The sequence below is a fragment of the Xenia sp. Carnegie-2017 genome, unplaced genomic scaffold (assembly GCF_021976095.1).
Source record: "Xenia sp. Carnegie-2017 unplaced genomic scaffold, XeniaSp_v1 HiC_scaffold_6, whole genome shotgun sequence".
NCBI classification, from domain to species: Eukaryota; Metazoa; Cnidaria; class Anthozoa; order Malacalcyonacea; family Xeniidae; genus Xenia; species Xenia sp. Carnegie-2017.
Genome location: NW_025813526.1, coordinates 20,406,358 through 20,550,536, shown reverse-complemented (window position 1 = coordinate 20,550,536; position 144,179 = coordinate 20,406,358). Strand labels below are relative to the sequence as shown.

At 33.7% G+C, this 144,179-nt stretch overlaps 6 protein-coding genes, 3 long non-coding RNA genes and 1 pseudogene across 14 annotated transcripts in view; 8 read left to right on the top strand and 2 right to left on the bottom strand.

Moving 5' to 3' along the window:
- The window catches only part of LOC124457294, a 1,883-nt gene extending 675 nt beyond the window's left edge, over positions 1–1,208 (top strand). Inside the window, exon 2 of the mRNA XM_047007569.1 lies at positions 41–1,208. Within this exon, the coding sequence (XP_046863525.1) occupies positions 41–1,208 (1,168 nt within the window). The remainder of the gene's footprint in view (positions 1–40) is intronic.
- Positions 1,209–24,488: 23,280 nt separating this feature from the next.
- Positions 24,489–24,872, top strand: LOC124456674. The gene is made up of 2 exons (XR_006952389.1): positions 24,489–24,521; positions 24,743–24,872. It is a non-coding gene; the product is annotated as an uncharacterized LOC124456674 (long non-coding RNA).
- A 451-nt stretch (positions 24,873–25,323) lies between these two features.
- Positions 25,324–32,970, top strand: LOC124456672 (putative DMBT1-like protein). Its single transcript, XM_047007045.1, has 4 exons — positions 25,324–25,365; positions 28,225–28,542; positions 29,565–29,880; positions 32,635–32,970. The coding sequence occupies exons 1-3, from the start codon at positions 25,335–25,337 to the stop codon at positions 29,738–29,740; spliced, it is 525 nt and encodes a 174-aa protein (XP_046863001.1). The 5' UTR covers positions 25,324–25,334; the 3' UTR covers positions 29,741–29,880; positions 32,635–32,970.
- A 19,189-nt stretch (positions 32,971–52,159) lies between these two features.
- On the bottom strand, positions 52,160–57,819 carry LOC124456673. Its single transcript, XR_006952388.1, has 3 exons — positions 57,809–57,819; positions 52,857–53,349; positions 52,160–52,748 (listed from the first exon to the last, which is right to left on the bottom strand). It is a non-coding gene; the product is annotated as an uncharacterized LOC124456673 (long non-coding RNA).
- A 235-nt stretch (positions 57,820–58,054) lies between these two features.
- Positions 58,055–67,712, bottom strand: LOC124456670 (52 kDa repressor of the inhibitor of the protein kinase-like). 3 transcript variants are annotated; one of them, XM_047007042.1, is made up of 3 exons: positions 67,647–67,712; positions 60,817–60,869; positions 58,055–60,724 (listed from the first exon to the last, which is right to left on the bottom strand). In XM_047007042.1, the coding sequence occupies exon 3, from the start codon at positions 59,658–59,660 to the stop codon at positions 58,809–58,811; it is 852 nt and encodes a 283-aa protein (XP_046862998.1). In that variant the 5' UTR covers positions 59,661–60,724; positions 60,817–60,869; positions 67,647–67,712; the 3' UTR covers positions 58,055–58,808. The 3 variants fall into 2 exon arrangements, with proteins under 3 accessions (XP_046862998.1, XP_046862999.1, XP_046862997.1); XM_047007041.1 differs by having other exon boundaries at positions 58,055–60,869.
- A 219-nt stretch (positions 67,713–67,931) lies between these two features.
- Positions 67,932–69,766, top strand: LOC124456671. 4 transcript variants are annotated; one of them, XR_006952387.1, is made up of 6 exons: positions 67,932–68,027; positions 68,110–68,542; positions 68,736–68,838; positions 68,932–69,206; positions 69,460–69,532; positions 69,681–69,766. XR_006952387.1 is itself a non-coding variant. In XM_047007044.1 (4 exons), the coding sequence occupies exons 1-4, from the start codon at positions 68,020–68,022 to the stop codon at positions 69,120–69,122; spliced, it is 735 nt and encodes a 244-aa protein (XP_046863000.1). In that variant the 5' UTR covers positions 67,932–68,019; the 3' UTR covers positions 69,123–69,240. The 4 variants fall into 4 exon arrangements, 1 of the variants encoding a protein (XP_046863000.1); XR_006952385.1 differs by having other exon boundaries at positions 69,451–69,532; XR_006952386.1 differs by having other exon boundaries at positions 68,932–69,216; positions 69,451–69,532.
- Positions 69,767–70,426: 660 nt separating this feature from the next.
- LOC124457293 (pre-mRNA-processing factor 17-like) lies at positions 70,427–72,984 on the top strand. The gene is made up of 6 exons (XM_047007568.1): positions 70,427–71,169; positions 71,477–71,855; positions 71,948–72,034; positions 72,115–72,244; positions 72,330–72,375; positions 72,870–72,984. Exons 2-6 carry the CDS (start codon positions 71,799–71,801, stop codon positions 72,982–72,984), a joined length of 435 nt encoding a protein of 144 aa, XP_046863524.1. The 5' UTR covers positions 70,427–71,169; positions 71,477–71,798.
- LOC124457292 lies at positions 72,984–80,316 on the top strand (annotated as a pseudogene).
- A 4,634-nt stretch (positions 80,317–84,950) lies between these two features.
- Positions 84,951–115,287, top strand: LOC124457291. The gene is made up of 14 exons (XM_047007567.1): positions 84,951–85,450; positions 85,540–85,747; positions 85,895–85,982; positions 86,035–86,095; positions 86,221–86,482; positions 86,572–86,940; positions 91,553–91,653; positions 107,453–107,714; positions 107,970–108,375; positions 111,240–111,649; positions 112,552–112,668; positions 113,552–113,869; positions 114,897–115,211; positions 115,253–115,287. Exons 1-14 carry the CDS (start codon positions 85,427–85,429, stop codon positions 115,285–115,287), a joined length of 2,976 nt encoding a protein of 991 aa, XP_046863523.1. The 5' UTR covers positions 84,951–85,426.
- Positions 115,288–117,872: 2,585 nt separating this feature from the next.
- Positions 117,873–121,384, top strand: LOC124456675. Its single transcript, XR_006952390.1, has 2 exons — positions 117,873–117,913; positions 121,085–121,384. It is a non-coding gene; the product is annotated as an uncharacterized LOC124456675 (long non-coding RNA).
- Positions 121,385–144,179: the final 22,795 nt, after the last annotated feature.

Genomic DNA, 144,179 nt, shown 5'->3' with positions numbered 1-144,179 from the left:
AGTCTCTAGGTTGAATAATTTTTAAATTATATGTTTTTAGATCAAACACTTTCAATGAGCATTGCTCAAAGGCCTCTACATTTGTTGAGATGTATAGCTTGCTCGAAGAGCTGTATGTTTTTTTCAGCAGAAGTTGTAAACGAGATTCTATGTTGCAAGAACATATGGAAGAAATTGAAAATGCTCTTAAATTGCGCAATCTCTCAAAGACGAGATGGGTGTATAGAAGTGAATCAATTGAAGCGGTATGGAGATCTTTTGAAGCCATACGAAATGCCTTAGCGGACATAGCAAAAATTGACAACAACTCATTAACCAGAACCAAAGCAACCTCGCTCTGTAAGAAAATGGTCAAATTTGAGTTTGTTTTTGCACTTATGTTTATGAGGTTTATCATGAGGAAGACCAAGATCCTGACAGTACAGATGCAGAAGCCAGAGCTCAATATCCTTGATGGTCTTCAACTGATTGATGAAACTGTTAAATCACTGGAAAGAATACGGCACAGTGAATCAGAATTGAATGACCAAATAGATGCGAGTGTTGAGTTTGCGAAGACTCTAGGCTCCAATCCCGAGGAAGAGTTTGCTAGAAAGAGTAATAAAAGATCAAGTAGACGTTTGGATGACAACCCTGAGACTTTGGCAATTATGTCACTAAAAACTAACTATCGAAAATGCATGATTGAGGTCCTCGATTCCCTCATCAGAGAATATAGAGATAACATAAAAAGTTGTTTGCAAAAGATAAAACCCTTAGCTGTTATCCTTCAGCCTCCACTGACTAAACCAAATTTTGAACAAGTTGAAAAGGTCACCGAACTTTTTCCTCCATCAATAAGCGTAGATTGTATGTCACTGTATGCAGAACTTGAGATTTTTGTTAACTTTGTAAATGAGACAGAGAAAGAATGTAAGACAGTCCACGACGCCGGAAACACTGCTTTCAAAAATAAAGAAATTTTCCCAAACGTTTATAAATGTTACAAACTTCTGTTTACTGCTCCAGTAAGTGTGGCTGATATTGAAAGATCATTCAGCAAAATGAAAATTGTCAAGAACTATTTGCGCTCAACAATGAAAAGTGAAAGGCTGGAAGAGATTGTCCTCTTAACCGTGAAGGATTTAATAGATACAATTCATTTGGATGTAGTACTAAAATCTTGGGCAGCCAGAAAAAACCGTAAACTCAGAATAAAATTTAAGTAAAAAGCAACATCTCAAGAGTACGTTGAGATGATTCTCACTTAAGACTCTTGATATGAGAACAAATATACATTGTTTTACTGTTATGTCCGAAACGGTTAAGGTTTATATTTCAAAAACAGGTTTTGTACTAATGTATGTGTTAGAAACCTAATCTTCAATCATGTTTACTAATAAACAACGTATGCAATCATAGAAATGATTATAATTTGCTAGCCATAATGATTTAAGGGGTTTTTGTGGGCAACGCCCTTTGCAGAACAAATTTTCTCCACCCCCATTACTTCAAGTCTAGTTACGCCCCTGGACAAGGATTATACTATTTTATTTTGGTCGAAAGTCTTGGAGCAAATCTACAGCCTTTAAAGACTACTTCCTTTTTGTCTCTTTACCTAAATTAATTGCGCGATGTTTGCAATGGAAATGTTGACATTTAAAAAGGCCTAATTTTCAAGAAGTAAACACGCTGGAAAATACTTGTGTTTGGCAGACCTCTCAAGTCTCACGATTTTGTCGTGAGACTCACTGTTTTCAGTTCAATCTCACGGTCTCACGACAAGACAGAAAAATCTCACGATAAATAGTGGCGCAAGCTGACAGAACAAATTTTTTGTTGTATTATTTCATTTTTGGCGTTTCTTGCGCCAATTCTGTGCTAATCCGTAGTTAAATTTAGCAAACCGTTACCCAGCTATTTAGTTCATGACGGACTTTCGACTATGGCCATATATAGAGTACTTGTTCCAAATTAGGTCATCATTACCAGTCTCTCACATTTTATCACGTTTTTAAAATGGCGGAAGTTGCGGATGAACCTAATGAATATATATCCGACGATCAAGAAGAGAGAGGTTCAGTTTCAAACACAAAAGGAGAAGACAGAGGTGCAGCGAAATATAAAACCAAGTTCAACACAGAATGGGAACGTGCGTATCCAGTTAAACGTGTTCAAAGTGATGCATATTCATTTTGGTGTGTTCCTTGCAATAAACGTGTTCGGTGCGATCATCAAGGACTAAGAGATGTTAAAGTCCATTGTGAAAGAGAATCGCAAAAAATGGTTGTTGCACAGTCGAAAACAAGCAAACAAATTTCACAGTTTTTCAAAGCAGCAAGCTCTACATCAACAGATGTCATAAAAGCAGAGGTAATGGTTACAAATTTCTTGATACAACATAATTTACCAATTGCTACAGCAGGGAATCTTGGACCACTCTTTAAAACTATTTTCCCAGACAGCAAAATTGCTCAGTCATATGCCTGCAGTGCAACAAAAACAACTGCAATTATGAGTAAGGCTATGGGACCCCACTGCCATCAATACATGTTTAAACCTGCAAAACTCACCCATTTTGTCTTGGAATTGACAAATCCAGTGACACTGATGTCAAGAAAATGAATCCAGTGACGATAAAACTGTTTGATATGGACAAGTCAAAATGTGTGACAAACCACTTCTATGACATGTGTGTCACAGCTGGTCGTGACACATCAAAAGCAGAAGAAATCTTTAATACTGTTAAGGAGAAGTTCAGGGCTGACAGTATCCCTTGGGTCAATGCAGTAAGCCTTAGTGTTGATAACACTAACTCCATGATTGGAAAGAACAATTCCTTCGCATCTCGGTGTAAGCAAAGAAATCCAGATATTTTTGTTAGTCGTTGCCCCTGCCATGTGGTGCACATAGCTGCCAATAATGGCCATGACTCTTTTGCAAAAGTAATTGGAGTGAACATTGAAGATTTGCACATTGACCTCTACTACTGGTTTGAAAAAAGCACCAAGAGAAAAGGGATATTACTTGAATATATGGAGTTTTGTGGACATGAGTATTCCAAAATATTGAAACATGTCTCAACAAGGTGGCTTTCGTTGGAAAAGGTGTGTACAGCGAACACTTGAAAAGTACAGTGGACTCAAGTCGTACTTTCTAAGTGAAGGGTTTGCTGACCTAAGATTTTCAAGGCTTCGAGATGCTTTCAATAATCCTCTAACAGAAATTGCTCTGCTATTTCACCATGCATCATTTCCACTTTTCAACACCTTCAACAATTTATTGCAATCTGAGAAGCCTATCACTCACATGCTTCATGATTCCACCATACTACTGGCACGGTCTCTGGCCAACAGGATCATTAATCCAGATGTTCTAAAGGACACACCAGTTACAGAACTGAATTTGAATGATCCCAAGATTTATAAGCCAGAGCATACAATTTTTATGGGCTTTACCACAAAATTCAAGCTTCAACAACTTCTCAATGATGGAGACATTAGTGAGACGCAGCATTCCCTAGTATTTAAAGCAGCCCAAGCCTATTTTAAGGACTCCCTAAGTTAAATTTTAACAAAATTTCCACTGTCCAATGAACTAATTATTAAAGCAGGATGGATTGATGCAGGAAGCAGAATAGATTCAAAGTGGGAGAGCGTGGAGTTTTTCATGAACAGATTTAAAGCTATTATTCAACAACTGCCTGTTGACAAGCTTTATGATGAGTTCTGTGACTACCAGACACTCGCTGATGAATGTTTTGGGGATAATGTGCTGAAGGAAGCTAAAGTGATTGACGGAGAAAAGGATGGAGAGGTGCTTACTCATTACAGAATGGATGTATTGCGGTGGCATATTGCTCAGTTTGTCATCCCTGGCACAGCTGTTAAACGATTTAAACATTTGCCAAAAATAGCAGGACTTCTTTTAGTCTTGCCCCATAGTAATGCCGGAGAGGAGAGATTGTTTAGAATCGTGAGGAAAAACAAGACCGAGAGCAGAGCGTCAATGAGGCTGGAGGGTACACTGTCAAGTTTGCTGGCCATGAAGCTGCAGTATCCAGAGCAGACTGTACCGTGCCACAAGTGGAGTCCTACAAAAGAACTGTTGGATAGTTCCAAAAAGGCAGCTACTGCATATAATGCTGAGCATTGAAGCTGTCAAAACAAAGTTTATTTCTGTGTTGTTAAGGTCCACGCATGTTTTAAGTAAAATATAAGCAGGAAAAAGACTTTCTCTGAATAAGAACCTGTGTTTACATGGTTTTGTTTGCCGGTAGATCAATCTCCAGATTTTTTTGCATCAGTCTCCAGATTTTATGTGTTTTGAGGTTGAGAGGTCTGATACTTATACATATGGCTATAATAGTTTAAATTACCATTATTATTCATCAACGAATTTAAAACCCTCAAAGACAAAGTCCTCTTCTTGACCTGGTGGTTGGAAATGTGCTCGAATGCAGCTAACAGCAAAAGATGGTAGTGGTACTCTAATTTCCTTGCCCAATACATTCCAACACCATCGAGCCAGTTGTCTGTAAGCCACATGTCTTTGTCTTTTGTGTTCAGGTCCTTCTTCAGCTCATGAACCATAGTGTTGTTTGTACTCACTACATGCCAGTCGTACTACCCAATAATTTAAACAAAGATTTCGAAAAACAGGATTATCTGTAATACAGTCCGGACTATCTATTCCCTCAAATTGTGCTGAGTCTTCATTCATTGTTACAACAGCTGAACTTCGTCGGAGTCGTCCATAGGCTCGTCGCTAGAGTCTCTGTTTCAATCGGATCATAAGCATATGGTTGAATCATGTTTTGATCGTTAATCATTTCTTCGTAGTTTGAAACACTGGTTCCAGAATAATTACTAGAGGAATCGTTTGAGTAATCCGTATCCATTGCGCAAAATAATTTAAAAACTTAGAAAATAAAATGCAACTATGAATATGCTTATGCGTAGTTTCTACTTTTGCTAGTATATTTTGTGCAATGTTGACAACGATCACCGCGCAGTGACGTCACGGCGAAAAACCGCTGCTGGACTGCGGCTTCGCTTGCATGTACACAATGGCGATCGAACAAGAGGCAAAAATACACACATTTAAGGCATTATTTCTCGAGTTAAATTTGAATTGGAAACCTAGGGCTTCGCGAGAGAGGTAAGAATAATATACACTTTCATATGAGTGAAAGTTGTGTTAAGGTCTGACTACCCCTTTAACGGTAGTTCTTGGAAATGCAACCCTTCATATTTCCAACTCAAAAATGATCGTGACTAAAACACCACAGGATGACATACAAGACATACGAGTACACAAGTACATACGACTGACATACAAGTACATATGATTGACATACTAGTACATACGAGTTGATATTACGAGGATATGATATTCAGAGATTGAACAATGACACTTTTCAATAATACATTGATATTTGCATTCACTTTTCCTTGTATTTGTCTTAATTCCGGGGCAACCATTTGATGGATCTAAATGCTGAAAAGGTATTGTATTCGCACATTCATTTGTATGTTCCAGTTGAATTTGGTGTCTGTTGTGCGCAATGTCTTAAGTCTTTAAGATACTGATTTTGCAGTTCAAAGACTGAATTGCATCAGCTAGAACTTTGAAAATTAAAATAATCAGAAATTGTACGCATAAGATGACACATAAACGTAACACAGTAACTGTCATTTAATCCAAGTATATATAATGTACATTTATTTCATATAGCACGTTTTCAAGGCATTATTTGTACGCTGTATATTAAATCGCTTTCATAAATATGTATTTTCTAGGTGAAAGCGTCAAAAGGGCTCAATTACTGGCAAATCGCATGGACAAAATACGTATAATATGTTTTTGTATGAGAGTTCTTTATGGCAACTCCAGCGCAAGACTACCGTTGTTGATACATTTCAAACGTTTAATAGATTAAGACATTGCGCACAAAGACACCAAATTCAACTGAAACATACAAATAAATGCAATGAATAAATACCTTTTCAGCATTTAAATCCATCAAATGGTTGCCCCATAGTCCAGACAAATACAAGCAAAAGTGAATGCAAATATCATTGTATTATTGAAGAAATTGTGCTACTTCTCATTTGTGACAAGTTATATAGTCGTATATCACTCGTATGTACTCGTATGTATTCGTATGTACTCGTGTGGTGTTTTAGTCACGATCCTCAAAAATTTGTTATAAGCTCTCTTGTTGTTGCCAAGCCAGGTGAGGTAATCACCCAATTTACGTGGAGATTTAAAGTCCCGCACCATGATAACAGCATTCCTTAGATTACCCCATTTTAAAATTTCGTCTATTTTGTCCGTACCCATCCATACAAGAACAGACCCGGACGATAACGCATTGAACATTTTCTCAGTTGTGTAATAATCGCAGTCGAAATTTTGAAAAACCAATGTAAATTTATATTTTCCAATAAGTGGTTGTATTTTATCAAATCCTTCTGGTAATCTTGGCTTATTTCTTAGACATTTCCCATACGAGTCCACACGAACATGATTCATTAACCTATGCATTTATAAAGTGCGAACATTTTCGCAATGACTGTAGATGGCTACAACAAAACCTGTTTTCTTCTCGAAAGGAAAAGCCTTCGACAACTAGGCTGGATAAATTGAGGACATGGAAAACCGAATCCAAGCGATAAGTAGCCGTATATGTAAACTTAGCCATAATTTTTCATTAGGAGTTGCCTTGTTAAACACAGGATTTTCGTTGGTATGAAATATACAAGGTATTGAGTCGTATTCTGTGAAGTTGGCATTTCTTCAGTATTTCCGCCATGTATAACTAAGGCAGACACATGACCGACGCAACTTTATTTGTCGTAAGTTCACATCTCACAGGACAATCTTTGACAGCCGAAAAATGGAAAATTGTGTCGTTTCTCCGGGAAGTAATTTGTACATGGTCACCGAAAACTTTAGACCAATACAACACTAGGATTGAAGAATTCGGTTTTCTCAGATTACCTGCAACGATGCTGTTTGGGATATAGCTTTTCTTGACGTTAACATTTTTCATTAAGTTTACGTGAGAAGTAATAATTGCAAATATCACTGACACAAAAACGATTGATCCTATGCAAAAAAAGTGCAAGTACCGTTTTATTTGAGCGTAATATTTCATCCTTTGCATATCCACATTGTTGTCAACGATACAAACAAATATGATGTGAAGGCAGCGATAACTTTGCAGGTTGTCTCGAACTTTGAAGGTTCAATGGTCACATAAGTCAACATTTAAAGCTCTTACATAGTAAAACCGGTAAAACATAGTTAACAATAGTCGAAAAGTATTTCGCTCAAGTAAATATAGATCTCTGTTTTTGCTCAAGTATATGCATGATTAATCAATCAATATGAAAACAGACGTCACAACACTTTTTTTAATAGTCACTCGTGATTGAAACCACTTAAAAAGTCTTTCATTATTTCATTTGTCACATGAAAAAGTTCTTTACATGCTAATGCTAGAAAAAATCAAAAGAAAATTGTTAATGTTCTGAAATTTACTAACAAAACTAAAACTAGCAGGCTGCGGAACGCAGTAGCTTATTAAGTTTACTAATACTGCATGTCACCAGCAAGTGACCTTTCAACAGTATGCTTCTTAGGCAAGTGATAATATTCACTTGCCTTACAGTTGCTCCAAAGAGCATACTTTTGTAGAGTCTCATGAATTATGATCTATGATTATGATCCTATGATTATGATCAGAACTGCTGCCAACATTTTACAGTTTGATGTCAGATGGTGATGTGTTTTCGTTATAAGCAAGGAAGTATATAAACAAGGCTCCATGGTAAAACCACAATTGCCATTAAAATTATTAATGGAAACATAAAAAGAGCCAGTAATGTCATGGTAAAGAAAACTTTAGATTTTGGATGCAAAATTCAAACAACATAAACATAGCCAAGGTAGCAATACAGCAAATTAAATCAACTGTGACTGAGAACTGGTGAGGATAACCAAATGCAACCAAAGATATTTTATTTAAGTTCATCCATTCTATCAACAAAGAAAATGTCAAATAAAAATGATGAAACATCATGAAAGTACCCACAAAAACTAAAAGCAAAATAAACCAAGATTTTGGCCAGTCTTTAATTTCCTTGGAAGTAGTATACCACTGAAAGGGTGTCAAGTAAATGACCACAGCAAGAAAAATGAAGGCTAATTTAACTTGAAATAGTGTTGCATCAGACAAAAACACAACTATGCTACAACAAGCAACTGTTGATATGAGTTGTGCTAAAGTTTGATGGAAACCAAAGTTGACTAGCGACTGCGATCTATATTTAGCATTGGTAATTTGAACAATAAATAGGGCCATTGCAGCTGCTGAAGAGCTGGTGACAGCGAGGGTAATGTAACCATGAACATGAAGAGATTGCAATTGTATGCTTGTATGATATAAAAATATGTACATTACAAGAGCAATGGTAAAACAAGAGTTGTGATGTTATCCAAAAATTTTCAGTTGTGTCGAATGTCAGCTTGTGTGCCTATTAAATATAAAAAACTTATACCATTAACATGTATATCACTTGCAGAAAAAAAGCCGAAAAGCATTTTATCATGCACAAAACAGAATTTATATATTTTCGCCATAAATCTATTCATTAATCATTTTGTTTTAATCCAAAAATTTAATATGAAACCAACATTTTAACACTGCCAACGAAAATCCTTTTCACATATTTATAAATACAACTCTTTAGGTCTTAGTTGCTTTCAGAACCAAAATTATCTTAAATGCTTATGTCATGTCTTTCTTCACGATTGCTCACTTTAAATTAACCATAAATCACTTCATTTGTTTATGTCATAGTCATACATGTCTCATGTCTGCATTTGTTTTATCTTGTCTTATGTTTAAGACACACATGTCTTCACTTCCCATACATATTTAATAATATGAGCAACACAGGTCTTCAAGACGTCAAGGCAAATGCACATGAATGACAGCAAAGTACGCCCTTGGACCAACCAGCAAGAAATCACCCAAAGTTCTTTGTCATAGAATAGGTTTGCTCCACCAACTTAAATTGACTTAAGAAATCGACAAACCATGATGACTTTACTTGCAGCAAAAAGGAAATTGCTGCTAACGTATAGAAAATAGTCACTTCAACTGTCTGCAGCGTAGATCTCAACGACTTCGACTTAAAATGTGCAAGCGACACAACGGCTAAACTTGAAGTAAACAGCAAACCTAAAGTAGGTAAAACAGTTCATCGAAAATTCCCGTGGCAGATATTGTCATGTTAATCGTGTATCTCGTGTCGGGCACATTTAATTATCTATTGAGATTATTAAATACAATAATGCCAATAATCAATCTGGAATTGTCAAAGGCAGCCGATATAAGTTTCATTTGTTTTATTTTCAAGTTTTATTGAAGCATCATTTAGCACCTAGATCTACATTTTGATAAGTCTTAAAATTAAGAAAAGATTTCTTCAAGTTTAATGCCTTTCTAAACCTCTATTGATTACTGATCATCAAGATTAAATAAGAAAAAAATCAAGTGAATGTAATGTATTAAAATGAGTTTCGTTTAATTTTTTGAGCTGATTTGTGAAGGTCCTATCGAATTATTTCGTAACATTTGTATTGTGTCAATGTTTTCATTTCATTGCGGTTTTGTTTTGACATTTCGAGTTCTAGCTCAGATTTAGTTGTGAAATGAGATAATTAACAACTGTGGATTATGTAGCTATAACTTGTTCGATTATATAGTGTCGAGATGCTTATTGAACTTCTTGATGAAATTGCAACAAAGGAAAACTAAAATTTATTAAAAGTGCTAATTGGGACATTTTGTAGGATATGAGTTCAAATTTTTAAGTAATAGTCTAATCAAGCAGGAGACATTGTTCGTTAAGACTTATTCGCCTTACCAAAATGGGACGGAGAGAGAGACTGGTTAAATTGATTCAATATGGCCAGATGGTTAGTGGAATCAAAATTACCAAATTTTGGTTCTTGTAAACTTATGCAGTAATGGCATCTGCATTAAAAGATGTAACAATAATAGGTTTGAAACAATAGGTTTGAATTAATTGCAGGTGAGGATCTAACGATATTCAAGTCTAATCTTAGCAAAATGCATGGTTCGGTTCATTGTGTTTTTGCTTATACGTACAGAATCCCAGAAAGCTCGAGCCAAGAGGTAAAAGAGGCATTCTTGTGGGATGTGATAAGAGCAGTCCATTTTACCTAGTATATCACTCAGAAACCACGAAAATAGAGCAAGTTAGGTAGAATTTTTGATGGAATCGATAAATTTGTGATTGACAAAAGTAAAACGGATAATGATATATGTCAATCACTTTATACTATAAACCTGCTGAAATTCAGAGAAAGAAACTTTCAAAGAGTAGGTCACAATCTTCTTTGCTAAAACGAAAATGCAATAGGTGTCCAGGTAAGCGAGTGGGAAGAGCAGCTGATTTAAAAAGTGAAAAGATTGAAGTATTTGAAGAGAAGCTTGAAAAAGAAGAGAAGCAGGAGAAACGCAAATTACAAGTAATTGAAGAGCAACTAGCAAATAAGATGAAACTGAACAACAATGAGAAAATTCAAAATCTGAGGAGTGTTGGGTAGATATTCAAGGAATAAAGTTTATATGCTCAGAAGACGTGCTTCTAAATCTAAATGTATGGCTTTCAGATGACCATATTGATGCAGCACAGAAATTATTAGGTGATCTTGGTGCCGGAGTGGGAGGTCTGAACACAGTTTTAGCAGTCACATACAGTAACAAACTCATAATGTTCCTGAAAATATCACCCAAGCAATTCAATGTCACAATATTGGTCACCACTGGGTGGTGCATGGATTTCATGGGCCGTTTATATTAATAAGTTAATGGCAGAAGATTTTCTAAATATCTTAAACAACAACAATATTTTCGTTGAAGTTTGAAATGGAGAGTGTTAATGGGAAGTTAACTTTTCTTGTTAGAATGAAAAAAATTCAAAGAAATATGCTTATTGAAACAAAATAAAGATCTTTATTAAATCAAATGACACAGGTGTACACCATAACTGCAGTGAGGATGAAACAAATATGATTCATAAATCTTCCTAGATAAAACTATCCGTAAAGAAACTTTATTATATGGTTGGTCTAACTCCGGTGAATAAGCATACTGAATGACTCAGAGACGTTCTTGCCAATCAATTTTCATGTGATGGAACGACGGTCTATTACAAGTAACATGATTTATAAACCTATAGTTATTTTTGTTCAACAAAACCAAAAGTTATGAAACGCAAATCAAGTGAAGCTAAAGCAAACAAGAAAACATATTCGGATAAGTCAGAAAGAAGATTTGAAGGTGATTTATTAGGAAAACTAAAGGAGGTAAAGGAGGAAGGCGTTAACCCTGTAAGAAAGCGACGAAGCGAAAAGAAACAAAGCTTCGTTTTTAGGTCATCTAACGCCATGTAATAAATGTTTCTTTACCTCGCTTTCAAAAACATTTCAGTCTGATAAATCTTCGTGAAAGACCCCCACGTACTTAGCATTAGCTTAGTCATCAATGCTTAACTATTTGCTCAATCTCGGTAAGACAGAGTTTAAATTTTAGTATTTCTGTACTGTACCGAGATTACATGTTCAAATGCCTCACTAAGTCCTTGAACTAATCAAAATATTTAATGGATTCTTTTCCCCATTAGCGTCACTAATGACACGTAATGATACACGATTTACTTATATTTTATACTGCAACACTGCAACATGCATTGACGTGAATTTCGTTGCGCTATCGAGTAGCTCGAGTGGACGCCTGATAAGTTTTGTTCATTATAATATGTAAAAGTTACATTGATAAATTTTATTGATCCTTAGAATCTTACATTCAAGACAAATCGGTATTGACGATTCATATTATTAAATAGACGATACTCCGATCATACAAACTTCCGTAAGCATTTATTCACAAAATTTTACATGAGTTAAAAATTGACGAGAAAGCGTGTTTTCTGTTTGCTTATTTTTAACATTAACACGCAAGTTAAATTGGCGCGGATAATTATGAGTTAAATTAACACGATGATATGTGCTGAGACGTTACGAGAAAATTAAATTTGATATTTCTCTCTTCAAAGCCACACGCAACATGCGCGCAATAACGACACATTTTTGAAATGTGTTAAAACAGCATTAAATACAATGCAAGTGATGTTCGTTGTTTATTTTGCATCAATACGTACGTCATTGAACGAGTAGTGAAAGTCATCACAGACGTATATTACTTGGTAATTACATCTGTGCGCATGCTCTAAACTTTATTTTCAAATAATTATATAAACTTATTTCCTGTTTTCAAAGATCGATTCTTAAAATCTTGAAGCTGTAATATTTTACAAAATATAGCCGATTGAGATAATGAAGGAATATTAATGGAATTAGAAATGCATTTTCTGCATATATTCTCAGAATTTTAGAATATTTAACTGTTATCACATTTCCAAAGAAAATTTAAAATTTCAAAAAATTTTATGAGATGGGCTGAGCAGATCTATTAACATCATAGAGACTTTAGCCACTGCTGCTAAAGTTTATATTAGAATTTCGTTTAGCTAAAAAAATCTTTTCGTTTATCGTTTACCATCAAGTGATCAAACAATTTTAAATAAATATAACTGAAAATATAATTGCTCTAGCAATATTAGGATGATTTACAAAGTGGCCCTTGTCAGTTGAGTTCACACCTGCAGTCAAAAATTTCATACAGTTGTTAAATGAACATAAAAGAAGTTGCAAAAATACTGCTGATGCATTCAAGTTCGTAGTTTTATGTATGATATGCATGCATGTTTGTGCAAATTTTTTCTTTTATAAAGCTCACTAACACTACACTATTGAGTGCAACACAGGCCTTGAAAAGATCTTAGATGACTTTTGTAGCTATGCTGGCGAATTGTGATTGGGAAAAAAGCTTGGTACAAACGTTGTTCTTGGATGTTATATCCAATTTCTACTGGATTTATGAACGTCTTTTATTGTAACAGAAGTCAACGAATGTCGGTTTTATCCCTGTGGCAAAGGAGGCAAATGCATTAGCGTTGGTTCTACAGATGTAAAGTCTTTAATTTTTTTTAAAATATCTGTAATAGCATTCTACTATGTATGGAAAGAGTGCAGCCACCCTATTCAACATCCATGTCGTAGACTGTGACAAAGCAGTCATTGGAGGACATTGGTCTTTGGTGTTTGCGTCTGACTGGTCCTCTTTATTGCCTAGGTGATGGGACACACTATCATAAAATATCAGACATGTGTAGGTTAGATTGTCAACAGTAGCAATAATAACGACCGTTCTTTTATCGCCATTATTTCACCGGTTCGCTAAGTTTAGTTGCTGAACCATGAATTTTGCTCGGCTTATCGCTGCTAAGCTTTATATACTGCATAGCCGCACTGCGTGCTTATTTTAACTATTTCATCGCGGGCGCAACATAATATTTGATCGGCGTTGCTGAGTGTAGTGCAAGTCAGACTGTGCACCTAATAAAATTACGTCAATGGAATGGTTGTTGAATAATTTAAACATTAAAAAGGAATTTTCAGAGGTGTTTAATTTTTGCAATTAGTAATAAATTTTCCTGTCACACACCATTGTTTTCCTTTTCAATAATCTGAGTCAAAAAGCAATGTAACAAAAAGAGACATTTGTTTGCAGATTCTTTGCAGAAAGCGTGTTTTTACACGCAGGTACTTGCTTTTATACATCGGCGAAACGAAGAAACAATTTCCTGTAATGAGGTTTTAACTATGAAATGTAAGTCGAAAATTTTGCTCTGAAAATGTTTAGGGGTGGGGTGGGTCTGCAATTACTAATGTCTTTTGTCCTTATTTTCTGAATTTTTTGAGAGGAAAGGGAATGAATACATTGAAATGAACTAAATTTGTTAAAAACTTGAGAAATTAAAATCATGTGCAATGGGATGTATAAAGATAATTACCTAAGAAACTAGCCTTGTTTGAGTTCAACGTACATTAGAAAGTTTCATGTTATGTTAAGAAAAAGGGGTAAAACCATTATAATGAACAATAAAAATTGAACAAAAGTTGCTTATAGACAATACTCCTTTTTTAGCTTTATAGTATCTTATCAATGAGCGAAAACTAACATCTGCAGTGCACATTTTTCTTTTAGTTTATAGAGACACTTGAAATAGTTGACCAATTTGAATAACGTCAACATAAACATCTTTTTTCCCGGGGTGTTGTTACAAGGAATAAAATAATTTGGTCTGTTTTTTTTCAATGCAAATAGTATTTCTTGGAATTGTTGAAACAATTTTTTTGTTGCATATTTTTTATGACAGTAAATGTCTGAAATTATGGCTCTTCATCCCAAAGATAACGAAAAGTCATCAAAATTTGTGTCCCCGTCCACAGAAAAACACTTGTCTTGTGTTGATATCAAAATTCAAAAGCCAATATTACTAACACTTTAGGACAAGACAATTTCTACTTCAGTTATATTTTTCTAAGCTGCTGTTTGAGAAGGATTGAAAATAACTCGCAAGAATTCAAAGGAGAAATTTCATTGATAGCCAAATTGCTCTTCAATGGTAAGCAAAGAAAACATAAAGAAAACCTAAAATTCAGAGCCTATCACATAATTTAAGAACAATAGCTCTTATGGATTAAACTTCCTTATCAAGACCATACATTTCATTTATCATAGTCATATTTAAACGTAATCCAACAGATAATCTAACACAATATTTAACTTATAAAATACTTAAAGCATTAAGAAGCATTTTGTATGTTTTTAAACATTTTCTGTAGTTTAGAGTAGCACAGCCATGCATCATATATACATAGCTACCATTTGGTAATTTGACTAGTCTAAAATTCTTTAAAAAAATTTTACCGTTTCGCAAATCTTTTTATCATCTATATTTATCCTTATGATGAAAACAAAACAGATTGATTGATCACAACCAATGATAAAGTTCTACTAATTGATATTTATGAATGTCTGGAAATGTATTATATCATATTTCCATTAATACGTCAGAGAAAATAGTAGCTACATCAAAAATATTTGAAGAAAACATCATTAAGTATTTTCATTCTAAATACAGATAACAAAAATGTTCTTCGACTATCATAGACATTTAAAATTATAAAATATTTGCAAAAGTTTTACGTTTTTAGATGAGAATGATAGTAAACTAAAACTTGAATGCATGTGTGATAAAGAATATTTGATTAGACATTAAAACTAAGATTTAGGATTGACAGAAATAATCAAGAAAGAGAGGTACATAATTCAACAAATTGAAATGGGGCAAATCATCATCAAACATCAATACAGAAGTCATTATAAAGAGCAAGAAATACATGCAGAACAAATGATACATTTCTCTGCTCTTGTTTCTTCTGTTATAATTATTCAATATTGCAAGAATATTTTGACAGATGGAAAATGCCTTTTAATTGTCTGAAACAAAACATTTGAAGAAGCAAGAATTTTTTAATAATGCAAAGTAGCATTCCTCTATTTAGCTTTTTAGACTTTCCTTACTTTAGCAGTTATGTGAAAATGCTCATAAATTTCATTGAATTCAGAACTTATATAATTATGAGAGTCGAACTTCTCTATACGACTGACAGATGTTGTAAACAGAATATCATGTATATCATGTAAAATAAGTCGAAATTTTGCTCTGAAAATGTTTAGGTGGGTCTGAAACCACTAATGTGTCTTTTTGTCCTTATTTTCTGAATTTTTTGAGAGGAAAGGAATGAAAACATTGAAATGAACTAAATTTATAAAACATGAGAAATTAAAATCATGTGAAATGGGATGTATAAAGATAATTACCTAAGAAACTAGCCTTGTTTGAGTTCGACAAACATTAGAAAGTTTCATGTTATGTTAAGAAAAATAGGGGGAAACCATAATATAATGAACAATAAAAATTGAACAAAAGTTGCTTATAGACAATACTCCTTTTTTGGCTTTATACTATCTTATCTATGAGCGGAAACTAACATCTGCAGTGCACATTTTTCTTTTAGTTGATAGAGACACTTGAAATAGTTGACCAATTTGAATAACGTCATCATAAACATATTTTTCCCGGTGTTGTTATAAGAAATTATAATAATATGGTCTGTTATTTTCAATGTAAATGGTATTTCTAAATTGTTGAAACAATATTTTTGTTGCATATTTTTTCTTACAATAAATTTCTGCAATTATGCTCTTTATCCCAAAATGATGAAAAATCATCAAAATTTGTGTCCCCGTCCACAGAAAGTACTTGTCTTGTGTTAATATGAAAATTCAAAATGCCAATACTACTAGCACTTTAGGACAAGACAATTTCTGCTTCAGTTATATTTTGTCTAAGCTGCTGTTTGAGAAGGATTGAAATAAACTCGCTAGAATTCAAAGGATAAATTTCATTGATAGCCAAATTGCCTCTTCAATGGTAAGCAAAGAAAACATAAAGAAAACCTAAAATTCAGAGCCTATCACATAATGCAAAAGAATAGCTCTTATGGATTAAACTTCCTTATCAAGACCATACATTTCATTTATCATAATTATACGTAATCAACAGATAATCTAACACAATATTTATCTTATAAAATACCTAAAGCATTATGAAACATTTTTGTATCATTTTTTAATCATTTTCTGTAGTTTAGAGCAGTGCAGCTATTCATCATATATACATAGCTGCCATTTGGTAATTTGACTAGTCTAAAATTTTTTAAAAATTTTCACCGTTTCGCAAATCTTTTCATCATTTTATATTTATCCTTACGATAAAAACAAAAACGAATTGATTTATCACAACTAAAGATAAAGCTCTACTTATTTATATTTATGAATGTCTGGAAATGTATTATATCATATTTCCAATGATACGCCAGAGAAAATAGTAGCTACATCAAAAATATTTGAAGCAAGTATTTTTTTTCGAAATAGAGATAACAAAAAAATGTTTTTTAACTATCATAGACATTTAAGAATTATAAATATTTGCAAAGTGTTTTACGTTTTTACATGAGAAAGATAGTAAACTAAAACTTGAATGCATGTGTGATAAAGAATATTTGATTGCACATTAAAACTAAGATTTAGGATTGAGGGAAATGATAAAGAAAGAGAGGTACATAATTCAACAAATTGAAATGGGGCAAATCATTATCAAACATCAATACAGAAGTCATTATAAAAAGCAAGGAATGCATGTAGAACAAATGATACATTTTTGTCTCTTGTTTCTTCTGCTACAATTATTCAATATTTCAAGAATATTTTTGACAAATGGCAAATGCCTTTTAATTGTCTGAAACAAAATATTTGAAGAAGTAAGAATTTTCTAATACTACAAAGTTGCATTCCTCTATTTAGCTTTTTAAACTTTCTTTACTTTGGCAGTTCTGTCAAGATGCTAACAAATTTCATTTAATTCAGAACTTATATAATTATGAGAGTCGAACTTTTCTATACGACTGACAGATGTTGTAAACAGAATATCATGTATTGTTTAACGGCCTCCATTTCTGTAACTAGACGACATGTAGTTACAGAGGCCAGCGAGTCTGTTAAACACTGCGCAACAGACTATTTTGCATTTAATTTTGCTGGCTTAGTTAAGCAATACGTCTTTTCCATTCATCTGGTAAACTGAGTTAACATGAGCAAATTTGAAATCAACCCATTTTAAATTTTTCTAAACCGCTCTTGGTGAATTTCATATATTGCGTCATTTCCTTATAGTGGACATTGAAATGTTTTATTTCTATGCTTTGTTTCCTAGAAACCTTACATCTATTTATTCAAACACGTTCTAGGCGGGTGAACTCTACTTATATGAATTCTTGTAAACATGAGTCCTTATAATGAACAATTTGTCTAATCTATTGCAACAATATTCAATCATCATCAATTTTCTGAAAGCAAACGTGAAAATACTTTTTAGAAAGGAAGTTAAAATGTTACATAATTATAGAAATCAATACTTGATTTATACATCCAAAAAAGTTTAAGAACAAATGATTGTATGATTATATTCGTGATAAGCCTTTTATAAATAAAGTAAATGTTTTACTACGAAAGCTTTAGAGAAATTAATAATCGTCCACTTTCTAACAAATAGAAAATAAAGAATATATTAAGCTCAACAAAAGCGTTTCTTGGGAATCTCATAAATCTGTCTATTAGTGGCCAAATAGTAAATGGTAATGACGACATATCAATCTGCAAGAACAGCTTAGAGACACTAAAAGATAAAGTGAAAGAATGGATGGAAACTTGCGTTGATAAAAATGGCAATGACGATTACACAAATGCATGAAACGATGTAAAACTATACAGCAAAGAAATGATGCAAATGCAAACAGAAATGTGTTTTTACAAAGGTATAATCCTTAGATTTGATAAATTTTCATAGTTTCTTGTTCATAGAACCAAAAACAATATGCAACAATAATAGGTAGAAGTTATGCAGCCAATCTAATTTCAGTTATTAGTAATATTTCTATAGTGAAAATTCTTTCTGAAAATACTTATTCTGGTCTTTCACCAAATATTATGATCGTAAAGTCTATAAAAATTTGCATTTTTTTAATCCACTCGCATCGTTGTTACTTATAGTTTTTTATTATTTATTTAGATGTTTATCCAAAGCCATATTTGATTATTATGAGCTTCGATAAAGTATACTCTGTCGATTCTATTACTGGAGATATTCATGTCAGCACTATTAATGGATCCAGCAAGAATAAATTTGACCATGTATCAAAATATACTGACATAGAAATTGATGTAGTTGAGAATGTGCTTTACTACATTGATGACAAAGACATCAAACTGGGAAATTTTGACTTAACTAGAAACGAAGTTTTTGCGAAAGATGTTTCTGTTCATGATATTACAGTTGACTGGATTGGTCGTCGTATCTTTTACATTGACTCCACAAACATTATCTACCAAATTCATTTGAAAAAGAAAATTACAAGTGTTATGAGGCTTCAACCAGGCTTACAATTTTCCAGCATTGCATTTGACTCAAAACATGGGTAAGGCGATATTGAAATTTTTTTTATTTACTTGTAAGCGTAATCAATGTCAATCTATTGGAGGGTTTTCTTTAGTAAGGTAAGATTTTTTATTATTAGAGACGGCATTTTAATTTAATAGAAAAGTTGAATTTTTGAAGTCCGTATCATGGCCTGTTATTTAGAGGTACAAGAATAAAAAAAATATTGATTTTCGAGGAAAACAAAACTCGCTTTTACCCAGGGAGCAAATATTAAGTATTTTTGTGTATAAAAAACAAACGTCATATATTTCGACGGCTTTTCAATAAAACCAACGAGATTTGGCCAGCAATATTTTATTGCGTGACTATAAGGCATTTCAAACCAACTGAAAGGATGAGCTCAGCTCGTGTGATTATTCAGCGCACATGCAGTAGAAAATAACATGCAGATCCTGAAATTGCAAAAATCGACAGCGATATTTATGTTGAGCAACCAAAAAGCTTTGAGAAATATGTAAGAACGGAGGGATAAATGTTTATAATTGATGAAGTCGTTAAATAAAATAAAACAGACCGATAGAAACAGCAATAAAATATTAAATAATTACTTTACCGATGAAACTTTAGTCAAATACTCACAGAATATTGATTTGACTACAAAAAAGTAGTCCAACTTCACTGTGCAACTTGGTGTTGTACATTTAATAAGATTACTGGCTTCGGCTGGCAACCTAAGAGCGCTTTTCTTTAGCAGAAAATGCAATTTGCTTGATACCTCCATGGTAATCATATGCTTAATAAGATATGCCCTACACAAAAGATTTCAACAGATTGGGAGCATTGTTTGTTGCTTTGCTGTGCCCTTTCATATACTGTGCAACAATCTCAATACGAAATAGCAATAAAGTTTTAAAAAATTCACGAATGTGGTGAACGTAAGAAACTTCAACCTTTCGTTTTTTATTGAAGATAAAAAAAACTGCGCACATTCCCACGTAGTTACATCAAAAATATAAAAAAGAATTTTAGTTTTCAAAAAATGTGGCAATTTAGAAAAAAATCAATACATCAAGTTTATAGTTTTTCAAGCCTTCTTTAACTTGCATTGAATGGCGGAGTATATTGAAAATTCAAGAGTTGCAAATTAAGTGTCTGCACACTACCCTGCAATAAATCCAATCACACATCCAATCAAAACACGGGATTGGAAAATCATTCCAATACCTTTAGTTTATGCAATGTTTCTTAGTGTAATTGATGCAAACGTTAGATCTGTAGTTGCTCAACTGATGATGAATCTGAAGATAATAATCACTTTAGAGATTAAAAAGAAATTGTCTGAAAAGCCTGTGAAGCGAGAACTTTCTGAATATGCTATAATTAATTTACAAATTTAAAAAAATTTCCTCTTCTAACGATTCCTATGAACTCTCCATTCATGAAAGCCTTCTTATTAATAAATACAAGTCTTCACTCATCGTTCAAGAAAGTTCCATTGCACTTAACCTCTCTTAGCGTCAGTATATTTAACTTCTCAACTTCTTTATCATGTATTCCATTTGACACCGCCTCTTAAGTCGTAATTTAACACCTTTTGTAAATACAATATCTTGTCTTAACATCTCATTATAAATTATAATTTGACTGAATATGTCTTGACTAAGGACGAAACGTCGGTATAAATTCCATTTTACAACTTTTGGTCTATTTCTATGGCTCTAATTAAAACTTTATGTTGGGCATTCACTTTTATCATATTACAAGAAAAATTAATTTTCACGAACACAAAAAACCAAAAGAACGTTAGTATATACGAGAAAGTTTTTAAAGAGTTCGGGGCAAGGTGAAATGAACGACAAGAAGACATTGACTTTACTGTTACTCCAATGAGTAATATATTTAAGAAATGTATAAGAGAATGCAAATATGCTGCGATGATAATTAAAACTGCCAGTTGCATCAAACATTTTCGACAAAGTAAGGGCCATAGTGATCAAGCAGTTTTTGCAACTTGTCTAATCAAGAGAAAAAACACAAACATCACATGGCAATAGAACCATCATCTTCAAATGATACCAATAGCGCTAGCTCCAGTGTCAATTTTTTCTAATTTTTCAGAAAAACAATGAAGAAATTTGACAATTGAATAGAGAAGGTTAAGATAGTTGTAAAAATCGTTTGTCCAAACAAACTGAAAAAGTATCAACAAAAGACAATGTTTGTGAAGCTATAGCTCTTTTAAAGACATTTGTAGACGATGATCCATCCAAGGAGCTGCTACTTTTCATGCAAGATGAAACTGAAAATTAAGAAAGCTTGAACCTGAAATGACAAAGCTTTCTTAAATTTATATCTACATTAAATGGTGCATATCATTTACCAACACCAAATTTTCAATTCCAACTAAATTTCCACGCATCAGGTAATTTTTAGCATTATCAATTACCAACACAATTCATTCAGCAGCCACTCCAAACTATAGCAGTACTCATTCCGACAATAATCTCAAACAATACCAATCATTATAGAAGTTATGTGAATAAAAATAACATATTACATTTATTATGCTCTGAATCACATGCAATGTTTAATTACTTCATATATTTTAGTTCGGTTTTCAAACGAGGGATTTCAAATATTAAAGATGATCTTTTCCTGTTAGCTACAATAGCTTTATGTTGCTATATTATCAAATTTCATGAATATGTTCCATTAAACCGTCTATATATGAAAGTAGTTCTGAATACTTTGACAACATCTTTGTCTAAATTAAAAGAATCTATCTTTCCTTTTATGTATATATTAGCCTGTTTATTATTTATATATTTCATTACGTATAGAGGAAACTAATGTACAAAACAAATATTTTTATTAAGGTATCTATTCTTGGCAGAAAGTACAGAACGTTTCTTATGGTTATGGAGCATGACTGCAAATAAACATCATATTTTTTCAGTTTCACTTCAATCAATAGCACTTGATCTAACGCTTGACATGGCTAAAGAGAAGATTTATTGGCGAGCTTCAAACGGAAATGTTTTTTCTTGTGATTACTACTCCCATGATGTAATTGATTTTGGAACTTCAGGAGGTCCCATGGCAGTATTTAAAGATTTCATTTATATCATAACTAGTGTCGGACGAAGTGTCGTTAGTGTCCATAACACAACAGATCAACGTACGAGGCGTAAATATTTTCTTCCTGTAAACAACGGTTATCTTGATTTGGCTGTAGCTATACACAGTATCACTCCTGACTCAAACGGTAGTTAAATATTTACTTATTTGACATAACAAGCTAAGACTTGCAAAACTCTCACGCTAATGTACTTAAAATTGAAAGACGTTAAAAGTTTAAAGTTACAATGCCTTATTAAACGGTTGTTCTTCCTTCCAAAATTATAGAAAATTTGATAAACATTAAGTTCAAAGTGCAAAGTGTCTAATCTGGATTTTTGCCGTTTGTCTATTCTTGCCAAATTTGTTGGGTGTTAAATTTATATCTTTATTGTTTCTTACATCATTTCAACAATCACTCTGGCTTGTAATCAGTTTTAAATAAGAAAAAATTCATGAAAATAGAATGAAAGACAAAACGTCCAATTTGAGCATGTTGTGCAGTGAGCTTAATATTTATCAAATCTTCTAAATATTTAGTACATTGCAAAACCGAATTCAAACATTTAAATCTTTGGATTAAACTAGATTTGAAACTTTTCATTTTCTTTCTTCATGCAGTTCAAACTGAGGCAATTACGAAGTACTCTTATGGTTTTCGAGATTAAATCTTAATTCCTTTTATTTTTAAATAAACAAGACAAGGCAATGCCAAAATACATGAGCTTTGGCATATTTTGTTAGAAATGTTGATGAATTGATAATTTCCTAAACAATTTTTAATTATCTAAATTCTTTAGATACATCCTTTATAATATCCCGAACAGCCAGCAAATCTGTTCATACTTTGTAAATTAACAACATTTATTTAATTGTTTTGTTTGTACGATATTCGTGAACACCAAAGATACCAACAATGCATTACAAATTTCCTAGCTGGGTACGTCATAGTGGATACTGAATGACAAATTGTGTTCTTTGAGAAAGAACATGTTTTCTTTTGAATTCCATAGTTGATATTAGTTTTAATTTTATTATTCTATATAGCGACAAACACTTTTCGACTTCCTTTATGTGGACCCAACACTTACTATCGTAAAATTAATGGATCATTAAACTGCACGTGTATGAAAGGATACTCAGGAGAATGTAACTCGTGCCAGGGTATGGATTTATAACTAAACAAACACAACTTGTTCCACAAGGACATAATTAAACATAACCTATTATATCTATGCCCATAAAAAGATTAAGTAATACCAGAGAAAAAAGGACCGCCTATTGACCAAATTTTCCGTGGAGGAATGTGATAATCCTTATATTATTTGCTTTGTTACGATTTTTACATTTATTATGGCTTTTTAAAGCTGAAGGCTTTAGCTTATGCAGCTCCATTAGAATTTTTTTGCATATTAAAAAGGAGCATCTCCAAATTAACACTGCAGTGTAATTTTATGTCTTTAATGTCGTGCTGTCTATCTTAAGAATTCATTTTAATTTGTTTTAACTGACCGTTAAGGTTCAGCTAAAGCCATGCCTAGAGAGCACCAAAACGTATTTCTGAATAATTAAAAGACAGTTATTTTAAAATACGATATAGTTTTCCACGTTGTAAGCGAAGAGTCTATGTGAACAATTTACTTTTTATTTTTGCTTGTTTCAACAAGTTATGGGGCAGTGTTGCCATATGGCAATAAAATCAAATGATTGAATGGAAAACTAATGGGAACATTCGCAAGTTAAAGTGTTAATAAGATATTTATATTACAAAAAGAAATGAGGACTGATCTAAATAAAAAATTATTTAGACTCATGAAAGTCAAATAGTGTCTACTTGTCTAAAACGTTTTGATATTGTACTCATGTAATATTTTTTATCAATTTTTTGTTACTAATTTAATTCATTAATTTCGCCTTAGAAGATTTTACAATGGCATCTAACATATTAGGATACTTTATATGTATACATGTAACTTAGAATATTTCGGAGTTGAGAATTCTATGTTTTGCAATATCTCTTTATTTTCTCTTTTTATCAGTTATTAACTCTGTTAGACTTCGGGGACCAAAAGTTCTATTGGCAAAGGTCGTGTAGAAGTATTTTACAATGAAGAATGGGGAACAATTTGTGATCATGGCTGGGATATAAACGATGCTAAAGTTGTTTGTCGACAACTTGGTTATGACAAAGCTGTCAGTGCGTTACGAGGAGGTGATGTTCCTTATGGCAGTGGAAGAATATGGTTAGACGATGTTCTTGTGTAGGAAATGAAAATAATATTTCGAGTTGTTCACATAGAGGATGGGGAACATAATTGTGACATTATGAAGATGCTGGTGTACAATGTTCAGGTTTGTATGTACATTATTTACATTTTATACAAAGATGATAAACTGAATTATTTGGGGATCCTCAATGATGAACTTAAACATTTAATATGATTTTATAATACTGAAATAGATAGTGACAAATGCCTTAAGTATAAACACAGCTTCGGACGTAAATTAACCATATAAACACAACTCGTTCCACGAGGACATAATTAAACATAACCAATTTTATGATTGCCCAGAGAAAGATTCGACAATACCAGAGAAAATGGGCAGTCCATTGGCAAACTTTTCCTTGGAGGAATATGATAATCCTTAAATTATCAGTTTTGTTACGATTGTTTACATTCATTATAGCTATTTAAAGCTGTATGCTGTAGCTTATGATGCTCCATTAAAATTTTTGCACATTAATAAGGAGCATCTCCAAATTTACACTGCAGTGTAATTTTATGTCTTGTAATGGCGTGCTGTCTATCTTAAGAATTCATTTTAAATTCGTTTTAACTGACCGTTAAGATTTAGCTAAAGCCATACCTAGAGAGCACCAGAAACATATTTCTCAATAATTAAAAGACAGTTATTTTAAAATGCGATAAAGATTCCCACGTTTTAAACGAAGAGTATGAGTGAACTATTTACTCTTTATTTTTGCCTGTATCAACAAGTTATGGGGTAGTTTTGCCATATTGCAATAAAATGAAATGATTGAATGGGAAACCAATGGGAAAGTTCGCAAGTTAACGGGTTAAGAACTTATTTATATTACATAAAGAAATGAGGACTGGTCTAAATAAAAATTTTTCGACTCATGAAAGTCAAATAGTGTGTCTGATGGTCCAAAACGTTTTGATATTGTACTTATGTAAGTTTTTTATCAAATTTTGTTACTAATTTAAATGATTAATTTCGCACAAGAATATTTTACAATGGCACCCAACATAACAGGATACTTTATATATAAACATGTAACTTAGAATATTTTGGAGTGAAGACTTCTATGTTTTGCAATATCTCTTTATTTTCTTTTTTTATCAGTTATCAACTCTGTTAGACTTCGGGGACCAGAAAGTTCTATTGGCAGAGGTCGTGGATGTATTTTACAATGGAGAATGGGGAACAATTTGTGATGATGGCTGGGATTTAAACGATGCTAAAGTTGTTTGTCGACAACTTGGTTATGACTATGCTGGCAGGGCTTTACTAGGAGGTAATGTTCCACATGGCAGTGGAAGAATATGGTTAGACGAAGTTCGTTGTGTAGGAAATGAAAATAATATTTCGAGTTGTTCACATAGTGGATGGGGATCACATAATTGTACACATAATGAAGATGCTGGTATACAATGTTCAGGTTTGTTTCTACATTATTTACATTTATTTACAAAGATAATAAACTGAATTATTTGAAGGATCCTCAATGATTAATCTAGACATTTCATATGATTTTCAAATACTGAAACAATATTGACAAATTCCTTAAAAATAAACACAGCTTCGGACGTAAATTAACCATATAAACACAACTCGTTCCACGAGGACATAATTAAACATAACCTATTTTATGATTGCCCATAGAAAGATTCGATAATACTCGAGAAAAAGGGCAGTACATTGACCAAATTTTCCGTGGAGGAATGTAATAATCCTTAAATTATCTGTTTTTTTCGATTATTTACATTCACTATAGCTTTTTAAAGCTGTAGGCATTAGCTCATAAAGGTCCATTAAAATTTTTTTGCATATTTAACAGAAGCATCTCCAAATTAACACTGAGTGTAATTTTATGTCTTTTAATGTCGTGCTGTCTATCTTAAGAATTCATTTTTAATTTGTTTTTAACTGACCGTTAAGGTTCAGCTAAAGCCATGCCTAGACAGCGGCAGAAACGTATTTCTGAATAATTAAAAAGACAGTTATTTTAAAAATACGATATTGTTTTCAAGGTTGTAAGCGAAGAGTCTATGTGAACAATTTACTTTTTATTTTTTTGCTTGTTTTAACAAGTTATGGGACAGTGTTGCCATATGGCAATAAAATCAAATGATTGAATGGAAAACTAATGGGAACATTCGCAAGTTAAAGTGTTAATAAGAAATTTATATTACAAAAAGTAATGAGGACTGATCTAAATAAAAAATTATTTAAACTCATGAAAGTCAAATAGTGTCTACTTGTATAAAACGTTTTGATATTGTACTCATGTAAGTTTTTTTATCAATTTTTTGTTACTAATGTAATTCATTAATTTCGCCTAAGAAGATTGTACAATGGCATCTAACACATTAGGATACTTTATATATAAACATGTAACTTAGAATATTTTGGAGTGAAGACTTCTATGTTTTGCAATATCTCTTTATTTTTTTTTAATCAGTTACCAACTCTGTTAGACTTCGGGGACCAGAAATTTCTTTTGGCAAAGGTCGTGTAGAAGTATTTTACAATGGAGAATGGGGAACAATTTGTGATGATGGCTGGGATATAAACGATGCTAAAGTTGTGTGTCGACAACTTGGTTATGACTATTATTTCAGGGCTTTACTAGGAGGTAATGTTCCACATGTCAGGGGAAGAATATGGTTGGACGAAGTTCGTTGTGTAGGAAATGAAAATAATATTTCGAGTTGTTCACATAGTGGATGGGGATTGCATGATTGTGAACATGATGAAAATGCTGGTGTACAATGTTCAGGTTTGTATGTACATTATTTACATTTTTATAGAAAGATGATAAACTGAACTATTTGGGGGATCCTCAATGACGAATTTAAACATTTAATATGACTTTATAATACTGAAACAGATATTGACAAATGCCTTAAGTATAAACAGAGCTTCGGACGTAAATTAACCAAATTAACACAACTCGTTCCACGAGTACAAAATTATACATAACCAATTTTATGATTGCCCAGAGAAAGATTCGACAAAACCAGAGAAAATGGGCAGTCCATTGGCCAACTTTTCCTTGGAGGAATATAATAATCCTTAAATTATCAGTTTTTTACGATTGTTTACGTTCATTATAGCTATTTATAGCTGTATGCTGTAGCTTATGATGCTCCATTAAAATTTTTTTGCACATTAGTAAGGAGCATCTCCAAATTTACACTGCAGTGTAATTTTATGTCTTGTAATGGCGTGCAGTCTATCTTAAGAATTCATTTTTAAATTCGTTTTTAACTGACCGTTAAGATTTAGCTAAAGCCATACCTAGAGAGCACCAGAAAGATATTTCTTAATAATTAAAAAGACACTTATTTTAAAAATGCGATAAAGATTTCCACGTTTTAAACGAAGAGTATGAGTGAACTATTTACTCTTTATTTTTTGCCTGTATCAACAAGTTATGGGGTAGTTTTGCCATATTGCAATAAAATGAAATGTTTGAATGGGAAACCAATGGGGAAAGTTCGCAAGTTAACCGGTTAAGAACTTATTTATATTACATAAAGAAATGAGGACTGGTCTAAATAAAAACTTTTTCGACTCATGAAAGTCAAATAGTGTGTCTGATGGTCCAAAACGTTTTGATATTGTACTTATGTAAGTTTTTTTATCAAATTTTTGTTACTAATTTAAATGATTAATTTCGCACAAGGATATTTTACAATGGCACCCAACATAACAGGATACTTTATATATAAACATGTAACTTATAATATTTCGGAGTGAAGACTTCTATGTTTTGCAATATCTCTTTATTTTCTTTTTTTATCAGTTATAAACTCTGTTAGACTTCGGGGACCAGAAAGTTCTATTGGCAGAGGTCGTGTGGATGTATTTTACAATGGAGAATGGGGAACAATTTGTGATGATGGCTGGGATTTAAACGATGCTAAAGTTGTTTGTCGACAACTTGGTTATGACTATGCTGGCAGGGCTTTACTAGGAGGTGATGTTCCACATGGCAGTGGAATGATATGGTTAGACGAAGTTCGTTGTGTAGGAAATGAAAATAATATTTCGAGTTGTTCACATAGTGGATGGGGATCACATAATTGTACACATGATGAAGATGCTGGTATACAATGTTCAGGTTTGTTTCTACATTATTTACATTTATTTACAAAGATAATAAACTGAATTATTTGAAGGATCCTCAATGATTAATCGAAACATTTAATATGATTTTCAAATCCTGAAACAATATTGACAAATTCCTTAAGTATAAACACAGCTTCGGACGTAAATTAACCATATAAACACAACTCGTCCCACGAGGATTTAATTAAACATAACCTATTTTATGATTGCCTATAGAAAGATTCGATAATACTCGAGAAAAAGGGCAGTCCGTTGACCAAATTTTCCGTGGAGGAATGTAATAATCCTTAAATTATCTGTTTTTTTTACGATTGTTTACATTCATTATAGCTTTTTAAAGCTGTAGGCTTGAGCTTATAAAGGTCCATTAAATTTTTTTTTGCATATTTAACAGAAGCATCTCCAAATTAACACTGAGTGTAAATTTATGTCTTTTAATGTCGTGCTGTCTATCTTAAGAATTCATTTTTAATTTGTTTTTAACTGACCGTTAAGGTTCAGCTAAAGCCATGCCTAGAGAGCACCAAAAACGTATTTCTGAATAATTAAAAAGACAGTTATTTTAAAAATACGATGTAGTTTTCCACGTTGTAACCGAAGAGTCTATGTGAACAATTTACTTTTTTTTTTTTGCTTGTTTCAACAAGTTATGGGGCAGTGTTGCCATATGGCAATAAAATCAAATGATTGAATGGAAAACTAATGGGAACATTCGCAAGTTAAAGTGTTAATAAGATATTTATATTACAAAAAGAAATGAGGACTGATCTAAATAAAAATTATTTAGACTCATGAAAGTCAAATAGTGTCTACTTGTCTAAAACGTTTTGATATTGTACTCATGTAAGTTTTTTATCAATTTTTGTTACTAATTTAATTCATTAATTTCGCCTAAGAAGATTTTACAATGGCATCTAACATATTAGGATACTTTATATGTATACATGTAACTTAGAATATTTCGGAGTTGAGACTTCTATGTTTTGCATTATCTCTTGATTTTCTTTTTATCAGTTATCAACTCTGTTAGACTTCGGGGACCAGAAAGTTCTATTGGCAAAGGTCGTGTAGAAGTATTTTACAATGGAGAATGGGGAACAATTTGTGATGATGGCTGGGATATAAACGATGCTAAAGTTGTTTGTCGACAACTTGGTTATGACTATGCTCAGGGCTTTACTAGGAGGTAATGTTCCACATGGCAGTGGAAGAATATGGTTAGACGACGTTCGTTGTGTAGGAAATGAAAATAATATTTCGAGTTGTTCACATAGAGAATGGGGATTGCATAATTGTAGACATTATGAAGATGCTGGTGTACAATGTTCAGGTTTGTATGTACATTATTTACATTTTATACAAAGATGATAAACTGAATTATTTGAGGATCCTCAATGATTAATTTAAACATTTAATATGATTTTATAATACTGACATAGATATTGACAAATGCCTTAAGTATAAACACAGCTTAGACGTAAATTAACCAATAAACACAACTCGTTTCACGAGTACATAATTAAACATAACCAATTTTATGATTGCCCAGAGAAAGATTCGACAATACCAGAGAAAATGGGCAGTCCATTGGCCAACTTTTCCTTGGAGGAATATGATAATCCTTAAATTATCAGTTTTGTTACGATTGTTTACATTCATTATAGCTATTTAAAGCTGTATGCTGTAGCTTATGATGCTCCATTAAAATTTTTTTGCACATTAATAAGGAGCATCTCCAAATTTACACTGCAGTGTAATTTTATGTCTTGTAATGGCGTGCTGTCTATCTTAAGAATTCATTTTAAATTCGTTTTAACTGACCGTTAAGATTTAGCTAAAGCCATACCTAGAGAGCACCAGAAACATATTTCTCAATAATTAAAAGACAGTTATTTTAAAATGCGATAAAGATTCCAGTTTTAAACGAAGAGTATGAGTGAACTATTTACTCTTTATTTTTGCCTGTATCAACAAGTTATGGGGTAGTTTTGCCATATTGCAATAAAATGAAATGATTGAATGGGAAACCAATGGGGAAAGTTCGCAAGTTAACCGGTTAAGAACTTATGCACAGGTGTTAAACCAGCACCTTTTAATGGGGTGATGAAATTGCTATGCAAGGACACAAGATGCCCTGCAGATCATATAGATTAGTACTTATTCAACAATAAAATATTGTGATGATTGAACACATTTTCGCTATATATTTTTGTAATACATATTGTATTCTTGTGACAGAACGCACTTTAGCGTATTATTAAATCTTTAATGTTATTTTTTGCATCCTTGCAGTTGCCCAATTTTTTAAAATAACATTTAAGTCAACATTGTCCGTAGGGTCTTTTTCACATGCAAGAACGATTAAGTCATTTAATCGTGTATCTATCTCTGTGCATCTCAAGCAGTTTTTGACAACCATATACTTCCTGAAACACCTTTCATCTTTTGCAACAGACACTGGAGCGGTCAGCATTAGTTGATACGCCTTGCACACCATTGGAAAGACGTTTTTGTGATTGAAAGCAAATAACGCAACGTCTTGAAGGGATTTGGGTTCTGATTTAAGTTGTGACGACACAATATTATTGAAAACTTCCAACTCAGACAGCAGTATTTCTGCATCAACATCTTATACCGCCGGTGGAAAAAGACTACACTTTTCATGAACTGATTCAGCCATCGGCCTTTCTACTGGCAGCTGTAAGCTCTCTCTAAAAGGTTTTATCTGGTCGATGCAAACTTTAATGATATTGGTATACTCGGTAATAAGTGAGTCTAGAACCAAGTACATTTCTTTTCGTACAAATCTTTAAAGGTTTTTCTGTTGTTATTTCGGAATGCTCACCAATTCGTTTGGGTGACTTTCTTGATCGATGATGACGTGTGTATTCTGCCATTACGTCTATTCCTACTTTGGTAACGAATGCAACCATTGCCTCTATCTCCGAGTCCAATCCGTTATCGTCACTTCGAATTTGTCTAAGGTATTTTAATGTAGCATCAATCAGGTTAATTGCATCTACTATATTTAGCTCCTCCTCCTGCAGTTGTTTGATTAGGGACTGGTTTTGTCATTATGATTTGCATGAAAATAAGAGCAAAAAGAAAGTCAAAACTAAGAAATTTATTTTTTATTCCATCGCCTTTATCGATTTATCTATATCTATTTAATTTTCTATTAAAGATTTAATGACACCTTTAGCCGCTCCAGCATCGGTTTTATCCAGGCTCTCTTTCATTTCAAGCCGACTCTCGCATGGGATGCTCATATGGTTGACATATTTTACAGCGACGATAAGCATGTCTTGATTCAAAGTATTAGGTGTAGTGTCTGCAGACACAGAAAATACACCGGCTGACTTAATTCAGCACAAATTTCATCCCTCACAGATTGAGCCAGCAAATGATGCATCTCATTTTGTGCCTCTGACCTTGTATATGTTGTACTATATGGCCTTAGGCGCTGATCGTCCAGCCACAGCTTGAGAACAGGAGAATGTATTGGAAAAAGATTTGCAATCTGAATGAATTTTCCGTCTTTGTCATTGCCGCCTCCTCTGGATGCCAACGACTGCTTGCCTGAGTGCGAGCCACATCAAGAAGAATCAACATAATTTCTTTGTTCTTTTCTTCATCTGCTTTCTCTTGCATCAATATTTCCTTCATTTTCGCATTCATCATTACATCAATATGGCCAGATGTTATTGAGAAACGAGCAAAATCAGCCAGAGTAGCTTGTTGGGACTTGCTACTGAAGTGTTTATGAAGTTTTCCTTCATAAACACTTCAGGAAGAAAGATTATATTTTGTTCTTTTACTTTTCATTGCAAAAAATGACGTGCTTCATCTTTCTATTGCTACCAAGGAAAAATACTATGATTATGCCAATGGATGAAACGTTTTGATTTAATCATGGTAAGACTTGGCAAACACAAGTAGTATTTAAGGACAAAATTTAAAACTGGCCAAAATTTGCAAAATTTTTTTCCGTTCAGATCATGGATAGGGTTTTCCTATATTCCTTGATATAGACTGAAAGCAGGAAAGCGCTTTTCTAAGAGTTAAATTTCATGAAATTTTATAGGCTATAAGGAAAGATCCTAGTGATGGGGAATCATGTCAAAGAAATACACTAAAAACCTAATTCTAATCGAAGATCGTAAAAAGTGTCGTGGAAAATTTGAAAGCTTATGTAGAAAATGCTGTATGTTTGACATTTTATCCATTGTTGAAATGTATCTGTAATACAAAACTACGTGTAAACAAATTGTAATCAACCATATTATCATATAAAGTAAATGTACATAATATCATAATCTATAAAAAAGTAAAATGATGAAGTTTAATTTCTGCTAAGAATAAAATATTATTGACAAATCAAATGATTTACTGAATTACATTATCTTTGACAATTGACAAATCAAGCCGTAAGATTTTCTTTTGAAGTTACATAAAGTTATTGCGTGGATTCCGCAAGACAATGCTGGCAATTGCTACCTACCATGCCACTTGTACTGCCCACCAACCAGAGATGACCGCGATTGCATGAAAATAAAATTAATAAAATCAGTTTATGATGTGTTTCCAAAGGAGAGGCAAACCTCGACTAGCTTTGTAATTAAAAGAAATCTTAAAATCAATCTATTGTAAATCTTGACATTTAGTTTTTCCGTTGGGACTTGTTAATCCTGTAGATTGATTTACCAATAAATTGATGCATTGTAGGAATCAGAAATGTTTGGAATATGATATCGAAATAAAATTAAGAATCATTTTGTCTCACTCAAAATGGATGACGATTTTAGAAAATGACGTCAGATATTGCATTCATGAATTATTATGTTTCCAATCATTTATGATTTATCAAACATCAAGCACAACATAGAGTACCATTTCTTCAATTGCAATGTTTATGATTGGACAATGAATGCAAATTATAAATTATTAGTAAAAACATTTCATTTTTTTGAACTTTTTCTTAGTACAGACTACAGCTAAAATAAAGTGTTTATCTTTCTCAGACATATAACAGTGAAGAATCATAACCAGATGAGTACGGTATCTCTCAGAAAGTTTTGGTAATTCAGAAAATATACTGTTAAGTAACGTTAAAGTATCGTTAACTTGACATCATTTCATATTATAAAATAAACACAACAAAGCACGTGCGCTGATGGGTTTAGACCTGTGTTTGCATGAGTTTGCGAAAACGATCTAAGCTCAACCAATCAAATCAATCAATCAAACAGAATTTGCAAATTAATCATGACTACACGTTAAAAGAATATTATAACGGTTTTTTGTTTCGCATTATTGTTATTTTTTTAAAAAAATAAAAGATGTTTTTCGTGTTTGCACTGGCTTTTGCAAGTGTGTCTGGGGTAAAAATTCTTGAGCTTGTGCAACCCTAGACATTCGGTCTCGGGCTTACACTGATCTGCTCTTGAGTTCTCCCAAAGGTATCCTCGGATTGCATAAGCCTGTGCAAACACATGCAGTAAACATATTTTATTTATTAATTTGTGTATGAATTAAATCATTTGTAAATAACATCCTTGCTTTATTAGAGTAAATATTTACGAAATCCTAAAACGTCAATGATTTTCACAGAATCTGTTTACAATAGACTACATTTACTATCCTAGATCAAAACATGAGACATTTTCATTTCATTATGCCTAAGTAAAGAGTTTAACGACTTTTTTTACCCATTTTTTTAAGAAAGAACACTTATAATTTAATCAAACCTTTGTAATCTTCGTCTTTAGGTCCTTACACCTCGACAACATAACGACATAGCGACATGATTGCAGACGGTGTTATAACATTTAACTAAAATACATGGAGTGCTACTTGTAATAATAAACCTTAATAATTTTTTGAAGCCGTAATTTTACCCCAGAAACGCGAGATTTTACACCAGACACGCTTGTGAAGTCAATTATTACTCCGTGCGAGAGTCTCAAAACACTAAGCACGCGTGTCTGGGGTAAAATCTCGCCTATCTGGTGTAAGATTTGGGCTTTTCGCTTCATTTATTAGCTTTAGGTAGCGCTCCATGTATTTTAGTTCTATGTGTTATAACGACTACCATTGGTAACCTGGCAAACATGTCGCTGAGTAGTAACAACCTAGCGTCAACGACGGTGTGTTACACATAGCTACATAACTTCCTGGAAGTGTTATCTTGCCTATATTGAGTTAGATGGTATATGCCTGAACACAGGCTAAAAATAGTCAAATAAAACAAAGTGCAAAATTTGTTTCGCCGTAATATTTTGATGAACGTACTAAAACTACATTAAGTTACATGATAAGTTGCGTCGATTTGTAATAACTCTTTCTATCTTTTTCGTCTCTCTTACATTGAGGAAGAGCACTTACAAGTATGTTTGTTTTTGTGAGGTTTTGTTGATGATAAAAATTTCGTACAAGTTTAAAATGGGATCTTAGAAATTTTCAAAAAAACAATAAATAAATGTTTTTGTAATCAAATATTCTCTACCTCATTTTTCAAAATACCATACCCTAATATTTAAGTTACCTGAGATAAAAGCATTAAAATGTCAAATATTTCAACGTGACACGTAGGATATGCAAAGAAGAGAATTTTTATTGTGTGTAATTTACTCTGAAATACATCACAGAAAATTTTTTTTTGTTTTTGTTTTATGTCTTATGAAATCAAATCATTTTGATCTTTTTGCAACAAGTACCGAGACATGTATTATTTGAAAACATTGAAGCACCATTACCACCTGGATCTACATTTTGATATGTCTTAACATTAAGAAAAGTTTCTTCAAGTTAATGCCTTTCTCAACCTCTATTGAATACTTATCATCAAAATTAACTGGAAAAGAACAGGAAAATAATCAAGTAAATGTAATGTATTAAAATCAGATTCGTCTAATTTTTTGAGCTGATTTGTGAAGGTCTTATCGGATTATTTCGTAATTTTTGTATTGTGTCAATGTTTTCATTTCATAGCAGTTTGTTTTGGCCTTTTGAGTTCTAGCCCAGATTTAGTTGTGAAATGAGACAATTAACAACCGTGGGTTATGTAGCTAAATATTTTTTTGTTCGAATATATGATGTCAGGAAATGCTTATTGAATTTCTTGCTGAAATTGCAACCAAAGGAAAAATATAATTTATCAAAAGTAATAATTTAGGAGAATTTGCAGGATATGAGTTCAAATTTCTTTTAAGTAATAGTCTAATCATGCAAGAGACATTGTTTATTGAGAGTTATTCGCCTTACCAAAATGGGAAGAGAGAGACTGGTCAAATTTATTCAATATGGCCAGATGGTTACCAGTAGAATTAAAATTACCAAAGTTGTTGTAAACTTGTGCAGTAATGGCATCTGCATATATGGCGAACAGGTGTAGCAATAATAGAATTGAAATAATTGCAAGTGAGTTTCTAACGAGATTTAAGTCTATTCTTAGTAAAATGCATGGTTCGGTTCAATGTGTTTTTGCTAACACATACAGAATTCCAGAAAGCTTGAGCCAAGAGGTAAAAGAGGCATGTTTGCGGAATGTGATGAGAGGAGTCCATCTTACCTAGTATATCACTAAGAAACCATGAAAATAGAGCGAGTAACGTAAAATTTTTGATGGAGTCGATAAATTTGTCATTGACAAAATTAAAACGGATAATGAAATATGTCCATCATTTTGTACTATAAACCTGTTGCAATTCAGAGCAAGAAACTAAAAAATTGAAGGGAAAAATTTACGATCAAGTTGAGAACACAGGAAGGTACCCATCTAAAGTCGAAAATAAGCCAGCCAGCATAGCATAACTGCTATTACCAGTAAGCGTGCAGTTGATTAACGTTATAGATTAAATAACGTAGCAAATTCTCATTTAGAGGCGGATCAACCGAGTTAGTCTTGGTGATTACCATAAGTTATCAATGTTTACAAAGAGTTATCATCTTTCGAATAAGATAAGGTTCCAAGCTTTTTTAGTGCAAATCAATATATTTGTAAAAACATCTATATTTTGTATTGCGATCTAGCGGAAGTATCTTTCTGGAAGGCGTGTCTTCTTAGAAATTGCTTCATAAAAGTGAGGGACACGATCATTAAAGGTTCCGACACGAGTGGACCTTCTGTCAAGATATCTATACTGCTATCGGCATATTTAGTTGACAGGGATGTTTATTTTGAGCAAGTTAAGGGTTATTTAAATTATAGGATTAAGAACGGAGAAAAGTTTGTTCACAAATTAAATACCTTGTAAGCCCCTGTGTGGTCTCAAACAAAGCGGCTGAAACTGGAATGAAACATTAAATAATTACTTGACCGTGGAAAGGTTTAGGCAATCACTCCCAGACCCTTACGTATACTTTATGTTTGTAGATGGAGCCTTGTTGAAATATTTAAATGGTTTTACTTTCTATTTGTGAAGCAGAGTGCAAATTTTTATAACAATTATGTTGCAATTTAGGCATAGTGGAAGGAAACAGAAGCTCAAAAATCAATGCAAATAACAAGGGACCGATAAAATTAGCAATTTAAAGGACGCAACTTTTCACAAAAAGGTCTAAACACACATGGAAATCAAATATCATTTTAATAGAAGCGAAATACAACGCGGCTTAATGAGCTTAAGTTACTCTGCAAGCAAAGGCAACTTACCAAATATTTCACAAGAAGATAACGAGTAAACATTTAGATTGGGTAGTGTTAGAAATGGTTTTCAAATATCAAAAGAAGGATCTCTGATATCCTCAAAGAATAGGAAAAAGCAAATGGTTTTACTTTCTGCGTGTAAAACAGAGTGTACAACTTTATCTTGGGTGCAGTGATTTAAGCATAGTGGAAAAGAACAGTGGCGCGAAAATCAAAGCACACAACCAGGGAGCATTAATATCAGGAAGAACCAAGCTTTTCAAAAAAAACAACGTTTAAACACATAGAAATTTAAAATCATTTTATTAGAAGCAAAGTGCAGGTAGCGCGGAACAATGAACTTAATTAATTGCCAACGAAGATAACTTAGTAAATACATTTACAATAACAAAAAGTAAAGTTAAAATAGATCATTTTCAACATTTTCTATGTAGCCAAAAGGACACTGCCGTATGTATAAGTGTAATGTAAGTGTTTGCCAAGCCACGTCTTTATAATGAAATAAGGAAAGTGTAGTAATTTGTGTAATAATGTCACCCTATCATTGTGAACTTAATCTCATGATAGATTATTATCAACCAACCATGTAGCGTCTATAATGTAAAATACCTGAATCAGCATGTACTTACTTGTAGTTTTTGTAGTTTCTTGCAATGTAGAAGTTTTCATTGAATGTTATAAATAATTTTTTCAGCAGCAACGCGAGTCACAACAACTGTCACAAAATAAATTAACTAGCACAGTGTGAAAGAATGGATATTTACCATAGGTTTTAATAAAGGTATGTAAAACTGAGCTACAAAAGCTTTTCAAGAGTTCAGCAATATATATATGAAGTATATAAGTGAGCAAAAGTTCCATATTCGTGATCGTCCAGACTTTGTAAGCTCTGATTGTTCAACTCAGGGTTCCATTTTTGAGATGTTGCCATTTAGTCTTACATTAAAATATTATCACTGTTTTAAAAACCCTTAGTATTCTACAAAACTTCACCAAGTAGCTACCAGGTAGCTACAAATCTTTCTTTTCTAATCATCCCTCCATTAAGAATCGACAAAATCATCACCACAACTCTGTCAAGTACTTCTCTACTGAACTTGATGACATGATCAACCACATATTTATGTAATCAGCACAAATTTACAACGGCTTCATTTTCGTGAGAAGTTCTTCGGTATTTTCTGCACTTTTTACCCTAATTAAAAAACTGACAGGCTTGGAATTATCGCCTTCTTTACGAAATACGGGTGGGTTTTGCACGCCTAGAAGCAACACACTGTCTTTCCCCGATCTCGACATGAGTGTAGATTCATTAATGATGACGTTAAGAATAGTTTTACCCAAGGACGTATCATTACGTATTATCACCTGAATCAATATTAATGTTGTACCAAGAATTTGGCCAATCTGAAAAAATGCAAACCTAATATTCAACCAAAATAAGAAATAACAGACAAAAGTGTTTCTTAGCTTGTTCTTAGATTCGTTTATTCAATAATGACGTGAAATGCGTCAAGTGGGGTTCTCTTTAATACCAAAAATAATTGAGAGTTATATGTTTACTATAGTTATACGTTTAGTATAGTTAGTATAGTTATACGTAACGTTATAGAGGATGCTCACTTAAACTTTTATAAATTCTTAATGAGCCTGCTCGCACGCAATAATAAAATTCCAAATTTTTTTGTCCATTCCGATTTAGAAGAATTCTTAGATGGTCACGTACTAATGCATAGCACAGTAGGTGAGACATACCCAGATTCTTAGATTCAAGTTATGTACATGAATTCAAAATACGATTGAATAATTATCATAGTGATGATACATAATTACTTATTTTACTTGTTAATGATAACTCAACTCAGTGTTTGGCTAACCAAATAAACAGAATTGTAAAGTAAGAATAAAGATTCTAAACATAACGACAAGTACGTTTCACTACTCATGAACTTTGAAAATTAAAACAAAGTTCAAACGCAATTTTGAAAAAATTGTCAAATCGGGAATAAGATTCACAGAAATATAAGTTTTAAAGTTGCAGCCGACGTCAGTGCAAATTGTTAAGGATTAGACATCTCAAAAACCTTAAATATAACATAACAGCCGAAACTATCAAAAATCGTTTAAAGACAAAGAGGGGACCTTATTAATCAGAATTTTTAGAAAAATGTTCAAGAGAGAAAAATCATAAAAAAACAGCGTTACCATTGCCAAGAGAAAAAACATGCAGTTAAAAAGAGACGGGAAATTCACCGGTATAGACAGGACCGAAACTATAACGCTTGTGAATATTCATGTATTTAGCTCTTTCCGCGTTATTTCATTTAAAATTAAAATCACTAACAAACAAAAAAATCAGTCTGGGAGAAATAAACAGATGAACCCCCCTCCTATGCATTCAACGTTCTAGTTTCCTGTGCGTAGCCAACCTGCTTGTTTATAGTCCTGTTTATTGGTTTGTCTTTGTTGACTTACTTAGAAAATAATAAATTTGATAATGAAAAATAATAAGGCTTGATTGAACATATTTGTCATAATCCACGGTAAGATGCAACATTTCCAAAAGTTACTTTTATTTGACTTTGAATCACCTTTTCAATTTTTTTGTAAATTTTTTCGTTTGGTCGTTTTATAACACCTCTTCATGCAATAGCCATGAAATAGCATCAGTTCTTTGTTGTGGTGCTCTTTGTTTTAAAGGCTTGTAATGATTGAGGCCTTACTTTCCTCAAAATTTGAATTCAGCCCATTTAGGCATCGCAGTTTTTGCAAACGTTCATGTCTGGCGAAGCTAGTATCTTTTCCATCTGTTTTTTCTGGATCAAATATGGTTCATGCAGCTTCTTGTAAAAAAATTTTCTTGAAGGATTGTTTAGTAAATAAATTTTCGAGAGTATTTAGTCTGGATGATACGCTATAATTTAAGATAATTGAGACAAGTAGCAAGTCTTCACGTGCCGTCCCTGATTTCGACTGATTGCTACAACACGCGCAACACTTCCAAACTTCGAACCCGAGTTTGGATCGCCCCTGGCGAGACAAGATATGATGATGATGATGATTTAAGATAATTATTTTAGTCTATGCATTTTTTTTGCAAAGTTAAGTCAGCATCTTGAATTAACAGACCCAAAAATTATTGATTCCATGCAAAGAAAGAATATAAAAATTGATATGCATCTGATATAACAGTTTTTCCCAGATAATCTTACTGTTTTTAACGGCTAAGTTGTTTTTCATATGTCTTTTATTGACGAGAGTAAATCAAAATAGCAATCATCGTTCGTACACGTGACACTTCTTAGTCCTATTAGCTATGTAGGTACTAGTTATGATTTATACCTTAGCTGCTACCTTAACAATCCTATTGCCATATTTAACTAATTTTATTTGCACTAGTACTAATACTGCTTGTGAAGCACTCATCCTTCATGTACCATAAATGATCGTTAATTAATTGATTCTGTTAACGTTGACCAGAAATTTCCACTGACTTTGAAACTATTATTTGTGTTTGTATGTAACATGTGAAATATTGGAATTATCATTAAATGTCTCATTTACATCGCACTCAACATGTTACATTCTTAATTTAACAAATAACTAGCTCGATATGGTAACCAGCAACTAGTTTCAGTGGTCAGCGTAGATTTGTCTCCACTTATAGAAGTCGTGATTTTCCCACTCACTCACGTATCATGTAAAAAACTTCAATTTTGGCTACTTTTTGTCGCCACTTGCTCACACTTCAAAAACAAGCGTAGTCTGTATGATTCAGGAAAGGGTTTTTAAACAAAAAGTCCATTTTATACAGAGTTTAATTGAAGTTCTAAAAGTTGATTAGTTCAAATCAAATATCAAAATTTAAGACAATCATGTATAATTTCTTTAGGTATACAAATAATAGAGAATTATGTAATTTAAGACAATCATGTAATATTCAAAATTTAAGACAATCATGTATGTTCTTTAATTTATCACAAAATCAATTAAGAAATATTCAAAAATAACAAATGAAATGAAAAAATTTAATGTTCACCTTAAAAACATTTTTATATTAGACATAAAGTTGTTTATTTAATGTACAAATTTTAAAACAATTTGTCGTAAAACATTAGATACCGACGAATGACACTCTTCTTTATGTGGCAAAGAACACTCGTGCGTAAATATCCCAGGATCATACGAAAGCCTATGCTCGAATGGATACATTTTTTCAAATCTAAAAATAAATGTTTCGGTAAGTTGGTCTTTCTAGATCTTATAACATATGTTGCAAGCTTACCCGGCTACATAAAAATCATCTAGAATATACAACTTCATAATGTCATTATGGTCATTACGACAATAACATCTACCAGTTGTCTTCATAGTCCTCTATGAAATAGTGATAATATTAGTACTGCACTACATTCCAGAAAAACTTTGCTACCAGGTCTTTTCTTTATATTGCTAATAAAATGAATCAAAACAAACTTTGCTCCATTTCATGGGTTGTGATTGGTGTGACCGACCCCTGACTGTTCCTTTATACTCTCTATCCACGGTGGATAAGGTCTTTTTAGCGTCAGGAAATTATTTTTAAAAATATTGGTAAACTTTGATAAATAATTTCATAAATTGAAAATTACATAGAAAAGTATGTTGCGTTTCATAAACAAAACAGGAAAGTATTGGTATGTTTGGTGTTAATGTCAATGTTTTGAATTACGACTTTCTTTGATGAAGAAATAAAGCATTTTGTTGTTGTAAAACGTTGTTATTGATAGACGCCACATCATTTTTGTTACAATGTGAGTTTACGTTATAAACTTATTTTATGACTCACAGAAAGTTGATCTTTATTTTATTCTATTTACGAAGACGATGTTTACTCGATCCTCCGTCAGCAATTTCAGCCATTTGAGCCTCCGTCGTCTTTCTCATTTGGGATAGCTAACAAAAACTAAAAATTTATACACATTTAAACTGACATTGTAACCCTATTAATTTTAACTTTATAATGCAGAATATCAAGAGAAACTTACGTACATCTGTGCCGTCTTTTCTTCAGTAAAGCAACTTAGTTTAACCTCAACTAAACTTTATGCTATAATTTTCACAAGATATGCTCTGTTCGACTTTCCTTCAGCCACACCTCGAATCCTCGTGTCGCAGCAATGTCGAACTTATATGTGCTAACATATAGTTATCAAAACGTATGAATATTTGCATATTACTTCAATGCGAAAGACGAAGAGAAAAACTTCCTGTTACAGGCTAATAGTTATCATGTTAACTATCTTACTGCCGTACAGGAAACAATCTTTCTGATTGTGCCAAACCTTTTGGCATTTGACAAAGATGCCATGTTGGCATAGCTTAAAACACGAAGCCTGCACAACGACGCATCAACCAGGTAATATAAGTGTGTGAATATTTATACATAGATAGGACGGATTAATTTCTGCAATTATTTAAAGTACGCGTAATCGAGTAACACTTATTGAAATTATGGTGGACTAAAACTTAATCTGCATATTCTGTTGTAATCAGTGCAGAAGCAAACAAACGCTTGTGGAAGAAAAGGCCAAAACTAATGTGCGATGTGCGGCAGCAAAATTTCCCTTTGACACCACAACACTACTGGTCTCTCTTATGCTCCAGAATAAAACATCAGTTATTAATAGAAAGGACTAAAAGATAAAAGATTTGCAAAACAAAGTATGAAGATTTTCAATGACAGCTTAAGCAGAAAAAAAATTTTTCGAAGCATCAGTTTGTTCTTCGTACAAAGAAATAATGCCAAAAATGCTCTAAACGTTCCCATTTGCTCTATCCCATATTTCATCTCCGTAGGTTGCCATGTTTTCATTTTCTGTAGACCACCCAAAAACACATTTATTACGTTTCAGAAATAGAGCCAATGAAAGTCAGTTACAGGAAATTAAAATAGTTGACGTACGTCGCTGAACGAGTAGTGTAAAGTCATCACAGACGTATATTACCTGGTAATGCGCATGGTCTTAAGCTTCTTTATTTTCAAAAAATTACATAAAATTATTTTTCTGTTTTCAAAGATCGATTCTCTTAAAATCTTAAAGCTCCAATATTTAAAAGAAAAATAAAGCGGATTGGAGATAACAAAGGTTTAAGTATGAATGGAATTGGAAATGTTTACTTTTCGGCATTTATTCTCAGCATTTGAGAACATTTAAATGTTTGTAAAAAATTTAAAAGTTGTAAAAAAATTTTGGCGGAGAGGGGCTAAGCAGATCTACAACATCACTGAGACTTTCGCCACTGCTGCTAAAAATTATATTAGAATTTATTTTGTTAAAAAATAATCATATCAAGTGATCATTCACTATCAAGTGATCAAACAATTTTAAATAAATATGACGGGAGCAATATAATTGTTCTTAGCAATATTAGGATGATTTAAAAAGTGTCCCTTGTCAGTTAAGTTCACATTTGCAGTCAAAAATTTCAAAAAGATGTTAAATGAACTTAAAAGAAGGTGTATGAGAAAATATGCTTAATATTGCTAATTCATAAAAGTTCGTATGTTTTATGTATGATATGCATGTTAAGTTTGTGTGAATGTTGTCCTTATTATAAAAGCTCACTAATACTCACACTCATTGAGTGCAACACAGGCCTTGAAAAGTTACTAGATGACTTTATAGCCATGCTTAGTGATTGTGATTGGGAATAAGCTTTTAGACAAACGTTGTTCTTGATGTTATATCCAAATTCTTAACTGATTTTTGAAGGTTTTTTATTGTAACAGAAGTCAACAAATATCTGTTTTTTACTTGAAGCAGAGGAGGCAGATGCATGAATACCGTTGGTTCTACAGATATAAGTATTTTTTTTTTTAAATATATGTTGTAATAGCACTTATATTTTGCAATGGAAAGAGAACAGCCACCCCTATTCAACATCCATGTTGTAGACTGCAACGAAGCATTGATTGGAGGGAATGGTCTTGGATGTTTGCGTCTGGCTGCCTGTCTTTATTGCCTAGGTAGTGGGACACACTATCATACAATACCAGACTTGTTTAGGTTAGGATTGTCAACAGTAGCAAAAATAACCACCGTTTATTTTATCGCCATTATTTTACCGGTTTCGCATTAAGCTTAGTTGCTGAAACATGATTTTCGCCCGGCTTATCACTGTTGATCTTTTAGAGGCTTGCTTTTAGAAGCTTGCACTGCATGCTTATTTTTACTATTTCATCGCGGGCGCAACGTGCAATATTTGATCGGCGTTTGCTGAGTGTAGCGTGAGTCAACTTGCACTCCTAATAAAATTACGTCAATGGAATTAAGCTCTTGAATTATTTAAACATGAAAAGAAAATTTTTTAAGAGGTGTTTATGTTTTTTTGCAATCAGTATTAAATATTCCCTGTCACACAATCCGACTCAAAAGCAACGTAACAAAAGAGACATTTCTCTGCAGATTTTTTTCAGAAAGGGTTTTTTTTTTTTGTAGAAACTGAATAAATTTGTGAGAATGTTCTTCCATTCAATGACAATGTAATATTTTTAAAAATGAATTGTAGAAAAATCATTATTATTTTCAGAAAAATTGTTCAAAAGTATAATCTAATGATGTACATTTATACATATTGCACAAGTAATGGGCCCAAACAACTTAAATTTGACATTATGTTAATAAGATACAAACATACGTAGTACACCAAAATTTATGATAGAAAAATAAAAAAGTATGTGCAGAAACTTTGCTTTTATATATTCGGTGTAAACGAAAAAAAACTTACCTGTATGAGGATTGCAACTTATGAATATGTAAATCGTAAATTTTGCTGTGAAATTTTGGGGGGGGTCGCAAACATTAATGTGTCTTTTTTGTCCTTATTTTCTGCATTTTGAGAGAGGAAAGGGAATTGATACGTTGAAATGAACTAAATTTGTTAAAAACATTAGAAATTAAAATCATGTGAAATGTGATGTATAGTGATAATTACCTAAGAAACCAGCCTTGTTTGAATTTGATGTACTTTGAAAAGTTTCATATTAAGTTAGGTAGAAGGGGGTAAATCATATTATAATGAGCTATAAAATTGAACAAAAATTGCTTAGAGAAATACTCCATTTTTGGCTTCATATTATTTTATTCATGAACGAAAACTAACATCTGCAGTGCACATTTTTCTTTTAGTTTATAGAGACACTTGAAATAGTTGACCAATTTGAATAACGTCAACATAAACATATTTTTCCCGGGGTGTTGTTATAAGGAATTAAAGTAATTTGGTCTGTTGTTTTCAATGTAAATGGTAATTCTTCGAATTGTTGAAGCAGTATTTTTGTTGCATATTTTTTCTAACACTAAATTTCTGATATTTTGGCTCTTTATCCAAAATATAATTAAAAATCATCAAAATTTGTGTCCCCGTCCCGTATATAGTTCATGTATAAAGACAATTTCCAAAGAAACTAGCATTGCTTGAATTTGATGTACTTTGAAAAGTTTCATGTTAAGTTAGGTAAAAGGGGGTAAATCATATTATAATGAGCTATAAAAATTGAACAAAAATTGCTTAGAGACAATACTCCTTTTCTAATTTATAGTATTTTATCTATGAACGGAAACTAACATGTGAAGTGCACAGTTTTCTTTTAGTTTAAAGAGACACTTGAAATAGTTGACCAATTTGAATAACGTCAATATAAATATTTTTTCTCGGGGTATTGTTATAAGGAATTAAAATAATTTGGTCTTTTATCGCTTCCGCTTAATCATAACAAATCGAAATTCAAGGAGGTTCTTGGGCTGATGAGCTCTGTTTTCTGTGCGCATGACATTAAAGAGTACTCTCTTTTGGGTAAAAATTGGCAATGTGTGAAAGCACATGCCGCTTTAATAAAATAGAAATAACAAGTATAACATAATATAAATTAATTATCATACACAATTTAAACAAACATCTTTACGAATAAAGTTTTTCTGTATAGCACAGAAAAGTTGGGGTGATAAAAACGCCATAAGCCTTCTGAGCTAAGGAGGCCGCCCCAATCCATCAGCGGCAGAAACGCCTGTACAATAAAATATATAAGAACACTAATAATTTTTTAAAGGAGCAAGACAAATGTTTAAGAAGAGGAAACCTATTAACTATGAACGTACCCCAACTGTTCATCTATGAGTGAGATAAAGAGATATCAATCCCACATGCTGTTAATTGTGAACGTAGCCCCTGCTTCCGAGCACAGAATGAACACAATGCAAAAAGAAATCATGCAGCCGCTAGCCTAGCCCTTGCATCAGCTAAACGACAGCAAGTAAGATCATTTTGCCTAACCTCAACTACAACAGAATATGTACTATGGGCATTTGTCTTGCCAAACAAGAATGCAGCCACCGTAAGTCCCCAGCCATTACAACGAAGAAACATTTAAACTTGGAGCTCTAATGTATTTGTGAAATGCGTCCGATCACCAACGACCCATCGCACGAATCTTTTCATCAGAAAAACCCCGCTCTGCTGCAAACGTAGCTGCTCCGATCCGAAAAATTAGCCCTTTGTATTTGGATGAATCCAGACGACACGCTCTAAACACTGAAGCTAAGAAAATTGTAAATAAAGTTCGTGGGACAGGGTTACCTGAACTTAGTTGAAACAACGGTCCATTAGAAGAATCTCTAACAGAAAAGTAATCCAGCAAGCTTCGAACCGGACAGATATCTGAACGACGCGATAACGTCAGAACGGCAGGTCGTTCGTTATACGAATGTTTGAAGTCATTTAATGCTATGTTAATTTTGATTGTTTTATTAGTTGCATCGACCACCTTAACTACCTGGTTAATATTGATAACTGATGGTGACCTATGACAAGTTGTAATCTCACCTATACGTAAAAAGGCAAAAAACGCTGTGGTGCACATTGCTTGAAAAAGCCTCTTGTCATACACAGTGGAAGTTAATGTTGCTATATTCCGCAGAATACTGCGAAGTAAGGGCATAGTAATTGGCAACCGAGAATCAATTCGAAATCCTATCTTTTTATAGCCTTTTAAAATCTGAACAATCCAAAAAGCTCTACTAGGGTCATGGTAATCCACCATTCGATGACAGTACCCATGCGCAGACACATATGTAAGCACCGTAGAAGGCGCATACTTACGTTGGAACAAGAACGCAATAAATAAACTGAGGTCTGTCGGTGAAATGGGAAGTGAAACTAAAGCTCTTTGAAGAGCCTCGTGCGAAAATTGTTGGAATAATTTCCAAGCACGACGATAAGTGGGGACTGACGATGGCTGCAAACTAGATTTTAGTAAAATAGAAGTTACATCTTCCATTTGTGCGGTAGTAGATTTTTCGGGAACAACCGACGGCAAAGTGTGAACGTTCGCAGGGGCTAGCTCTTTGAATTTTGAAACCTGAAAACGCGACAAGGCATCAGCTAGATGGTTGTACACACCTGGTATATGTTTGGCACGGAACAAAATTTTAAATTTTAAGCAAACTAGCCCCAGGCGACGAACAAATATCATCACTGTCGGGTCCCGAGAGGTAGATCTATTTAAAATTTCGACCAATGCTGCGTTGTCTGTGCGAAATAATACGCGTTGATAACGCAAAAGGTGACCCCATAACAATACGCTTAGAACGATTGGGTAAAATTCCAAAATAACGATGTTTAATTCTTTCCAGTGCTCAGGCCAGGCCCCGTAACACCAAAATTTACCGAAAATGGCTCCAAAGCCAAAGCTTGCAGAAGCGTCTGTGTACAAATTCAAAACATTAGATGGAAGCCAATAGTCGGAAAGAAAAAATGACCGACCGTTAAAATCATCGATAAAAGATTTCCAAAGACTCAAATCTGCTTTTACAGACCTTGTCAAACGAATGTAGTAATAGTTTACCCTAACTACCTTGGTGATGTCAATCAGCCGACGAAGAAATGCTCTGCCTGGTAAGACGACCATGCATGCAAAGTTCAACAAGCCAATCAACGACTGGATTTCCTTTAGCGTGGCCTTTTTCCTTTTGAGAAATTCTCCGAGAAGCGTGCCTGTTTTGAGGATTTTGTCCTCTTGTAGACAAGCTTCCATAGCATGCGTATTGAGCTCAATGCCAGCAAAAGTGAGGATATTTACAGGAGCAAACGTTTTTCCTGGAGCTATTGGTACACCGACATGAGCACAAAGAGATGTAAACTTTTGTAATGCAACGCAACACTGGTCGAATGAAGGGGCAGCAAGGAGATAATCATCAAGAATATAAATAATATGTTCAATGCTCAAATGGGTTTTAGCGATCCATTCTAGTGCAGTGCTAAACATTTCAAAAGTGCGGCAGGACGATGCGCAACCCATAGGCATTGTCCGATCAAAATAGTAGTTACCCTGCCAAAACATTTCCAAAAGGGGGTAATCCTGTGGACGTATGGGAATGATGCGAAATTATTGTTTTTTGAACATTTTTCAAAGTCAAGGAAAGCATGTGAAAAGAACATAGATAAGATTTTAATAATGATAAAATAACATGTTTTTCTCATTAAAACTTTCACTTTGCGAAGATATTTTACTATTAGTTTTCCTGTGGCACATTTTTCATTTATCTACCAAGAGCCCATTTCCAACACGAAATTAAAAGTAACCGTTTTCGTTCATTCGTCATTGAGAAAGTTTTTTGCGAGATTTTAGAGTTGATTTCACAGTATTTACACCTTGTAAATTGTCAAGTTTCTTAGAGCAAAGTCCACTATGACTGGATGGTAAATAATTTGCACAGCGAATATTTAACTTTCAACAACCTTAGCGGTAGTCATTTGACTTTGAATTTTCTGTTGAAGTAAAACGCACAAATTTAAACATGTTAAAGTTTCTTTAATTGACGTCATAACTAAAATTATTATTGTGATTGGGTCCTTAGGAGCATGTCACCTATCACAAAGACAACAAGTAATCCTTCAATGCGTTTTTAAGCCCTGTTTCAAACATTGCATTTTACATGCGCCCAATGCATTTAAAATATGAGATAATGAGATAAAATTCCTTATTATCTTTTGTCTTAAATACATTCGGCACATGTAAAGTGCGATGTTTGAAACAAGCCTTAAATACGCATTGAAGGATTACTTGTTGTCTTTGTGAAATGTGACATGCTCCGAAGGAGCCAATCACAATAATAATTTTAGTTATGACGTCAATTAAAGAAACGTTAACATATTTAAATTCGTGTGTTTTACTCTAACAGAAAATTACTCCCTTTAACGTTGTAGGAACAAAGGTAAATTCTGTCTTTTTACTGACGAATACTGAAGTATGAGTTACATGGAATAATGAACTGGTCTTAGTGTAGGCCTCGTCATCTGAAAGCTTTCACTGTAAAATGCTTTCATCATGATTATAAGTCTTTGATCGTGCGAAACTTGTTACATCGTTCAAACTCAACTCACTAAAGCTTTTCGTGCAATGAAGGTGAATGTTCTACCGTTTAAATAGTCAAACAGAAAAAATAAAACAATTTGCTCTTTCTCAATATATCTGATTAAGAATTTAAAACGCAAACTAACGTCATATGCAGTGTTATTCATCATGAAATCTCATACATGTGTTTCATATTTCCTTATATTGTAGATCCCAAAAGGATGGAGTTGTGAAAATTCCTTTACCACCTGTGTCATTCACTTCAATTACTCTTACTAGTTTTTCATTACTCATGTGTCATGGAGATTCATGGCCAAGAATGTTCATTTGTAGTTTGGATTCTTCGTTGATGTCAGTTGTTTGTTCATATAATGATGATGGGCCCCATTGTTATATGAACCCACCTAAAGGTGGTCAACTGATAAGAACAGAAGATCAACTCTGCACTAGGCATTCTTTGAGTAATGATAAAACTAGGGTATTGAAGTGCGGTCCCTTTTCCTTCGCTTAAAGTTACCATAACAGTGCATTGTGAATTGTAGTCTATCGAAATGGCGATCGATAATATTAGTGGCTTCTTTATTGGTTGATGGTGCTACTTACTTCGTGTATGGAATGGTATCGACATGTTGAATGGACATTGCATGACGGCATATGTACGTATGAACATTTACATTGAAGAGATTGCACTATAAAAATGGTCTACATTCTACGAAGATGGAAAACAAGCGAGGAGAAAAAGACGATCTCTATTTTGTGGTTTGTAAGTTGAGTAAATAAGTGTTAAAATTAACTTGTATGAGTAACTGCAAGAGATAGTTAAAAAGGATCCTGATGGTCTATCTTTACAATTTGAAGCTTAACCATTAAAATCACCCAACTTAAAAAAGTGTCATTAAAAGATGTCACTTGCTGTGAGAAAATAGCTGGCTTTCACTCGCTACATTTTAGTAATTTTATGTAACGTGTATTAAGAACATTGCAATGATGCAAGTATGGTTCATTGAATTACTAAGATAAAAAATTTATAATTAATTTCAACGATACAACGTAAAAACTACGCGGTGAAAAAAAGGAAGATACCGACCAAGTCGCCTGGATCAAACTGACCAGGACAACCCTTGGAAATCAGGTATTAAAGTTTTGTTCCTTTCAATATAATTAATTTCTGTTTCTTCATTATGCTGACATTTATAACGTGTTTTTTATAGAGTAGCTATGTCTGTAGGCCTTCTAACTGGACAATGAATGAAGGACGAAGTCGGGCATACACACCAAGAAACAAGCGTCGTTATCATAAGATGCACACTTGCCAATTTATTTATCCATAATGTCTATCAGTATAACGCATTTTCAAATTCGACAATTAAAAATTTCCGTATAACTAAATGTTCACAATTGTTAAATTTTCTGACAAAACACACGAGTGAAAGCCAGCTATTAATTAATGAGGCAACATAGAAAATTTCAATGGAATAAAGCCTAGCAGACATCAAAAATTGTTTTTATGCAAGTCATAACGTCTCTTTAGTCATTTCATTTTTAATTGTTATGGACAGGTGAATGGTCAGGTTCCTACGTACTGAATAATTTTTATACATGATTTATATATGGCTGCTATTAGTTTTTCGTCTATTGATTACAATTTTTGTTAACACTCTGCACTATTTCATTTTTTGTGCTCTACGTAAGTTTGCTGTGTCAATAGGGTAGTCAGCCCACATTTTTATTGCTCCGTAAATTTAAATTCTTTATACGACTGTATAAGACGCACGATCTGACTACGCTGCATGTTAAAGTAGATCATCGGGATCATCGAAAACAACAAAAACATAAAACATCATAAAACACTACAAAAATTTGAAGCAATTCTTCTAAATTTTCTATTTTTTCTTTCATTGGAGGGTTTTTTTACCGGATCCGCCGGTTTTCCCTCCTATTTCGTTTTGGTTTGGAAAAAAAACAGTGTCCACATTCGGGGCCAAGTTGAGCCATTTGTCTAAAAATTATTTATCGTAGGTATCATGAATATTCACGTTTCTTTTCATTTCTTGGCTTTTGGGTACATCTCCCAAAACACTGCGTTTATTAAATACATTGGCATACATTTAAAAAAATTGGCACGCAATTCATACATGTTGGTAGCCTGCAATTATTTAGCTACTGAATGAAGTAGATTTAATAACATAGTCGAAATAAAATTTTGTATTTAATAATATTTTACGTCAAACTTTTCAAGATTTGAAAATGCCATTTAGTTTTATAATCAAGTACTTTTTCAACCCTGGAATCCAATGTTCTACCCAATAAAAATAGATTGGTCAAAGAGACCAAAAAAATTGGTCATTTGAATGCACATGAGAAAAACAATTTTTATAGGTCAAAACAACCAATTCCTAAATTGGTCAAAAATACCAAAAACAAGAATGGTTAAATTTACCAATATTTGACCAATTTTATTTGGTTGTTTTTACCATTAAATAAGCATTTTTTTCAGGTGCATATCCATGACCATTTAAGCAATATAGAGGATCTTTTTAACTAAACTAAAGAAAATCAATCACACACTTATAAATAGCACATTTTTTGCAAACACAGAATACTTAAAATCTCTACTACATGCCATTAATTAACACTACAAAAGTTTTCTACTTCATAGAAGAAATAAAATGATTGACAAAAGTTGGCAATTGAGCCTTACAATTGCATTTTGAATTTAAAAGCAAATGTTCTAAAAGAATAAATACATTTTTGCAATGTCCATTAACGCGTTTGGAATACTCAGCATTAAAAGTATAAAAAGAACTAAGTAAAATAATAACTGCGTTGACAATATTTTCCTTTTTCAGCTTTGCCACAATCATCACCTCTTCCACCAACATTATTGAATGAATGTTTCGTAATGTTCCTGTTGATAGGAGTCTAGGAGACAAACTTTTGTTAATGATCTCTTGAACTTCTCCCAAGCTTTTACCCTTCAACAGAGATCAAATTATTTATCAATTGTTTCACACATTTATGCAGAAAATATTATTTGTGACAAATTCAGCTCTTATAACAACAATGTCCCAAAATAGCTTTTTGTTCATATCTCGATGGGTGCATTGGTCATCTAACACATAAGACAAACATGCCATTATACACCGGTTCTTGACCTCTAAAATAATCAACATAGCATAGAATGAATATATTACCATCATCACTCTCTAAAGCATCAACACTTCAGTATAAATAGGGATGTTAACTTATTGATTTTCACACCAACCTTTCTCATCTTCAACTGGACAATCCTCCAGCTCTTCAAGGATACTGATGACACTCTTTTGCTTTTGTAACGTTGAGCCGTAGAACGGTTAGATTTGGATCATCATGTCCCTCGGTATATGCACTTGCGCCATGAAATCATACACTTGCCACGTATCATTATTATTGCATTATATTTAATCATACGAGTTTACATGGAATTTTGCTATGCTCTATTCATCTCTGGTCTTGTCTTCTATTCTATATTTTGTCGTGCATTTATATAATAACTAAAAGGAGTGTTCTCCGTCATATCCTGCACGTAATAGTGGGATGACTTAGTTCCTTCTAAGCGCGTTATAGTGCTTTCATGCTTTGTGGTCGGGCTTGTGTGGTTAGCTTGTAGCGCGTTGTTGTGCTTACTCACATCGTATATCCGTTGACGCACAACAACTATGACTAAGCTTGATTCGTCGCTACACTACCCCCTTCTTAGAGAAAGCATGTCCCATGCGCTGATAAACCTAGTATGTGATATATGTCTCCTAAATCATGCAAAATTCAAACAATTAAAATCATGTTGTCCAGAATATTCAGTTTATGTCTACGTCAAAATCTGCCATCCATCCGGGAGCTCGAATTTGACGCCGTGGTCGGGACAATGAAGGTTTCCGTTTCTCATGTATGGGTAGTTCGCCCTCCCGTATTGGGTTTGTGTACTCGAAGACAGGTGAATCGCGGGTATACATAAGATCAGTTTCGTCCGGAACGTAACGCTGCTCGTTGACACGATGTTGGTCATCTTCATGAACACTCTGTCCACGCGTTGCTTGAGGGTGACTATTCTCCACAGACTTGATTGTGCAATGTTTCAACCAATTGTAGTGCGCAATTTGCTTTCTTCCTTCTCTATTCTCTGCCCCAATCTTGTAATTCAGGTCAGAAAGTTTGTCAAGGATGACAAACGGTCCTATCCATGGCGATCATAACTTGCGTGACTCGCCTTGTTTCGTTGCGGAATTGAGAAGCCTAACACGATCGCCGATACCAAAACCATCACCGGTACTGCGAGCGTCTTAATACCGCTTTTGCCGCTTCTGTGCTGTTTTCAGATGTTCACGAGCTAGATCGTGCGCTGCCACGAGGCTGTCTCTCAACTCCTCGACGTACGCGTGCACATTCTTTGATTTGTCAGGAGTGTTTCCGAACATCACATCTGCAGGTAAACGGATTTCTCGTCCAAACATTAGCTGGTATGGAGTAAAGCCAGTTGATTCCTGCACACTCGATCGGTAAGCCATCATTACTCTGGGAAGATGTACGTCCCAATCTTTTTGATGTTTTGCTACATATTTGGAAAGCATCGCTTCAAGAGTTCTATTAAAGCGTTCAATCATTCCATCTCCCTCCGGGTGATACGCCGATGTGCGAGTCTTAGGGATTCCCAAAAGCCTACACACTTCTTGGAATAGTGAAGACTCAAAATTCCTACCTTGATCTGTGTGGATGGTATCTGGTGCACCAAAACGGCAGATGAATTCGTTTACCAACTTTTCCGCAACTGTATATGCTTCTTGGTTTGGAATGGCATAACTCTCCGTCCATTTTGACAAGTAGTCGCCAACCACCATGATGTATTTGTTGCCGTTTTTAGACACTGGTAAAGGTCCCAGTATATCGATTGCAATTCGTTCTAAAGGATAACCAGGGGGACAACTTACCAGTAGTGCCCGATTCCCTTTTGTTGCACCCTTACCTACAGTGCACTTTTCACATTTCATCAACCATTCTTCGACATCTTGACGTTGACCAGGCCAGTAAAATCTTTGTCGTACTTTCGAGAGAGTTTTGTTATGCCCAGGTGACCGGAAGTTGGACTGTCGTGCAGACTTCTTAACACATCGCTCACTAAACAACGAGGTACTACAAACAGGGGCTCCGTCGTTGTGCCATCGTCATTTTCATAACGACGATACAAAACACCGTCACGAATTTCCAAAACGTCCCAATGTTAACACAAATTGTGCACAGCTCGGCTTAATCCTTTTAGTTCTTCTTTTCGTGGAGGATCTAGCTGGATCTCCTTCTTAGACAACACATAGCAAATCGTAGGGTTAGCTAACTGTAGTGATCGTAACTCAGCGGACGTCCACGTGGGACAACAAGCTTCCTCAGAATTCGTCCGTTTTTCAAGTTTTATATTTCCTACGTTACGAACTTCGATAGACGGGTTGGGCCATCGTGACAAACAGTCCGCATTTCCATGTCGCTTCCCAGGTCAAGATTGCACCTTAAAATCAAATTCTCCAAGTTTTTCTAGCCAACGTGCTACTTGCCCGTTTGGTTCTTTAAAGTTCGTTAACCAACGTAAGGCGTCATGATCCGTTCTCGCAATGAAACGCAGTCCGTACAGATAATGCCGAAATTGTTGGGTATAGAAAACTAAAGCCAACATTTCTCGTTTCATCACTGAATAGCTACGCTCACTCTTGCTCAATGTTCTACTAGCGTAAGCAATTACCTTTTCCTCGCCATCTTGTATTTGAGACAGAGCAGCACCGATGCCGAAGTCACTCGCGTTGGTGTCAAGAATAAATTCCCCGTCCGATCTTGGATAGCCCAATACCGGTGCGTTCACTAAACACGTTTTAAGCTCTGCGAATGCACGATCACAGGCAGTAGTCCACACAAAGTTTTTCTCGTTACCAACAGTTAATGCATGATGTAATGGAGCTGGAATTGCTGCAAAATTCTTGATAAATCGGCGATAGTACGAAGCTAAACGGAGAAAACTCCACAGCTCTGTTTTCGCGAGAGGTACCGGCCATTTTGTCACCGCCTCTACTTTGCGAGGATCTGTGGCGACCCCCTCCTTAGAGATGACATGACCCAGAAAAGGCACAACTCTCCGAAAGAGTAACATTTCTGCGGTTTAAATTTTAGTCCTGCGTCGCGAAGCCTCTCAAGAACCATCCGCAATCGTTCGAGGTGCTCTTCAAACATCGTACTAAAGATAATAATATCATCCAAGTACACCAGGCATGTTGACCATTGAAGACCTGCTAAGACAGATTCCATCAATCTTTGAAAGGTGCCTGGTGCACCTGTTAATCCAAATGGCATTACACAGAACTCGAACAGCCCTTGAGGTGTTGCAAACGCCGTTTTTTCTTGATCGGACAGTTCCACTTCTGACCAATATCCACTAGCAAGGTCTATAGTTGAAAAGTACTTTGCTCCGCTCAGAGCATCAAGAGTCGAATCAATCCTTGGCAACGGATATGCACCCTTTTGCGTTACTTCATTAAGGTGACGATAGTCAACACAAAACCTTGTGTTCCGGTCCTTCTTTTTTACCAGCACAACTGGAGAAGCCCAGGGGCTGGAAGAGGGTTGAACTATACCGTCTTTCAGCATCGACGCCAAATTCTTATCCAACTCGTCCTTCGGGTGAATGGGAACCCGCCTTGGGGACTGTTTTATAGGAGGTGCATTGCCCGTAAGAATGCGATGTTTTACACGATTTGTTCTGCCAATGTCCGATAAATCTTTTGACACAACGTCCTCGAAGTCATTTAAAAGTTCGTTTACCCGAGATTTCTGTAAACTGCTAATGTCCGTATCGTCCCAGCTGAATAAATGTGACACTGCTGCACGAGATGCTTTTATCGATGTTGCTTTCGATTGCTTATGACGCTTACAGACGGATGTAATTTGACTATCGTTGGTATTAGACTTTAGAGAGTGGCTCACCTCACATTGAGCAAATGTCCCAAGTGTGCATCCCTTATGTAACACTACTGGCTCCGGAGAAGGTTTGAATAACCTGACAGGTGGAGCTTAGAAGAATTTATAAAAGGCGGACCCGACCAATGGATTGATCTTAAAGTTAAATTTTATGGAGTTGATTGCATTCAATTAGGTTGCCCTATTCTTGATGCGGGACTTGGGGCAAATGAGCGTGACGAGCAAGTGTTAAAAAAAAGACGTAAAAGTGGTAATAAAAGTGGTGTTGAAGATTATTTAGATTTGCGGATGGAGTATCTTGCTGATGGCTTTAGTTGTTTGGCTCTGTCTCCTGATGCCAGCCGTCTTTTGGCATGAAGCACTGATGGCGAACTGCTCTATTTGATGCTGACAGTTTAAAACTACTACAACGCGTTCGTGTTAACGATTATTATTCAGCAGTTAGAAAATGCTGCTACAATCCTGCATTTGCCTATGGGGAATTTGCAATATGTGATTGTTACGGGCTGTTTTGTGTGTGGCGCGTTTTAAATCTTTCTGACAATTTCAAATTAGCCCATCGAAAAAGGTTGGCAGTTCACCCAAAACGTCACAATTACTTTGACTTTTTTATTGATATCAGTTATTCTCCTGACGGAAAACTTATTGCTGTTACCACAGCTTGTCGACTTGATTACATTGTTAAGACGTTCATTATTGGCTCGCGTTCTGGTGAAATTTGCTATACGTTGGATTGCGTGGATGAACCTGATCAACAGTGTCTGAAATCTGAGTGTCTGACCTCGTTCTTTGGTAATTTGTGTCAAGCAGGGGCGGATCCAGCAATTTTCGTGACTGATGCACCACAGCGAGCGCCAAAGGGGCTAGCTCTGTAGGGGGTCTTGGAGGATGCCCACAGGAAAATTTTGTATTTTAGACCGTCGGGAATGCGATTTCCTGCGTTTTGACAACAGAATTTAAAAAAACTTGCCTCTACTTAGTTTGTAAGCATTTCGCAAATTTCAATGATATAAAATCTAAAATTCCACTAACCTTTAAACATTTTTGTTACTACTATAAGATTTATCAAGTTTCATACCTTCGCCAAAACTTACAATCAGGAAGGTATCATTCCAATCCACGAGTGATTTTGAAAAGGTAGAAGCTTGGCATATTTTTTGTCGTGAAACGCAAAGAAACCTTTTATATCTCACTAATGAAGCACAACTTTTTGACCATTAATCACACTTGATACCACTCGTCCAACAGCAACAGAAAAAGATACGTAGACATAGCAAAGAAATGTTCACGATGTAATCATCGTACCAAAGGCAGGCAACAAGTAATGATAAATGTCATTCTTCTTCTTTTGTTGATAATATCACACCTCCAACAACAACAAAAAAAGATACGTAGATATAGCAAAGAAATGTTCACGATGTAATCATCGTACCAAAGGCAGGCAACAAGTAATAATAAATGTTATTCTTCTTCTTTTGTTGATAATACAACTCCAACAGCAGCAGGAATTTGTAGAGTGCAGACGTACTATAAAAATATTGAAAACGTTAATCAGGTGAATTAAGGTCACTTATCTTCAAAAATATCAACAAACTGCATCCTGGTATGGTTTTGCCTGGCAAATGTGCCGATAATCTCTTCCACATCAACGCTAACGTCATTGTTAAAATGCATAATAGCCAGACCGTTCAATCTTTCGCTTGACATAGTGCTTCTCAACCACGTTTTCATTCGACATAAGGCCGAGACTGCGCGCTCACATTCACATGTAGTAACAGGAATTTGACTCGAATAGTGAGTTTGACTCTGTAATAATCGCGTAGTGTTGTAACTTTAAAGTTTTCTCTGTTCGTTGCCTGTTGCATATACGAGGTATAGACTTGGGATTGACGAGGTTTACTTCACGAGCTAGCTCAAGAGCAGTGTCATAAAAGATGTCGTGGTAAGTGGCAGCAGAAGAACATAGCCTGACAAGTTCATCTTTCAAAAGGTTAATCAATTTGATGTCGATTTTCCGTTGTTGTAACTGAACAGTCAAAGGTAACGTATAATCTAAAATATTTTGAATTATGACCTAAGAAACACAAATTCAACTGAAAATGGGCTTGTGCTCACTGGTTGCATCTTTGAACTCATTGTTGCTACCACCAAACTGCATGTAATCCAATGCATTGTAAATCACAGCATATGCATCCAGAAAACCATCAAGAGATTTTATTCTCTCTTATCAACGAGTTGTGGATGTCGGCTTCAACTTTTTGAATTTCAAGCCGTATTCCATTATTTTTTCGCTAAGATACTGTGAACGTTTTGGAGAGCTGCTGAAGAAGGACGTTATCTTTTGAGCTTGACCCAACATGTTTTTTACTAGCGAAAGTGAGCAAGCTTTGGCAACAACCAAGTTTAGACGATGACTGGAACAATGAACATATAGTGCCTTCGACCACATACGACCACATACGCCCTTTCTTAAACTGGGCATTGCACTAGCTCCATCGTATCCCTGACCTCTACAATTTATAAGAGGGAGACCAACGTTGTTTAATGTCTGTTCGATATTTTGGGATAAAACAAGACCAGTCGTCCCATTTTTGCAGTCAACAAAGCAAATGAATCGTTCGTTAACTTGTTTGTTCTGATCGACATAGCGTAGAACAATGGGCATTTGCTTTATATTTCCACAATCTGCTGCTTCGTCAGCCAGAACTAAGTAAATGGGAAGATTACTGTCGTTAATGGCAGAAACAATCTTGTCAGAAATTTGCTTCGCACAAATGGCGACAAGTTTGTTTTGAATGGTCTTGGAACGATAGGTTGCAGTCTTCTTAGACAGTTTAAAATGTTCCGCCAGTACTTTGTCTCCACTAGAAATTCTGTAATCAAGGAGGGCTTGAAAATTTCCCGGATTACTTGATGAATAATGGCTAGAATCATCACGATGACCTCTTAAAGCTAGATTTTGCCTGCCACATAAAATAACTGTCTCAACCATAGCACGCAGAATACATCGATTGTACTTAATCCTTTTGCTGAGGAGACTATCAGCTTGCTCATTTATACCATCAGCCTTTCCAAGCATTACTTCCTCAAAACAAGATGCACGCAGAACAGAGTCTCGGTGAACGGAAGATGCTCTGTCGTGATCTTCAAGTCTTTTCCCCGCGTTCTGCCAGTTGGTCAACTGCTCTTTAAAAAAATTGGTCAGTTTGTTACCATTGTGACCAGTCTCTTTTCCAAACAGTAAACATGGCAGACAAAATGCACCATCATAGAGTTTAGAATAGCACAGCCATTTCCATTGATGGAGCCACTGTTGCGAAAACTTACGACGCTTTGATTTTACAGAGCCAAACTCACGAAAATGAAAAACAAAAGATGGGGAGGCTTCCAATGATGTTGTAAAAGATTAAACTTCGTGTCATCATCAATATTTGCCAGACCAACAAAATTGCCAATATCTAATGGATCAACTTCACTGACATCAAGCCTTTTCTTCTTATGCGATTCAGTTTGAGCTTCCATCAAAATACGATCGCGTTTAAGTGTGCCTAAACATGAAGTTCGAGGAAGGCTAACACGACAAGACTGTTCTGCATCATTGATATTTGCACTTGATGAAGAAGTCAATCTATTTTGGGAGCCACTTGTGAAAACATCAGTGATTATGACTTGCTTTTTTGGAGCCTTTGATTTTATTATTTCCTCCACGGATTCTTTTACATAAAAGGGTATCAAAGGCCCAAAATGATTTACTTTGAAAGACGTTTCCAGGGCTGGCAGAGAAGATGCACCATATGCTGACCAAAGAAACACCAGTTCTGGTGTTTGCTTAGCATCAGCATGTTCAAATAGAGAATGCTCAACTCGAGGAAGAATCTGACCATTCAAAAATTTCGCATATTTGCTTGTCTCTCCCAGGGTGTCAGGATAAACTGAGCGTACTTTCATACCAGTAACAGATGAAAGAGCAAACATGCATAGCAGGGAGGAGTAGCAACAGTTACTTGCATTTCTTATAGCTTCGCGAGTAACAACCTGTGATCGTGAGGTTTTATCATGTCGGTCATAACCATCACCCAGTGCAACATCAGATGCTGCTGCAGAGAAAACCATGTTATCACTCTCAAACACATCAGCTTTTTCCTTTAAATATGGATGGAATGAATAAAACTGTGAGCAGCTGAACAATTCAATGCTTGTGAGACCTTGCAACAAAGACTGCAAGTCTTCCTTACCAGACAGCTCCTTAGAGCACGCTCTATATAAGCAGTTACCATCACCTCTAGTTCTACACAAGCAATAAAATTAGAAAGTCTATTGAATAAAATCACTATTGACTCTATGTTGATAATAAAAAGCCTTTTAGGGGAACATTCATCAAGCCTTAAAGTGTAATTTTTTAAGTTGCCTTTAACAATCCATAAATATTTTTTTAGATAATTGAATCTAAGCATGGTAATGCCAGTGCTATACTTTCCCAACCAAATTCATGAGACCAGCTTTCAAGAGGAGTATAAGTACGTACCTAATAGCTAATACTATGTGCCCTCCTAGCTTTAATCAAATAGCAATGGTGAGGACTTCTATACATATGGATCAGGATGCACATATGCACATATGCAAAAATAAAATATGGTGATGTAATATACAATGAAATATGTAAAAGTGTTACAATATAGAACTGTTGCTCTAATATCTTTATGTACAGTGGGTAATTTTGAGATCATAATAATAATGTAAAGACCATACAGTAACATCATATCTATGTAAATGAAATGCTTTGCTGTGTACCCACCCTTTTATGATCATAATCTTTTAGGGTAAATTTAGAAATTTGGCACACTGTGAATAATTGTAAATGAGAGCACACACTCAAAAAAACATCTTGTAAACTCAAGATTTCAGTTATAACAGCAACAGAGAAGATTCAAAGCAATATTTCAACTACATATGAAAGTCATTATCAAGCTTATCGTGTTCTTTGCATTCATTTAAAGTTTCTTAAAACATGCCTAACACTTGAAATGTTTTGGAAAAAATCAAAAATGAGAAAAAAGCTCAAAAAATTTGTCTTACATTTTGTTGAGTCATGCTCATAAACCACAGAAACATTTTAAGGAAATAGTATGTGTGTAGTTTGGTTTATCAATGTATCCGCTCCCACACGGCTAACAGCCAAGGAACAGTTATTGACGTTAGTTAAATTTCCTTATGTACCATATATAGCTTAAATAGAGGAACTATTTCGACCAATAATAATATTTGTTATTTGTAATAAAGAATATAAATACTGCTCTGTAAAATATTAAAATCAGTTCGATCATTAAGTTCACTCGTGGTTGTTACTGAAGGTATAGAGTATATTACGAACAGAGATATGGCGAGTAACACGAACTCAACAGGTTATGAGCCAGGGGGGGGGTTTGCTCTTCGATGGAAGCGAAAGCAAATACGAGTTATGGGAAGTAAAATTGTTGGGCTATATGCGTCTTTAAAAACTGTACGACGTATTTATCGAATCAACAAAGTGAGAGAGAAGAACCAGCAGCTTCAAAACTGACACTTTTGCAAAGTTGGTTCAATCTCTGGACGACAGAAGTTTGTCTCTTGTGATTCGGGAGGCAAAAGACAATGGACAGAGAGCTTAAGAATTCCTCAGACATCACTATGAAGGCAGAGAAAAACCTTGAATTATCGCTCTTTACACGGAACTCACTTCGCTGAAGAAAAAAGACGACGACACTGTCACAGATTATATATTGCGAGCGGAACGATCGGCAACAGCCTTAAGAGAAGCCGAGGAGATAATAAGTGATGCACAACTCATTGCAATGGTTTTAAAGGGTCTGCCAAGCACGTACAAATGTACGACGTCTTTGCTACCGTAACAGTTCAAAGGGAAAGACAAAATGATATTTACGGAATTTAAAAACTTGTTACGAAGTCATGAAGAAAATATCAAACCATTGTCACCAAAAACTGAGGTAGGTGACAACGTTATGTATGCGAAACCAAAATTTGACGAAAATTGCTTCAAATGTGGAAGAAAGGGACACAAAAGCTCACAATGCCCAGTGAAGGGGAACAAATGGTGCTCTATATGCAAGACCAAGACCCACGACACGAAAGATTGCCCAAAGACGAAAGAAACGTCCAAGTCAGCTAAAGACGAGCAGCTCTGTGACAGTGAAGGGAAACACTTCTATTCATTCGTGTCAAAGGATGAAGAAGAGAACGCTGAAACAGACGTGGAGGATAAGGATCAAGCGAATTTAACTCAACTGGTGGACACAGGAGCTACAAGTCACATTATTAACGATAAGTCAAAATTTATAGATTTTGATAGTAAATTTGATAGTAAAGTGCATGTTATTGAATTAGCAGATGGCAGTAAAGCCAACGTAGAAGTCGGTGAAGGCACTGCTGAAGTCAAATCAGTTGACTTGCATGGAAATGCGCAGGATGTCTTATTAAGTAATGCCTTATATGTTCCATTTTACGATCAAATTATATTCTCAGTAAATGCTGCTGTAGAAAAGGAGGCAAAAGTCAAATTAGATAAACACGATAAGCATGTACAGTGACCTGATGGCACAACGTTTGGAATAAGACAAAAAGGCAAACTTTACTATGTAAATAGCTTATCATCTTCAAATAAAAATGCATGTTCTCTTTACGAGTGCGCACAAGGTTCTAGGTCACTGCAACTACAAGGATGTTAGGAAACTAGAGAAGGTGGTTAAGGGGATGAAAATCGCAGACTTGAGGGAAGTTGAGTGTGAGGTTTGTACGCAAGGTAAAATGTGTCAGGCGAAAAGTAAGCTGCAAGATAAAAAGGCGAGAGGTCCTCTTGAATTTATTCACACGGATCTTGCAGATCGTATTGATCCGGAAGAAAGAGAAGGGTTTAAATATTCATTGTCGTTTGTGGAAGATTATTCAGCATTGAATATGGTCTATTTCTTAAGCATAAAAGCGATACACCACAAGCATTAAAACAATTTTTAGCAGATATTACAACTTACGGAAATATGAAGCGCATAAGAAGTGATAACGGCACTGAATTTACAAAAGAGAAATTCAAATCGATTCTTAGGGAAAACAAAATTAGGCATGAAACTAGTGCATCAAATTCGCCACACCAGAACGGCAAAGTTGAGAGATTGTGGTTAACTTTATTTAGCATGGCCAAGTGTCTATTGCTGGAAGCGGAACTACCAAAATCCATGTGGACATATGCCGTCATGGCATCTGCTTATATTAGGAATCGTTGTTTTAATTCGAGGTTGAACAAAACTTTGTTCGATGCGTTTACAGGCTCAAAACCAGACTTGAGCAAAATGCACGTTTTTGGTTGTGTTTGTTATGGTTATTCACAAAACTCCAAAAGTTAGACCCTTGAAGTAAACAAGGTATTCTCGTAGGGTATGATAAAAATAGTCCAGCATATCTACTATACTATCCTGACATTAACAAGGTAGAGCGTGTAAGATGCGTTAAGTTCTTCATGGAGGGTAGCAGGGAACTGCCAGAACTAGATGATGAGGAACTTGCACCTCAGATAGCAAAATTGCATGAAAGAAACCCCAAAACAACTAACGAAGACATTAGTACTCCAGAGACATCTAGAGAATAAAGATACCACACTAGGATAAGAAGTAGGAGTAAATATCTTGAAAAGTATGTGACAGAAGAAGATTCAGGGGAGGGTACTGTCTCATATACTGTAGATTATTGCTATAGAGTATCCAACATCCTAACGACCTATTCCCAAGCAATAAGCTCCAATGAGAAAATAAAATGGCAAAAAGCCATGAATGATAAAATGAAAGCGTTAATTGACAATGATACGTTTGAACTTCTTCCACCCCCAACAAATACAGACATAGTGGAGGGAAAATGGGTATACACCGTAAAATTATAGAACATTTTGTAAAATAGTAGCGAGAGACTTGCCGAGCGAAAATTGAATTCGTGTAATAAAAATTAATGCCCAACACAAAGTTTTGATTAGAGCCATAGAAATAGACCAAAATTATTGTAAAACTGAATTTATTGTAACGTTTCGTCTTTACTCAAGACATCTTCAAGCAAATAATAAATAGGATGTTAAGACAAGATATTATATTTACAAAATGGTGTTAAATTACAACTAAAGGAGGCGGTGTCAAATGGATTATATGATAAGGAAGTTAGGAAGTAAAATAAAGAGAAATTAAAAGAGGTTAAGTGGAATGGAGTTTCCTTGCACGTTAAGTGAAGGCTTGCATTCATTGATGAGAAGGCTCTCATGAATGGAGAGTTCATGAGAATCGTTATAAGAGGAAATAATTTTAAAGTCATCTAAAATGGGGGTGTGTCCAGTTGCGTTAATGTGAGCAAAGATAACGCAGGGTGGGAAACTTGGTTGCCTGTAAGGGGAGATATTCCCAAGGGCTCCGAAAATCTGGTGTGTAGATGACGTGTGGTTTGACCCAAACAAGAGGCGTGGCAACTTCGACACTTGAATAAATAGACTACACCAGACTAATTTTCTCCTTAAAGGGGAAGAAAGAAGAGATACGTTGGGAAGGGCGGAAAAGAACTTTTGATTTTTGTACGAATTTGAAGGGGGTGTATGCCGGTGAAAGGAAGACAAAAATAGATGTGCATTTTGTGAGCAGTCAAGACAGGTGGTTTGGAGGTGTTGTTAAGGAAGCGACGTGTGATTTGGTCAATTATACGTGAAGGAAAACCGTTTTTGGTGAGTGACTTTCTGGTAAATTCGAGTTGTGTATGAAAATTTTCGTAAGTAGAACAAAGGTTGAAGATGCGGTGACCACAAATGCGGTGACCACACGTCATCTACACACCAGATTTTCGGAGCACTTGGGAATATCCCCCCTTACAGGCAACCAAGTTTCCCACACTGCGTTATCAAGAATCTTAGCTCACTTTAACGCAACTGGAAACACCCCCAACTTAGACGACTTTAAAATAATCTCCTCTTCTAACGATACATATGAACTCTCCATTCATGAGAGCCTTCTAATCAATAAATACAAGCCTTCACTTAACGTGCAAGGAAACTCCATCCAACTTAACTTCTTCTAATTTCTCTTTATTTTACTTCCTAACTTTCTTATCATATAATCCATTTGACACCGCCTCCTTTAGTAGTAATTTAATATCCTTTTCTAAATATATTATTCTGCCTTAACACCCTATTTATTATATCTTGAATAAAGACGAAACGTTACAATAAATTCAATTTTACAATAATTTTGGTCTATTTCTATGGCTCTAATTAAAACTTTATGTTGGGCATTAATTTTTATTACACGATTTCGTAAAAGCACTATTGCTAATGCGCATTTAATATAAACGACAAGTTTTTTTAAAATAGACATGTTTCGACATTTCATGATGTCATCTTCAGTATGAGTGAAATAATAAGTGATACAAGGTTTATGTAAAAGTAATATGATACATAAATTACAACAATAAAAGGAAATAAGATAAATTAATGGGGAGCGTCCGAACGTATTATAAATTCAATATAACAATATAATTAATATAATAATATAATTAATAATAATAATAATAATAATAATTTACAACTTATCGACAAACATTTCCAACCAAATACTATACTCTCCAAGATATTGACACACAATACGCGTAAGCTACAGCTGCGGCGAAAACATGAAAACTTTCATAACCAGACACAACAAGACTATTTTAAAAAGACTTAACCCAGACACAACCCAGAACAAGAACAACCCACCAAAGAAATGTAACTGCAGACAGAAACATCTATGCCCGACATATGGAAATTGCCTGAAACCCAACGTGATTTACAAAGCCGACGTGACAACGACTGACAACAACGAAACAAAAACTTACATAGGTGTTACTGCATGCGCTTTTAAGACACGATATCGAAACCACATTAAATCAATTACGAACATTAAATACCGGAACGAGACAGAACTTTCTAAATACACGTGGACACTGAAAGAAAACAAACGTAACTACAACATTAAATGAGACTTCATCAAACAACTTCCACCTCCAAACAAAAACCAAAGAAACTGCCGTCTTTGCCTTGAAGAAAGGCTACTTATCCTGAAAGGACGTAAAAAGAACATTTTAAATAAACGTTCCGATATGTTTAGTGCATGCCGTCATGTAACTTAACACCTTTTAGTCGATGTATATAGTCAGCAAATAATATATAATCTGTCAGTTGCCTGAAGATCGCCCTACGGCGTGAAACTCCGAGTAGCGACAGCAAACAATTGTCCATTTTATTTTAGTTCATTTTATCTTACGCTCTTCTAATATATAGAATATTGAGCGCTCTTTTAAATATATATAATATATTTATGTTATGTGCCACTTGGGACACAGAACCGTACGTCCTGTGTCCCAAGTGCAGGAGTCACCATTTTATTATGGTGATAGCCGGGAGGGCACATTGTTATACACTTTGTATATATATATTTATATACATATTATTAATATTATTATATTAATAATAATAATAATAATATTAATAATAATAATATAATAATAAATTCAATAAATTCAATATAATAATATAATTAAGTCAATACAATATTTAGTTTATAATACGCTCGGACGCTCCCCATTAATTTATCTTATTTCCTTTTTATTGTTGTAATTTATGTATCATATTACTTTTATATAAACCTTGTATCACTTATTATTTCATTCATACTGAAGATGGCATCATGAGATGTCGAAACATGTCTATTTTAAAAAACTTGTCGTGTATATTAAATGCGCATTAGCAATAGTGCTTTTACGAAATTATCCATGAATATCATATTTAAAGATATATGAAAGTTAAAAAGTTAATTTTCCAAACTTGATTCGAGCTAGTTCCAAAATCTCACCAAAATCAACAAATTTATCTTTATAAAACATTTACATACGTACATAACGCGGAAGTAGAATATTTTACAGAAAAACAAAATAATCGATAAATGGACATGAAACATTAAATCACAAAATCAAAATACAATATAAAAACGACAGGTAAAGTTTAAAATCAATATACCTTCACAAATTCAGAAAGATTACAAGACACAACCAACTACATGATATCTCAGCTGCTGCGTTCTAGTCGATTCTGTGGAATAATTTAAATGATTTACGTTTCTGGTCACGTGAGATATGTCACCCTACCCATAGGAAAAAGGCTCCTACAATATACCGGAAGAAAAACCCCTTTCGTTTCACCAACCTAACAAATCACCCATTTGTCTTATGAGACGTGGCTAAAAGCAGGTAAAGTACGGGTACAAAACGTCGGCTGGTAGTCGTGGGAGATACATACGTTGTACTTTAGTCGTTAAACTTATGTTATTGTTTCATTGGTAATATCGATAATATTTTCTGATTTGTGATTTTCTTTCTGGTAATTTTAAAAGATGCCAAGGTACACCAAATAACATCCTTATAGCTGTTAGACTTTTCAACATTTATTTTCATTTTATAGATTTTTATGATAATTTTTGTAGGAGCAATAAAAGGTTTAAAGCAACTGTAGCTGTCACATATCATGATGAGGATGGCCATGTTGAGAGAGAGGAGATGCATTTGTCAGAATTGGTTACTGAGGATCATAGAGGAAGCTGTTCTTTTAACATTCCTGATAATTGTGGTGCATTGGAAGGCCATGAACTGGGAATGGAACAAGATAACAGTGATCTTGAAAGTGATGTTCACCATGATTGTGAAGAATCATCTTTTTATTACCAGAAAGTTGAAAGAAAACAAAAAACATGGGAAAATTTGGGACATTCAATAATAAAGAATACATTTCAGTTTGCTGGCAATAATGAAGCAAAATTTAGGTGCAGCGATTGTGGTCCAATGGCAAAGTATTGTGAGAACTGTATGTTAAAGATGCACACAACCGTAAATATTTGTCATCATGTTGAAATATATAAGGTAACCTTTATGAGCTAGATATTATAAAAGTGTTTACAGTTAACTCTCTCAACACTTGCAACAAAAAATGCAAAAATAAAATGAGAGTTTACATTGTGAAACATGCTACGAATCACTAATCTAATATTTTTATGAATGCAGGAAAGGGGATTGATTACAACTAATTTCTACGAGGTTATTCATTGCTTTGTAGGATGGCATGTTTTGGCCATATAAACTCATGAACATGCTGGTGTATGATTGTTCATGCCAAACAGCTCGTCACAAAAGAAGTGTTTCTGTTGTTGATGTTAAAGGTATGTTAAATGTAAAATGTGCTGCAAAAGTTTTTTCATTTTAGCTGGGATGGTTCAACACAATTATAATTTTGGATGTTTTTCAATTTTTAGGCAGATTTTGTACTGTTGAGGTACACTTTTGCTCATGCTCTCCAGAGTTTGTTCAACTTCTGCAATTTGGCCTTTGGGGTGGAACACCTACAAAACCAAGAATTGCATTTGCAATTGAGTTTTTTTTAATTGATTCATTCTGTGCAGATGGAATGCCAGGCATCAATAAAAAGCATTTGTCAGTCATTTGAAGAGTTTAATCATAACCACATATTCTCTTCTTATGCAACACCAAAAATGTATCCTGTCATTATAGATGCTTTTGAAGAATATAGGTAACTGCATGTAGGTCACTGATTTATTGCACTGCTGTACTATATGAATTGCTGGGAAAGTTGCAGTCAATTTTATAGCCTAAGAATCTCATCTTAAGAGATGTATTTAATTGGAGGAAATCAAAATGCTAAAGTTTATGATGGGAAAGGATTTTTCCTCAAGTATTACTGTCTTGCACTGTATTTTGTTTATGTCATTTGTTTAAGAGTGCATAATTGCTTTCTTTGTGTCATTGTTTTTCAGAATTTACAGACATAAACTAAACATGTTGAGCTGTGTTATTCCTGAGCTTGATGAAGGAAATATCTGTCCTACTTGTCCCAAAGTGAGTATATTCAGTATTACTTGTTTAACAATGACAATTTAGTAAAAGAACATTAGCAATGCTATCTCAAACAGCTTTTTGACTGCATCATTTGCATCATTGAACTCAAATACATTGCATGATTTTATCCTTCACCATTTTATTGAAGACTGATGGTGTGATCTTTGAGTCTCTTGATGCTCTATTTATTGGAAATTTTACAAGTTGTTGCTGTGTTTTCATTTTCTGGTAAAATCCCTTTTTGTAATGTATTCCAAAACTGTGGTAATACATATGCCAGGTTAACAACATTATCTGAGATCCAACATCCAAGTACAATCCGTGAGTATGCGCTGTAATGTGTGGGATTGCTTAGGTATATTGATGAAATATTCTTTGTGGTTGGCTTAGAAAATGATAGCATGCTCTTGAAAAGGCATAGTTATAGCTTGATATAGCCATCATAATCATTACAACCACGCCACAAACATTGCTACATGTTTGAATGGATACGCTTTGGAACAATTGTCTGTGCACTTGTGTCCTCCTCTAACCCGCATCTGCTATCAGGATCATGTGTCATTGTTACTGAGTAGTTGGCTATGCTGTCGCAAATATTATGTGCCTTGATGAATTTATCTAAAATGTGTAGAAGAGTGTTAGAAATTGCCAGCCTAATGAATCCCCATATGTAATGTTTTTGTCATTAGTGTCTACATAGCAAAGTACCTAATGGTTTCGGTGCAAATCATCTCCAAGGAAAGTGTTGCCATTGCTTTTTACCAACATTTATGGCAAAACAGAATTTTGAAATGAATTCATATTTAGCATGGTGTTGGGCTGTTGTGGGTGGTTTTGTTCCATTGAGGTACACATAATATGTATCTGTTTTCTTTTGGTTTAGGTTTTTGTCAACCAGCATATGTGGTCACTTGACACCCATCTGTCAACACATAACCTGGACATCTCATTGGATGACAATTCTCGTTCTTTCATAATCTCACTGTATGGGGTTCTGTACAAAAGCTTCTGAAAGGCTGTAATTGAAGCAGCTGATGGATGTTCCACCACCGTGTCTGGTTTGTTCAATAGTCGTGAAAACCAGGCAATTTCCTCTTCGACTTCTACTTGTATGCTTTTTAAGGTGTGAAATTTCTGCAGATTGGTGATGCAATTGATATCTAACCTTCCTTGTGATGTGTTCATACATGCTCCTTTGCTTGTACTTGATGCCTCAACTATTTTTCTCCATTGTTGCAACTGGTCCATACTTGGCATAGATGTTACATGGCAAGGATCAACAACTGAATCATCATCTGTACTGCAATTTACACCTTTGGTAAACCATTTAGCAATCTTTGGCAACAAAGTCTCAAAAGCCTGACCTCTAGTTAGCTTGCTCAGTACGGGCTCTATCTTTTTTGAAGCTTTTTTGAGAGACAAAACCTCCAAATAAATTATGTACATATAATTAACAAAACTAATTTCCATTTCAATATTATGAATTTTTATTGCAAGACTTTAATCCTATGTCATGTAAGGGCCTATATTCATGTTGCCTAGCACCCCCATTCCCATTGCACTGCAAAGGTCTGAACTAAATAACCTAAATAACTGCATAAAATTTGCAAGTAGTGCAATGCAGTGGAAGTTCCGGGGTAAGTCAGAATATGTTTATGTTTAGGAGCTTATTATAAATTTAAAATACTATAATAACAACACTGCTGATATTGTTATCATTATTACCAATGATTTCCAAAGTATTGCCAATACGGCAGTTGTCAAGTAGTTTCATGTATTCTGACTTACTCTGCAGCGAAAGTGTTTGCAGTTCAATTAATGATGTGCATATGTTTAGTATGATGAAGCAATTAAACTTGCAATACCTTCGTATTGTTATTCCACATACTGCTTTTCACGAATAATAAAGAACTTAAAACCTTAAGATATTTAGCTTTATTATAGAGCAATACAATGGAAGGAGAACAAGAAAGTTGACAATGCGCATACGATGATGTTTTTTTACAAAAAAGTTAAAGTGGGTAAAATCGTATTTCGCGGCAAGACGATAAAACAATTCGCGCGAGTAACGATGGTGACATTTAATATTTATCTTTCAGTTCACGTTTCATGTGACAAATTTCAGTATGGCTTCTGTGCTCCGATCTCTCGATTTAGCTGCAAGTGCCAAATCGTTGGTATCTTATAAAGTGATTCTTCTGATGAAGAGGGAAGTAATAATGATAAATCTAAAGAAGATGAAAAGTCAATCGAGAGCACTGTCAATATGGATGCTCTAAAATCTAAGTTTCTTTTAAACAGCGCGCCAATTGTTGATGCTAAGGTAAAGTGTAATAGTTTTTATTCCCAAAGTCCTAAATAGGCAACTACCAACACCAAGGCTAAATCTATGGTACAATTTGCTATGCTTTAAAGGGAGGAATTGATTGGAGAAGACACATCGATCCTTCAATGAAAGAAGTTACATTTAATGCAAAGTATGACGAACTCTTTTCTGCTTCGGTACGTTAATAATTTAATCATTGGCACCATTTACATGCACATGGACAAAATCATGATTTTGAAGAAGTCTACTATTTTAGGTTGGACCTCAAAATCCATTTAAAACGAAGCAGCAAAGAGCACATAAAAATATGTCGTCTGGCTATGTTGAGCCATCTCAAATCAGTAAATTTCAATTTGATAATCAACTAAAAACATTCTCAAGTTACGGTAAGAGCAAAAGCAAGAACTGTTTGAGAAAAAATGTATTTGTTAATGAGTTATGTGTGATCTTTTTGTTTTTAATAAATCACAGGTTATGCATTAGATCCAAGTGATGACACAGCTCACATTGAAGAGAAGTTAGTTACAATATATGTATATAATGTTGTTACAATGTGCTTATAGCATAACTATGATATAGCATACATCTTCAACGATAGTCATGTTTGTGCAGGAACGCACTTCTCTCCAAAATTTTATGTGTTTTACATTGTGGGGAGGATTTATTGTAGTGTAGATTGATACTAAAACCCAATACAAACCAACTTTTTCATCCTTTATTAGTTTCGACTAACTTTTATACATAATTCACAATATGTAGAGGGTATTAAACACTCCTACATCAAACATGTTCCTCTGTGAATGCATCAAGTCTGAAATAGAATAATGCTGAAGTATTATATCACTCAATTACTTTGAAATGATTCAAGCTGATAAATGTTTATTTGAGTGGAATATGATGAATGTGCTTTGTCATGAAATTACCTTAAAACATAATGTAGTACATGGCTCTTAATTATTAGTAAATAGGCTTGGTAATGTTTTATGTTTATATCAATTGTTATCCATTAAGATTTGTTGGGGATGTTGAGAAAGCAAAGGATAGCAAGGGATTGACTGTGTTTGAAGCTACAAAACAGCGGTGGGAGATAAGAGGAAAAGAGATAGGGAGATCCTGGTGTGATTGATGGATACAAGGGTACGATTACTAAAATAATCATAACTTTTGAAAGGTTGTCCTACTATCTCTTATTCTCTGTTATCCTATAGGACCATGGAGTAAGTTTGTTGATGAAGAAACTATTGCTAAACCATCTGAAGTATTTCAATTACCCAAATAAAGAGTTTTATAAACATATTTTTCAAATGAAACAATTATTTTTCTGGCGTTTTACCTTGGTAAATACAGGAAGAGTCAACAATCCTTGAGGAGTATGAATTATCAAAGAAATACAAATCAAAGAAAGATGATATGAAACCTTCAGAAGAGAAATCCACATTACACAGTAAGTTAAAATTTTCATACTTTCTTGTAGTTTCCTAAACTTTACCAAATGTAATTATTTTTCAGTTAATGATGCATATATGACTGTCAAGGAAGATCATATCTTCACATTCCACAAGATCTTGGCATTAATCTCAAGTGAGATACTCCTCCAGAACATGCTTTCTACCAAAAGAACATATTCATACGTGGTATGTAAACAATTCTCCATTTAGTTCATTTATTCAAAATCAAAAAATGAAAGTTAAAATACCAGAAATGACGTTAAACACGATATTGAATTTTAGTTGTTCTTGTATTTGTTTGTTTTCTGTTACTTTACTGTTAAACAAAAACGGAAGAAATATGAAAGTTTACTTACTAAAATGTAATTAGAAACGCCATGGAACGTCTGACTTAAAGTCATCAACATGCTTTAAATTTTGTAGATTTTAAGGAAATCACGCAATAATTGAATTAAGTTTAAAGACAGTTTATGATATAATTCTTGATGGTATTGAGGAACTTCAATTATACATTACAGTATTCATTAGAGAAAGCGTCTCATCCAAATATAAACTTAAAATATGAGCGTTTTTTTACTACGATGCTTCTCTTTGAGTCAAGACGTTTAGGTGATCATTTGATATGTTTATAAAATCATATTTATCAGTGTATTATTTATTATAAAGTAATGATTTGTTCTAGTACTACGTACGTATGTTTGTAGATATTGTATTGGACTTCCTTAGCACTTGTTTTAAGAAACACGGCTAACCTGACATTTACTTATGATTTGACTCTGAAGATGACTACTGCTAAGGTTGTCGAAACGTCAGTCAACATCAACAGTAACAGTCCTTCACAGGACTCTACTAACCTCGACAAAAACGTAACAATACTTCCTGATGCAATTATTCACTTTATTCAGCACTTTTTAATAACATTTAAGTATTTGTTTTCCTGTAGTTCATCCTTCTACCGTCGTGATAAAAGAAAGCAATGGAGATATTCTTACTTATGTATTATTGTATTATTTTATCTTTCTCTTAGGTCTGGTCACACTAAAGGTGTTTCTGCAATAAGATTCTTTCCGAAATCTGCTCATCTTCTTCTGTCGTGTAGCATGGATTGTAAAATTAAGGTAAAAGTCATTTTCTCTGTCTTACATGTCGTTGTTCATTTTGAGTTTGGTTGTACATCGTTGAATGTTCCTCCAACATTACTGGAGGTGAGAATTTTAATAAATTACCATCACGACAAGCAATACATTTGAAACAATACATTTCCTTTCAGAAACTGCAAGATGATATTCATGTAAGCGCCAACGGCTCTGTTTTTGTAAAATCTAACATAAGACGAGGAATTTTACCCAGGTAATGTGGGATATTTCACATTCATTTGGTTACAGGTCACTTTTATTGATTCAAAAGATTGTTGAAAAATAACATTTGCATTTTGTAGTATATTTTGCAATGTACATTGCGTTCCTTCTTAAGTCTTTACTGTCCTAAATGGGTCATGATATCTTTGGCTATTATATGTTCAATAAGTTTGATTTATTTTAGAATGTTGGAGGAGATATTAGACACACGTATTATGGTAAAGAAAGCTATGAAAGATTGTAAAGATGATAAAGTAAGTTGGTTTTATTAAACCTTTGTTTTGAAGCGATCTTTGATGTTTTATAAGATCCAGTAGCTAAAACGTCATGTAGTTTTCATCATGTTCAAAAAAGATGCCTTTCCACTCTTCGTTTGTTTTCTTTAATCATTCAATATCATAAATAATTTACATTTTAGACTCTTCTTCAACTTCTTGATGCTCGACAACTTGCTTTAAAGTTGATTGCAAATGTCACTTATGGTTACACATCAGCAAACTTCTCAGGACGAATGCCGTGTGTTGAGGTAACTTTGATCTTGTCATGATAGAAATTTAAACAAACGATAGCTCTCCCCATTCCATCTAAACAGACCTTGTGCCGTAAACTTTGTATTCATGATAGAAATTTAAACAAACGATAACTCTCCCATTCCATCTAAACAGACCTTGCGCCTTAAACTTTGTATTCATGATAGAAATTTAAACAAACGATAACTCTCCCATTCCATCTAAACAGACCTTGCGCCGTAAACTTTGTATTCATGATAGAAATTTAAACAAACGATAGCTCTCCCATTCCATCTAAACAGACCTTGCGCCGTAAACTTTGTATTCATGATAGAAATTTAAACAAACGATAACTCTCCATTCCATCTAAACAGACCGTGCGCCGTAAACTTTGTATTCATGATAGAAATTTAAACAAACGATAGCTCTCCCATTCCATCTAAACAGACCTTGCGCCGTAAACTTTGTATTCATGATAGAAATTTAAACAAACGATAACCCTCCCCATTCCATCTAAACAGACCGTGCGCCGTAAACTTTGTATTCATGATAGAAATTTAAACAAACGATAACTCTCCCCATTCCATCTAAACAGACCTTGTGCCGTAAACTTTGTATTCATGATAGAAATTTAAACAAACGATAACTCTCCCCATTCCATCTAAACAGACCTTGTGCCGTAAACTTTGTATTCATGATAGAAATTTAAACAAACGATAACTCTCCCCATTCCATCTAAACAGACCTTGCGCCTTAAACTTTGTATTCATGATAGAAATTTAAACAAACGATAACTCTCCCATTCCATCTAAACAGACCTTGCGCCGTAAACTTTGTATTCATGATAGAAATTTAAACAAACGATAACTCTCTCCATTCCATCTAAACAGACCGTGCGCCGTAAACTTTGTATTCATGATAGAAATTTAAACAAACGATAGTTCTCCCCATTCCATCTAAACAGACCTTGCGCCGTAAACTTTGTATTCATGATAGAAATTTAAACAAACGATAACTCTCCCATTCCATCTAAACAGACCGTGCGCCGTAAACTTTGTATTCATGATTGAAATTTAAACAAACGATAACTCTCCCCATTCCATCTAAACTGACCTTGTGCCGTAAACTTTGTATTTATGATAGAAATTTAAACAAACGATAACTCTCCCCATTCCATCTAAACAGATCTTGTGCCGTAAACTTGTATTCATGATAGAAATTTAAACAAACGATAGCTCTCCCCATTCCATCTAAACTGACCGTGTGCCGTAAACTTTGTAGTCATGATAGAAATTTAAACAAACGATAACTCTCCCCATTCCATCTAAACAGACCGTGTGCCGTAAACTTTGTATTCATGATAGAAATTTAAACAAACGATAACTCTCCCCATTCCATCTAAACAGACCTTGCGCCGTAAACTTTGTATTCATGATAGAAATTTAAACAAACGATAACTCTCCCATTCCATCTAAACTGACCTTGTGCCGTAAACTTTGTATTCATGATAGAAATTTAAACAAACGATAACTCTCCCCATTCCATCTAAACAGACCGTGTGCCGTAAACTTTGTATTCATGATAGAAATTTAAACAAACGATAACTCTCCCATTCCATCTAAAAAGACCTTGCGCCGTAAACTTTGTATTCATGATAGAAATTTAAACAAACGATAACTTTCCCCATTCCATCTAAACAGACCGTGTGCCGTAAACTTTGTATTCATGATAGAAATTTAAACAAACGATAGCTCTCCCATTCCATCTAAACAGACCGTGCGCCGTAAACTTTGTATTAATGATAGAAATTTAAACAAACGATAACTCTCCCATTCCATCTAAACAGACCGTGTGCCGTAAACTTTGTATTTATGATAGAAATTTAAACAAACGATAACTCTCCCCATTCCACCTAAAAAGACCTTGCGCCTTAAACTTTGTATTTATGATAAAAATTTAAACAAACGATAACTCTCCCCATTCCATCTAAACAGACCGTGTGCCGTAAACTTTGTATTCATGATAGAAATTTAAACAAACGATAGCTCTCCCCATTCCATCTAAACAGATCGTGCGCCGTAAAGTTTGTATTAATGATAGAAATTTAAACAAACGATAGTTCTCCCCATTCCATCTAAACAGACTTTGCGCCTTAAACTTTGTATTCATGATAGAAATTTAAACAAACGATAGCTCTCCTCATTCCATCTAAACAGACCTTGCTCCGTAAACTTTGTATTCATGATAGAAATTTAAACAAACGATAACTCTCCCCATTCCATCTAAACAGACCTTGTGCTGTAAACTTTGTATTCATGATAGAAGTTTAAACAAACGATAGCTCTCCCCATTCCATCTAAACATACCTTGTGCCGTAAAATTTGTATTCATGATAGAAATTTAAACAAACGATAACTCTCCCCATTCCATCTAAACATACCGTGCGCCGTAAACTTTGTATTCATGATAGAAAGTTAAACAAACGATAGCTCTCCCCATTCCATCTAAACAGACCGTGTTCCGTAAACTTTGTATTCATGATAGAAATTTAAACAAACGATAACTCTCCCCATTCCATCTAAACAGACCGTGTGCCGTAAACTTTGTATTCATGATAGAAATTTAAACAAACGATAACTCTCCCCATTCCATCTAAACATACCGTGCGCCGTAAAGTTTGTATTAATTGATTGTATCGATATTATATATATTATATATTTACCAATACACATATATTTTTAGATACATTAAATATATAATATATTTACTACAGATAATTGATAAATATATAATATATATAATGTAGATACATGTTGATTATTATGATTATCGTGAGCCTGGACTTAGTCACATGCTCAAATTAAAAATCTATCAAGTGCTTATTGTCATACTGGGTTTTTTTTTACTCTTAAAACCATCTCAATATTTTTTTCTGTTTTTCATCAGATTGCTGACGCCATTGTTCGTAAAGCACGCGAGAGCCTGGAACGAGCTTTCAATCTCCTGAACATGATGTGTGGGTGCTCGTGTGGTATATGGGGACACCGATAGTCTTTTCGTATTAGTAAAAGGTGCCAGTAAAGAGGAAGCGTTTAAGTTTGAAAAGAAATTGTTGATGCTGTTACTGCAGAGAATCCTAAACCTGTGAAACTAAAGTTTGAAAGTCTTTAAGGATTTTATTTGAAGAAAGAGACGTGAATCTTGTGAAGAAGTTTGTCCAGCGGCAGTTCGTTAAAATGATGAAAGATAGAGTATCGATTCAGGATTTCATCTTTGCTAAGGAATATCGTGGTATGAAAAGATATAAACCAAAAGCATGTGTTCCAGCTTTGGAAATTGCAAGGTTCATTTTATTGTTGAAATGAAAAATCCTCTTTAAATTGTTGTCATGATTACAGTTTTACTATTTCTATTTTTGTATAGACGTTATTTGTCACGTGATCGTCGCGCGGAATCTGGCGTAGAAGAACTTGTACCTTACGTCATTGTTAACGGCAGTCCTGGACTACCATTGATTCAATTGGTTAAAGAGTAAGTTCAAATGTTGCTGTCTTTCATTATTTTACGTTATGTATCATGACAAAAGCTGTTGGAATGTTATTAATAAATACTTTAGTATAAATATGAATGTCTTCATTAAACAATCTTCTTGTTTTAATTTTCTTCAGTCCTATTAATGTGTTAAATGAAAAATCTACGCCTCAATGCCATCTACTATGTTCAGGAACAAATACTTCCTCCATTGGATCGAGTTTTTTCGTTGATTTGTGTTGATGCTTTTTCATGGTATACACAACTACCCCGCTATATCCCTCGACATCGTGTTATTTAAGGAAACTAAAAGTTAGTTGTCATAAGTACATTCATGAATTGATGCAAAAGCTAAATTAATTTATTTGAACAAATTTTCTGTTCGATTTCTCGGGTTTTTTACAACTCTACACTGTCCTGTATGTGAACAATTAACACTGCACGGTTTGTGTCAAAGTTGTCGTAGCAACCCTCAAAAGTCTGTCTTTATTCTGGCAAGTGGAGTGGGGAACTGGGAAAGAAAATGCAGTCATCTTAAAGAGGTATGCATAATAAATAACCTAATAATTATGGTTTGTCTTTTTCATGACATTTAATTTTTTTTCGTATTGTAGATATGTTTTCAGTGTTGTGGAGCTAGAGATGAACAACTGAGCTGTATATCACTGGATTGTCCTGTCATGTTTAAACTAGAGAAGTTAAAAACAAATATGGAATATGGAATGACATTAAGAGACTTTCAATAAACAATTGAAGAAAGTTATGGTCAGTCAGAGGTAAAGAATATAACCATCAAACGTTGATGGTATATTATCATCGTTGAAATCTTGATGAAATAGTGATTTCACATCTTTCACTAGAGCATTTTCTTGGCAAAGCACATTTGTTAGAGGTTTAACTTTGTGAGGTTAAAAAAAAAATCACTTAAATCATATAAAGATAATCTCATTCCATTGTAACAGACCGTGCAAACTTTGTATTGATTAATTGTATCTATATTATATATTCATTTATGTATTTGTTTTTATTATTTATTAATACATTTTTTTACGTAAATATATAATATAGATACTATCAATCAATACAAAGTTTGCAGGGCACGGTCTGTTACGAGGGAATGGGGCGAGTTATCGTTTGTTTATACAATTTCAGTGATTTTTTGGGCCGCCCATTGTTAAACTTTGTTATTTAAACATTCATATTTTTATAGCACAAATCTAAAGGGTTTTGGAGTTTCAGTAATTTATAATGGATCGTAATGGATCACCGTTTCGCTATTCTGTCAAGGATTGCCATCTAATACAGGTATAAATGTACATAAATGATCACAAGAAATATTTTTTTGTTCAATTGACTTAATTTCTTTAGATATACTAAACAATGTCATTTCTATTATTCATAAAATATTCTTTTGTTTTTGGATCACTAACATTGTTTCATTGTAACTCATTATTTTCGATATCAACAGACACATAAATGCAAGCAAAAGATTAATTAAGCATAGAGGGACAAACAACGAAGCATGCAACGTAGATATCAAAATAAGCCGAATAACAAATAGTGACTTTTAAACAACTTTCATGTTAATAAAATATTTTATTTCTTCAATTCATTTACCGTTTCACCAGTTTGTTGCTGACGCATTCGACAATTGTTTGTTTAATGTGCTTATAACATTTTAAATTTTCCTTTTAATAATTATACAGGATGTATCATTGAAACATTCTTTATACAATGATAATTTGTAAGAAATAGGCACTCGATGAGTACGTAAGGATTTGCTTTTTTATGATTGACAATTACAAAATACCAGTATGATTGATATAATCTGACAAAAATGGGTTGGAACTCAAAATGTTGGGTATCAAAACACAACACCATAACAAGGTTTTGCCAACACAACCACTACAACTTTGTTGTTTACATTTTCTATGTTATGTATCTGCATAATGTCAAAAACATCTCGCTATTGCCTGCTTTTCACTAGTCTATCGAACATTGGTGTCTACTATCAAATCTCTTAACAAACAAACGTTTAAAAAAAAAAAATTTGGGAATGGTATATAAAAAAGTGGAAATATAAATTACATTATATCTTAGTAATGAGATGCCCCGTTCCTCGTCGAAGACATTTCTCAATACTGCCTTTGAAAACGTTTTAACCTATGTATTAAAAAGCAAATATTGTTTGCTTACCATTATTTTATTTGCTTATATATTTTCAAAATTAGCCCTGTTCCTCATCAGAAAATTTTAAATAATGACAAACATTAAACCGTTTAATAGATTAAGACATTGCGCACAACTGACACCAAATTTAACTGAAACATACAAATGGATGCGCGAATAAAATACCTTTTCAGTATTTAAATCCATCAATGGTTGCAACAGTCCAGAAAAATACAAGCAAAATTAAATTTCACGTTCGTAAAATACGTTGCAAGAAACATTGTGACTCGTTATTATGTAAAAATTGCATGCAATACTTCCAAACACATTGAAATATATGTTTATAAAAATGTCACTTGCATCTTACTTAACTTTTTGATCCCCCTCCCAACAAACTAATTTCCTCTTCGGATTGCTCAATTATGCTCCATTTTCAAAAATACCCAGAATTGAACAATGAAACACAACACCGCCTTAACTTTTCAAGTGTTACATTGTTTTATCATGACAGGTGATATTCTTAAATCTTAATTCCTAGTTCTATCTTATCAACGCAATTAAAGTAAAAATATGTAATTATTTAGCTGTTTGTCAAAGTCAAATAACAATTTTCGTATCCGATAACTGTAATGTGTCTACAAAGAAAATATTCTATAAACGCCACATGAACTTTTACAAGGTCATGTTCATAATAGCCTAATATGTCGAATTTCACCTCCCAGCTGTTAATTCCTTATAAAATATGAAGAACTTCTATTATTTTTAGAAAAAACTAGGAAAGTTTTAAAATCTTAAATTTTGGGTGGTGTAAGTTGAAAATTTAACTCTTTGTAGTATTTCACGCGCGAAAAATCATGATTCTTTTGATTTTAAGTAAAATAACAATTTGGCTGGTCGCCTAATGCCCGCTAGTCACCCACATTATAGATATCATATCTGAGCTTAATTAGCAAAGTTTTATCGTGCCTTTTGGCGCTATTGCTCTACAAGTTCTTTGTGATGGAATCTATTCGAATTAACTGATATTTAGCAAAACTATTCTTGCCTATACACAACTTAAGATAAAAAAAGTTGAGATGTTTGAAACTGGGGCGTTTCTAAGAAGAAGTATTGCCAATTTTTTTTCGACTAAGCTGAAACATAACGCAATTCATCATGAAAAATACTTTACTAATTCTTAGATGTGCATGCAAGTAAGGATAAACCAGAAAATAGATCTTATTTTTGCCAACTTAAAAAATGATATAATTATTAAGTTTTATCTTTACTAAGTTTTATCTTACGCTGTTGACAGCTCCTGTATGTTTTTTGTCAAAGCGAAAGACGTTGATTGCTATTAAAGAAGAAATATTCTATAAAAGTCACGAAAACGTCTGAAACTTCAACTCCCCGTCTCACAAATGAAAGTATCAAGTATAAAGTAAATATTGACTTTTTTAATTACTCGTGTATCTATTATATAAAAGCATGTCGAATCTTTGTTGCCATTATTTGGAAACAAGATCTTGGAGGAGTTACCGAAAGTAGAAAGTAAGGTCTCTTTTTCTTTGTATTTCAATTAAAACATGTTTTATCAATTTCGCCGCGTTTTTGCTTAGTTTGAGCTATATAGCCTTTTATCAAACTTATCATTGAAACGATATAATTGTTCAGTTGGCCTTGACTTGTCGATTTATTTTCTGAATCTATGAAACTTTCAGTCGTTTAATTTCTACAGTAAGTTCTACAACCTTGAATCGTAGTTTTTGAGTTGTCGTCACTAAAACATTTGTTGATCTTTTGTTTTTTTCTGTGCGTTTAGTGTTATAATACTGTCGTTAAAGTGGTTCTATGACGAAAACTTAACATTAAAAAATCATCGATTTTAGCATTCGATAGCTTAAACACATATCAATTATTGCTTTCGTAAAATGTAAGCAAAAATAATAATATAACGAGGGAGTTATGAACATTTGAAATGTCTAATTTTCATGTCCGCCATTAAAATCGGCCATTTTGAGTATTTGCAATCAGCAAAGTTTGTGACGGCATAGTTTTAACACGGCAAGAAGCGCACATTGGAAAGTATACAAAGTAATACATAAATAGAGCAAAAAAATGTCAAATTCATCGAGATCTAGCCTGCTCTCTGAGTCTTCGATCGCGACAAACGCATCGATTTCTTCATCGGAATTTGTGAAGGCAAATTTGAACGAATCTAATTCGGAAATTTGCCATTTGTCGATAATATTGAACGGCTTGCTTCGCCCGATGAAATTGCTGAGTACGAAGCTACAGTCGCAGAAGAACGGCGGGTTGAAGACATGCTGCAAGATCGTTTTGATGCCCGTGTTGATGTTACTTCATGGTAAGATGTCATTCTTAGTGTGTTACTTTGATCTGAATCGTCTGCCGTTAGCTATTATAACTTTATGGAAATATACAATTTGGCCAATATTAAAGGTGCGATTGTGGCCATTGTTCGTTGGATCTTGTTGTCAACCCTCAAGAGTGCCGATGCTGCATGGAAATAGAGCAATGCCGTGGTAAAATGTATCAGTTCGAAATCGATGAAATGAAATGCATTTTGGATCACCACGGCTTTAACGAAGTTTGCCTGAACGAATTTGTTCTTCAAGCAGCTTCGTCAGGTTTTAAGCCTAGGCCACACTATCGTCCATATCGACGAAAATTAGAACGAAAACTTCCGCAACGAAAATTTTGAACGAAAACTCGACGAAAATTTCGTTTTCGTTCACATTAGAAGAGTTGAACTTTTGACCTTTTTCGTCAACGAAAACGCATACTATTGGCTAAAAATATCTTGATAATATCAGACTTTGTTCTCAAACATGGCGGAGTGGCAAGAGGTTTTGATGAATCTGATGCGAGAAAAACCAATTTTGTATGATAAAAGTCACCCGGATTATAAGGACTCGAGGAACAAGAAAAGAAATCACTAGCAAGATGTTTTAGATAAATTTAAGAAAATTACGGACTTGGCGTGGGATAGTGAGTATTATTGATAGTCCGCCGACAAACTTTTTATATCAAATCATTCATTTCCATTACTTTTTAAACATTTTAGCAGTAACTTTTCTTAAGAAGAAGTAATCTTTTCTTTAGAGATCGCCATTGTTTCTAATCCGTCAAAAATGCCGCTTGCTTATTGGCCAATAATGTTTTGGCTTTGCAAACATGCTTGAAATTTTTCGTCGTGTCTGGCATGCTTTTCGTGCACGAATTTTCGTTTCGTTTTCGTTTTCGTCAATATAGACGATAGTGTGGCCCAGGCTTAAAGACCAAAGGTCATCGCATGATACAGACACTTCATTTTGTATTTCCTTTAAAACCTTAGCATAAATGTATATTATATATTAAAAGTTTGCTTGGGTGTATTATTGGTTCTCTCAAATTGTGAAAATTTATCATCTGCAATATGTGTAATAATAATTGCAACTTGTGCTAACCTGACGCCGCTCTCTTGACGTTGTTGGTGTTTGTGATTTCTTCCAAATAGTAGGTACGACACCAGGTTTGAGCCGTCTAGTCATACCACCCAAATGGAATAAACGCTCAAAGCAATCATCCGAGATGTGATTCGAACAAATCATAAATCGAATTTTGCGCGAACTCGGATTAAAGTTTGCGCGCTTCGTCTGAACAAATTTAACCCAAATTCTCAAAGACTCGTCGTTCGGGCTTTTATGTAATGAAATGCCTGTACTTCTATTAGACTTATTACTGCAATCTTGCACGACACAGCGTGTTGAAGGCATGTTAAAAAAATTGAGTTATACAAGCTTTTAAATCTCTATTCGTATATAGTGTTATATTGTAAACAGCCGCGAGTTAAGACTATGACGTCACAAGCACCTTCCTTCTTGAAAATTCAAATATGGCGCATTTTAATGGCGGCTCTTAAAGTTCAAGTTTTATTGCTACGTAACTCGAGCAGCATGAAATACACTGCGCTAAAATTTTGCCGGAAGAGATTTTTTTACATACACTATTAATCTATGAAAAAAAACGAAAGGCAAAATTTTCGTCATAGTACCATTTTAAAGCCCAGTTTGCATAGTTACTTATAATCTAAATTAGCAACTACTTTTTTGTCTAAATTTCCTGCCCGCATAAATTTTTGAAAAGTACAAATCTTATGTATACTTTAGCACAACCTGTACGAAGTGCTGGTTCACTGCTCTCGAGACTTCACTCGAACGATGGGACTGTATTTTGACAATTGTATTTAACACTTGATAGGATATTTACAGTGGTTTGTGAACGATTTGTGATACGGAGTTCCAAACATTGGTTCTTTGCGACACAAATTTGTTATTGAAACGTTGAGATTACGGCCAACCGTCAATCTTTAAACTTGAAACTTATTCCAACGCTATCGCCTCCTGCGATACGACTTCTAACTTATCACTTTTGTACGTCTAACAACGTCTGTTTTGCCGAATGCCGAACCAACGCTTGCAAGCTCTTATTTATATTATAATTATTAGGACATAATAACTATAGTTTAACTTTAATTTATAGTTTTTAAAACAACATTAAAAACTGAAGTCATGAAGAAATTTGCAAACAAACAGGTATGTTTTAGAAAATGGATGAAAGGAAAGGATGAGCGCTAAGTAAACATTTTCACATTTTGGATAAATTTCAATCAAACGTTTTACAGGTTTCTTCTAAAACAATCGGTAATTCGTCAACATCAAAACCCAAGGTCAACGATGTAAATGACAAAAAAACTAAATCCATCATTAAAAGAAAGTCCATCAAATATAACTGCAAAGCTCTGAAAAAGACTTCTTTAAGACGATCATTAAGAAAGTCATCCATAAAGATTTATACAGACGAAGATGTACCTGATGATGATCTTAACATTTGTAAGTACTTTACTTTTGTTAGTGTACAGTCATGAATATTTAAACATCAGTTCATTACTGTGATTTGATATTTGCTTTAAAATTGTGAACAATGCAGTTGTCTTAACGATGGAGAACGTTTTTCGAACAAATTTCATTTCTTTGAAGTACATCAATGGAAGGGAACATCAAATGCTACGAAGACACTTCCAAAAGATTTGTACATAAATACCTCTACAATCCCCAACGCAGGCAGGTGTTTTTACAAAGAAAAAAGTTAAAATTAACACTCGTTTTGGACCATACAGAGGAGAGGTACTTTCGCTTAAAGACGCAGAGGATGGAAGAGATCCTGCGTATATGTGGGAGGTGAACATATTTAAATAAAGGAATAATTTCTTTTTATTAAAATATTTTCTGCCTGTTCTGCTTTCACCATGCAGATATTAAACATACATGCTTTGTCATAATTATTTATCTGTCCGTGTTTACAGATTGTACAAGGAGGAAAGGTTGTATATTGTATTGATGGTAAGGACCTTGCTCAAGGTAATTGGATGAGATTTGTGAATTGTGCAAGATTTGAAGAAGAACAAAATATAATTGCATATCAATATAATGGAGAAATTTACTACCGAGTTTATAAAGAGATTGAAGCCGATAAAGAATTCCTTGTTTGGTATGGAGATGAGTATGCTGAACAGTTGGGAATATCGTTGTTTGATGAGGAAGATAATGACAATCATCAGTTTGAAGGTTAGTCAGTTTACGTATGCAAAGTGCCTTAGTTATGTATAATCATTCAGTTCTTTATCTTGTGATCTAATTCTAACTTTTCTTTTTAGTTGGAGGTCACAGCTGTAGACACTGTGGAAGGATGTATACTTATCCCGATTATTTAGAGAATCATTTAAAACGATGTCCAATGCTTGTTTGTACGAATCCCTGGGAATGTCCACGTTGTGGTCGAAAGTACAGTAGTGAAGACTATCTAAATGCTCACATGAAAAATGAATGCGGAAAAAATACACGATTAAAACGACATGTGAGTGTTCAAACTGGAGAGAAGCCTTACAAATGTGAACATTGTGGTAAAAGATTTACACAGCTTGGTCACTTAAAACGTCATGGTATTATACATACTGGAGACAAACCTTACCAATGTGAAAATTGTGGTAAAAGATTTACACAGCTTGGTCACTTAAAACGTCATGGTATTATACATACAGGAGAGAAACCTTATAAATGTGAACATTGTGGTAAAACATTTTCACAGAAAGATGACCTGAATAAACACGTTAGAATACATACAGGAGAGAAACCTTATCAATGTCAACATTGTGGTAAAACATTTTCACAGAATTGTAATTCTGTGAAAATGTTTTACCACAATGTTGACATTGTTGCTTTTCTTGTTGCTTTTCGAAAAAGAGCATTTGATGGGACAGCAAAGATGGGAAATTATTTTTTGGAGCGAACTGTCCTTTGGTTATTCACTGCAAAAATAACATGCCTCATCTTTCTCTCACTCCTGCGGCAACAATCCTGTGATTACAGAAAGGTACGGAAACTGCGTTGATTTTACATCAGACACCACAAGGTAAGTAAAATTTTTATTTTTCTATCCGAACAGAATTAAAAAAATGGCGATATTAGAATTTTTTTAGATGAGATTATAACTAAAATATTGTTGTATTCTACATTGAAAATGCCGAAATTCGCTTTTCCGAGAGTCTAGATTTCAAAATTTTCTGGAGAGCATGCCCCCAGACCCCCCTAGGGTTGGCTTGCGCCGAAGGCGCTCGCTACGGCACAGGGCTACGGTCAGCCCAGAAGCTGGATCCGCCCCTGATTGAAGTAACAAGGGAACAGATTTGATGCTTATGCCTACGAAGCTACTTTTCGTTAGCAAAATTGCAGAACTAAAGTATTATCTTTAATAAACACATGCTAAGTTCGATTGCCAAATTTGTGAGGAAACTGAGGATCGCTTCTAGGATGGTCATGAATCGCCACTGCAGTTGGTCTAAAATTGCTGAATACTTTCCAGCATCTCCACGTTGCGTGTATTTCTTGTACTTCTTTCTAATTTATGAATTTGCTTTATGAAAATGTCGACACATGTAATTGAATCTGTAGTTATTCTTCATCGTTCGTAGAATAACAATAACATCACTACGGCGACAATCGTAGCCAGCATTTTGGTAATGCTATGCAAATTTTTGGTGTCAATGTTTATTGATTTTTGCATTTTGCATTGATTTTCATTGATGTATGTATTCAATAATTTATGACATATGCTAAATTTGGGACTGCTTGGCCTTGACCGATGGGGCGCCCCCAACAATCCAGGCCCTTTAGGTCTTAAACTAAAGTTGCTGAACCAAATGAGCGCTGCGCCCCTACAGGAATAGGCACTGCGCCCCTAACTGCGTTCCCTCCGTAAAAAGTACAATACTGACGGAGAACGACGTGAAAGGGTCGATACTGAGATAGAAGGAGATGCTCTGTGAGTAAATCCAGTTTAATGCTTTAATAGCGACTATCTCGAACGATTGCAATCATGTTAAATGGAACATATAATTTGCTTGAAGTCAGAAAAGCCACTTTTCCACGCCCATGCAATGTAACAGTATTCGTTTTTTAGAAAATTATATTTCAGCAGGGTAAGGCATTTTGGGATTAAATAAATGATGATCATTGAAATCCAGCATCCTTTTGATACAGTTAAAACTATCAACCATTTTTAAGTTCCGATTTAACAAGTTCTGAGTTTTCCAAACTTAGTGATCTAGCATGTAATGGTACATATTTAATGTTAGCTAATTGAGCGTCCAAAAGACCCCAAGTGTGTTTTTAGACGTTTAGTATTAGTCAAGTGGCGGTGCTTATAGACTGAATTGTGACATGTTGGTACACATTTAAGTAAAATCCCGATAAACCATTTTTCGAGTTTGCATTGCAGAGAGATGAATAGCTAGATGTACGTATGTACTATTATTGATTTATTATTATAAAATAAACACAATAAAACGCGTGCGCTGATTGGTCTATAGCTGAGTTTCCATTAGCCTGTGCAAACCGATTTGAGCTAAATCAATTAAATCAATCCAAGAGAACATGCAAATCAATCGTGAATACATGTTTGAGAAAAATTAAAACAAGCGTTTTAAATTTATCTGTTTTGCATTATAGTTATTTTATAAAAAAAAAGCAAAAGATGTTTGCACTGATCTGAGCTCTCGCAGTCAACATCTTTTGTAACAAACGAAACTTGAACTCTTGCGGTAATCTATGGAGTTTACTATCATAAAAGGATAAATCACATGCTGTTATTTTAAATTGCAAACGACTGTGAATAACATGGCAGTGGTGTTAATTACAAAGGTCTCTACAAGCTAACAGTGGGCAAAAGTACTTCGGTAAAAAACAACAAAACATATCAATGCATAAGAGACATCTTAACCTCTCTATATTGTGTGTTTCCATGCAAAATATCTTCACTGAATAATCTCGTGTGCAAGGCGATACGTCCACAACCTTGGAGTTACTTTGGGGTACTTGTTTGTACATTGAACCAATGAAGTGTAATGCTGTACATGTTGAAAAATTAAGTAGAAATTACTACTTTCCCAGTCGCACAAATCAATAAGGAAAGAACTTTTGAAGTCCTACGAAGTCTACAGCAAAAGTTTAGGTAAATTCATCCGTATTCTAGAGCACATGTCGTTTATTCGGATGCATGCATCTAAATGAGAGGGTTATGGAAGCGATGGAAGCGTGCTAAAAGCCGGAGTTTAGTTAACGTGCGTCTAAAGCGTCAAAAACTCCAAGTATGTAAATATGACATATTTCGAATACTTTACAACAATTATTTACGAAAACCTCTAAGTATATGGTTTATCTTCGTTGCCACAAAACCACATTCCCTAAGTGGAATCTCTCGAGTGTATATGTTCGATTGGTAACACCGGAAAATACTGTGCACTGTTCAATATATAATCTCATTATCCGAGGACAAAGGGGCGTTAGCTTTTCTGAAGTACAAACGTTATCATGTTCTAGTAAACTGAAGCGTTGAATTCGAAAGTAAAGAAGTTTCATTTTGTTCTGTTCTCCTCAATGGGTACTTCGGTGAGTCATAAAGCGTCTAGTAAAACGACTAAATGAAAATATTTCATGCCTTACTATAAAATCGTCATATAATGTGAAGAACGCGTCTTGCTCTTATTTTGAATACAATTATGTCATACTGGTCTTCACAAGGTCTTCGCTATAGATAAGTCATGATGAGGCTAATGTCGAATACATGTACACAGTATGACAGCTTGAAACTATAGTGACATTACAAATATATCATTCGGTGCTTCACTCTTATTTAAGAACTGCCTTGGTTAGTGCTTTAAATCTTGCTCTTATATCAAATCAATTAAAACTTTCTTTGTATCATGTTTTTCACTAGTTATGTTTTAGTTGAGATATGAATGAATTTCAGTCTTGTTTTCGTTAGTTGGGATTATTTGTCGCTTTAAATAGTTCGTGGACTCGTTCAATATTACTGTTATGCTGCCATGTAGAGAACTCGACAGGACCAGACTAAAATGTATTTTTAGCAGAACCAAACAAATTTCATTCATAAAAGAAAATAGCTCGAGTTCCACTGCTTATCACAGTTTCTAGTGTAGGATGGCGAACCTAGAAGACACCAGATTAACTTATGCAAATTCAAAAACATATTTCAATGGTATAGTTTATATTTAAACTTAGTAAAGTAAATATAGTGTTGTAGTGGTGAACTTGGATATTTAAATCGTTATCGTTAGTGTTAGTGTTTTGAGTCAGTGTTGTCCAAATAGTGTTGTATAGTGTTGTTGATGAAATGAAAAGGAAAAGAATTAGTTGAGAAATATTTTTTAGTTGAAAGCCGATCTGTGTTGTTGTTTAAGTTGTCTGGGTCAGTGTTCGTATCAGTCCAATTTTGTAATTTGTGAAAAAAAAGTTAGTCAGTAGCATGTTGGTTTGTGGTGTAGAGGTCATACAGTTTTCATGTGATTTAGTTAGTAAGATGTCCAGAAAGGGTAACTGATTGTCTTGTTCGGTTTCGTATGTAAAGTTTATGCTTGGATGTTGTTTGTTGATGTATTCGTAAAGAGTAATGCTTCGTCTTTGTTATGAAAATAAAAAATGTCATCAACGTATCTGCGGTAAAATAAAGGTTTGTTGTTGTTGTAGTTATTTAACCAGTTTCGTTCGTGAAACCCATGAAAATGTTGGCTGGTGGGTGCCAGGTGCCCATACTTACCCGTCAATTTGGTCGGTACGTTAAATAAAATGAGTCTCGGCCGTAGTGATTTTAAACAATAGTTTTAGTTCTGTTCTGCTCATTTTGAAGGTTGTTGGTAAAAATTAAATCAATCAGGTCAACGTCAAAGAAATAAAGAATTTGTCATGCGTTGGTGTTAAAAAATCATCGACAAAACTAAAAGAATCTTTAGCAGAATGGTCATTAGGTATTAGTTGGAGTAAGAGCTGAGGTATTTGGCTAATTTTAGTTATACGAATTGATTGAAGTATAGGAGGTATGTCATTGATATTGTTTAATTTATGAAGTTTAGGTAAACCATATAATCGAGCTTGAACCTGACATTTCTTGAAATGATTTTCGTTAATAGAGTTCTCTTTAACTTACGTAGCAGTCGTTGTAATTCACGGAAATTGTAGGATCATGATCGAGTGGTTTGAACTTAGATAAATTGTTAATTATAGTGAGGCAAGAGTTAATGTATACCTGACGATCCATAATGACTACACCATTGCCTTTGTCAGGTTTAAGAACAATGAACATTCTAAGGAACATTCGTAATAATGACAAAATCATTGTTCTTAAACCTGACAAAGGCAATGGTGTAGTCATTATGGATCGTCAGGTATACATTAACTCTTGCCTCACTATAATTAACAATTTGTCTAAGTTCAAACCACTCGATCATGATCCTACAATTTCCCGTGAAGCAAAGTTACAACGACTGCTACGTAAGTTAAAAAGATTAACGAAAAATCATTTCAAGAAATGTACCCTAGAGGTTCACAGCCAGCTCGATTATATGGTTTACCTAAACTTCATAAATTAAACAATATCAATGACATACCTCCTATCAGACCTATAAATTCTTCAATCAATTCGTATAACTATAAATTAGCCAAATACCTCAGCTCTTTACTCCAACCCTAATACCTAATGACCATTCTGCTAAAGATTCTTTAGTTTTGTCGATGATTTTTATCTTTTAACACCAACGCTCCACATGACAAATTCTTTATTTCTTTGACGTTGAAAGCCTTTTACCAACATACCACTGACTGAAACCATAGACATTGCTATTGATTTAATTTTACCAACAACCCTACATTCAAAATGAGCAGAACAGAACTAAAACTATTGTTTAAAATCACTACGGCCGAGACTCATTTTTTATTTAACGGTAAGTACTACGACCAAATTGACGGGGTAAGTATGGGCTCACCCTTGGCACCCATTCTAGCCAACATTTTCATGGGTTTTCACGAACGAAACTGGTTAAATAACTACAACAACAACAAACCTTTATTTTACCGCAGATACGTTGATGACATTTTTTGTATTTTTCATAACAAAGACGAAGCATTACTTTTACGAATACATCAACAAACAACATCCAAGCATAAACTTTACATACGAAACCGAACAAGACAATCAGTTACCCTTTCTGACATCTTACTAACTAAATCACATGAAAACTGTATGACCTCTACGTACCACAAACCAACATATACAGGACTACTGACTAACTTTTTTAGTTTCACACCATTAAATTACAAAATTGGACTGATACGAACACTGACCGACAGAGCACGGAAACTTAACAACACAGATATCGGCTTTCAACGTGATCTAAAGAAACTAATATTCACTCTCCAACGTAATTCTTTTCATTTCATCATCAACACTATACAACACTATTTGGACAACAAGAAAAGCACTGACTCATCTAACTCCACAACTAACACTAACGATATACAACAACCTGACAATAAACGTTATTTCAAACTACCTTACATAGGTGATTACTCACGACACACAACGCAAACTCACACAAATCATTAAACGCTACTGCACTGACATTGACGTTAAACTTATTTTCACACCTTTTAAAATAAAATCTTTATTTTCGTTTGAAGACCCACTTCCCGAACTTTCCAAATCTATGGTAGTTTATCAATTTTCATGTGCGGGATGTAATTCCCGCTATATTGGTGAAACTTCTCGCCAATTATCTACCAGGATAAAGGAACATACTCACACAGACAAAAACTCCACTATCTACAAACATCTTCAAGCCTCTCCTTCATGTAAAAAACAAATTCTCACCTTCCTGTTTTAAAATCATCGACACTGATCAATCCACTTTCTCACTCAAAATCAAGGAAGCTCTACACATTAATAAAACTAATCCCGATTTAAATATCCAAGTTCACCACTACAACACTATATTTACTTTATAATAATATTTTTTGTTATAAGTTCTTAATACTTATTTTTCTTTTCCTTTTTCGTAAATATTTTATATTTAGTAACTGAATCATAATCCTATTCATTGTAATTAATGTATTTATATCATATTACGTATCATATTACCTAACACTAACCATTCTGCACTGAAGATGGCATTCTGATAATGTCGAAACATGTTTGCTCTCAAAAAAATCGTCGTTTTTCTCAAGTGTTTTTTAAAATTGCTGCTAATTAGAAATCATTGTTGTTTGCAAATGTTGGAATCATGATATGATACCCAAGCAAGTTTCAAACGAAACTAATTCCAATATAACCTCCCTTGGACATAATCTCCTTGCAAGAGCGGGTGGTTTGTATTATTCATCATGTGAACCTCCTTCATTAAGGCGAAGGCAACTGCAAGAACGATTGTAGTGACTACTGATAATTGCATTGCCTATATAGTACGACATGCTTGTGTTTTGAATCTTCACTAATTCACAAGTTTCCTCTATAATACCTTATGATAAAGAAGGCATTACTCTCTAATCCATTTTTCAAGAGTCCGTCTTTGTTTGCCATCACACCTATCCGCAGGTAACTGCCTCTTCAATCCCTTCTCGTTTGAAAATCTCATGCAAACCTGACAATAAAGGGCCAGCCTTCCCACCACAGTCCAATAGGGGAGTTAAGGTAGTTCTTTGGAAATGCAAACCCTTTTTATTTCCAACTCAAAAATTATCGTGACTAAAACACCACACGTTGTGACATACAAGTGACATACGAGTACATACAAGTACATACGACTGACATACGAGTACATACGAGTACATACTAGTGACATACGACTATATACTTGTCACAAATGAGAAGTAGCACAATTTCTTCAATAATACAATGATATTTGCATTCACTTTTCCTTGTATTTGTCTGAGCTCTGGGGCAACCATTTGATGGATCTAAATGCTGAAAAGGTATTTTATTCGCACATTCATTTGTATGTTCCAGTTGAATTTGGTGTCTGTTGTGCGCAATGTCTTAAGTCTTTAAGATACTGATTTTGCAGTTCAAAGACTGAATTGCATCAGCTAGAACTTTGAAAAATTAAAAATAATCAGAAATTGTACGCATAAGATGACACATAAACGTAACACAGTGCAACTGTCATTTAATTCAAGTATATATAATGTACATTTATTTCATATAGCACGTTTTCAAGGCATTATTTGTACGCTGTATATTAAATCGCTTTCATAAATATGTATTTTCTAGGTGAAAGCGTGTCAAAAAGGGCTCAATTACTGGCAAATCGCATGGACAAAATACGTATGATATGTTTTTTGTACGAGAGTTCTTTATGGCAACTCCAGCGCAAGACTCCCGTTGTTGATACATTTCAACCGTTTAATAGATTAAGACATTGCGCACAACAGACACCAAATTCAACTGAAACATACAAATGAATGTGCGAATAAAATACCTTTTCAGCATTTAAATCTATCAAATGGTTGCCCCATAGTCCAGACAAATACAAGCAAAAGTGAATGCAAATATCATTGTATTATTGAAGAAATTGTGCTACTTCTCATTTGTGACAAGTATATAGTCGTATGTCACTAGTATGTACTCGTATGTATTCGTATGTACTCGTGTGGTGTTTTAGTCACGATCCTCAAAAATTTGTTATAAGCTCTTGTTGTTACCAAGCCAGGTGAGGTAATCACCCAATATACGTGGAGATTTAAAGTCCCGTACCATGATAACAGCATTCCTTAGATTACCCCATTTTAAAATTTCGTCTATTTTGCTCGTACCCATCCATACAAGAACAGACCCGGACAATAACGCATTGAACATTTTCTCAGTCATGTAATAATCGCAGTCGAAATTTTGAAAAACCAATGTAAATTTATATTTTCCAATAAGTGGTTGTATTTTATCAAATCCTTCTGGTAATCTTGGCTTATTTCTTAGACAATTCCCATACGAGTCCACACGAACATGCTTCATTAACCTATGCATTTATAAAGTGCGAACATTTTCGCAATGACTGTAGATGGCTACAACAAAACCTGTTTTCTTCTCGAAAGGAAAAGCCTTGGACAAACTAGGCTGGATAAATTGAGGACATGGAAAATCCGAATCCAAGCGATAAGTAGCCGTATATGTAAACTTAGCCATAATTTTTTCATTAGGAGTTGCCTTGTTAAACACAGGATTTTCGTTGGTATGAAATATACAAGGTATTGAGTCGTATTCTTGTGAAGTTTGCATTTCTTCAGTATTTCCGCCATGTATAACTAAGGCAGACACATGACCGACGCAACTTTTATTTGTCGTAAGTTCACATTTCACAGGACAATATTTGACAGCCGAGAAAATTGGAAAATTGTGTCGTTTCTCCGGGGAAGTAATTTGTACATGGTCACCAAAAACTTTAGACCAATACAACACTAGGATTGAAGAATTCGGTTTTCTCAGATTACCTGCAACGATGCTGTTTGGGATATAGCTTTTCTTGACGTTAACATTTTTCATTAAGTTTACGTGAGAAGTAATATTGCAAATATCACTGACTCAAAAACGATTGACCCTATGCAAAAAAAGTGCAAGTACCGTTTTATTTGAGCGGAAATATTTGTAATATTTCATCCTTTGCATATCCACATTGTTGTCAACGATACAAACAAATATGACGTGAAGGCAGCGATAACTTTGCAGGTTGTCTCGAACTTTGAAGGTTCAATGGTCACATAAGTCAACATTTAAAGCTCTTACATAGTAAAACCGGTAAAACATAGTTAACAATAGTCGAAAAGTATTTCGCTCAAGTAAATATAGATCTCTGTTTTTGCTCAAGTACATGCATTATTAATCAATCAATATGAAAACAGACCTCACAATACTTTTTTTAATAGTCACTCGTGATTGAAACCACTTAAAAAGTGTTTCACTGTTTCATTTGTTACATCAAAAAGTCCTTTACATGCTAATGCTAGAAAAAATCAAAAGAAAATTGTTAATGTTCTGAAATTTACTAACAAAACTAAAACTAGCAGGCTGCGGAACGCAATAGCTTATTAAGTTTACTAATACAGCATGTCACCAGCAAGTGACCTTTCAACAGGATGCTTCTTAGGCAAGTGATAATATTCACTTGCCTTACAGTTGCTCGAAAGAGCATACTTTTGTAGAGTCTCCTGAATTATGATCTATGATTATGATCCTATGATTATGATCTTTTTCAGAACTGCTGCCAACATTTTACAGTTTGATGTCAGATGGTGATGTGTTTTCTTTATAAGCAAGGAAGTATATAAACAAGGCTCCTGATAAAACCACATTTGCCATTAAAATTATTAATGGAAACATGAAAAGAGTCAGTAATTTCATGGTAAATGAAAACTTTAGATTTTGGATGCAAAATTCAAACAACATAAACATAGCCAAGGTAGCAATACAGCAAATTAAATCAACTGTGACTGAGAACTGGTGAGGATAACCAAATGCAACCAAAGATATTTTGTTTAAGTTCATCCATTCTTTCAACAAAGAAAATGTCAAATAAAAATGATGAAACATCATGAAAGTACCCACAAAAACTAAAAACAAAATAAACCAAGATTTTGGCCAGCCTTTAATTTCCTTGGAAGTAGTATACCACTGAAAGGGTGTCAAGTAAATGACCACAGCAAGAAAAATGAAGGCTAATTTAACTTGAAATAGTGTTGCATCAGACAAAAACACAACTATGCTACAACAAGCAACTGTTGATATGAGTTGTGCTAACGTTTGATGGAAACCCAAGTTGACTAGCGACTGTGATCTATATTTAGCATTGGTAATTTGAACAATAAATAGGGCCATTGCAGCTGCTGAAGAGCTGGTGACAGCGAGGGTAATGTAACCATGAACATGAAGAGATTGTATGATATAAAAATATGTACATTATAAGAATAATGGTGAAACAAGAGTTGTGATGTTATCCAAAAATTTTCAGTTGTGTCGAATGTCAGCTTGTGTGCCTATTAAATATAAAAAAACTTATACCATTAACATGTATATCACTTGCAGAAAAAAAGCCGAAAAGCATTTTATCATGCACAAAACAGAATTTATATATTTTCGCCATAAATCTATTCATTAATCATTTTGTTTTAATCCAAAAATTTAATATGAAACCAACATTTTAACACTGCCAACGAAAATCCTTTTCACATATTTATAAATACAACTCTTTTAGGTCTTAGTTGCTTTCAGAACCAAAATTATCTTAAATGCTTATGTTATGTCTTTCTTCACGATTGCTCACTTTAAATTAACCATAAATCACTTCATTTGTTTATGTCATAGTCATACATGTCTCATGTCTGCATTTGTTTTATCTTGTCTTATGTTTAAGACATACATGTCTTCACTTCCCATATATATTTAATAATATGAGCAACACAGGTCTTCAAGACGTCAAGGCAAATTGCACATGAATGACAGCAAAGTACGCTCTTGGACCAACTAGCAAGAAATCACCCAAAGTTCTTTGTCATAGAATAGGTTTGCTCCACCAACTTAAATTGACTTAAGAAATCGACTAACCATGATGACTTTACTTGCAGCAAAAAGGAAATTGCTGCTAACGTATAGAAAATAGTTACTTCAACTGTCTGCAGCGTAGATCTCAACGAATTCGATTTAAAATGTGCAAGCGACACAACGGCTAAACTTGAAGTAAACAGCAAACCTAAAGTAGGTAAAAACAGCTCATCGAAAATTCCCGTGGCAGATATTGTCATGTTAATCGTGTATCTCTTGTCGGGCACATTTAATTATCTATTGAGATTATTAAATACAATGATGCCAATGATCAATCTGGAATTGTCAAAGGCAGCCGATATAAGTTTCATTTGTTTTATTTTCAAGTTTTATTGAAGCATCATTTAGCACCTAGATCTACATTTTGATAATTCTTAACATTAAGAAAAGATTTCTTCAAGTTTAATGCCTTTCTAAACCTCTATTGATTACTGATCATCAAGATTAAATAGGAAAAAAATCAAGTGAATTTAATGTATTAAAATGAGTTTCGTTTAATTTTTTGAGCTGATTTGTGAAGGTCCTATCGGATTATTTCGTAACATTTGTATTGTGTCAATGTTTTCATTTCATTGCAATTTTGTTTTGACATTTCGAGTTCTAGCTCAGATTTAGTTGTGAAATGAGATAATTAACAACTGTGGATTATGTAGCTAAATAATCTTTTGTTCGATTATATAGTGTCAAGAGATGCTTATTGAACTTCTTGATGAAATAGCAACCAAAGGAAAACTAAAATTTATTAAAAGTGCTAATTGGGGACATTTTGTAGGATATGAGTTCAAATTTCTTTTAAGTAATAGTCTAATCAAGCAGGAGACATTGTTCGTTAAGACTTATTCGCCTTACCAAAATGGGACGCGAGAGAGAGACTGGTTAAATTGATTCAATATGGCCAGATGGTTATTAGTGGAATCAAAATTACTAAATTTTGGTTCTTGTAAACTTATGCAGTAATGGCATCTGCATATATTGCAAGCAGATGTAACAATAATAGGTTTGAAACAATAGGTTTGAATTAATTGCAGGTGAGGATCTAACGATATTCAAGTCTAATCTTAGCAAAATGCATGGTTCGGTTCATTGTGTTTTTGCTTATACGTACAGAATCCCAGAAAGCTCGAGCCAAGAGGTAAAAGAGGCATTCTTGTGGGATGTGATAAGAGCAGTCCATTTTACCTAGTATATCACTCAGAAACCACGAAAATAGAGCGAGTAAGTTAGAATTTTTGATGAAGTCGATAAATTTGTGATTGACAAAAGTAAAACGGATAATGATATATGTTAATCACTTTGTACTATAAACCTGCTGCAATTCAGAGAAAGAAACTTTCAAAGAGTAGGTCACAATCTTCTTTGCTAAAACGAAAATGCAATAGGTGTCCAGGTAAGCGAGTGGGAAGAGCAGCTGATTTAAAAAGTGAAAAGATTGAAGTATTTGAAGAGAAGCTTGAAAAAGAAGAGAAGCAGGAGAAACGCAATTAAGTGAAGAGCAACTAGCAAATAAGATGAAACTGAACAACAATGAGAAAATTCAAAATTCTGAGGAGTGTTGGGTAGATATTCAAGGAATAAAGTTTTCATATGCTCAGAAGACGTGCTTCTAAATCTAAATGTATGGCTTTCAGATGACCATATTGATGCAGCACAGAAATTATTAGGTGATCTTGGTGCCGGAGTGGGAGGTCTGAACACAGTTTTAGCAGTCACATACAGTAACAAACTCATAAATGTTCCTGAAAATATCACCCAAGCAATTCAATGTCACAATATTGGTCACCACTGGGTGGTGCATGGATTTTCATGGGCCGTTTATATTAATAAGTTAATGGCAGAAGATTTTCTAAATATCTTAAACAACAACAATATTTTTCGTTGAAGTTTGAAATGGAGAGTAAAGTTAATGGGAAGTTAACTTTTCTTGTTAGAATGAAAAAAATTCAAAGAAATATGCTTATTGAAACAAAATAAAGATCTTTATTAAATCAAATGACACAGGTGTACACCATAACTGCGGTGAGGATGAAACATATATGATTCATAAATCTTCCTAGATAAAACCATCCGTAAAGAAACTTTATTATATGGTTGGCTCAACTCCGGTGAATAAGCATACTTTGAATGACTCAGAGACGTTCTTGCCAGTCAATTTTTCATGTGATGGAACGACGGTCTATTACAAGTAACATGATTTACATAAACCTATAGTTATTTTTGTTCAACAAAACCAAAAGTTATGAAAACGCAAATCAAGTAGCTAAAGCAAAACAGGAAAAAACATATACGGATAAAAGTCGAAGAAAGAAGATTTGGAAGGTGAGTTAATTGAGGAAAACTAAAGGAGTGAAAAGAAGTGAAGGCGTTAACCCTTGCAAGAAAGCGACGAAGCGAAAAGAAACAAAGCTTCGTTTTTAGGTCATCTAACGCCATGTAATAAATGTTTCTTTACCTCGCTTTCAAAAACATTTCAGTCTGATAAATCTTCGTGAAACACCCCCACGTACTTAGCATTAGCTTAGTCATCAATGCTTAACTATTTGCTCAATCTAGCGAGGGTAAGACAGAGTTTAAATTTTAGGTATTTCTGTACTGTACCGAGATTACATAAATTACACGTGCCTGACACTAAGTCCTTGAACTAATCAAAATATTTAATGGATTCTTTTCCCCATTAGCGTCACTAATGACACGTGTAATGATACACGATTTACTTATATTTTATACTGCAACATTGCAACATACATTGACGTGAATTTCGTTGCGCTATTGAGTAGCTCGAGTGGACGCCTGATATGTTTCTTGTTCATTATAATACATGTAAAAGTTACATTGATAAAGTTTTATTTATCCTTAGAATCTTACATTCAAGACAAATCAGTATTGACGATTCATATTATTAAAATAGACGATACTCCGATCATACAAACTGCCGTAAGCATTTATTCACTAAAATTTTACATGAGTTAAATATAGACGAGAAAGCGTGTTTTCTGTTTACTTATTTTTACCAACATTAACACGCAAGTTAAATTGGCGCGGATAATTATGAGTTAAATTAACACGAGGATATGTGCTGATACGTTACGAGAAAATTAAATTTGATATTTTCTCTCTTCAAAGCCACACGCAACATGCGCGCAATAACGACACATTTTTGAAATGTGGTTAAACAGCATTAAATACAATGCAAGTGATGTTCGTTGTTTATTTTGCATCAATACGTACGTCATTGAACGAGTAGTGTAAAGTCATCACAGACGTATATTACCTGGTAATTACATCTGTGCGCATGCTCTTAAACTTCTTTATTTTCAAATAATTATATAAACTTATTTCCCTGTTTTCAAAGATCGATTCTCTTAAAATCTTGAAGCTGTAATATTTTACAAAAAATATAGCCGATTGGAGATAATGAAGGAATAAGTATGAATGGAATTGGAAATGCTTACTTTTCTGCATATATTCTCAGAATTTTAGAATATTTAACTGTTATCACATTTCCAAAAAAAATTTAAAATTTCTAAAAAAAATTTTGGCGGAGATGGGCTGAGCAGATCTACAACATCATAGAGACTTTAGCCACTGCTGCTAAAGTTTATATTAGAATTTTGTTTAGCTAAAAAAATCTTTTCGCTTATCGTTTACCATCAAGTGATCAAACAATTTTAAATAAATATAACTGGAAAAATATAATTGCTCTTAGCAATATTAGGATGATTTAAAAAGTGGCCCTTGTCAGTTGAGTTTACACCTGCAGTCAAAAATTTCAAACAGTTGTTAAATGAACATAAAAGAAGTTGCAAAAATAATGCTGATGCATTCAAGTTCGTAAGTTTTATGTATGATATGCATGTTATGTTTGTGCAAATTTTGCCCTTATTATAAAAGCTCACTAACACTCACACTCATTGAGTGCAACACAGGCCTTGAAAAGTTACTAGATGACTTTGTAGCCATGCTTAGTGATTGTGATTGGGAATAAGCTTTTAGACAAACGTTATTCTTGATGTTATATCCAAATTCTTAACTGATTTTTGAAGGTTTTTTATTGTAACAGAAGTCAACAAATATCTGTTTTATACTTGAAGCAGAGGAGGCAGATGCATCAATACCGTTGGTTCTACAGATATATTTATTTCTTTTAAAATATATGTTGTAATAGCACTTATATTAACTTTATTGTAAAAGAAGTCAACGAATGTTGGTTTTATCCTTGTAGCAGAGGAGGCAAATGCATTAATAGCGTTGGTTCTACAGATGTAAGTCTTTAATTTTTTTAAAATATCTGTTGTAATAGCACTTCTACTATGTATGGAAAGAGTGCAGCCACCCCTATTAAACATCCATGTCGTAGACTGCGACAAAGCAGTCATTGGAGGGACTGGTCTTGGGTGTTTGCGTCTGACTGGCCCTCTTTATTGCCCAGGTGATGGGACACAATATCATAAAATATCAGACATGTGTAGGTTAGGATTGTTAACAGTAGCAATAATAACGACCGTTCTTTTTATCGCCATTATTTCACCGGTTTCGCATTAAGCTTAGTTGCTGAACCATGAATTTTTGTTCGGCTTATCGCTGCTAAGCTTTAGTGGCTACCCACATGTACGCACTGCGTGCTTATTTTTACTATTTCATCGCGGGCGCAACATGCAATATTTGATCGGCGTTTGCTGAGTGTAGCGCGAGTCAGACTGCGCACCAAATAAAATTACGTCAATGGAATTAAGCTGTTAAATAATTTAAACCTTAAAAGGAAATTATTTGTGAGGTGTTTAATTTTTGCAATTAGTAATAAATTTTCCCTGTCACACAATTCATTGTTTTCCTTTAAATAATCTGAGTCAAAAGCAATGTAACAAAAGAGACATTTCTTTGCAGATTCTTTTTTGCAGAAAGCGTGTTTTTTTTTAGAGACTGTTTGAATAAAATTGAGAGAACGTTTTTGCAATCCATGGCAATGTAATATTTTTGAAAACCAATTGTAGAAAAATCATTATTATTTTTAAAAAAATTGCTCAAAAGTATACTCTAATGATGTACATTTATGCATATTGCAAGAGTAGTGTGCCTAAAAAACATAAACTTGACATTATGTTAATAAAACACAAACATACAAAGTACGCCAAAATTTATCACAGAAAAATGAAAAAGTATGTGCAGGTACTTGCTTTTATACATTCGGCAAAAACGATAAAACACTTTCCTGAATGAGGATTTTAACTTATGAAAACGTAAGTCGAAAAGTTTGCTCTGAAAATGCTTTTTTGTCCTTATTTTTTAAATTTTTGAGAGAGGAAAAGGAATGAATACATTGAAATGAACTAAATTTGTTAAAAACTTGAGAAATTAACATCATGTGAAATGGGATGTATAAAGATAATTACCTAAGAAACTAGCCTTGTTTGAGTTTGACGTACATTAGAAAGTTTCATGTTATGTAAAGAAAAATAGGGGGGAAACCATGTTATAATGAACAATAAAAATTGAGCAAAAGTTGCTTATAGACAATACTCCTTTTTTGGCTTTATGCTATCTTATCTATGAGCGGAAACTAACATCTGCAGTGCACATTTTTCTTTTAGTTGATAGAGACACTTAAAATAGTTGACCAATTTGAATAACGTCAACATAAACATTTTTTTTCCCGGGGTGTTGTTACAAGGAATAAAATAATTTGGTCTGTTTTTTTTCAATGTAAATAGTATTTCTTGGAATTGTTGAAACAATATTTTTGTTGCATATTTTTTATGACACTAAATGTCTGAAATTATGGCTCTTCATCCCAAAGATAATGAAAAGTCATCAAAATTTGTGTCCCCGTCCACAGAAAAACACTTGTCTTGTGTTGATATCAAAATTCAAAAAGCCAATATTACTAACACTTTAGAACAAGACAATTTCTACTTCAATTATATTTTTTCTAAGCTGCTGTTTGAGAAGGATTGAAAATAACTCGCAAGAATTCAAAGGAGAAATTTCATTGATAGCCAAATTGCCTCTTCAATGGTTAGCAAAGAAAACATAAAGAAAACCTAAAATTCAGAGCCTATCACATAATTTAAGAACAATAGCTCTTTTGGATTAAACTTCCTTATCGAGACCATACATTTCATTTATCATAGTCATGCTTATACGTAATCCAACAGATAATCTAACACAATATTTATCTTATAAAATACTTAAAGCATTAAGAAGCATTTTTGTATGTTTTTTTAAAAATTTTCTGTAGTTTAGAGTAGCACAGCCATGCATCATATATACATGGCTACCATTTGGTAATTTGACTAGTCTAAAATTCTTTAAAAAAATTTTACCGTTTCGCAAATCATTTTATCATCTATATTTATCCTTATGATGAAAACAAAAACGAATTGATTTATCACAACCAATGATAAAGTTCTACTAATTGATATTTATGAATGTCTGCAAATGTATTATATCATATTTCCATTGATACGTCAGAGAAAATAGTAGCTACATCAAAAATATTTGAAGAAAACATCATTAAGTATTTTCATTCTAAATACAGATAACAAAAAATGTTCTTCGACTATCATAGACATTTAAAAATTATAAAATATTTGCAAAGTGTTTTACGTTTTTAGATGAGAATGATAGCAAACTAAAACTTGAATGCATGTGTGATAAAAATATTTCATTGCACATTAAAACTAAGATTTAGGATTGAGGGAAATAATCAAGAAAGAGAGGTACATAATTCAACAAATTGAAATGGGGCAAATCATCATCAAACATGAATACAGAAGTCATTATAAAGAGCAAGAAATACATGCAGAACAAATGATACATTTCTCTGCTCTTGTTTCTTCTGTTATAATTATTCAATATTGCAAGAATATTTTTGACAGATGGCAAATGCCTTTTAATTGTCTGAAACAAAACATTTGAAGAAGCAAGAATTTTTTAATAATGCAAAGTACCATTCATCTATTTAGCTTTTTAGACTTTCCTTACTTTAGCAGTTATGTGAAAATGCTCATAAACTTCATTGAATTCAGAACTTATATAATTATGAGAGTCGAACTTCCTCTATACGACTGACAGATGTTGTATACAGAATATCATGTATATCATGTAAAATATAAGTCAAAAATTTTGCCCTGAATATGTTTGGGGGGGTCTGCAACCACTAATGTGTCTTTTCTGTCCTTATTTTCTCAATTTTGAGAGAGGAAAAGGAATGAAAACATTGAAATGAACTAAATTTGTTAAAAACTTGAGAAATTAAAATCATGTGAAATGGGACGTATAAAGATAATTACCTAAGAGACTAGCCTTGTTTGAGTTCGACGTACATTAGAAAGTTTCATGTTATGTTAAGAAAAATAGGGGGAAAACCATGTTATAATGAACAATAAAAACTGAACAAAAGTTGCTTATAGACAATACTCCTTTTTTGGCTTTATACTATCTTATCTATGAGCGGAAACTAACACCTGCAGTGCACATTTTTCTTTTAATTGATAGAGACACTTGAAATAGTTGACCAATTTGAATAACGTTATCATAAACATATTTTTTCCCGGGGTGTTGTTATAAGAAATTATAATAATACGTTCTGTTATTTTCAATGTAAATGGTATTTCTAAGAATTGTTGAAACAATATTTTTGTTGCATATTTTTTCTTACAATAAATTTCTGCAATTATGCTCTTTATCCCCCAAATGATGAAAAATCATCAAAATTTGTGTCCCCGTCCACAGAAAAGTACTTGTCTTGTGTTAATATCAAAATTCAAAATGCCAATACTACTATCACTTAAGGACAAGACAATTTCTGCTTCAGTTATATTTTGTCTAAGCCGCTGTTTGAGATGGATTGAAATAAACTCGCTAGAATTCAAAGGAGAAATTTCATTGATAGCCAAATTGCCTCTTCAATGGTAAGCAAAGAAAACATAAAGAAAACATAAAATTCAGATCCTATCACATAATGCAAAAAGAATAGCTCTTATGGATTAAACTTCCTTATCAAGACCATACATTTCATTTATCATAATCATGCTTATACGTAATCCAACAGATAATCTAACACAATATTTATCTTATAAAATACCTAAAGCATTATGAAACATTTTTGTATCATTTTTTAATCATTTTCTGTAGTTTAGAGTAGTGCAGCTATTCATCGTCTATACATAGCTGCCATTTGGTAATTTGACTAGTCTAAAATTTTTTAAAAATTTTCACCGTTTCGCAAATCTTTTCATCATTTTATATTTATCCTTACGATAAAAACAAAAACGAATTGATTTATCACAACTAAAGAGAAAGCTCTACTTATTTATATTTATGAAGGTCTGGAAATGTATTATATCATATTTCCAATGATACGCCAGAGAAAATAGTAGCTACATCAAAAATATTTGAAGCAACCATCATTAAGTATTTTTTTTCTAAATAGAGATAACAAAAAAATTTTTTTAACTATCATAGACATTTAAGAATTATAAATATTTGCAAAGTGTTTTACGTTTTTAGATGAGAATGATAGTAAACTAAAACTTGACTGAATGTGTAATAAAGAATATTTGATTGGACTTTAAAACTAAGCTTTAGGATTGAGGGAAATGATAAAGAAAGAGAGGTACATAATTCAACAAATTGAAATGGGGCAAATCATTATCAAACATCAATACAGAAGTCATTACAAAAAGCAAGGAATGCATGTAGAACAAATGATACACTTTCCGTCTCTTGTTTCTTTTGCTACAATTATTCAATATTGCAAAAATATTTTTGACAAATGGCAAATGGCTTTTAATTGTCTGAAACAAAATATTTGAAGAAGTAAGAATTTTTTAATACTGCAAAGTTGCATTCCTCTATTTAGCTCTATGAGTCAAAATACTCATAAATTTCATTTAATTCAGAATTTATATAACTATGAGAGTCGAACTTCTCTATACGACTGGCGGATGTTGTAAAGCAGAATATCATGTATTGTTTAACGGCCTCCATTTCTGTAACTAGACGACATGTAGTTACGAAGAGGCCAGCGAGTCTGTTAAACACTGCGCAACAGACTATTTTGCATTTAATTTTGCTGGCTTAGTTAAGCAATAGGTCTTTTCCATTCATCTGGTAAACTGAGTTAACATGAACAAACTTGAAATCAACCCATTTTAAATTTTTTCTAAACCGCTCTTGGGGAATTTCATATATTGTGTCATTTCCTTATAGTGGACATTGAAATGTTTTATTTCTTTCTATGCTTTGGTTTCCTAGAAACCTTACATCTATTTATTCAAAACACGTTCTAGGCGGGTGAACTCTACTTATATGAATTCTTGTAAACTTGAGTCCTTATAATGAACAATTTGTCTAATCTATTGCAACAAAATTCACTCATCATCAATTTTCTGAAAGCAAACGTGGAAATACGTGGAAATACTTTTTGGAGAAGGAAGTTAAAATGTTACATAATTATAGAAATCAATACTTGATTTATACATTCCCCAAAAAGTTACAAACAAATCGATTATATGATTATATTGATGATAAGCCTTTCATAAAAAAAGTAAATGTTTTACTACGAAATCTTTAAAGAAATTAATAATCATCCATCTTCTAACAAATAGGAAATAAAGATGATATCAAACTCAACAAAAGCGTTTCTTGGGACTCTTATAATCCTGTCTATTAGTGGCCAAATAGTAAATGGTAATGACGACATATCAATCTGCAAGAAAAGCTTAGAGAGATTAAAAGACATTGTGAAAGAATGGATGGAAACTTGCGTTGATAAAAATGGCAATGACGATAACACAATTGCATGCAAGGAAGTGAAACAATACAACAAAGAAATGATGCAAATGCAAACAGAAATGTGTTTCTACAAAGGTATATTCATTCAATTTGACAAATTTTCATAGTTTCTTATTCATAGCACCAAAAACAATATGCAACAATAATAGGTAGAAGTTATGCAGCCAATCTAATTTCAGTTATTAAAAATATTTCTATAGTGAAAAATTCTTTCTGAAAATACTTATTCTGGTCTTTCACCAAATATTATGATCGTAAAGTCTATAAAAATTTGCATTTTTTTTAATCCACTCGCATCGTTGTTACTTATAGTTTTTATTATTTATTTAGATGTTTATCCAAAGCCATATTTGATTATTATGAGCTTCGATAAAGTATACTCTGTCGATTCTATTACTGGAGATATTCATGTCAGCACTATTAATGGATCCAGTAAGAATAAATTTGACCATGCATCAAAATATAATGACATAGAAATTGATGTAGTTGAGAATGTGCTTTACTACATTGATGACAAAGACATCAAACGGGGAAATTTTGACTTAACTAGAAACGAAGTTTTTGCGAAAAATGTTTCTGTTCATGATATTACAGTTGACTGGATTGGTCGTCGTATCTTTTACATTGACTCCACGAACATTATCTACCAAATTCATTTGAAAAAGAAAATTACAAGTGTTATGAGGCTTCAACCAGGCTTACAATTTTCCAGCATTGCATTTGACTCAAAACATGGGTAAGGCGATATTGAAATTTTTTTATTTACTTGTAAGCGTAATCAATGTCAATCTATTGGAGGGTTTTCTTAAGTAAGGTAAGATTTTCTATTATTAGAGACGGCATTTTAATTTAATAGAAAAGTTGAATTTTTGAAGTCCGTATCATGGCCTGTTATTTAGAGGTACAAGAATAAAAAAATATTGATTTTCGAGGGAAAACAAAACTCGCTTTTACCCAAGGGAGCAAATATTAAGTATTTTTTTGTGTATAAAGTAAAAACCGTCATATATTTCGACGGCTTTTCACTAAAATCAACGAGATTTGGCCAGCAATATTTTATTGCGTGACTATGAGGCATTTCAAACCAACTGAAAGGATGAGCTCAGCTCGTGTGATTATTCAGCACAGATGCAGTAGAAAATAACATGCAGATCCTGAAATTGCAAAAATCGAAAGCGATATTTATGTTGAGCAACCAAAAAGCCTTGAGAAATATGTAACAACGGAGGGATCAATGTTTATAATTGATGAAGTCGTTAAATAAAATAAAACAGACTGATAGAAACAGCAAAAAAATATTAAATAATTACTTTACCGATGAAACTTTAGTCAAATACTCACAGAATATTGGTTTGCCACAACCAAAAACAAAAAAGTAGTCCAACTTCACTGTCCAACTTGGTGTTGTACATTTAATAAGATTACTGGCTTCAGCTGGCCACCTAAGAGCGCTTTTCTTTAGCAGAAAATGCAATTTGCTTGACGCCTCCATGGTAATCATATGCTTAATAAGATATGCCCTACACAAAAGATTTCAACAGATTGGGAGCATTGTTTGTTGCTTTGCTGTGCCCTTTCATATACTGTGCAACAATCTCAATACGAAATAGCAATAAAGTTTTAAAAAATTCACGAAGGTGGTGAACGTAAGAAACTTCAACCTTTCGTTTTTTATTGAAGATAAAAAAACTGCGCACATTCCCACGTAGTTACATCAAAAATATAAAAGAATTTTAGTTTTCAAAAAATGTGGCAATTTAGAAAAAAATCAGTATATCAAGTTTATAGTTTTTCAAGCCTTCTTTTAACTTGCATTGAATGGCGGAGTATATTGAAAAGTCAAGAGTTGCAAATTAAGTGTCTGCACACTACCCTGCAATAAATCCAATCACACATCCAATCAAATCACGGGATTGGAAAATCTTTCCAATACCTTTAGTTCATGCAGTGTTTCTTAGTGTAATTGATGCAAACGTTAGATCTGTAGTTGCTCAACTGATGATGAATCTGAAGATAATAATCACTTTAGAGATTAAAAAGAAATTGTCTGAAAAGCCTGTGAAGCGAGAACTTTCTGAATATGTTATAATTAATTTACAAATTTAAAAACATTTCCTCTTCTAACGATTCCTATGAGCTCTCCATTCATGAGAGGCTTCTAATTAATAAATACAAGTCTTCACTCATCGTTCAAGAAAGCTCCATTGCACTTAACCTCTCTTAGCGTCAGTATATTTTACTTCTCAACTTCTTTATCATGTATTCCATTTTGCACCGCCTCCTTAATACGTAATTTAACACATTTTGTAAATACAATATCTTGTTTTAACATCTCATTATAAATTATAATTTCACTGAATATGTCTTGACTAAGGACGAAACGTCGGTATAAATTCCATTTTACAACTTTTGGTTTATTTCTATGGCTCTAATTAAAACTTTATGTTGTGCATTAATTTTTATCATATTATAAGAAAAAATTAATTTTCACGAACACAAAAAACTAAAAGAACGTTAGTATATAGGAGAAAGTTTTTAAAGAGTTCGAGGCAAGGTGAAATGAACGATAAGAAGACATGGACTTTACTGTTACTCAAATGAGTAATATATTTAAGAAATGTATAAGAGAATGCAAATATGCTGCGATGATAATTAAAACTGCCAGATGCATCAAAAATTTTCGATAAAGTAATGGCCATAGTGTTGAAGCAGTTTTTGCAGCTTGTCTAATCCAGAGATTCTTAAAAACATGAACATGACATGGCGATAGAATCATCATCTTCAAATGATACCAATAGCGCTAGCTCCAGTGTCAATCTTTTTCTAATTTTTCAGAAAAACAATGAAGAAATTTGACAATTGAATAGAGAAGGTTAAGATAGTTGTAAAAAATCGTTTGTCCAAACAAACTGAAAAAAAGTATCAACAAAAGACAATGTTTGTGAAGCTATAGCTCTTTTAAAGACATTTGTAGACGATGATCCATCCAAGGAGCTGCTACTTTTCATGCAAGATGAAACTGAAAAATTAAGAAAGCTTAAACCTGAAATGACAAAGCTTTCTTAAATTTATATCTACATTAAATGGTGCATATCATTTACCAACACCAAATTTTCAATTCGAACAAAATTTCCACGCATCAAATAATTTTCAGCATTATCAATTACCAACACAATTCATTCAGCAGCCACTCCAAACTACAGCATTACTTATTCCGACAATAATCTCAAACAATACCAATCATTATAGAAGTTATGTGAATAAAAATAACATATTACATTTATTATGCTCTGAATCACATGCAATGTTTAATTACCTCATATATTTTAGTTCGGTTTTCAAACGAGGGATTTCAAATATTAAACATGATCTTTTCCTGTTAGCTACAATAGCTTTATGTTGCTATATTATCAAATTTCATGAATATGTTCTATTAAACCGTTTATATATGAAAGTAGTTCTGAATACTTTGACAACATCTTTGTCTAAACTAAAAAAATATTCTATCTTTCCTTTTAAGTATATATTAGTCTGTTTATTGTTTATGTATTTCATTACGTATAGAGAAAACTAATGTACAAAACAAATATTTTTATTAAGGTATCTATTCTTGGCAGAAAGTACAGAACGTTTCTTATGGTTATGGAACAAAACTGCAAATAAACATCATATTCTTTCAGTTTCACTTCAGTCAATAGCATATGATCTAACGCTTGACATGGCTAAAAAGAAGATTTATTGGCGGGTTTCAAACGGAAATGTTTTTTCTTGTGATTACTACTCCCATGATGTAAATGATTTTGGAACTTCAGGAGGTCCCATGGCAGTATTTGGGGATTTTATTTATATCATAACTAGTGTCGGACGAAGTGTCGTTAGTGTCCATAACACAACAGATCAACGTACGAGGCGTAAATATTTTCTTCCTGTAAACAACGGTTATCTTGATTTGGCTGTAGCTATGCACACCAAATCAAGATATAACAACAGTATTACTCCTGACTCAAACGGTAGTTAAATATTTACTTATTTGACATAACAAGCTAAGACTTGCAAAACTCTCACGCTAATGTACTTAAAATTGAAAGACGTTAAAAGTTTAAAGTTACATTGCCTTATTAAACGGTTGTTCTTCCTTCCAAAATTATAGAAAATTTGATAAACATTAAGTTCAAAGTGCAAAGTGTCTAATCTGGATGTTTTGCCGTTTGTCTATTCTTGCCAAATTTGTTGGGTGTTAAATTTAAATCTTTATTGTTTCTTACATCATTTCAACAATCACTCTGGCTTGTAATCAGTTTTAAATAAGAAAAAATTTCATGAAAATAGAATGAAAGACAAAAACGTCCAATTTGAGCATGTTGTGCAGTGAGCTTAATATTTATTAAATCTTCTAAATATTTAGTACATTGCAAAACAGGGTTCAAACTTATAAATCTTTGGATTAAACTAGATTTGAAACTTTTCATTTTCTTTCTGCATGCAGTTCAAAGTGAGGCAATTACGAAGTACTCTCATGGTTTTCGAGATTACATCTTAATTCATTTTACTTTTAAATAATCAAGACAAGACAATGCCAAAATACATGAGCTTTGGCACATTTTGTTAGAAATATTGATGAATTGATAATTTCCTGAACATTTTTTGATTATCTAACTTCTTTCGATACATCCTTTATAGTATCAAAAACAGCCAGCAAATCTGTTCATACTCTGTAAATTTTCAACATTTATTTAATTGTTTTGTTTTTACGATATTCGTGAACACCAAAGATACCAACAATACATCACAAATTTCCTAGCTGGGTACGTCATAGTGGATACTAAATGACAAATTGTGTTCTTTGAGAAAGAACATGTTTTCTTTTGAAATCCATAGTTGATTTTATTTTTAATTTTATTATTCTATATAGCGACAAACACTTTTCGACTTCCTCTATGTGGACCAAACACTTACTATCGTAAAATTAATGGATCATTAAACTGCACGTGTATGAAAGGATACTCAGGAGAATGTAACTCGTGCCAGGGTATGGATTTATAACTAAACAAACAAAACTTGTTCCACAAGGACATAGTTAAACATAACCTATTATATCTATGCCCATAAAAAGATTAAGTAATACCAGAGAAAAAGGACCGCCTATTGAACAAATTTTTCATGGAGGAATGTGATAATCCTTATATTGTTTGTTTTGTTACGATTTTTACATTAATTATGGCTTTTTAAAGCTGCAGGCTTTAGCTTATGTAGCTCCATTAGAATTTTTTTGCATATTAAAAAGGAGCATCTCCAAATTAACACTGCAGTGTAATTTTATGTCTTTTAATGTCGTGCTGTCTATCTTAAGAATTCATTATTAATTTGTTTTTAACTGACCATTAAGGTTCAGCTAAAGCCAAGCCTAGAGAGCACCAAAAACGTATTTCTGAATAAGTAAAAAGACAGTTATTTTAAAAATACGATATAGTTTTCCACGTTGTAAGCGAAGAGTCTATGTGAACAATTTACTTTTTATTTTTTTGCTTGTTTCAACAAGTTATGGGGCAGTATTGCCATATGGCAATAAAATCAAATGATTGAATGGAAAATTAATGGGAACATTCGCAAGTTAAAGTGTTAATAAGATATTTATATTACAAAAAGAAATGAGGACTGATCTAAATAAAAAATTATTTAGACTTATGAAAGTCAAATAGTGTCTACTTGTCTAAAACGTTTTGATATTGTATTCATGTAATATTTTTTATCAATTTTTTGTTACTAATTTAATTCATTAATTTCGCCTTAGGAAGATTTTACAATGGCATCTAACATATTAGGATACTTTATATATATACATGTAACTTAGAATATTTTGGAGTTGAGAATTTCATGTTTTGCAATATCTCTTTATTTTCTCTTTTTATCAGTTACCAACCCTGTTAGACTTCGGGGACCAGAAATTTCTATTGGCAAAGGTCGTGTAGAAGTATTTTACAATGGAGAATGGGGAACAATTTGTGATGATGGCTGGGATTTAAACGATGCTAAAGTTGTTTGTCGACAACTTGGTTATGACAATGCTGTCAGGGCTTTACTAGGAGGTGATGTTCCTTATGGCAGAGGAAGAATATGGTTAGATGATGTTTCTTGTGCAGGAAATGAAAATATTATTTCGAGTTGTTCACATGAAGGATGGGGATTACATGATTGTATACATGATGAAGATGCTGGTGTACAATGTTCAGGTTTGTATGTACATTATTAACCTTTTTGTACAAAGATGATAAACTGAATTATTTGGGGAGTCCTCAATGATGAACATAAGATTTAATATGATTTAATAATACTAAAACAGATATTGACCAATGCCTTAAGTATAAACACAGCTTCGGACGAATATTAACCAAATAAACACAACTCGTTCTACGAGTACATAATTAAACATAACCAATTTTATGATTGCCCAGAGAAAGATTCGACAATACCAGAGAAAATGGGCAGTCCATTGGCCAACTTTTCCTTGGAGGAATATGATAATCCTTAAATTATCAGTTTTGTTACGATTGTTTACATTCATTATAGCTATTTAAAGCTGTATGCTGTAGCTTATGATGCTCCATTAAAATTTTTTTGCACATTAATAAGGAGCATCTCCAAATTTACACTGCAGTGTAATTTTATGTCATGTAATGGCGTGCTGTCTATCTTAAGAATTCATTTTTAAATTCGTTTTTAACTCACCGTTAAGATTTAGCTAAAGCCATGTCTAGAGAGCACCAGAAACATATTTCTCAATAATTAAAAAGTTAGATATTTTAAAAATGCAATAAAGATTCCCGCGTTTAAAACGAAGAGTATGAGTGAACTATTTACTCTTTATTTTTTGTCTGTATCAACAAGTTATGGGGTAGTTTTGCCATAATGCAATAAAATGAAATGATTGAATGGGAAACCAATGGGGAAAGTGCGCAAGTTAACAGGTTAAGAACTTATTTTTATTACATAAAGAAATGAGGACTGGTCTAAATAAAAATTTTTTTCGACTCATGAAAGTCAAATAGTGTGTCTGATGGTCCAAAACGTTTTTATATTGTAGTTATGTAAGTTTTTTCATCAAATCTTTGTTACTATATTAAAGGATTAATTTCGCACAAGAATATTTTACAATGGCACCCAACATAACCGGATACTTTATATATAAACATGTAACTTAAAATAATTTGGAGTAAAGACTTTTATGTTTTGCAATATCTCTTTATTTTCTTTTTTTAGTAGTTAACAGCTCTGTTAGACTTTGGGGACCAGAAAGTTCTATTGGCAGAGGTCGTGTGGATGTATTTTACAATGGAGAATGGGGAACAATTTGTGATGATGGCTGGGATTTAAACGATGCTAAAGTTGTTTGTCGACAACTTGGTTATGACTATGCTGGCAGGGCTTTACTAGGAGGTAATGTTCCACATGGCAGTGGAAGAATATGGTTAGACGAAGTTCGTTGTGTAGGAAATGAAAATAATATTTCCAGTTGTTCACATAGTGGATGGGGATCACATAATTGTACACATGATGAAGATGCTGGTGTACAATGTTCAGGTTTGTTTGTACATTATTTACATTTTTTTACAAAGATAATAAACTGAATTATTTGAAGGATCCTCAATGATTAATCGAAACATTTAATATGATTTTCAAATACTGAAGCAATATTGACAAATGCCTTAAGTATAAACACAGCTTCGGACGTAAATTAACCATATAAACACAACTCGTTCCACGAGGACATAATTAAACATAACCTATTTTATGATTGCCCAAAGAAAGATTCGATAATACTCGAGAAAAAGGGCAGTTCGGTGACCAAATTTTTCGTGGAGGAATGTAATAATCCTTAAATTATCTGTTTTTTTTACGATTGTTTACATTTATTTTAGCTTTTTAAAGCTGTAGGCTGTAGCTTATAAAGGTTCATTAAAATTTTTTTTGCATATTTAACAGAAGCATCTCCAAATTAACACTGAGTGTAATTTTATGTCTTTTAATATCGTGCTGTCTATCTTAAGAATTCATTTTTAATTTGTTTTTAACTGACCGTTAAGTTTCAGCTAAAGCCATGCCTAGAGAGCACCAGAAACGTATTTCTGAATAATAAAAAAGACAGTTATTTTAAAAATACGATATAGTTTTCTACGTTGTAAGCGAAGAGTCTATGTGAACAATTTACTTTTTATTTTTTTGCTTGTTTCAACAAGTTATGGGGCAGTGTTGCCATATGGCAATAAAATCAAATGATTGAATGGAAAACTAATGGGAACATTCGCAAGTTAAAGTGTTAATAAGATATTTATATTATAAAAAGAAATGAGGACTGAACTAAATAAAAAATTATTTAGACTCATGAAAGTCAAATAGTGTCTACTTGTCTAAAACGTTTTGATATTGTACTCATGAAATTTTTTTTATCAATCTTTGTTATTAATTTAATTCATTAATTTTGCCTAAGAAGATTTTACAAGGGCATCTAACATATTAGGATACTTTATATGTATACATGTAACTTAGAATATTTCGGAGTTGAGACTTCTATGTTTTGCATTATCTCTTGATTTTCTTTTTTTATCAGTTATCGACTCTGTTAGACTTCGGGGACCAGAAAGTTCTATTGGCAAAGGTCGTGTAGAAGTATTTTACAATGGAGAATGGGGAACAATATGTAATAATGGCTGGGATATAAACGATGCTAAAGTTGTGTGTCGACAACTTGGTTATGACTATTATTTCAGGGCTTTACTAGGAAGTAATGTTCCACATGGCAGTGGAAGAATATGGTTAGACGGCGTTCGTTGTGTAGGAAATGAAAGTAATATTACGAGTTGTTCACATAAAGGATGGGGATTACATTATTGTACACATTATAGGGATGCTGGTGTACAATGTTCAGGTTTGTATGTACATTATTTACATTTTTATACGAAGATGATAAACTGAATTATTTGAGGGATCTTCAATGATTAATTGAAACATTTAATATGATTTTATAATAATGAAATAGATATTGACAAATGCCTTAAGTATAAACACAGCTTCGGACGTAAATTAACCAAGTAAACACAACTCGTTGCACGAGTACATAATTAAACATAACAAATTTTATGATTGCCCAGAGAAAGAATCGACAATACCTAAGAAAATGGGCAGACCATTTGCCAACTTTTCCCTGGAGGAATATGATAATCTTTAAATTATCAGTTTTGTTACCATTGTTTACATTCATTCTAGCTAGTTAAAGCTGTATGCTGTAGCTTATGATGCTCCATTAAAATTTTTTTGCACATTAATAAGGAGCATCTCCAAATTTACACTGAGTGTAATTTTATGTCTTGTAATGGCGTGCTGTTTATCTTAAGAATTCATTTTTAAATTCGTTTTTAACTGACCGTTAAGATTTAGCTAAAGCCATACCTAGAGAGCACCAGAAACATATTTCTCAATAATTAAAAAGACAGTTATTTTGAAAATACGATAAAGATTCCGGCGTTTTAAACGAAGAGTATGAGTGAACTATTTACTCTTTATTTTTTGCCTGTATCACCAAGTTATGGGGTAGTTTTGCCATATTGCAATAAAATGAAATGATTGAATGGGAAACCAATGGGGAAAGTTCGCAAGTTAACGGGTTAAGAACTTATTTATATTACATAGAGAAATGAGGACTGGTCTAAATAAAACTTTTTTTTTCGACTCATGAAAGTCAAATAGTGTGTCTGATGGTCCAAAACGTTTTGATACTGTACTTATGTAAGTTTTTTTTATCAAATTTTTGTTACTAATTTAAATGATTAATTTCGCACAAGAATATTTTACAATGGCACCCACACTAACAGGATACTTTATATATAGAAATGTAACTTAGAATATTTTGGAGTGAAGACTTCTGTGTTTTGCAATATCTCTTTATTTTCTTTTTTTATCAGTTATCAACTCTGTTAGACTTCGGGGACCAGAAAGTTCTATTGGCAAAGGTCGTGTAGATGTGTTTTACAATGGAGAATGGGGAACAATTTGTGATGATGGCTGGGATTTAAACGATGCTAAAGTTGTTTGTAGACAACTTGGTTATGACTATGCTGGCAGGGCTTTACTAGGAGGTAATGTTCCACATGGCAGTGGAAGAATATGGTTAGACGAAGCTCGTTGTGTAGGAAATGAAAATAATATTTCGAGTTGTTCACATAGTGAATGGGGATCACATAATTGTACACATGATGGAGATGCTGGTGTACAATGTTCAGGTTTGTATTTACATTATTTAAATTTTTATACAAAGATGATAAACTGAATTATTTGAGAGATCTTCAATAATTAATTGAAACATTTAATATGATTTTATAATGCTGAAATAGATATTGACAAATGCCTTAAGAATAAACACAGCTTCGGACGTAAATTAACCAAATAAAGACAACTCGTTCCACGAGTACATAATTAAACATATCCATTTTTATGATTGCCCATTGAAAGATTCGACATTACTAGAGAAAATGGGCCATCTATTGACCAACTTTTCTTTGGAGGAATATGATAATGCTTAAATTATCAGTTTTGTTACGATTGTTTACATTCATTATAGCTATTTAAAGCTGTATGCTGTAGCTTATGATGCTCCATTAAAATTTTTTGCACATTAATAAGGAGCATCTCCAAATTTACACTGCAGTGTACTTTTATGTCTTGTAATGGCGTGTTGTCTATCTTAAGAATTCATTTTTAAATTTGTTTTTAACTGACCGTTAAGATTTAGCTAAAGCCATACCTAGAGAGCACCAGAAACATATTTCTCAATACTTAAAAAGACAGTTATTTTAAAAATGCGATAAAGATTTCCGCGTTTTAAACGAAGAGTATGAGTGAACTATTTACTCTTTATTTTTTGCCTATATCAACAAGTTATGGGGTAGTTTTGCCATTATGCAATAAAATAAAATGATTGAATGGGAAACCAATGGGGAAAGTTTGCAAGTTAACCAGTGAAGAACTAATGCCCAGGGATTAAAATAGCACCTTTTTAATGTGAGGGGGGGGGGATGAAATTGCCCTGTAAGGACACAAGATGCCCTGCAAATCGTATAGATTAGTACTTATTTAACAATAAAATATTGTGATGATTGAACACATTTTTGCTATATATTTTTGTAGTACATATTGTATTCTTGTGACAGAACGCACTTTAGCGTATTATTACATCTTTAATGTTATTTTTTGCATCCTTGCAGTTGCCCAATTTTTTAAAATAATATTTAAGTCAACATTGTCCGTAGTGTCTTTTTCACATGCAAGAACGATTAAGTCATTTAATCGCGTATCTATCTTTGTGCATCTCAAGCAGTTTTTGACAATCATATACTTCCTGAAACACCTTTCATCTTTAGCAACGGACACTGGAGCGGTCAGCAATAGTTGATATGCCTTGCACACCATTGGAAAGACGTTTTTGTGATTGAAAGCAAATAACGCAACGTCTTGAAGGGATTTGGGTTCTGATTTAAGTTGTGACGACACAATATTATTGAAAACTTCCAACTCAGACAGCAGTATTACTGCATCAACATCTTATACCGCCGGTGGAAAAAGACTACACTTTTCATGAACTGATTCAGCCATCGGCCTTTCTAGTGGCAGCTGTAAGCTCTCTCCAAAAGGTTTTATCTGGTCGATGCAAACTTTAATGATATTGGTATACTCGGTAATAAGTGAGTCTAGAACCAAGTACATTTCTTTTGGTACAAATCTTTAAAGGTTTTTCTGTTGTTATTTCGGAATGCTCACCAATTCGTTTGGGTGACTTTCTTGATCGATGATGTGTATTTTGCCATTACGTCTATTCCTACTTTGGTAACGAATGCAACCATTGCCTCTATCTCTGAGTCTAATCCGTTATCGTCACTTCGAATTTGTCTAAGGTTTTTTACTGTAGCATCAATCAGGTTAAGTGCATATATTAGATTTAGCTCCTCCTTCTGCTGTTGTTTGATTAGGGATTGGTTTTTTTATTATGATTTGCATGAAAATAAGAGCAAAAAGAAAGTCAAAACTAAGAAATTTCTTTTTTATTCCATCGCCTTTAGATTTTATTTTTGAGTCTACTTCTCGAGCATTAATAACTTTCACAATAGCGTTTGGTATTACCTCATAACTTCTCCAGACAGCATCAATGGACTCAGAATTGTAAACCCATCTTGTCTTTGACAAGTTTCGAAACTTTAAATTGTTTTCAACATTTTTGCAACTTTCTTCTACAATTTTATTTCTTTTTGTGCTTTTGCTAAAGAGCACATATACGTAATCTAGAGCGCCGTACGTTGATATACTTATTGAGCTATAATTGCAACAATGCTCGTTGAATGTATTAGACCGTCGTCTCTGGCAAGGGATGTAAGGCACTTGTCGTTTTAAAATTTCTTGCAACACTTTTTTAGCACCATTTAGTTATCCAGATATTGATGTTGCGAAATCGTATGTTTTAAATGCAAGCATATCTATATCGATTTCATTTTCTATTAAAGATTTAATGACACCTTTAGCCGCTCCAGCATCGGTTTTATCAAGGCTCTCTTTCATTTCAAGCCGTCTCTCGCATGGGATGCTCATATGGTTGACATATTTTACAGCGACGATAAGCATGTCTTGAATCAAAGTATTAGGTGTAGTGTCTGCAGACACAGAAAATACACCGGCTGACTTAATTCAGCACAAATTTCATCCCTCACAGATTGAGCCGGCAAATGATGCATCTCATTTTGTGCTTCTGACCTTGTATATGTTGTACTCTATGGCCTTAGGCCCTGATCGTCCAGCCACAGCTTGAGAACAGGAGAATGTATTGGAAAAAGATTTACAATCTGAATGAATTTTCCGTCCTTGTCATTGCCGCCTCCTCTGGATGCCAACGACTGCTTGCCTGAGTGCGAGCCACATTAAGAAGAATCAACATAATTTCTTTGTTCTTTTCTTCATCTGCTTTCTCTTGCATCATTATTTCCTTCATTTTCGCATTCATCATTACATCAATATGGCCAGATGTTATTGAGAAACGAGCAAAATCAGCCAGAGTAGCTTGTTGGGACTTGCTACTGAAGTGTTTATGAAGTTTTCCTTCATAAACACTTCAGGAAGAAAGATTATATTTTGTTCTTTTACTTTTCATTGCAAAAAATGACGTGCTTCATCTTTCTATTGCTACCAAGGAAAAATACTATGATTATCTTAATGGATGAAACGTTTTGATTTAATCATGGTAAGATTTGGCAAACACAAGTAGTATTTAAGGACAAAATTTAAAACTGGCCAAAATTTGCTAAATTTTTTTCCGTTCAGATCATGGATAGGGTTTTCGTATATTCCTTGATATAGACTGAAAGCAGGAAAGCGCTTTTCTAAGAGTTAAATTTCATGAAATTTTATAGGCTATAAAGAAAGATCCTAGTGATGGGGAATCATGTCGAAGAAATACACTAAAAACCTAATTCTAATCGAAGATCGTAAGAAGTTTCGTCGAAAATTTGAAACCTTATGTAGAAAATGCTGTATGTTTGACATTTTTATCCATTGTTGAAATGTATCTGTAATATTATCATATAAAGTAAATGTACATATTATCATAATCTTTAAAAAAAAGTAAAATGATGAAGTTTTATTTCTGTTAAGAATAAAATATTATTGACAAATCAAATGATTTACTGAATTACATTATCTTTGACAATTGATAAATGAAGCCGTAAGATTTTCTTTTGAAGTTACATAAAGTTATTGCGTGGATTTCGCAAGACAATGCTGGCAATTGCTACCTACGATGCCAATTCTACTGCCCACCAACCAGAGATGACCGCGAATGCATGAAAATAAAACTAATAAAATCAGTTTATGATGTGTTTCCAAAGTAAAGGCAAACCTCGACTAGCTGTGTAATTAAAAGAAATCTTAAAATCAATCTATTGTAAATCTTGACTTTTAGTTTTTCCGTTGGGACTTGTTAATCATGTAGATTGATTTACCAATAAATTGATGCATTGCAGGATTCAGAAATGTTTGGAATATGATATCGAAATAAAAATTAAGAATCATTTTGTCTCACTCAAAATGGATGACGATTTTAGAAAATGACGTCAGATATTGCATTCATGAATTATTATGTTTCTAATCATTTATGATTTATCAAACATCAAGCACAACATAGAGTACCATTTCTTCAAATGCAATGTTTATGATTGTACAATGAATGCAAATTATAAATTATTAGTGAAAACATTTCATTTTTTTGAACTTTTTCTTAGTAGAGACTACAGCTAAAATAAAGTGTTTATCTTTCTCATGACATATATCTGTGAAGAATCATAACCAGATGAGTACGGTATCTCTCAGAAAGTTTTGGTAATTCAGAAAATATACTGTTATGTAACGTTAAAGTATCGTTAACTTGACATCATTTCATTTTATAAAATAAACACAACGAAGCACGTGCGCTGATGGGTTTAGACCTGTGTTTGCATGAGTTTGCAAAAACGATCTAAGCTCAACCAATCAAATCAATCAATCAATCAAACAGAAGTTGCAAATTGATCATGACTACACGTTAAAAGATAATTATAGCGGTTTTTTGTTTCGCATTATTGTTATTTTTAAAAAAAAATAAAAGAAGTTTTTCGTGTTTGCACTGGCTTTTGCAAGTGTGTCTGGGGTAAAAGTTCTTGAGCATGTGCAACCCTAAACATTCGGTCTCGGGCTTGCACAGATCTGCTCTTGAGTTTTCGCAAAGGTATCCTCGGATTGCATAAGCCTGTGCAAACACATGCAGTAAACATCTTTTATTTATTAATTTCTGTATGAATTACTTCATTTGTAAATAACATCCTTGTTTTATTAGAGTAAATATTTACGAAATGCTAAAACGTCAATGATTTTCACAGAATCTGTTTACAATAGACTACATTTACTATCCTAGATCAAAACATGAGACATTTTTATTTCATTATGCCTAAGTAAAGAGTTTAACGACTTTTTTTACCCATTTTTTAAAGAAAGAACACTTATAATTTAATCAAACCTTTGTAATCTTCGTCGTTAGGTCCTTACACCTCGACAACATAACGACATAGCGACATGATTGCAGATGGTGTTATAACATTTAACTAAAATACATGGAGTGCTACTTGTAATACAAAACCTTAATAATTTTTTGAAGCCGTAATTTTACCTTAGAAACGCGAGATTTTACACCAGACACGCTTGTGAAGTCAATTATTACTCCGTGCGAGAGTCTCAAAACACTAAGCACGCGTGTCTGGGGTAAAATCTCGCCTATCTGGTGTAAGATTTGGGCTTTTCGCTTCAATTATTAGCTTTAGGTAGCGCTCCATGTATTTTAGTTCTATGTGTTATAACGACTACCATTGGTAACCTGGCAAACATGTCGCTGAGTAGTAACAACCTAGCGTCAACGACGGTGTGTTACACAAATAGCTACCTAACTTCCTGGAAGTGGTATCTTGCCTATATTGAGTTAGATGGTTTATGCCTGAATACAGGCTAAAAAATAGTCAAATAAAACAAAGTGCAAAATTTGTTTTGCCGTAATATTTTTGATGAACGTACTAAAACTACATTAAGTTACATGATAAGTTGCGTCGATTTTAATAACTTTTTTTCTATCATTTTTCGCTCTCTCTTACATTGAGTAAGAGCACTTACAAGTATGTTTGCTTCTTTTTGTGAGGTTTTGTTGATGATAAAAATTTCGTACAAGTTTAAAATGTGATCTTAGAAATTTTCAAAAAAAACTATAAATAAATGTTTTTGTAATCAAATATTCTCTCCCTCATTTTTCAAAATACCATACCCTAATATTTAAGTTACTTGAGATAAAAGCATTAAAATGTCAAATATTTCAACGTGACACGTAGGATATGCAAAGAAAAGAATTTTTATTGTGTGTAATTTACTCTGAAATACATCACAGAAATTTTTTTTTTTGTTTTTGTTTTATGTCTTATGAAATCAAATTATTTTGATCTTTTTGCAACAAGTACCGAGACATGTATTATTTGAAAACATTGAAGCATCATTACCACCTGGATCTACATTTTGATATGTTTTAACATTAATAAAAGATTTCTTGAAGTTAATGCCTTTCTGAACCTCTATTGAATACTTATCATCAAGATTAACTTGGAAAAGAACAGGAAAATAATCAAGTGAATGTAATGTATTAAAATCAGATTCGTCTAATTTTTTGAGCTCATTTGTGAAGGTCTTATCGGATTATTTCGTAATTTTTGTATTGTGTCAATGTTTTCATTTCATAGCAGTTTGTTTTGGCCTTTTCAGTTCTAGCCCAGATTTAGTTGTAAAATGGGACAATTAACAACCGTGGGTTATGTAGCTAAATATTCTTTTGTTGGAATATATGATGTCAAGAAATGCTTATTGAATTTCTTGCTGAAATTGCAACCAAAGGAAAACTAAAATTTATCAAAAGTGATAATTTAGGAGAATTTGCAGGATATGAGTTCAAATTTCTTTTAAGTAATAGTCTAATCATGCAAGAGACATTATTTATTGAGAGTTATTCGCCTTACCAAAATGGGAAGAGAGCGACTGGTAAAATTTATTCAATATGGCCAGATGGTTACCAGTAGAATTAAAATTACCAAAGTTGTTGTCAACTTGTGCAGTAATGGCATCTGCATATATTGCAAACAGGTGTAGCAATAATAGAATTGAAATAATTGCAAGTGAGGCTCTAACGAGATTTAAGTCTATTCTTACTAAAATGCATGGTTCGGTTCAATGTGTTTTTGCTAACACATACAGAATCCCAGAAAGCTCGAGCCAAGAGGTAAAAGAGGAATTTTTGCGGAATGTGATAAGTGGAGTCCAGCTTACCTAGTATATCATTAAGAAACCACGAAAATAGAGCGAGTAAGGTAAAATTTTTGATGGAGTCGATAAATTTGTCATTGACAAAATTAAAACGGATAATGAATTATGTCCATCATTTTGTACTATAAACCTGTTGCAATTCAGAGCAAGAAACTAAAAAATTGGAGGGAAAAATTTACGATCAAGTTGAGAACACAGGAAGGTACCCTTCTAAAGTCGAAAATAAGCCAGCCAGCATAGCATAACTGCTATTACCAGTAAGCGTGCAGTTGATTAACGTTATAGATTAAATAACGTAGCAAATTCTCATTTAGAGGCGGATCAACCGAGTTAGTCTTGGTGATTACCATAAGTTATCAATGTTTACAAAGAGTTATCATCTTTCGAATAAGATAAGGTTCCAAGCTTTTTTAGTGCAAATCAATATATTTATAAAAACATCTATATTTTGTATTGCGATCTAGCGGAAGTATCTTTCTGGAATGGCGTGTCTTCTTAGAAATTGCTTCATAAAAGTGAGGGACACGATCATTAAAGGTTCCGACACGAGTGGACCTTCTGTCAAGATATCTATACTGCTATCGGCATATTTAGTTGACAGGGATGTTTATTTTGAGCAAGTTAAGGGTTATTTAAATTATAGGATTAAGAACGGAGAAAAGTTTTTTCACAAATTAAATACCTTGTAAGCCCCTGTGTGGTCTCAAACAAAGCGGCTGAAACTGAAATGAAACATTAAATAATTACTTGACCGTGGAAAGGTTTAGGCAATCACTCCCAGACCCTTACGTACACTTTATGTTTGTAGATGGAGCCTTGTTGAAATATTTAAATGGTTTTACTTTCTTTTTGTGAAGCAGAGTGCAAATTTTTATAACAATTTTGTTGCAATTTAGGCATAGTGGAAGGAAACAGAAGCTCAAAAATCAATGCAAATAACAAGGGACCGATAAAATTAGCAATTTAAAGGACGCAACTTTTCACAAAAAGGTCTAAACACACATGGAAATCAAATATCATTTTAATAGAAGCGAAATACAACGCTGCTTAATGAGCTTACGTTACTCTGCAAGCAAAGGCAACTTACCAAATATTTCACAAGAAGATAACGAGTAAACATTTAGATTGGGTAGTGTTAGAAATGGTTTTCAAATATCAAAAGAAGGATCTCTGATATCCTCAAAGAATAGGAGAAAGCAAATGGTTTTACTTTCTGCATGTAAAACAGAGTGTACAACTTTAGCTTGGGTGTAGTGATTTAAGCATAGTGGAAAAGAACAGTGGCGCGAAAATCAAAGCACACAACCAGGGAGCATTAATATCAGGAAGAACCAAGCTTTTCAAAAAAAAACAACGTTTAAACACATAGAAATTAAAAATCATTTTATTAGAAGCAAAGTGCAGGTAGCGCGGAACAATGAACTTAATTAATTGCCAACGAAGATAACTTAGTAAATACATTTACAATAACAAAAAGTAAAGTTAAAATAGATCATTTTCAACATTTTCTATGTAGCAACGCGAGTCACAACAACTGTCACGAAATAAACTCACTAGCAAAGTGTGAAAGAATGGATATTTACCATAGGTTTTAATAAAGGTATGTAAAACAGAGCTACAAAAGCTTTTCAAGAGTTCAGCAATATATATATGAAGTATATAAGTGAGCAAAAGTTCCATATTCGTGATTGTCCGGATTTAGTAAGCTCTGTTTGTTCAACTCAGGGTGCTATTTTTGAGATGTTGCCATTTAGTCTTACAGTAAAATATTGTCACTCTTTTAAAAACCCTTAGTATTCTACAAAACTTCACCAAGTAGGTACCAGGTAGCTACAAATCTTTTTTACAACTCCTACCTCCATTAAGAATTGACAAAATCATCACCACGACTCTGTCAAGTACTTCTCTACTGAACTTGATGACATGATCAACCACATATTTCCGTAATCAGCATACGTTTACAACGGCTTTATTTTCGTGAGAAGTTCTTCGGCCTTTTCTGCACTTTTTACCCTGATTAAATAACTGACAGGCTTGGAATTATCGCCTTCTTTACCAAATATGGGCGGGTTTTGCACGCTTAGAAGCAACACAATTTTGTTCCCCGATCTCGACATGGGTGTAGATTCATTAATGATGACGTTAAGAATAATCTTACCCAAGGCAGTATCATTACGTATGAATCAATTTTAATTTTGTACCAAGAATTTGGCCAATCTGAAAAAATGCCAACCTAATACTCGACCAAAATAAGAAATAACAGCCAAAAGAATTTTTTGGCTTATACCTAGAGACGTTTTTTCAAAAAAGAAATGAAATGCGTGAAGTGGAGTTTACTTTAATACCAAAAATAATTGAGAGTTATATGTTTACTATAGTTATACGTTTAGAATAGTTAGTATAGTTGTACGTAACGTTATAAAGGAAGCTCATTTAAACTTATATAAATTTTTAATGAGCCTGCTCGCACGCAATAATAAAATTCCAAATTTTTTTGGCCATTCCGATTTAAAAGAATTCTTAGCTGGTCACGTACTAATGCATAGCACATTAGGTGAGACATACCCCGATTCTTAGATTCAAGTTATGTTCATGAATACAAAATACGATTGAATAATTATCATAGTTATGATACATAATTACTTATTTCACTTGTTAATGATAACTCAACTCAGTGTTTGACTAACCAAATAAACAGAATTGTATGGTAAGAATAAAGATTCTAAACATAACGACAAGTACGTTTCACTACTCATGAACTTTGAAAATTAAAATAAAGTTCAAACGCATTTTTGAAAAAATTGTCAAATCGGGAATAAGATTCACAGAAATATAAGTTTCAAAATTGCAGCCGACGTTAGTGCAAATTGTTCAGGATTAGACATCTCAAAAACCTTAACTATAACAAAACAGCCGAGACTATCAAAAATCGTTTAAAGACAAAGAGGGCGATTTTATTAATCAGAATTTTTAGAAAAATGTTCAAGAGAGAAAAATCATAAAAAAACAGCGTTACCATTGCCAAAAAAAAACATGCACTTAAAAAGAGACTGGAAATTCACCGCTATAGACAGGACCGAAACTAGAACGCTTGTGAATATTCATGCATTTAGCTCTTTCCGAGTGATTTCTTTTGAAATTAAAATCACTAAGAAAAAAAAAATCAGTCCGTCAGAAATAAACAGATGAATATTCCCCCCCCTCCTCCTATACAGTCAACGTTCTAGATTCCTGTGCGTAGCCAACCTGCTTGTTTATAGTCCTGTTTATTAGTTTGTCTTTGTTGACTTACTTAGAAAATAATATATTTGATAATGAAAAGAATAAGGCTTGATTGAACATATTTGTCATAATCCACGATAAGATGCAACATTTCCAAAAGTTACTTTTATTTGACTTTGAATCACCTTTTCAATTTTTTTGTAATTCTTTTCGTTTGGTCGTTTTATAACACCTCTTCATGCAATAGCCATGAATTAGCATCAGTTCTTTGTTGTGGCACTCTTTGTTTTAAAGGCTTGTAATGATTGTGGCCTTACTTTCCTCAAAATTTGAATTCAGCCCATTTAGGCATCGCAGTTTTTGCAAACGTTCATGTCTGGCGAAGCTAGCATCTTTTCCAGCTGTTTTTTCTGGATCAAATATGGTTCATGCAACTTCTTGTAAAAAATTTTTCTCCAAGGATTGTTTAGTAAATAAATTTTCGAGAGTATTTAGTCTGGATGATACGCTATAATTTAAGATAATGGAGACAAGTAGCAAGGCTTCACATGCCGTCCCTGATTTCGACTGATTGCTACAACACGCGCAACACTTCCGAACTTCCAGTCCGAGTTTGGATCGCCCCTGGCGCGACAAGATATGATGATGTTGATGATTTAAGATAATTATTTTAGTCTATGCATTTTTTTTGCATAGTTAAGTCAGCATCTTAAATTAACAGACTCAAAAATTATTGATTCCATGCAAAGAAAGAATATAAAAATTGATATGCATCTGATATAAGAGTTTTTCCCAGATAATCTTACTGTTTTTAACGGCTAAGTTGTTTTTTATATGTCTTTTATTGACGAGAGTAAATCAAAATAGCAATCATCGTTCGTACACGTGACACTTCTTAGTCCTATTAGCTATGTAGGTACTAGTTATGATTTATACCTTAGCTGCTACCTTAACAATCCTATTACCATATTTAAGTAATTTTATTTGCACTAGTACTAGTACTGCTTGTGAAGCACTCATCATTCATGTACCATAAATGATCGTTAATTAATTGATTCTGTTAACGTTAACCAGAAATTTCCACTGACTTTGAAACTATTATTTGTGTTTGTATGTAACATGTGAAATATTGGAATTATCATTAAATGTCTCATTTACATCGCACTCAACATGTTACATTCTTAATTTAACAAATAACTAGCTCGATATGGTAACCAGCAACTAGTTTCAGTGGTCAGCGGAGATTTGTCTCCACTTATAAAAGTCGTGATTTTCCCACTCACTCACGTATCATGTAAAAAACTTGAATTTTTGGTACTTTTTGTCGCCACTTGCTCATCCTTAAAAACAAGCGTAGTCTGTATGATTCAGGAAAGGGTTTTTATACAAAATGTCCATTTGATACAGAGTTTAATTGAAGTTTTAAAAGTTGATTAGTTCAAATCAAACATCAAATTTTAAGATAATCATGTATAATTTCTTTATGTATATAAATAATAGAGAATTATGTAATTTAAGACAATCTTGTAATATTCAAAATTTAAGACAATCATGTATGTTCTTTAATTTATCACAAAATCAATTAAGAAATATTCAAAAACAACAAATGAAATGAAAAATTTCATGTTCACCTTAAAAACATTTTTATATTAAACATAAAGTTGTTTATTTAATGTACAAATTTTAAAACAATTTGTCGTAAAACATTAGATACCGACGAATGTCACTCTTCTTTGTGTGGCAAAGAACACTCGTGCGTAAATATCCCAGGATCATACGAAAGCCTATGCTCGAATGGATACATTTTTTCAAATCTAAAAAGAAATGTTTCGGTAAGTTGGTCTTTCTAGATCTTATAACATATGTTGCAAGCTTACCCGGCTACATAAAAATCATCTAGAATATACAACTTCATAATGTCATTATGGTCATTAAGACAAAAACATCTACCAGTTGTCTTCATAGTCCTCTATGAAATAGTGATAATATTAGTACTGCACTACATTCCAGAAAAAATTTGCTACCAGGTCTTTTCTTTATATTTCTAATAAAATGGATCAAAGCAAACTTTGCTCCATTTCATGGGTTGTGATTGGTGTGACCGACCCCTGACTGTTCCTTTATACTCTCTATCCACGGTGGATAAGGTCTTTTTAGCGTCAGAAAATTATTTTTAAAAATATTGGTAAACTTTGGTATATAATTTCACAAATTGAAAATTACATAGAAAAGTATGTTGCGTTTCATAAACAAAACAGGAAAGCATCGGTATGTTTGGTGTTAATATCAGTGTTTTGAATTACGACTTTCTTTGATGAACAAATAAAACATTTTGTTGTTGTAAAACGTTGTTATTGATAGACGCCACATCATTTTTTGTTACAATGTGAGTTTACGTTATAAACTTATTTTATGCCTCACAGAAAGTTGACCTTTATTTTATTCTATTTACGAAGACGATGTTTACTCGATCCTCCGACAGCAATTTCAGCCATTTAGGCCTCCGTCGTCTTTCTCATTTGGGATAGCTAACAAAAACTAAAAATTTATACACATTTAAACTGCCATTGTAACCCTATTAATTTTAACTTTATAATGCAGAATATCAAGAGAAACTTACGTACATCTGTGTACTCTTTTCTTCAGTAAAGCAACTTAGTTTATCCTCAACTAAATTTTATGCTATAATTTTCACAAGATATGCTCTGTTCGACTTTCCTTCAGCCACACCTCAAATCCTTGTGTCGCAGCAATGTCGAATTTATATGTGCTAACATATAGTTATCCAAACTTATCAATATTTGCATATTACTTCACTGCGAAAGACTAAAGGAAAAACTTCCTGTTACAGGCTAATAGTTATCTTGTTAACTATCTTACTGCCGTATAGGAAACAATCTTTCTGATTGTGCCAAACCTTTTGGCATTTGGCAAAATGCCATGTTGGCATAACTTAAAACTCCAAGCCTACACAACGACGCATCAACCAGGTAATATAAGTCTGTGAATATTTATACATAGATAGGACGGATTAATTTCTGCAATTATTTAAAGTACGCGTAATCGAGTAACACTTATTGAAATTATGGTAGACTAAAACTTAATCTGCATATTCTGTTGTAATCAGTGCAGAAGCAAACAAACGCTTGTGGAAGAAAAGGCCAAAACTAATGTGCGATGTGCGGCAGCAAAATTGCCCTTTAACACCACAACACTACTGGTCACTCTTATGCTCCAGAATAAAACATCAGTTATTAATAGAAAGGACTAAAAGATAAAGATTTGCAAAACAAAGTATGAAGATTTTCAATGACAGCTTAAGAAGAAAAAAAATTTTTCAAAGCATCAGTTTGTTCTTCGTACAAAGAAATAATGTCGAAAATGCTCTAAACGTTCCCATTTGCTCTATCTCATATTTCATCTCCGTAGGTTGCCATGTTTTCTTTTTCTGTAGACCACCCAAAAACACTTTTATTGCGTTTCAGAAATGGAGCCAATGAAAGTCAGCTACAGGAAATTAAAATAGTTGACGTACGTCGATGAACGAGTAGTGTAAAGTCATCACAGACGTATATTACCTGGTAATTACGTCTGTGCGCATGGTCTTAAACTTCTTTATTTTCAAAAAATTACATAAAATTATTTCTCTGCTTCCAATATTTTAAAAAAAAATTAAGCGGATTGGAGATAATAAAGGTTTAAGTATGAATGGAATTGGAAATGTTTACTTTTTGGCATTTATTCTCAGAATTTGAGAACATTTAATTGTTTGTAAAAAATTTAAAAGTTGTAAAAAAAATTTTGGCGGAGAGGGGCTAAGCAGATCTACAACATCACTGAGACTTTCGCCACTGCTGCTACAAATTATATTAGAATTTATTTTGTTAAAAAATAATCATATCAAGTGATCATTCACTATCAAGTGATCAAACAATTTTAAATAAATATGACGGGAGCAATATAATTGTTCTTAGCAATATTAGGATGATTTAAAAAGTGGCCCTTGTCAGTTAAGTTCACATTTGCAGTCAAAAATTTCAAAAAGATGTTAAATGAACTTAAAAGAAGGTGTATGCGAAAATATGCTTAATATTGCTGATTCATAAAAGTTCGTAAGTTTTATGTATGATATGCATGTTAAGTTTGTGTGAATTTTGTCCTTATTATAAAAGCTCACTAACACTCACCCTCATTAAGTGCAACACAGGCCTTGAAAAGTTACTAGATGACTTTGTAGCCATGCTTAGTGATTGTGATTGGGAATAAGCTTTTAGACAAACGTTGTTCTTGATGTTATATCCAAAAAATTAACTGATTTTTGAAGGTTTTTTATTCTAACAGAAGTCAACAAACATCTGTTTTATACTTGAAGCAGAGGAGGCAGATGCATCAATACCGTTGGTTCTACAGATATAAGTATTTATTTTTTTTAAATATATATGTTGTAATAGCACTTATATTTTGCAATGGAAAGAGAACAGCCACCCCTATTCAACATACATGTTGTAGACTGCAACGAAGCATTGATTGGAGGGAATGGTCTTGGATGTTTGCGTCTGGCTGCCTGTCTTTATTGCCTAGGTAGTGGGACACACTATCATACAATACCAGACTTGTTTAGGTTAGGATTGTGAACAGTAGCAAAAATAGCCACCGTTTATTTTATCGCCATTATTTTACCGGTTTCGCATTAAGCTTAGTTGCTGAAACATGATTTTCGCCTGGCTTATCACTGTCGATCTTTTAGAGGCTTGCTTTTAGAGGCTTGCACTGCATGCTTATTTTTACTATTTGATCGCGGGCACAATGTGCAATATTTGATCGGCGTTTGCTGAGTGTAGCGTGAGTCAGCTTGCACTGCATGCTTATTTTTACTATTTCATCGCGGGCACAACGTGCAATATTTGATCGGCGTTTGCTGAGTGTAGCGTGAGTCAGCTTGCACTGCATGCTTATTTTTACTATTTCATCGCGGGCGCAACGTGCAATATTTGATCGTCGTTTGCTGAGTGTAGCGTGAGTCAGCTTGCACTCCTAATAAAATTACGTCACTGGAATTAAGCTGTTGAATAATTTAAACATGAAAAGAAAATTTTTTAAGAGGTGTTTATGTTTTTTTGCAATCAGTATTAAATATTCCCTGTCACACAATCCGACTCAAAAGCAACGTAACAAAAGAGACATTTCTCTGCAGATTTTTTTCAGAAAGCGTTTTTTTTTGTAGAAGCCTTGTTTGAATTTGATGTACTTTGAAAAGTTTCATGTTAAGTTAGGTAAAAGGGGTAAATCATATTATAATGAGCTATAAAAATTGAACAAAAATTGCTTAGAGACAATACTCCTTTTTTGGCTTCATATTATTTCATCTATGAACGGAAACTAACATGTGAAGTGCACATTTTTCTTTTAGTTTATAAAGACACTTGAAATAGTCAACCAATTTGAATAACGTCAACATAAACATATTTTTCCCGGGGTGTTGTTATAAGGAATTAAAGTAATTTGGTCTGTTGTTTTCAATGTAAATGATAATTCTTCGAATTGTTGAAGCAGTATTTTTGTTGCATATTTTTTCTAACACTAAATTTCTGATATTATGGCTCTTTATCCAAAACTTAATTAAAAATCATCAAAATTTGTGTCCCCGTCCCGTATATAGTTCATGTATAAAGACAATTTCCTAAGAAACTAGCATTGCTTCAAATTGATGTACTTTAGAAAGTTTCATGTAAGGTTAAGTAGAAAAGTGGTAAAACATATTATAATGAACTCTAAAAATTGAACAAAAGCTCCTTATAGACAATATTCCTTTTTTTAATTTATAGTATTTTATCTATGAGCGGACACTAACATCTGCAGTGCACATTTTTCTTTTAGTTTAGAGAGACACTTGAAATAGTTGACCAATTTGAATAACGTCAAAGTAAATATTTTTTTCTCGGGGTATTGTTGTAATGAATTAAAATAATTTGGTCTTTTATCGCTTCCGCTTAATCATAACAAATCGAAATTCAAGGAGGTTCTTGGACTGATGAGCTCTGTTTTCTGTGCGCATGACCTTAAAGCGTACTCTCTTTTGGGTAAAAATTGGCAATGTGTGAAAGCACATGCCGATTTATTAAAATAGAAATAACAAGTATAACATACTATAAATTAATTATTTTACACAAGTTAAACAAAAATCTTTACGAATAAAGTTTTTCTGTATAGCACAGAAAAGGTGCGGTGATAAAAACGCCATAAGCCTCCTGAGCTAAGGAGGCCGCCCCAACACCTGTACAATAAAATATATAAGAACACTAATAATTTTTTAAACGAGCAAGACAAATGTTTAAGAAGATGAGACCTATTAACTATGAACGTACCCCAACTGTTCATCTATGAGTGAGATAAAGAGATATCAATCCCACATGCTATGCTGTTAATTGTGAACGTAGCCCCTGCATCCGAACACAGAATGAACACAATGCAAAAAGAAATCATGCAGCCGCTAGCCTAGCCCCTGCATCAGCTAAACGACAGCAAGTAAGATCATTTTGCCTAACCTCAACTACAACAGAATATGTACTATGAGCATTTGTCTTGCCAAACAAGAATGCAGCCACCGTAAGTCCCCAGCCATTACAACGAAGAAACATTTAAACTTGGAGGTCTAATGTATTTGTAAAATGCATCCGATCGCCAACGACCCATCGCACGAATCTTTTCGTCAGAAAAACCCCACTCTGCTGCAAACGTAGCTGCTCCGATCCGAAAACTATGCCCTTTGTATTTGGATGAATCCAGACCACACGGTCTAAACACTGAAGCTAAGAAAATGGTAAATAAAGTTCGTGGGACAGGGTTACCTGAACTTAGTTGAAACAACGGTCCATTAGAAGAATCTCGAACAGAAAAGTAATCCAGCAAGCTTTGAACCGGACAGATATCTGAACGACGCGATAACGTCAGAACGGCAGGTCGTTCGTTATACGAATGTTTGAAGTCATTTAATGTTATCTTAATTTTGATTGTTTTATTAGTTGCATCGACCACCTTAACTACCTGGTTAATATTGATAACTGAAGCTGACCTATGACAAGTTGTAATCTCACCTATACGTAAAAAGGCAAAAAATGCAGTGGTGCACATGGCTTGAAAAAGCCTCTTGTCATACACAGTGGAAGTTAACGTTGCTATATTCCGCAGAATACTGCAAAGTAAGGGCATAGTAATTGGCAACCGAGAATCAATTCGAGTTTCTATCTTTTTATAGCCTTTTAAAATCTGAACAATCGAAAAAGCTTTACTAGGGTCAGGGTAATCCGCCAGTCGATGACAGTACCCAAGCGCAGACATATATTTAAGCACCGTAAAAAGGCGCATACTTACGTTGAAACAAGAAAGCAATAAATAAACTGAGGTCTGTCGGTGAAATGGGAAGTGAAACTAAAGCTCTTTGAAGAGCCTCGTGCGAAAATTGTTGGAATAATTTCCAAGCACGACGATAAGTGTGGACTGACGATGGCTGCAAACTAGATTGTAGTAAAATAGAAGTTACAGCTTCCAATTGTGCGGTAGTAGATGTTCGGGAACAACCGACGGCAAAGTGTGAACGTTCGCGGGGGGTAGCTCTTTGAATTTTGAAACCTGAAAACGCGACAAGGCATCAGCTAGATGGTTGTACACACTTGGGATATGTTTGGCACGGAACAAAATTTTAAATTTTAAGCAAGCTAGCACCAGGCGACGAACAAATATCATCACTGTCGGGTCCCGAGAGGTAGATCTATTTATAATTTCGACCAATGCTGCGTTGTCTGTGTGAAATAATACGCGTTGATCACGCAAAAGGTGACCCCATAACAATACGCTTAGAACGATTGGGTAAAATTCCAAAATAACGATGTTTAATTTTTTCCAGTGCTCAGGCGAGGCCCCGTAACACCAAAATTTACCGAAAATGGCTCCAAAGCCAAAGCTTGCTGAAGCGTCTGTGTACAAATTCAAAACATTAGATGGAAGCCAATAGTCGGAAAGAAAAAATGACCGACCGTTAAAATCATCGATAAAAGATTTCCAAAGATTCAAATCTGCTTTTACAGACCTTGTCAAACGAATCTAGTAATGATTTACCTTAACTACCTTGGTGATGTCAATCAGCCGACGAAGAAATGCTCTGCCTGGTAAGATGAACATGCATGCAAAGTTCAACAAGCCAATCAACGACTGGATTTCTTTTAGCGTGGCCTTTTTCCTTTTGAAAAATTCTCCGAGAAGCGTGCCTGTTTTGAGGATTTTGTCCTCTGGTAGACGGGCTTCCATAGCATGCGTATTGAGCTCAATGCTAGCAAAAGTGAGGATATTTACACGACCAAACGTTTTTTCTGGAGCTATTGGTACACCGACATGAGTACAAAGAGATGTAAACTTTTGTAATGCAACGCAACACTTGTCGAATGAAGGCGCAGCAAGGAGATAATCATCAAGAATATGAATAATATGTTCAATGCTCAAATGGGTTTTAGCGATCCATTCTAGTGCAGTGCTAAACATTTCAAAAGTGCAGCAGGACGATGCGCAACCCATAGGCATTGCCCGATCAAAATAGTAGTTACCCTACCAAAACATTCCCAAAAGGGGGTAATCCTGTGGACGTATGGGAATGATGCGAAATTATTGTTTTTTGAACATTTTTCAAAGTCAAGGAAAGCATGTAAAAAGAACATAGATATCATTTTCATAATGATAAAATAACATGTTTTTCTCATTAAAACTTTCACTTCGCGAAGATATTTTACTATTTGTTTTCCCGTGGCATATTTTTCATTTATCTACCAAAAGCCCATTTCCAACGCGAAATTGAGAGTGACCGTTTTCGTTCATTCGTCATTGAGAAAAAGTTTTTTGCGAGATTTTAGAGTTGATTTCACAGTATTTACACCTTGTAAATTGTCAAGTTTCTTAGAGCAAAGTCCACTATGACTGGATGGTAAATAATTTGCACAGCGAATATTTAACTTTCAAAAACTTTAGCGGTAGTCATTTGACTTTGAATTTTCTGTTGAAGTAAAACGCACAAATTTAAACATGTTAAAGTTGATTTAATTGACGTCATAACTAAAATTATTATTGTGATTGGCTCCTTAGGAGCATGTCACCTATCACAAAGACAACAAGTAATCCTTCAATGCGTTTTTAAGCCCTGTTTCAAACATTGCATTTTACATGCGCCCAATGCATTTAAAATATAAGATAATGAGATAAAATTCCTTATTATCTTTTGTCTTAAATACATTCGGCACATGTAAAGTGCGATGTTTGAAACAAGCCTTAAAAACGCATTGAAGGATTACTTGTTGTCTTTGTGAAATGTGACATGCTCCTAAGGAGCCAATCACAATACTAATTTTAGTCATGACGTCAATTAAAGAGACGTTAACATGTTTAAATTCGTGTGTTTTAATTCACCAGAAAATTACTCACTTTAACGTTGTAGGAACAAAGATAAATTCTGTCTTTTTACTGACGAATACTGAAGTATGAGTTACATGGAATAATGAACTGGTCTTAGTGTAGGCCTCGTCATCTGAGAGCTTTCACTGTAAAATGCTTTCATCATGATTATAAGTCTTTGATCGTGCGAAACTTGTTACATCGTTCAAACTCAACTCACTAAAGCGTTTCGTGCAATGAAGGTGAATGTTCTACCGTTTGAATAGTCAAACAGAAAACATATAACAATTTGCTCATTCTCAATATATCTGATTAAGAATTTAAAACGCAAACTAACATCATATGCAGAGTTATTCATCATGAAATCTCATACATGTGTTTCATATTTTCTTATATTGTAGGTCCCACAAGAATGGAGTTGTGAAAGTCCCTTTACCACATGTGTCATTCACTTCAATTACTCTTACTAGTTTGTCATTACTCATGTGTCATTGTGATTCATGGCCAGAAATGTTCATTTGTAGTTTGGATTCTTTGTTGATGTCGGTTGTTTGTTCATATAATGATGATGGGCCCCATTGTTATATGAACCCACCTAAAGGTGGTCAACTGATAATAACAGAAGATCAACTCTGCACTAGGCATTCTTTGAGTAATGATAAAACTAGGGTATTGAAGTGCGGTTCCTTTTCCTTCCCGTGAAGTTACCATAATAGTGCAATTGTAGTATATCGAAATGGCGATACATAATATTAGTGGCTTCTTTATTGGTTGATGGTGCTCTTTACTTCGTGTATGGAATGGTATCGACATGTTGAATGGACATTGCATGACGGCATATGTACGTATGAACATTTACATTGAAGAGATTGCACTATAAAAATGGTCTACATTCTACGAAGATGGAAAACAAGCGAGTGGAAAAAGACGATCTCTATCTTGTGGTTTGTCAGTTGAGTAAATAAGTGTTAAAATTAACTTGTATGAGTAACTGCAAGAGATAGTTAAAAAGGATCCTGATGGTCTATCTTTATAATTTGAAGCTTAACCATTAAAATCACCCAACTTAAAAAAGTGTCATTAAAAGATGTCACTTGCTGTGAGAAAATAGCTGGCTTTCACTCGCTACTTTATAGTAATTTTATGTAACGTGTATTAAGAACATTGCAATGATGCAAGTATGGTTCATTGAATTACTAAGATAAAAATTTTATAATTAATTTCAACGATACAACGTAAAAACTACGCGGTGAAAAAAAGGAAGAGACCGACCAAGTCGCCTGGATCAAACTGACCAGGACAACCCTTGGAAATCAGGTATTAAAGTTTTGTTCTTTTCAATATAATTAATTTCTGTTGTTGGTTCTTCATTATGCTGACATTTATAACGTGTTTTTTATAGAGTAGCTTTGTCTGTAGGCCTTCTAACTGGACAATGAATGAACGACGAAGTCGGGCATACACACCAAGAAACAAGCGTCGTTATTATAAGATGCACACTTGCTAATTTATTTATCCATGTCTATCAGTATAATGCATTTTCAAATTCGACATTTAAAAATTTCCGTATAACTAAATGTTCACAATTGTTAAATTTTCTGACAAAACACACGATTGAAAGCCAGCTATTAATTAATGAGGCAACATAGAAAATTTCAATGGAATAAAGTCTAGCAGACATCAAAAATTGTTTTTATGCAAGTCATAACGTCTCTTTAGTCATTTCATTTTTAATTGTTATGGACAGGTGAATGGTCAGGTCCCTACGTACTGAATAATTTTTATACATGATTTATATATGGCTGCTATTAGTTTTCGTTTTTCGTCTATTGATTACAATTTTTGTTAACACTCTGCACTATTTCATTTTTGGTGCTCTACAAAAGTTTGCGTTTCTTTTGTACGAACAAAAAATATTTGCTTTGTCAAAAGAGTAGTCAACCCACATTTTTATTGCTCCGTAAAATTTAAATTTTTTATACGACTGTATAAGACGCACGATCTGACTACGCTGCATGTTAAAGTAGATCATCGGGATCATTGAAAACAACAAAAATATAAAACATCATAAAGCTACAAAAATTTGAGGCAATTCTTGTAAATTTTTTCTTTTTTCTTTTATCGGAGGGTTTTTTACCGGATCCGCCGTAGGCCGTATTCTGTGGTCGATTATCGTTCAAGTTCGTATGTAAAAATATATGACTACGTAAAAACTACATGAATTGATTGCTTTTTCCATAACTAACAGGAATTTACCTGTTTACACCTCCAAATCTTGCAATCTAGGGAGTTTTAGCCCTCGAATTTACGAATTGAATCCTATTGTTTTTCCATAGTCCGCCATTCTTTTTTGTGGAAGACCGCTGTATTATTCGCAGGCTCAGATAGAGAAAGAGGCGGCAAAATCGAGGATTTTAAGGCAGTCTTTTTAGTTTTTTTCCGTTTTTTTTGCTTGAAGTATTTTATAAATATATTGTTTATTAATTTAAAACAGAAAAGTGAGAAAATATATATTTAGTAAACTACAGTATTTGATCAAAGTGAGTATAGTGACATTTAAGATTTCAATTATTTCTTATGTATTTTAGCAGTGCAAAACTGCGGGAAAGCGGTATCTATCTAAAAATTTGAACATTATAAACAAAAGAGAAAGGTTCAGTTGTTCTGAGTGGATGACCTCAACCCGTGCGCTTACATCATTAAATACTTATATAATATTATAGAGAAGATTACTCATTACTTGTAAGCGTCCTAGTAAGACCTTTTCTTACTAGCTATTTTCGTTCAAATACAATGCAGATTTATATGACCTTTTAAATGGTCTAATTATATGAGCAAATAATACATAACATTATATTATTATATGACTAATTATACTAAACGTGCGACCTGAATCGACAAATTTGATGTGATGCGCGCATATTCCTCAAGCGATAATCTATAAATCTGTAAATCTATTAATCTTCCTCACTATCGTACTCATCGTCTTTATCATCACAATCATCATCATCATCATCATTCTCATCTTCTGACAAATCGTCATCTCCTGCAACAAAATTACAGCAGTCTGCGCAGCCACACAAGTCGGTACATTTAAAGCCAGACTTCAAACATGAGCATCTAAGGGTTTTGCACCCAGTTTTACAATGGCAGGTGACGACCTCAATTAGGGTGTCAGGTGCTGACGGCCGAGTCATCCATAGAACTTTCAATTGGTCGTCTTCGATGAGCCATCCGTTTCCACACGGGGGCTGGAGTCTCATTTTCGGCAGAAGGCATTTGTTCCAAATATATGCTTGATAGTTTGATCTCTCGATGTGCAGCATCAGACTGTCTGTGTTAGGGGGGAGGCAATCGTCAGAACATTTCCCAGACACAAACAAGGCGTACCTACAAATCCAAAAGATACAAAAGTGCAGATGTGTGAATAGAATTCGCAACAAGGCCTTACCTTGAATCATTGACGCAAGTTCCCTTTTTGTCGCCATAAAGCAGGCAGACAAATCTATTCAAAGGAGTGGAAACTTCTTCGGAAATCTCAAACGATTGGCCAAGCAACGAGAAAGGCTCTAAAAACTCAGGATTTTCTAAAAGCAATTTCCAAGGCTTTACTTTGCCTTTTCCAGCAAAGGCGCTTGTGGAATCACAGCCTACAAATGAAAATGTTATACTTGTTAAATATGTTATGTATTTAATAATAATGAGCAGTGTCATGAATTATTGCCTGTGAATGCATGGAATCCAGGTAAACATTTGCAGAGAGCGTCTCCTAACTCATCAGATACAGCTCCAACGTCTATGGTGCGAGTGTTAGAACCTGTTCCTGTTAGTAAGTATACATCTTTTCCAATAAGCTTTTGCATGGCAATAGATATAACAAGGACATCTGTATCAGGCGTTTTAATGATGATTTTGTCATAGGTTTGAGCTGAGTGCTTGGAATGCAGAAGAAGACGGGTATCTGCCTCTTCATGATCGCTTTCTAACTCTGGGACATTATTGGAGATAATTGGGTTCTCTTTGGATACTGCCGAAGTAAGGCGAATGCACTTATCACGCGACGTTATGTACAAGCATGCAAGGGAGCGCAGGAAAGATGAGGGATAGGTACGCCACTGATTTGCCAAAAAAGCCATGAGAGACTCTTTGTTTTTTCCAGAGCTCATGAACTTTTTCCATTGTTTGGGGATTTTCTGGGCATCATTAAAAATGTGAACTGTTTGTACTCCTGTAATAGGAACAAAAATTAATTTTGAAGTTTAAAAATATAATAATCTCCTGCGCTAGTATAACAGATACCTTGAACACTGGCTCTGCGAGCTCTCTCCGTATTCTTGATGCTAATTTCGGGATATCGATCACCTACAAAATCCAACCTCGTGGCAGACCATTTCGCAGCAAGATTCGTTAAATAGGTTAAAGTCGAGTCAGCAAACTCACCAAATGTCTTCCATTTTCCCTTGATGACTTGCAAGACTGCCATCGCGTCTACGAGAAGAGCAGTACTTTTGTCTGGAAGGCTTTCAACATCTACGAGAACTGATTTGTCACCCAGCGTCTCCATAACTTCAAACATTTTTGATTTGGCTGTCTTGACAAAGCCGCCTGTTGGAGTTGCAAGGGACAGTGGAAATTTGCTAAGGCTGAAAGATAACAACTCTTTTAAGTCGACATTGCGCGTCTTAGACAAAACCAGTAGTTTGGCAAATAGATTTCGGCTTGACTTCACAGCAAGTTGTTGTCCCTTGCTGTCTTTGACGGTAATTGCTTTGGTTGTAAAAGTTCTGATGTTGTTCTTTTTAATCTTTTTATATATATCTTTGTCGTCACTAAACAGATTTTCTTTGCAGAAATCATTAAACTGGTCTTCTCCAAGCTGCTCGGCTTCAAGTAACTTGTCGGCAACACCATCTTCAAGCTCTACACCGGTACTAATATTGACGAGGCTGGCTTGTTCAATGTTGAATGGATTGGCCATGGCTGATGCTGTGTTAACTACCTCTTGCACTTGTTTCTTGTGTTTCAAAATCTTGGAAGTATCAAGATCTTTCTTCATTCTGCTCAGAGAGTTATCAAAATATAAAAGAAGCACATAAGCAACTGCATAAGACTTAAGAAAACGAATAATCTAACAAACCTGGTTTTGTCGTTTATTCCAGCCATGTCTTTACATTTACTAGTAATAGCAGCTCTCTGCGATTGGGATAGAAGCCACCTGTGCACTGTTGACCGATTCATTGAAAAGCCAATCAAACCACCTTTCGTTTTAGAATCGTTGTACCACTTAGTGGGATAGTCATGAATAACCCTTCTCAGCTCTAAAGCGGCGAAATAGAGACCATGTAAAGGGGAGTTTGCTGAAGGATCCATTCCATAATGTTGAGTTTCCAGCTCAGCATCACTTATTTCCTCTTGCTCGGCACTTTCAGGGTCGTCACCGTCTACACACATATCCACTACACTACCTTTACACAAATCCTCTGCATATACTATCTCACTTCTATTACGGACTTTTGGTGTATGGAACACAAGCTGTGGAAATCTTTCTTTTAAACGTTCCTTGAGACTAGTACTTCTATATCCTGAGGCATCTTTATTTTCAATGTTCTTAACTGTGTCCACAAACTTCATCGTAAGCATTTTCATATAACATATCCCATGATCAACAATAATAACCTTTTTAATGTACTTGCAGAATTCCTCGAACGACTCACTATACAAAACTTTGCGTCCAGCATTAATCAACGCACTTTGACCATTATAAAGGAAAGATGTGTAGGACTTGTAGCATTTGCTATGGTATTTAACTTCAAGAGCAACGCAGTCCTTGTCTAAGATATGCACCAGAATGCGCTCGTCCTCTTTTCTTGTAGCTGCTTCACGTAAGCGTCCTCCGTCAATCGTTTCTGATGAAACAAGCTTGTCAACAACACGCTTTCCCTAGTGAATAAAAGATGTCCAAAGTTTACTGATATGCCATTACATTATTTCTTTTCAAACAAACTTACAATATTTAGTTTCCGTTTTTTACTGCTCTTTTTAAATTGTAATTAAGTTTTTTATTCTGTTCTATAATTATTTCTTTATATGGGTTAGCATAACAAGCGCTTTGGGCTAATAGGTAAAGCGCTATAAAAGTGCATATATTATTGTTATATTATTATTATTATTACATTTTGCAAGTGAAAATGGGCTATCTGTGTAACCAATTAAGACAATGAAAAAAATATTGAATTAAAAATTATTTCTATTACTTTACCTTTTGAACAATGAAAGACTTTTCCTTGTTACATATAATGCACACAGGAGGCAAAACAGCTTCATTTCTAGCTTGTTTGAGAGGATCATTTGTCAAGTGAGATGAAGATCTTAATAATTTTTTAGGAGGCTCCTCGCCTTGTACTGTTTGTTCATCATTTTGTGTTTCACCAACACTTGGAATTTCTCTCTTATTGTAACAACGTTTTTCAGCTCTCCTTATTAACCCTACATTTGTAAACTTGGCATAGCAATTTCTATGATACTGGAAGTTCTCAAGCAATGGATTATCGAGTGACCTTATTCTATTTACTAAATCTTCGTTTCTATCAGCAATCTCCTTATGCTCACCGTCGTACAAGCGCCATATATCATGGCAATGTAAAAATTTAGCTAAGGATGTTTCTGTAAAAGTAGATAGGGGACATTTTGCAGCCTTAAAATGAATAATGCAGCCGGGCGGGGCCGCCATGTTTTATGCGTGAGCCAGCGACTTGCCAACGGTTTTCATAAAAAATACAGCTAAAAACAAGATGGCGGCAGGAAAAATCAAAGAGCGAGTTTGTCACCTAAAAAGTGCTATTACAGCGTAGATTGCAAGTTTCAAAGGTGTAAACATCTCGAATCTTAATAAGTAAGTTTTATTAAGTACTTCTGTGTGATTTTTATTTAGTCATATATTTTTACATACGAAAATCGTTTTCTAAG

Coding starts and splice junctions, on each gene's coding strand:
- LOC124456672 (XM_047007045.1), top strand. CDS start 25,335: ATGGTCCAAAACGTTTTGATATTGTACTTAT. Junction 25,366..28,224: donor CGTTTTGATATTGTACTTAT/GTAAGTTTTTTA, acceptor TTTTTTTATCAG/TTATAAACTCTGTTAGACTT. Junction 28,543..29,564: donor TGCTGGTATACAATGTTCAG/GTTTGTTTCTAC, acceptor TCTTTTTATCAG/TTATCAACTCTGTTAGACTT.
- LOC124456670 (XM_047007041.1), bottom strand. CDS start 59,660: ATGCTTGGAAAGGCTGATGGTATAAATGAGCAAGCTGATAGTCTCCTC.
- LOC124456671 (XM_047007044.1), top strand. Junction 68,543..68,735: donor ATCATGTTGAAATATATAAG/GTAACCTTTATG, acceptor ATTGCTTTGTAG/GATGGCATGTTTTGGCCATA. Junction 68,839..68,931: donor TTCTGTTGTTGATGTTAAAG/GTATGTTAAATG, acceptor TTCAATTTTTAG/GCAGATTTTGTACTGTTGAG.
- LOC124457293 (XM_047007568.1), top strand. CDS start 71,799: ATGGATGCTCTAAAATCTAAGTTTCTTTTAAACAGCGCGCCAATTGTT. Junction 71,856..71,947: donor CGCCAATTGTTGATGCTAAG/GTAAAGTGTAAT, acceptor TATGCTTTAAAG/GGAGGAATTGATTGGAGAAG. Junction 72,245..72,329: donor AAAAACATTCTCAAGTTACG/GTAAGAGCAAAA, acceptor AATAAATCACAG/GTTATGCATTAGATCCAAGT.
- LOC124457291 (XM_047007567.1), top strand. CDS start 85,427: ATGAAGAAATTTGCAAACAAACAG. Junction 85,748..85,894: donor TGATGATGATCTTAACATTT/GTAAGTACTTTA, acceptor ATTTCTTTGAAG/TACATCAATGGAAGGGAACA. Junction 112,669..113,551: donor AGAATGTAACTCGTGCCAGG/GTATGGATTTAT, acceptor TCTTTTTATCAG/TTACCAACCCTGTTAGACTT.